The sequence below is a fragment of the Ruditapes philippinarum genome, unplaced genomic scaffold, assembly GCF_026571515.1.
Source record: "Ruditapes philippinarum isolate M1 unplaced genomic scaffold, ASM2657151v2 ctg4498_1_1_1_1, whole genome shotgun sequence".
NCBI classification, from domain to species: domain Eukaryota; kingdom Metazoa; phylum Mollusca; class Bivalvia; order Venerida; family Veneridae; genus Ruditapes; species Ruditapes philippinarum.
The window spans coordinates 139,581-283,759 of NW_026867028.1; the positions used below are offsets into that span (position 1 = coordinate 139,581).

The 144,179-nt window shown below is 33.6% G+C and overlaps 4 protein-coding genes, 1 long non-coding RNA gene and 1 pseudogene across 6 annotated transcripts; 2 read left to right on the forward strand and 4 right to left on the reverse strand.

The window, feature by feature from the left end:
* Window positions 1–19,904: 19,904 nt before the first annotated feature.
* On the reverse strand, window positions 19,905–67,105 carry LOC132734545 (uncharacterized). Its single transcript, XR_009626337.1, has 8 exons — window positions 67,047–67,105; window positions 60,767–60,802; window positions 60,356–60,400; window positions 41,158–41,202; window positions 39,866–39,910; window positions 31,726–31,749; window positions 20,306–20,320; window positions 19,905–19,961 (listed from the first exon to the last, which is right to left on the reverse strand). It is a non-coding gene; the product is annotated as an uncharacterized LOC132734545 (long non-coding RNA).
* A 2,493-nt stretch (window positions 67,106–69,598) lies between these two features.
* LOC132734552 (uncharacterized) lies at window positions 69,599–71,611 on the forward strand (annotated as a pseudogene).
* Window positions 71,612–81,181: 9,570 nt separating this feature from the next.
* On the forward strand, window positions 81,182–101,911 carry LOC132734548 (tenascin-X-like). Its single transcript, XM_060721306.1, has 12 exons — window positions 81,182–81,316; window positions 86,226–86,429; window positions 86,815–86,895; window positions 88,128–88,199; window positions 89,144–89,383; window positions 91,301–91,432; window positions 94,315–94,449; window positions 99,195–99,335; window positions 99,763–99,894; window positions 100,290–100,415; window positions 100,809–100,937; window positions 101,401–101,911. Exons 1-12 carry the CDS (start codon window positions 81,256–81,258, stop codon window positions 101,490–101,492), a joined length of 1,545 nt encoding a protein of 514 aa, XP_060577289.1. The 5' UTR covers window positions 81,182–81,255; the 3' UTR covers window positions 101,493–101,911.
* Window positions 101,912–104,177: 2,266 nt separating this feature from the next.
* Window positions 104,178–107,971, reverse strand: LOC132734550 (NPC intracellular cholesterol transporter 2-like). The gene is made up of 4 exons (XM_060721309.1): window positions 107,820–107,971; window positions 107,420–107,524; window positions 106,320–106,489; window positions 104,178–104,291 (listed from the first exon to the last, which is right to left on the reverse strand). Exons 1-4 carry the CDS (start codon window positions 107,899–107,901, stop codon window positions 104,202–104,204), a joined length of 447 nt encoding a protein of 148 aa, XP_060577292.1. The 5' UTR covers window positions 107,902–107,971; the 3' UTR covers window positions 104,178–104,201.
* A 12,990-nt stretch (window positions 107,972–120,961) lies between these two features.
* On the reverse strand, window positions 120,962–127,926 carry LOC132734547 (NPC intracellular cholesterol transporter 2-like). The gene is made up of 4 exons (XM_060721305.1): window positions 127,785–127,926; window positions 126,905–127,009; window positions 124,108–124,277; window positions 120,962–121,073 (listed from the first exon to the last, which is right to left on the reverse strand). Exons 1-4 carry the CDS (start codon window positions 127,864–127,866, stop codon window positions 120,984–120,986), a joined length of 447 nt encoding a protein of 148 aa, XP_060577288.1. The 5' UTR covers window positions 127,867–127,926; the 3' UTR covers window positions 120,962–120,983.
* Window positions 127,927–130,310: 2,384 nt separating this feature from the next.
* LOC132734544 (calmodulin) lies at window positions 130,311–139,496 on the reverse strand. 2 transcript variants are annotated; one of them, XM_060721303.1, is made up of 5 exons: window positions 139,368–139,496; window positions 135,083–135,113; window positions 134,226–134,369; window positions 133,409–133,651; window positions 130,311–130,582 (listed from the first exon to the last, which is right to left on the reverse strand). In XM_060721303.1, exons 1-5 carry the CDS (start codon window positions 139,368–139,370, stop codon window positions 130,554–130,556), a joined length of 450 nt encoding a protein of 149 aa, XP_060577286.1. In that variant the 5' UTR covers window positions 139,371–139,496; the 3' UTR covers window positions 130,311–130,553. The 2 variants fall into 2 exon arrangements, with proteins under 2 accessions (XP_060577286.1, XP_060577285.1); XM_060721302.1 differs by lacking the exon at window positions 130,311–130,582 and adding an exon at window positions 130,739–130,787.
* Window positions 139,497–144,179: the final 4,683 nt, after the last annotated feature.

The window sequence follows — 144,179 nt, forward strand, 5'->3', positions numbered from 1 at the left end:
TTTCGGAACGCCGATAGTTCTACACAGATGCGCGTTCATGCTTATCGTTAGCAAATTAATAACAATATAAATACAAACTATTTTACATGTTTTCAAGAGATGGAATAATGCATGTTTATGAAGACTACGTTTGATAAACACATGTTTCAAGGGATTTAACTGTTGAAAACCGTCATCAAAGCATTATTAATGATGCTTTCAACTTATTCCCTTATGAAGTGCCCAAACATTTATAAAAGGACTGAAATTGAAATGTAATATTCTACGGTATCAAGTTTTTAAACAATTAGTCAAGAAATAAGTTCAGTTGTTTTATATCTCTCTTGGAGAAGACATCTTTCGCATTAGTAAAAATGAACAATGGCGAGAGCTTCTAGATGGAAGTAACTAATTATATCTTAGATTCGAGAAAAACTTGTAAAAACTTCTTTTACAGCAATTATGCCAATAACTAAAAGCTACAATCTGTGTGTTTTGTCAATAAAAGAGAAACATATAAAACAGTAAAGGAAAATGCCACTTTTGTACAAATGTTAATACATTGCAATTAACATATTGTCTACAAAGCACACATAAGCTTAATTATACGACTCCCTAGTGTATGTGTATTGACGCAGATTATTAACATAAACAATGAAATATTAATGATATATAAAGAGACACAGTCTCGAGCAATGTTATACTTAAAAGGAAAAGGCAAAGCGAGTATTCCATTCCTTATCAATTCAGACAGACTCAGGTAGGGAATGATATAGACACATTACTTCGTCCTCAATTTGCTTGTTGATGTTGAAGAACTGTTTTTAGTATGAATACATAAATTTTAAGAAATAACATATTAAACGATTTTTACGCAAATTATTCTCATAAATAATAGAAAGTTTGAATCCCTAGAATAAGCCCAAACGGAAAAATTGAAAATGTTGCAGGCTTGTTTCTATTGAGTCTCTATTTGCAAGCTACTGTCCACGGCCCCAGCACCAGCTTAAGCAGAATCTAATACTTAAGCATTGTCATGTTGCATTTAGAAACATCCGAAAGTGTATTCATACTACGGTAATCATGGAATCTTTAATGTGAACGTACATTCCATTTCATGAGAAGCAGTGTATGGTCCTCAAGTAAAATAATGTGTGTGTTTGTGTGTCTCAAACGAGGGAAGAATGGGCGGAACCGCCCAAATATAAAATATGTAATTTCAAAAAGGGAATCTAAGGTTACGAAGCCAACATAATATGGACATTTGTCAAAAGACAAATATAAAATGGAGGGTTATTATACAGAATTTAAATGGAAATACTGGAACCACCCGACTAAAATATTAATGGAAGGAAATAAAATCCCACAAACGCAACATGTCGTGTTCAGCGATCTTCAAGAATCGAAATTTTAACCCTTTCCCCCATGAGCATATAGTGAAAAATGGCCATTTTCACTGCAAAGCTTCAAATTGCTATGAAATTATGAAAAATGCTTCAATACTAATCAAACTTTGCACAAATGTTGACTGGACCATTGCCTTTGTAACAACATGCTCAGTCTTAAATTTCCTGTTACCATGGCAACGAGGGGACATCTCAAAATTGCCAAAGATCACTATTTTGCCTCGATTTTTTCCATCAAAATTTATTTCAAAGTGCTGCAACTTCTCAATGGATTGAGATAGAGTCAAAGGCTTTTCAGCGTTGGTTACACTTTACCTTATGATCGACCTGGGGTCGTTTTAAGCCTGTCACAAGTTCAAAAATTTCTTGGACTCCGCCCCCTTCAAACCCAAACAGAAGGGGGCACATCCCCCTTCTGGCAACCCCCTGATGTATCTTTTGGATGGGGGGGCGGCGCCTAAAAAGTGCTCACTTTTTTTAGCAACATTTCTCAAACAAAAACATGTGTTTGGGCTCAAATAGGAGATTTTTTCACTATTTCAGGCCTAAAAAGGGGGGGGGGGGTCGAAAGCGCGTTGTTACGCGTATATATGAGGTAAAGGGTTAAGGCGTAAATATTTTATCGACAAACAATCTTATCCTTCTTCAGATACTTTGTATCAAGCACACTTTGAATTTGTTTTATTTTCTCTAATTCTTGTATATTTTGATGTGTTTTAAAGTAATGTCTTATCAGAAAAGTAGGATATACTTTTTATAAATTTTCATTATGTTACACAAATTACTGATCTAAATGCTTGATTGTATATGTAATGAATAACAGATTTTAAAGTTAAACATGCAATGTTTCAAGGAATCGTTTTAAAATCTTTTTTGTTACATTTCATTAATAAATCTAACGTCTTTCCGGTAATAATGAGAAGTGTATGATTGAATAAGCCTGTAGAAATGTGCAAAAACGCGATCTTTCATTTGACAGTGTGGCATAACATTTTGCAGAATACTGGTAATTCTATAATTGAGGCTCTTTATTCAAAGGTCAAGTCTTGCTCATTCTATACACGTGAATTGATTATCTCTCTATATATTGACAACAAATTCAGATTTGTTAACGTTACATTACAGCAAACGTAGTGTAGGCGGTTAGCACTATGGACATGTTTATGTTAAGTATTATTCAAAATAATATATAGTTTCCTTAGCATAAATTTTTTTTTTCAAGAAAGAGATAAGTTTAGAATAAATGTATCATGCGCTTTCTTGAAACATAATTATATATTTGAAAATTGGTCAAATGTCCACTTTATTCATATCATCAAATAGCGACAGGTGATAATCTTTTAAACATCTATCGATTGTATGGTCGCGTATGTAAAATTTCAAAAATATAAAGACAATAATGTGCCATATGAAACATACTCATGATCAGAATTGATCAAATCGGGTCTTCGAGTATCACTTGTTTATTTTATTAAAAATTGTTTACCTAATTATTTATTAACGAAAGTATATTTAGAAAATTTAATATTATCTCTGCGCTCAGTTATCAAAATTAACATGATTTAATTCAGAGTAAATTGATTTATCACAATAATAAATGATACAATGTGGCACAATTGCATAAAAAGCAAATGCAATGATCCATAATAACAGCAAATCAGATAAGATATAAATCACCAAATCGTTAATAAATCTCATTTAACTTATAAATAATTAACCCAGACAATTCAAAAGACATGTTTGAATAGATAAAAACATTAAGATTTTATTGGCATTAATAGAAGACGTCTCCTAGCGATACATCAAAAGTTCTTCCTGGAAGCAAGACATTGATAATATGGCAAAACGTTCTATCTATTTATCCAAATGTATTATAACGTCAACAAAGTGGTAACGTAGCATGAGCACAAACATTGCTTACAACAAGTGATAAGATGAAATTATGTTGATTATGATATTATGGTCACTTTTTGAAGATTATTCCGGTTTTTTTCCCGAAAAAAGTGTGAATGTTGACATGGTGCTGTATATGTATTTGACATGGTTTATTTCTGAATGATTTTTTTTTGTATGTTACTCCACTGTCTTTATGTGACATGCTCGGGTTCCAACCGGTGTTATAGCTATTGTCAGCCAAGCAATCAAATAATCTGTTGACAAATTATCATCATCAATAACGTGATTGATATTGCGTAAGAAAAACTTTTACGAAATTATATATGGATTTCGTGAACTATAATACCTACTCATTGTTGGTTTTCCAACAGTTAGATCTACAAATAGAAACTTAATAATTTTCTTAATCAAGAAATTTCGCCGTTGACTAGTTGTTTAAAAAAGGACACGAGATGGTGACCTATAACTGGTACCATTAGATCTAAATGTGAGCTGACTTTAATCAGATTGATAAATATTCAGACTGAACTCTCTCATTTGAATTGCATAGCAAAATGGTTACAAACTAGACAACATATCCATTGATATAATGATCAGTGTGATTCTCTTCATCATGTTCATACAACATTGTATGCAGGGCTGAGATACTTTGAATGCTTAACGTTCTAGAAAATGTTTAGAAAATACGGCACATGAGAGTATATCAGAATTCCTGCAAACTGCATATTTAACATATTCAATACATACATGTATTTCAATATCGATCACAAGTAAACTAATTTTTACTTATGTTTTTTCTTTTGCTTTTTCATCCTCGTCATTTAGCAAATCAATCGTCACAAAATAATATATTTATTGTAGCCGAGCAGAAGTATCATTTAAGAGATATTCCTTTTCACACTTGTTTCAATGTATATCAGATAAAGAAAACTGTCGCTTCAGTCAATAAATAATGGTATAAGACATTGTAGATCTACATCTTGATCAACTGCAGGCCTTTGATGTTTTAGTTATGTATCAAAACTAAAATAATAGTTTTAATCTAATTACTTTTGTTATTTCACTTTTTCATATCATAGAATTTTTGCAACAGCATCGTTAAATCCCATTTTCTATTTATCATAGACATTGTTATTACTAACATATTCTAGAGTAAATCAGCTAACAAAGAACAATTGTAGTCATGCCTGAACAATAATATAAGTAATTTACCGCCACATTTTATTTGATTCTATTCCAAATATTGTTAATAGACAATTAGACTGTAAAATGTTATATAGCAGGTGTTTCTATACTCATTTCTTTTTATATATAATTGTATTATTGTATTTTTGTTTAGAAAAATCGTCGTACTATATCTTTGCTATAAACTACTGATTTTTATTATTTGATGTTGTTTCTTCTGTTTCAGTAGAAGTTGTTTCATTTGTTTTAGCTCTTTTGCGATGAATAAATTGAACGTATCTCAAAACTCACGAGTCTAACAGAATAGTTACATGCTAGTTATCGTAGTACTAGAAGGACTTCAACACATGATTCGTTAGTTAAATAATATAGATATCTATACAACCAGACCACTTCTCTTTGCTTGTTTATGAGGTAGGTGCAAAACATTACCTACATTGCATACTCCGTAAAGATGCAAGCTCATTCACCAATGTCTTACACATATGGGCGTGTCACTGCTTGTAAGTATAAAACTGTGTATACTAAACATAAGTTTTTTCAATGTTTATGATAAGAAAACGTTCAATCATTATTGTTATTTGTATATTAATACACTGTTATGCGTGAACAAATGTACTATGTGTGGATAAATACACTGTAATGTGTGGACAAATATATTGTAATGTGTGGACAAATACAATATAATGTGTGAAAATACACTGTTATATGTGGATAAATATACTGTTATGTGTGGACGAATATTCTGTATCGGTGGACAAATAAAATATAATATGTGAAAAAATACACTGTTGTGTGTGGACAAATGCACTGTAATGTATGGGCTAATATCCTGAAATGTGTAGTCAAATAGAATATTATCTGTGAAACAATACACGTTTATGTTTGGCAAAATACACTATATTGTGTGGACAAATACACTTTTAAGTGTAGACAAATATACTGGCTTTGTTACATGTAACAAATTTGATTATTTCTTAACACATTCCGCCAATAGCATCACAGTGCTACATTTCTGTAACACCTGCCAGAAAGACAAACTTTTAGTGAGATTAACATCATCTTAATTTAAATTCAAATGGAACTTACATCTGGCTGCTTCAATTTATTTCTCCTTTTATTACGTTGCCTGAAATTTTTAACTCATTTGTAAGCAAAGTGTTGGTGATAGTGTACGGAACAAATATCATAGCCTTGTTTGATGCATAATGTCTCAAATCAAATGATAACATCAATGAATTTAATGTAAAAGACCGTTTCAAAATTAACCATACTATGTTGACTAGGAATTGCAAATTCTGCATTTATTCTATAACATTTGTAATTGTCATTCAGACGTTTCACATATTGTAGGACCTTACAATTGATACAATAGAGCCATTGGAATGCTTATACCAGTAAATTGTTTATTAAGAGGTTAATACACGGCAGGAGAGGGCCGGAAGGTGATAATCGGCCCGCAAAATGAATAATGGACCCGAGGGCTTTAGCCCGAGGGCCATTATTCATTCAGGGCCGGTTATCACCTTCCGGCCCTACTCTGACGTGTATTAATGTCTTTAATACACTTGGGAGATCTAATAGTAGTATTTTTTTTAAAAAAAACAACAACAATGTTCTTTCGTTGAAATTCTTGTCTACTCTTCTGTACATACTGTAGATGTTTACTGTCTGTGTGTTCAAAGCAGTAGAATCTAGAAGTAAGTTTTATTTTCATTTTTTTCGGAATGAATTTGTCGTATTATTTCTTCAAATTTCAATAGTAACAAAATGTGTTTGTACTAAATACGCTTAAGCTCTCATAATGAAAATAAATAAATTCGTGCTGACAACCTACTTTCACTTTTACAGTTAACTGTTTGATGACGTAAAATATGACGTCATTGTTTCAGTTTGTGCACTTGCACATGTTCTGCGGGCTGATAACTAGTTCTCGGCCCCGGGCCGCAAATTCATAATAGGTCACGTGACACTCATAATCAGTTGAACTCATAGGCAATTTTGTTACTATATATAGTAACAAGTGTATTAAATAATGTTATAATTTTAGTGAATATTCTATTAACCATATTTGGTATGTCTCCTAAAATTAGTGGCACGGCAGGAAAGGAAACTCTGGAAAACTGAAGTCAACGAGTATTGTCAGATAAGTCCGTAGTCATTTATAGCTTTATGTAGCGCCGAGCCTTCTGTATTAAGCGATAGGTATGCTATATTTATTTATTAACTTGATTAGTCATATTTTACAACATTATAACGTTAATACAATTTTTACGTACCACATTGTACCCTGGCCTGCTGATATATCTTTCGTTGTCATCTACAAATTAAACCATATTATTCCTTCTGAAATATTCTCAAACATCGGACATAACAAATGCGGTACTGATATAAAATAGTGAACTTTTCTCTATCCATGAAGGATTTCAATTGCCGATTAGTTCTCAGCTCAAGCATACAGTGCATTAAAACAGGTGTAATTAATATATTTAGGTAAAAATATCTGTGGTGTTTGCAATTGTCTGTCTTGAAGCTTCTTTGTTGAAGATGAACGCTTCTTTGATTGGAATAATTGTGTTGTCAAAGATAACCTGCTTTGAATTTTTATAACATATTGTCTGAGAAGTTGTTTATTCAGAACGTTATAAGGGCATATGTATCTTATTTTTTATTTACCAATGGAAGACAATACATTGCTTGACAACTACAAAAATAGACTGCAACTGGAACTGATAAATTAAAATTATCCTGTAAAATAAACAACTCACGAAACTTTATTATCATACTGGGAAATGTGGATAAATAAAATGAAATAGGGCTTTCAATAACAAAACACTGTACTAAATTTGTGCAGATAATCGATTTCCTTAAGTATATTTTATTCCATTGTACTGTTTTCTTCAAAAGTTATGAAATGGTTTAACTGGTAATGGCTTTTAAATTTAATAAAACGAAACCAATCATAATAATAACTTCTAAAAATAAAACGGAAATCACTTTTATTAGTTTGACTGCATTTAAAAAAAAAATAAAACATTGTAAATTGTGTTTCTGGTAAACTGCTTGTTATTTCATCACAAAGATGGTACTACATGCAAAAAGTCGTCCAAATATGGGCTATTTTGTTCGTTTAAAGATGATTGGGAAATTTAAGAAAAAGGAATTACGGGTTTTAATAATATTCCTATTTCGTACGATAACAAGCAATTGATATTGTTTTTGTTATTGTAGATACATTCAGACATTGAATTATGGCTTTTTACGTTGGGACCGAATGCAGTTTATGAATATGTTACGATACAAATATTTCCTTAACATTTTGTGAATTAATCTGTGTACTTTAATCGGAATTAGGCCATAGTAGAATAATAAAATAAAGAAAAAAAATCAATTGTAACGAAATAATCGTAACAATGTAATGAAAATTATGTTTTGTGTATTGAAATTTCGGTAAGAAATTTGGATTTTTTTGTGCTCATTTTCAATTCGCTATTTATTGATCAATACAAATAGGCAAATGTCATCTGCACAAATTAGTAAATGGGCAGTAGTTATACTACACTTGGTACTATAAATATAATGTATAATGGCGCAAATTTTGCTGAAAAGAAAGAGGTTTTGGTAAAGATACATTAAGAATGCCATATTTTACTCGAATATTTGGCATCAAATAGTAATTCCATAATTCTTGATTAACCTACATCACGAGTCTCATTATAACTGTAGACTATAGTCATGAAAATATTCCTCTATAGAAATTTACCCGTCTTTTTGTAGTTAATACTTGCAATTTTGTCTCCAAATTGTCGGTTTTGATCGATATGTCAGAATTGTTCACTGCTTTAATTTACATAAAATTGACTCTTAAAATGGATCCTTTTAACAAATGGGAACTTATTTGATCTCCTGCTGAAATATCTGACAGCATAATTTATCTCCTGACAGAGTTCTTAAGAAGGATAGTAATATATTGTCATTTTAGCCGTAGGAGACACTTTCAATTTAAATATAGTTGCAAAAGATGACGTGCCATTGGACTTTTTGGTACCTGTTTAAAATTGTCCTTTACATTTCATTTCAGTGTTATAATTTTTATGGTCCATTCATGGGTCGAATACTTTTACCATCGAATATTTTATCTGTTTAAGCCGAAACTAGATTCGCTTTAACAAGCATTTGATCACGCAGAGCAAATAAATCGTTATAACATTATTATATATGTTGTCACGTTTGTATTGTTTTGCCATCTCTAGTCTAGTTAGCAATTCAAATGAGAGTTCAGTTTCAATATTTTTATACGGTCTGGTCCTCTAACGAAAAGAATTATTTTGTAACACGAAAACAAACTAGCACCATGAATAGCTGGGATATTGATATGCCTTTGTACTCGTAATCTTGATGGCGTGGAGAAAACTGGACAATGAAATAACAAAAATATATATGCATAACAGAACATGCCATTTATAACTAGAATATTTCTTATTAACAAACATTGCTTGACGAAAATATTATGAAAATAGATTATTTTAACATGTTATATTAAGCACATTTTGAAGGTAAATATCCTATACAAGGACATAAAGATCTATTTAGTGGTGTTGATTGGCAAATTGTCAAAAAATGAGGTAATACAACGCAAATCAGTTGGTTTATTCGTCGTTAGAACGTACATCCGAGATATCTAGACATAATATCCAATTTTATCTTAAATAATTCCGATCTAATGAATATTATTTTTAGAATCTAAAGACATATATTAGCATGATTCCAATACAGCTATGGTTGTTATTTCTTTTGTGCTGCATTGCATTTGTTCTACTAACTTAAAGGAAAGAATCGATTTTTTCGAGGCAGTGAAAATAAAAGTAAATTGTGGTCTCAATTTGGTTTTGTCTGTACATATAAGATTAAAACACAATTAGCCATGTCTCACAACGCCTAGCATCAGTTGGAGCGGTTTTCAATTTTCAACACAATGTTTTGCTAAACACCCAAGTAATGAACAAAACATTTCTATAGCACCATTATTATTTGTCTGAACTTATTTGTATAAAGCTTTATGTACTTTACGTACCACTTGGGTTACGTTGTAATACATATGTGATAAATAAATGGACTACCAACTGTTTTGCTTTCCTGGCGCTACTTGTTGCGGTAACGTAGTTAGTGCGACTACTGCTTTGATAATATATTGCTGGTTACATTTTATAGTAAGCATGTCTAATAAAATGTTATTATTATTCATTGCAACAAGTTAAATGCAATTTTCTTCCATGTACTTTGGTTACAAATTTATCATTATAGAAATCGTTGGCTTCTGTTTTAGCTTTTTGTTTTATTAACTGGTTCAAAAGAACAACATGCACTGGATCAATTGCGTACATTAAATTGTTGGTTGCACCAGTGTTGTATTTGCAAATTTACCCTAATGAAATTGTGAAGTAGATGCTAAAAACCATATATAAGTTCTTTTATATTTACATGCCATGACTTTTGGTGTAATGTAAGAATCCTAACGTTAACAAAGCAGAATATTTTGTCTATATTTTGAGATAATCAAATTCTTGTGTCTAGAATAAGAAAGAGTTTTTATAAGAAGAGTGTTAAATGTCAGATTATCGGAATTCTGCAAAATAATGCCACGATGACAAATGAACGCACACTTTTTTCATATTTTAGACGACAAAGAATTTATACCTTTTCATGTAGCAGCAAATTCAAGACAATTTTAATTTCTTTGTATTATTCGGTTATTTGTGTTTTGAACATTTCTGTTAAGCAATGTTTATAATTATCACGACTTTTCTCCGTCAGCATTATATTGCTAGAAACATAACTGACACGTGTTTGTTTCAAAATCTAGGACAATACATAGATAAAAGTCATATAATGAAGCTTTATAAAGCGAGTGATAAAATCAAATTAAAAATTTAGGCGTGTCCATAGCTAAGTTGTAAAAGCCGCCGACTTCAACTCACTTGGTCATTGCCTCTCTGACATCAATACAATATCACCCCTGGGGCCATTTTTCACATTCCGGTCCTACTCTGCCATGTATAAACCTCTTATTATTAAGGTTTTCATGACGATTCCATTTAAAGTCCTGCTGTTAAATCTTATGAAACATGTAACAGTTGAAATGCATGCATGTAGGAAACACTGCCATATTATCAGGTTAGAGTTGTGTCAGTTTGTTTAAGATATACATACACCTGTAATACCGCACAAGTAGGAGCACACCTGCAAGTGTGTTGTCGTAAGTATGAATTGTTTTCGGGTTTTTAATCACAGACGGGTTTTCCTAAAATAACACTCTTTTAATTTCTAAATAATTATAGTCTTGAAAAATTTATGTGGAAATAATATTTTTCTTTACATCTTTTTATCGGCAATAACATATTAGAAACACTTTTAAGATGTAAAACTGCTGATAATAAAAAATTCTATCCAAGACAAACAAATAATGTTTGTTGTTTGGCTTTATATTTGATACCGTTTCAAAGCACGTGAAACGGTTATGCGGAACGGTATAATGTCTACGGTCCAGACAAAAAGTCTGCATATTTAATGTTGAATATGTCCTCGTTATTGCAACAGCATACTTATAACATTTTACTGTTTTAATTGTAAACTGTTTGCAACTAAATGCTACAGGCGTCTCTAAAAACCACTTCTGTACATTGAGCTGAGCGACGTTCGATTACTGGTTTAACAAATAGTGACGGTGGACAGCATTAACAGATATACCCGATGACAGGAGTGAAACAGTTTAAAACGTTAACCGGTCAACAGTTCATTTCATCACTGCGCATGTACAGGATTTCAGCGTTGAAAATAAGGTATAAGTATTTACAGAAGGCACCCTGAGGCATTAGGTAATGCTATAAACTCATGCACATAGCGAGTGTCTAAAAATACATTTTATTCCGACATTATGTTATATTTTATAAACATTCCTTCCTGCATTAGTGTTTATAATTTTGAATAATTATTTGCTGACATGTGTTTCATTATGTTCAGCTCATAAATTAATTTGAATTGTACTCTAAATATTTGAATTATGACAGTTATTATTTTAAATGCGTACTAGAATTTTATTATTCGGTTGTTTAATTAAAGAACCGCTTACACTGTCATCGGTCTGCAAGTGATGCGCGCAATTCTTACCTGAAATGGTTTAGGTGCGCAAAAACAACACCGGAGGGAAATATTGTTTGCAATGAAAGTTTTTAATGATCAGTATTTGGTATTGAACAACAAGTACTTCTCGGAATCGGAATAAAAGTTTACAATCAAACTTTTGTTTATATAAAATATAATTTCTATTTGATAGAATATTGTCAAGTTATCATGCCGATATGACTTTCTATTTCTCTGTGAAATCATAATAGGTGTAGACGTTTTGTTTTGTTAAATAACGTGTATATTAATTTAAAGAAAGTGTTAATCAGATAAATTTAAAGCCATAGAATTCGTCTTTAATTGATAATTTAATTGAGACAAACTTATTAATCATGACATCAAAATGCTGATTATATAAAGACCATAACGTGATTACATTTTCTGTAGCAATGTTGTTTTTTCAAATACGGGTTTAACTTAATATATTCGTGGCTTGTAAAATACGGAGCTCATACGTCCGTAATTCAATTTTTCCTTACATTTTGATCTTAATTATTATGTTGGAACAATGTTATGACGATTGGTTCCTACAACATGATAAGTGCACAGAATATTACCCTTTACCAAATTATCGTAAAATGCACTTTAAGCTTAATTAGTCATACATATTATATTTATTATAATTCAAATGATTGATGTACACAGTTTTGAGCAGATAAATGTTTTTTTTTTATTTCATAATGGGAACATTAAACATGACATGAATATATAATTATGTTATTTGACAATGTACTGGTCAAATGTCGGATATGATAAAATAGTTTCTATTTATTACTCATTATAACTCGTTACAACTCATTTTGTTGACATTTTAAGTGCGTACTTGCCATGTGTATATACTGATTTTAAAAATCCAGTTAGGAGTTCGAAATAGAGAAGAGAGAGCATTATACACTTATGTTGAATTAAAATGTGAAAATTTAGTTCTGCGTTTTTCCTTCCCATACAATATCACAAAGTGTTGAATATAAAAACAATATTGTGACTTTTATATCATTTTTGATGATCTGAAATAGAGTGTTGAACCTTTTTACATTCTCGTGTTCCTCAAACACGGAAGTAATGCTTAATACCATATGAGAGTATTATAATGTTCATAAAAGAGAATAATATACCCCTTGTAATATACGTGCTAAAGGAGCACATTGGAAAATGTCAGGAATATATTGCTGTAGACATTCTAAAAAAAAAACAACAAAAATCAGGTATATTTTAGACGGTATTTTATTTCAGCCGGGAAAAGGAAATGAACTTTAGATGAGCTTCCTTGTTGGTAGGATTATAATTTCTAAGATAGAGATTGAAAATAATTTTCATGTCTGCTCCGGTGAAATTCGAAGAAGACAAATGCTTCCCTCAAACTATTCAAAAATATAGTTTTGGCAAAGGAAATAATTTTGATCATAAAGAAAGCTTTAACTCCTATCAAATGCTGAAGTTAAACGATCGATGATGTTATATTTATCTGAAGTTGGAAATAAGAGCCTACACAAAAAGAAAATGTTATTGTTCAAATTATGCCCAGCAAATCTGCTTTTGGTACACAATAAGAACAATGTTTTAGGTAACAGTGTTTCATGATAATCATCTGACCATCTTATTATATAGATTTTTTTTGTAATACTCATAAGATATGCTGCTAAAGATTTATAAATGACAATTGCAAAATCATTTATTTGTGTCATATATAAGACAATCCCCATAATCGGCGAAATTACCTGAGGGTCAGCCTGGCATGTAATATGAAACATTTCAAATAAACTTACAAATAAAGTACATTATATTGTAAGGATACAACGTGTAGAAATGATTATATATGGAATATTTTACCTGTTTTATTAACATTCAATGATGATTCGCTGAATGATTTTTTCTCTGGCACAGGATTATTTGTTTTATAAAAGATGCAATTTTGAAATTTTGAATTCAAGTTATGTTGCACGAGACAAAATATAGATGTATTTTCATATTCACATTTCCGCCGATATTCATTTCAGGGTACGTGCAAAAAGCCTTTTGTGAATTTTGAAATGCTATTTCAGAGAAGTGCATACCTTTGAAATGAAGAAATGCAAAATTAAAAACAATGTCTTTTGAATTCATCGTTATTGTAATAGCTTTCAATGTAAGGAGTAACTGAAATATGGAGCATAACGTTAATTCTACGTCTTTTTACGAGTTGGTCTTACTCGAATGTGAAAGTCCTACGTGTATCTTTGTGTTTTTGGTGTGTTTTTCGTTGACGCACTTAAAGTGTAACGATAACATAATTATGCTATGTTTGTAGAATGCAAATGTCTTCACGTCAAAATACATGCATGACCGTATAATACCATTTTTACGGAGTCGCAAAAGCGGCACGAGTGTGTGATGAATAATACAATATACAGAATGGTCACAGATTTAATAAATTTGAAAAACTAATGTCTACAACAACCATGAAATGTTGAGTTAGTTGTCAAATGTTTTGTATTTTTCATTTAAAGAAAAAATGAACAACAATTAGTATTTTCAATCTATTTAAGTTTTGAAACTTTGCTTTATCTGTAAAACATTTTAACTTTATTAAGGTCTTTTTTTTAATGTTTAATGCTCTTCCATTACATGATTGTTAACTGTATTGGCTATACATGTGTAAAGTCATTCTATGCCAAATAAAGAATATGCTATGTGATGTAAATATTTATTTTTGTACTTTTCAAATGTTTGTCATAATAAACAATGATTGTATCTGTCAGTTGACTAAATTGGTTTTTGTTCAGTCTAATTCCATATTAGATAACCATAATGAGAATTATATAGTCAAATCTGGTTGCATACGGCTTGATGTTGTGGTTGTGTTCCAATTTAAATGTCAATAAAATCTGTGATATCTGTATTTATTTTTTTTTGTTTTGTTTCTTTGTTGTTTTTGTTGTTGTTGTTTTTGTTGTTGTTGTTTTGTTATGTTACACAACGTTGTGGAGACTATATACGCGTCTATGCTTATTGCGGCATCTAGTGTTTCCTTTGTGCAATGTTATAACTCAACTTCTGCTTTGTTCAAAAAAATATCCACATTACTAAAGATAAGTATAACATATATTGTATCTGTACTGCTTACAAAATTATACAAGACAAAATACATCCTTCTATATAGTACTATTTATCCATGAATTTTTTTTTTAAATTAGGCAGGTGAAGAAATGTGACATGTAAGAACCGGTGCTGTTTATAGGAAATTATTAGTATATTATAATTGTTGTATTTCTTTATTTCCCCACAAAATAAACTCTCAAATAACTGCCATCCAAAGTTATTTGAAACAAATAAAAATACAAAAATTTGAAACTTATATTAGAAAGGGATACAAAAAAAATAACAGGTGTGTATGATACTAAATGTTCTGTTAGTGTTTTAACAAAGATAATTTTGGTTGGGCATTTATGACAGTCTCATGATTTGCTTTCATGTTTACGTCATATATTTTTACGAGGTCTTAAAATTAAGCCGTTACACAAAGTAGCAGTGGAAATTATGTTTCTGTCAGTAAAGAAATAACCGTTACCTAGTGAGCGTGTATAAATATTGCAAGATATTTTTCACTCAAGAATAATTTGTTATTGTATGATATCTGTTACAACAGTAGACAAGATAAGACGGTGATTCCAAATATCGAAGTTTTTTTTAAAAGAGTGTTCAATGTTTTGCAAACGTTGAAAATTCGCCTTGGTTTATTCTGATAATCTTATCGTTTTATCACGTGTCAGTAATAACTGCTGTCTGAGAAGTTATTTTTCAGAACGTTATTAGAGCGGATGTATAGAATCTTTTCATTTCCCCGTGAATAACATCACAAAAAATTAGACTGTAACTGGCAATGATAAAAATCTTAATTACCCTCCAACTTGATCACATATCTTTGTATCTTGCCATTATGTCCCTTACGAGTTAAATGTCAGTGTTTTCTTGATAAACATTTGGCAAATGTGATAGTGCTATTGTTTTAAAGTTTCTGAAATCTAGTACAAATACAATTAGAATAAACTAAGCGAAACATTATTATATAAATCAAATAACTGATCACCTGGACATTAAAGGTATGGAGATTTAAGGAGTATATTACATACATTTGGCAATCATTCTGGAGATATCTTATTCAGCTTCATTAACTATGCAGACTGTTGTAATTAGATATTATAGTTTGCTCTTAGAAAGTATTTAAAGCGCTAAAATGTCTATGGAGCGCAAAATTGTATAATACTGAAATTTAAATTTTGATCTCCTATTCGCAATGTACTTATTAATATTCTTGTCTAAGGTAGAAAATAAATATAGTTTCTGTTAAATCAGTAAGTGTGAAATAGTTGTACTTAATAAAATTACATCTGAATGTAACACTACAAGTATACAAGGCCCATAGTTGTTTTACAAACTTCATGTTCAAATACCAGTGAACGCTGTGAAGCTTAATATATCTCAAGTTTCAACACGCAACACATGTATCACTTTTAGTCCTTGAACTCGCTTCCATTTAGTTATTACATTTTTATGTCTTCAACTTAATTGCAATTTCCTATGAAGCATGGCAAACACAAATGCACTCTTAACAGATTTTAGGAACATCGCTGCTGTAGAGATAAAACATTATTTGTTTATACCATAGGAGCATTTTATAATTTATTATATATTTATAAATGAAATATTGACGACGTATGATGCATATTTTCACTTTCCGTATTTTCACTGTAAAAAATCACTGCAGTGAAACATATTTTCCGTATTTTCACTAGTGTCTTGCTGGACCACTTTCTTCTTACTTCAGTCAATACACAAAATAAAAGAAGTCTTACGAAGTTTGAGGCCAAAAAAGAGAAAACGTATATAATAAACAGAAAATTCAAGTTCTTTTTAGGTACAGAGGATTAATTTTCATCTTGCGATATGAAAATTATGTCATACCACTTGATATAAATAAATCCTATATCTATATAAAAAAATGAATATCCTCTTTTTATATATCATATTGTAACATTACACCGTATAAAATACATATGCACCTAATATTGTGATTTATTATAACTTTGTGATCGTTCAATTGTCAGCATTATATATAAACCATTATTTCCGTGATGATTGCTTATGAAAATTTCTGTTTTCACAGCGCAACAGCCTGTGGTCTGTTAATAATAAATTTGTCTTCAAAATAAATTCGTGTTAATATAGAGTGTCCTGCTTGAGTTCATAACTATTGAAAAATGCAAATATTTCTAATGTCATTTATGCTTATACCAATGTTTGATCAAGGCAATTTTTATTTTGTTTTCTATCTTTATAATATTTCTAAATTGGAACAAAAAGCACAACATATGTTCATGAGCATGCAAGTAATACTTCGTAACGTTACAATTACGAATGAGCAATTTAGAAGTAATGGTGAATACATTGGACATCCTCGTAAATAGATATATTTCTACATTGCAATAAAATCCCAACACGTGTTCATAGATCAAAACTTGCAAAAATATATTTATATAATTTAATCTGATAATCGTTACAGTAATAATTTTAGAATGGTATTAAAGTCAAGGATGCGTCAATATTTCCGCTTCTGTTATGGTGTACGGTTCCGCAGGACTGATCTACCATCAAGCCAGACACTTAGAAACAATATAAAGTATATAAAACAACAGTAAAAGATGACTGTTTTATGTTGCCTTGATGAATCTGATTATGTTGTCTAATCTTTTCTTTCTTCCTTCTTTTCTGACTTTCTTTCTGTCTTTCTACCCTGGAACCACAGATTGATTCATGTTATTGCTTTTAAAGTGTATAATAAGACAGGATAGAACCTGCGATATGGGTGTTATACATGATCAAAGGGAAGCCATTCAAATTATATGTACTTTCATGATAATCTCAGTAATTAAGCTTGCGTATCAACTTTTATTTTCGCAATTACATCACAAGACTGTTACAATTTAAATTTAGGAATTTACTTGCTACCACTTCTATGAAAATAAGATTTTTTAAACACAGTAATGCATTCGACCTTCCTAGTCATATATCAAGTCACTACATTAGCAAATCATATTTAAAATCGCCTAGTTGTTCCATTTACGTCAAATGCCTATAAATATAAATTTCAGTGCAAATTGTATGTTTCATATATAAATTTGAGTGCACATTTTATGTCTCTCGTAAATAAAGAACCGATAGCGACTGAAGCTTTTTTTTATTTACGAAAAATACTACGCTCTAACCATTTATTGCGTTTATTTTCCGTGTTAATGCATGTGTTTGTATTAGGTAATTAAACGTGGCGGATGCGTTTTGCTGAAGTCCTGCAAACAAATAGAATTTTCGCATTATTTATCATTAAAAAATGGAAACAAGTTATTGGAGCTTTACATGCAATGCTTCCCCTGTTCCAAAAAGGCATGCAATGAACAGGTTTGAACCCCTTTCTGACACCTGGACCTATATAAATCGATGTAAGAGAGCGCGTCACTCAACGGGTGGGGAAAGGTAGGACAGGTCGTGTACCCCACCACCTCCACCAGCCTCTTAGATAACCAGCGATCTTGGCTTAAATGAAGTTAAAAAGCTTCCAACAGACGACATATTGAACTATATATTAGAAGGGATGTCTAATTTTGGACTTTCAAAATAAAAAAATGATAATATTGAATCACGTTTATATGTTCAAAGCGCCACGTTAGATGTTACACAACAACGAAATCATTTACTAGAATATGAAAGTATAGACAAGAGGTCCGTAGTAGAGAAAACAATATCATTATATCTGGTATTCCCGAACCAAATAGTGAGGACCCGGTGAAATTAGTGAAAAACTTTATTGATGCCAATTTGAAACTTGACATATCTAATTTTTCTCTCGTGAGTGCATTTAGACTTGGCCGCACGTTCACACCACGGGCTTCAGTGGCACCAGTGGCACGTTAGCTCACGCTTATTGGTTTCAAGGTTATCTTACTTGGTCAATGTTACTCGCTTCTCGTGCGTTAGACACACGCTTGTTATGCGTAAGACACACGGTAATCACCTGCCAGATGTGTCAACCTCATTCCAGAACGCTCAAAATCTGCGCGATAAAACGTTCAGAGAGCGTTGACCAAAACGTCATGGTGTGGCGGCCCCAAGGAATAATGACAAATAGCTAAATATATTTGTGCTTTTAAAGTAAATTCCGAAAATCACGTATTCTATAATCACCACAAGATAGAAATATATATCCATCACAATGTTATACATAAATATGGATGCATGGTTATAACTGACCCAAGTTAAATCATTATTTTCAATACAAATTTGTGGAATTTCTGCCTTTATTTTCAAATGACCGACAGGCGACAAAGTTATTAAAAAGAAAATATGGGTCCACGCTTATACATAAAGTGACATTATACCCCTGCAACGGTATACACTAAGTACACAAGTGAAAGTGAAAATAAGTATATCCTTTTAATTTTACAATTCAATATAAATGACTCACTTGGCCCAAAGAAATTTCTGTAAATATCCGTCGGAATTTACTTGCAATGATTTTTATCATTAGGCATGGGGCAGCCTGTCTATAGGTTTAGTGGATTTATATTTTATCCATACTATTTTACAATACCAACTGTTGGTAAATCGCCATTTTAAGAATATTTTTCTTAATTCATTTCAATTTGATAACGTTAACATTAACATAAGGTTACATTCAAAGAATGATTTATGGTGCCATTAAATGACATCCTGATGTTAATCTTTGTTGATTATGCCATCTTAATCTAATTTTTGTTTGTAAGAAACTACAGTTCATTCAACGCAGAAGCAACCGTGAAAATATTAAGGGTTGTTCACATGATTTTGCACGATCGCCAATTCAATCCCCATTAGAGGAAAATAAAGCAGAGTTGGAAGGCGGTCGAAATTGCATGATGATCTACATCTTGGCTAAATCGCCTTGAAATACCCTTACACTAGTTACCATACAATATTAGGAATTAATGCATACAGTTTATGTCTGTTTTGATTGGCGTCCGCGCCGAAGCGCGGCGCCTCTTATGGAATGAAATCAGATTTTGTGAAAGGGCAACAGCAACTTCTCGAGCCTTTTCGTCGGTCATAATATGGATTATTAATTAAAAATGAAATGTCGCGATATATACAATGAATAGCGAACTGGAAAATTTCGCAATGCAAACATTTTCAAATGAAATAACCTTTTCCATAAATCGCCCTCTTCTGGGTATTTTTATTTATCATTATCATTTTAATCAAAGATGTTCTAGACGCAAGTATAACTCAACTTACCGGAAGTCCAGCCTAAAAAAGAAAATAGACAGCCATTTTTTTAAAAAAATAAATCTACTAAAATTTAAATTTTAGTTTATGTTTTGAATTTGATCTATGTTTGATAGTCTTTTAAACTAGAACAAAATACAGTAATAAGCTATGTTGTTGTTGTTTATTGTGGTATTTGAAAGAAATTTTGCACTATTTCATACTTAAAATATTTTTTTGTTGCAATCATTTCTATTCACAAAAACTCATATCTGAGAGTAAGTTGTACATATAAGTTGTAAAAATATACTTTAATCTTTGTTTTCTTAATTATTATTTAAATAAAAGATGTCTTTTTGAAATATAAAAGTAAAACCCAAACTTACGAAAGCTCCTGCACCCTGAAATAAAAAAAAAATAGAAAGCTTGTTTATATATATATATCAACTAAAATTAAGATTACCTCTATACGTTTGAAATTTGATATGTTTGATCGTCTCTTAAAACTAGAAAAACTTTTTAAAAAAACTTGCACCATGTGTGTGCATTGTTTTAAGCTAGGAATGTGAAATGGCTAATATTTCATTCATTACCTATTCTGTTATCGCATGTGATACAAACTTTTAATTTTGTCTCAAATGGGTGGTAGGTATCCAAAATAAAATCTTGGCTATCTAACTGAATGATTAATGACCGAATACTACGACTTAAAGATTATGTTTGAATAGACTGGTTAAATGAAAACAATATCTTTATATGAAAGAAGTTCTAAGCACAATGAACAAACGTTTTTATAAATCATTAAGTTAAAAACCTCATGTATGTTAACAGTGATCATATTCTTTTGTATGTTTATTTTGTTCGTGTTACTTAATTACATTTTTTAAATTTATTAATGTGACAAAAATATTCTGTTTTGTTTTATTTTGCTTCTCTGTTTTCACCTTCTAGTAAGGGTAGCGTAGTAATTTTCAATAAAATTTTGCAGAATGTCTGTCTTTATTTTCAAATGACCGGCAATACGACAAAGTTATTTAGAAGAAACTATGTTCCATATACATAAAGTGACATTATGTCCCACCATCGGTGTGCTGAAAGTCAAAACTACAATTCATTTAGCCATAATTCCTTTTAATTTTATAATTTACCATAAATAAGTCACTTAATTGGTAAAAGATATTTATGTAAATATCCGTCGGAATTAACCTGCAAGGTTTTCTATCGAAAACGTGGGACAGTGTTTCTATATATTAAGCAGTTTTATGTTTTATCCATACCATTTTCCAATACCAACTGTTGGTAAATCGCCATTTCAAGAATATTTTTCAAATTCATTAGAACCATTAACAAAGGTCACATTTAAAGAATGATTTATGGTGCCATGTACATGACACATGTTTCTTGAGTCTAAAACATATGAACAAATGGCGGTTTGTTTATTTTGTATCCGATTTAATCATCTAATACGGAGTAATGAAATGGGCATAGATTTCCTTGTCAATTTGATGTTCTATTTATTTATTTAGTTTTATGTAACCGGGAATAAATGATTGAAGACTTGCTTCTATTTCATCATTTTATTGTCGGACATACAAAAACGAGCATACAAACAAAATACAAAGGAATTACAAATAATTGATTAACAAAATAATAAAATTATACATTTCATCCGATTCATCAATGGAAAAGAATAAATATGACATTAGAAATATAAAAATTCTTACTAGGATCAGCATACAAGAACTGTCCATAAATGATGTTCAAGTTTACTAATAAGTAACTACTACTATCAACAACTTACAGTGACCTCTTATACGAAACAGACTATACAAAACATTACCACAGTTAGGCAAACAAACGACGACACAACAGTTAGGCGAATACCAACCAAATACAACATAACACGGAGGATACAATATACCAGTGATAAACAGAAAACGATACACAGGTTACACATTCCCTCCCTTTAAGAAAATGGCTCCTGACATTTCCATAACTCAATTATATTTTAGTTTCAAATAAAAACATCAGGACATAATTATCTTCAATAAATCATATGTGTATAATAATACACAACAATTATGTCTATTTCTTGTCTTTATGAAATGACAAATATAAATCATTGATATCTTTATAATGAATTTTCAATTGTAATGTGAAATTAATAAATTAATTTCTTTAATTGAAATAAGTTCATATATATGATTCAGCTCTATATTCAAATAAATCTATTTACAAATATTTACAATAGATAGGCAAAGTTAAAGTTGCATCACAGTACACTTGTACTAGTATGCAATAATAAATCTGTCATCCTCAAGATCAACTTCTCCACATAGAAACAACAACTTGTTCACATAAGTCAGATGTGGAGACAATTTTTTTTAAACTATATGAACACATGAAAACATATATGATTTGTTCAGACATAGTTCCTAGTTATTTCTAAAGTAGAAACATGGATTAATCAGGTTTACTGACCTTAATTTCTGTGAAGAAATTAATTAAGTAAATTCAAAGTTTTACATTATATAATAATATATGATAATCATACAAATACTTCCAAATCTTGGCTAGGATTTGTTACAATAAGGGTAACCCATTCACCGTATCTCTGCGGTGGGACTCTGCGCCTTACAGGACGAGGACTTGGAGGTTCAGGGTCAGGTACTGGGGTGGAGCCAACTTTCTGATCACTTACCAAATTAGTCTCAGTCTCCGATTGTGGTGATAAACCATAAATTCTTGAAAAATGGTCAGATAGAGTAATGGTCTCTGCAGAGGGGTCACTCTGAAATGATTCCAGAGCCTTTGAAGGTACTGGGGTCACAGACACAGTATGTTTAGACCTACTGGACTGTTCTTTAGGACGTTTCTGGGGTCTTATTGGTGGAGGTAGGTATAATGTTTCGGTATTATCAGAATCGGAATCAGTGGAATCATCGATTTCAGTGGACAGAGTATCGGCTATCGACCTGAACTTATTAGGAATTCTCTTGCGAGAGCTGCTTTCTGGTCTAGGTTTGATACTCTCCTGTTCCACAAGTTGAGTGAAAGGATAGGGAAGTAACATATTCCGATGTAGAGTCTTAATTGGGCCCTTCTTGTTTTCTTGCTGAACTCTATACACGGGAATATCAGGATTGGGTATAGAAAGGACTATATAAATTTCCTCAGCCCAACGATCTGACAACTTGTTAGTCCCTTCCCGTTTCACTCCAACTGTCCGAATCAGTACCTTATCTCCAACATCAAGTCGAGTATGCCTCACTTTCTGATCATATATGGTCTTGTTTTTGGCAGCCATCCTACCAGCTTCTTTTGCAGCCCTGCTGTATGCTATCTGCAATCTCCGATGGAGTTTTGATGCATAAGAGGACTGATCCCTGTGTGCTCTTCTGAAGGATCTGTGCCTAGATAAGCATCTACAGGAAGCCGTGGGTGCCAACCAAACATCAGAAAGTGAGGGGCATATCCGGTTGCATCATTTTTGGTGACATTGTATGCCTGAACCAATGGACCTATGTATGCCTTCCAGTCATACTTCTGGTGGTTTTCAAGGGTTCCAAGAATTTTCAGGAGTGTTTGGTTCCAACGTTCAGCACATCCATTTCCCATGGCGTGATATGGAGTAGTTCTGAACTTCTTAATGCCAGCAATCTTGCATAACTCCTGAATGGTGCGACTTAAAAAGTTGCGACCTTGGTCACTATGCAATTGCTCTGGGAACCCGTAGTATCGAAAATACATTTGTACCCTTCATATAGTGCCTTTGCTGTGGTTGCTGCAGTCTAGTTCCTGCATGGAATAGCCTGTGCACTATTACAAGGATATTTTCAATACCACCTTTACTGGGCTCAAGCTTTAAGAAGTCGATGTAAACCAATTCCATTGGTCTGGTAGTATGGATAGGTTTCAGTTCGGCAAAAGGCTTGTTACATGGAGTCTTACGCTTGATACAGCGGTCGCATCTCTCAACCCAACTGAAAATGTCCTTTTCCATACCAGGCCAGTAAAACCTTTGTCTACCAAGCCACAAAGTCTTCTCTTTGCCCTGATGCCCGGCATCATTATGAATACCTTTCATAGCAATGTTCCTATGTGATTCAGGAATGACAAGCTGTTTGACTTGTTGACCATCCAATGTAGCGGTTCTGTACAGAATATTATTTTGTATGAAAAGCCGATTTGCTTCTCTAATGTACTTTTGTACAACAGGTTCCTTAATACTGGTATCTTTCCCCCTGGGCAGGGAACCGCTACGTAGGAAGTTCATTACAAGACTTCAAGTACTATCATTGGACTGCGCATTAAACCAATCGATGTTTGCAATTGAATCAGCTACATCAGCCTCTTTCAGTGGCCATCTGAAGGGCTGCTGCACCTGAAGTACAGTTGATGATAGGAGCAGAAATAATAACAGCTTGGTAAATAGCCTTAAGCTCATCCTGAAAAATATTTCGTCTGGATAGGCCATCAGCATCCATGTAATGCTTACCACTACGATATTCCATAGTAAAGTTGTAGTTGGCTAAATCTGCAAGCCATCTATGTTGTGTGGCATCTAGCTTAGCTGTGGTAGTCACATAGGTTAAAGTATTGTTGTCAGTTTTGACGACAAATTCATTTCCATATAAATAATCATGGAATTTATCTGTAATGCTCCATTTAAGGGCTAGAAATTCTAGTTTATGGGCGGGGTAGTTACGCTCACTTGGTCTGAGGCTACGACTTGCGTATGCAATTACGCGTTGCTTACCATCTTGTTTCTGTAAAGGGACCGAACCAAGACCATGGGTACTTGCATCCGTGTGCATGATAAAAGGCAAGGAGTAATCAGCATAACCTAATATTGGTGGAGAAACTAACTTTTCCTTAATTAACTCAAAGGCCTTTTGTTGTGCTCCACCCCAGACCCACTTAACTGGTGTTTTAGCCTTTTTCTTAGACCACTTTGATCGTTTGTTGTCACCATGACCTTGTAAAAGTTCGTTCAAGGCCGGTTGTACTATTTGGGCATAGTTTGGGACATATTTACGATAGTACCCTGTAAATCCAAGGAATTGTCTAAGAGTTTTTATATTTATAGGGACAGGCTAATCTTGTAGAGCTGAAAGCTTATTTGGGTGTGTGGCAATACCATTGGCAGAAACAACATGCCCTAAATATGTAACTGAAGACTTAAAAAATTCACACTTGGAAGGCTTGACACGCAAATTATGATCACTGAGTTGTTGAAAGACAGACTCTAATCTGGAAATATGTTCCTCATAAGTGGAAGAAAATATTAAAATGTCATCTAAATAAATTTCTTTGAGATGCATATCACCCATACATTTTTCCATGCAACGCTGAAAGGTAGCGGGGGCATTTGTTAAACCAAATCCCATTTTATTCCACTCATAGAAACCTAAGTTTCCTACAGAGAAAGCAGTTTTAGGCTTATCACACTCTGCTAAACCAATTTGCCAGTATGCAGAATGAAGACCTATTTTAGAAAAATACTTTGAACCAGATAAGACATCAATTAGTGTCGTCAAAGCGTGGTAAACATGTATGCATCTTTGCGTGTTCTGTTGTTTAACTTACGCCAATCAACACAAAATCTAAGGGCACCTGTAGGTTTTCTCACAAGAAACAACATTTGAGGAAAAAGGCGAATTAGATTCCCTTATAATATTGGCATCTAACATTTCTCTGATGTGCTGCCTAACCTCCTCATATAAAGCTGGAGGTATTCTGCGATACGGTTCTTTGAAAGGAGTTTCATCCTCCAATTCTATATGATGTGCAATCAAATCAGTGGTTTGATGATAGTTCGTAAAGCCCTTTGGGACTGAATTGTCTTAATGTTCGTCTTCTGCCTTGCTTCGTCGGGCCCTTGTAGGTGATTTTCTTGTTGCTCTGTCTTCCTTTAGGACATCGAGTACTTTTGTTATGGTCATTGGGTTTACTTTTATATGTTTCTACATGATCATTTTAGTGTTTTACTTATTTAACCTTTTGTAACCATGACAACTGTTAGAATTTCACTTGGCGGGGATTCATTTTATTTACACTGTCTCGTTTATAGGAACATGGTGGGGCTAAGAGCGAGGTTTGGTGCACCATTAACCGGTTTAAACTCCCCAGCAGTCATTATTATGCTGCTGACCGTTCCAAGGCGGCGCCCCACTGTGTTCCTCAGATGTATGTCTATGTTGTTTCATACTGTTTTGGTGACACTTTTGCTTGTGTCCCTTGTTGTTTTCTCGTCTACGGTAAGTATCTTCCCCATTGCCTCTAGTTTTTGTATTTTCTGATCGTAAGATCAGTAAATACATAGCTAACATCCACGGTCTAACACAAAATTTCCTTACAGTCCTAACAACGCAAAGTAGTTCTCACTCAATACTGCTTAAAAACCAGCAATTTAAAAGAAAGAATAATTTTTAATGTAGGCATTTAACAAATTACAGTGCATTAAAAGTTTAGAGTAGTCAATTTTATATAACTTATACAGGAAAGTAAATACAGATAGTCAGTATGATTTAGATTGCAAAGATCAGAAAATACCATAGAGCTGCAGCCCTTTGATTATTTCTTTGATTACCCCCCCCCCCCCCTTCCCCCGGTCTCCTGTCCCATTCCCCTTTGTGGGCCTGTTATTATTTTCTTTGAATTCCTAATCAGTTACAAATTATTTATCATTTAATGATTAACCTGTCCGTGCTCCGTCTTTGCCCTGTCATGTTTTTGTTTGGGGTCCGCCTGGGCTCCTTGCCACTGGTTCTTGTTGCTGGGTCATATGGGGGTTGCGTTCATTGAACGCCGCCTTTCCTTGTTGATCTTGTTTATCATATTTTTGGGATTTCTTTAGTAGATGTACAAAAAATGCCCTTCCATTTACCAAGAACCTGATAAAATCTTAAAGTTTGTTCTGGTGTTAGATTGGAAGAATCAACTGAAATGTCCTTGATTGGAGGTTCTGAAGGAACATCAGGAGAAATATAAGAAGAAATATCATCTATCACTTAAGCTTCTGTAATAAGTACAGATTTCTGACTTGGGTTTGATAGTCAATATTTTAGCAGTCATGTTACAAACCTTGACTGATATTTTTGCAGAAACAGCATTATGTGTTTTTGATCATTGATGCCAACACTATAAAGTGTTGAGAATTGCGTACCGCTCAAGCCGGTGCTAGGGGGCGTGTGGGATGTTGCACTTATACATTATCCCTCATGTACGGACTCAATCAAACCGAGTCTGCAATTCTTATGTTATTTTATTGTGATTGATGCTTCCGAGGGATCACTTTGTTTCCAGAATTTTGTACTTCACAACAGCAGATGTCAAGTGCCGTCTGGCAGCCGTAAAAGGTTGCCCCGTACTTCACTTCAGTGTTGTTATATTTTCTGGTCCTTCGGGATCATTGATGCCAACACTATAAAGTGTTGAGAATTGAGTACCGCTCAAGCCGGTGCTAAGGGGCGTGAGGGATGTTGCACTTATACATTATCCCTCATTTACAGACTCAATCAAACCGAGTCTGCAATTCTTATGTTATTTTGTTGTGATTGATGCTTCCGAGGGATCACTTTGTTTCCAGAATTTTGTACTTCACAACAGCAGGTGTCAAGTGCCGTGTGACAGCCGTAAAAAGTTGCCCCGTACTTCACTTCAGTGTTGTTATATTTTCTGGTCCTTCGGGATCATTTGTGCCAACACTATAAAGTGTTGAGAATTGAGTTTGATTGAGTCTGTACATGAGTGCAACATCCCTCACGCCCCCTAGCACCGGCTTGAGCGGTACTCAATTCTCAACACTTAATAGTGCTGGCATCAATGATCCCGAAGGTCCAGAAAATATAACAACACTGAAGTTAATAGAAGTCTCTTTTTCTACTTTCCTTATCTCTCGAACTAACACAGTGTAGTCATCAAGAGAGTCATATTTATGCCTAGTCTGAAATTTTAGCATATCAGAATATAAACCTGTCCAAAATTTATGACGCAAAATGTCATTCCTTGCTAAGCCTGGGAGTTGACCTTTGTCAATAATAGACTGTAAAAGGGTTCCTTACCTACATGCATATGTAGTTACCGACTCATTGGGATTTTGTCTACTATTAAAATATTGAGTCAACAAATCTTCCTTAGTTGAAGCCTCTGAAAACATAACATCAAGTTTCCCTAATATCACAAGCACAACAATAATGTCGTGCTGAACGATCTTCAAGGATCGAAAATATAACATCATTGATTAAATGTACGGGGAGACTTTTTACAGCCGCCACACGGCACAAATAACACGGATGTGATCATAAAATAGATAAATAACTTTACTGTTAAATGATATGTGTAAGTCTATCAAATGATAAAAAAATCGCAAAAATTTAATATAGAAAACAAGAAAACAAACAAACAAAAATATTTGTAGGAAATATCAAAAATTTACATGTACTGTACTGAAACGAATAATGCCTAACTGAAGATAGCCTAACTTTGACGTAAATAAACTGTACAGTACACAAGTAATAATACGGTTTCAAAATTTAACTACCGAAGTGACCAAAATAATTATATAGAAAGAGTACTTACATTACATCCTTAATCCAATAAAATATATACACTCTTCACTATAAAACACATGTATACATGTACAAATATACAAAATAAAGTTCACACACACACTAAAGTTCCTGCACGTGCATAGTTGAATATGTAGTCCTCCGCGATGAAAATAGTTCCACGGCGATCCTTTCTTGATTACATAGGGCTAGAAAACGTAAGTTTTCTACAGTTTATACAATTTTGGCCTTTATAAAATGGAATGTGATCATTATAATGGGTAAAGAGCTCTTTAAAAGGGGACAGGGGGAATATACCATTATGATGCGTAGAGTTGTACCGGTACGTGCCAACGTCACAACATCCGTCTCTCTCCAACTTGAAAAGCTGTTAAGTTTTCTCGGCTGGGGCGTACCTGGAGCGGTTGTGAAAGACTGTCCATCGACCCTAGCTCGTATTTATTTCATCGTCGGGGAGTCATTTGTAACCGGGGATAAATGATTGAAGACTTGCTTCTATTTCATCATTTTATTGTCGGACATACAAAAACGAGCCTACAAACAAAGTACAAAGGAATTACAAATAATTGATTTACAAAATAATAAAATTACACATTTCATTCAATTCATCAATGGAAAAGAATAAATATGACATTAGAAATATATAAATTCTTACCAGGATCAGCATACAAGAACTGTCCATAAATGATGTTCAAGTTTACTAATAAGTAACTACTACTATCAACAACTATACTGTAAAGTAAGTTATCAGTTACTCATATAATGTGGCACTGGCTTAGGGAAATATTTTACTTAAGCAAGAAAATATTTCGCGGGGATTTTAGGGTCATGCACGTGAAATATTAGTGAACACATTCATACAACCTTACAACTTACAGTGACCTCTTATACGAAACAGACTATACAAAACATTACCACAGTTAGGCAAACAAACGACGACACAACAGTTAGGCGAATACCAACCAAATACAACATAACACGGAGGATACAATATACCAGTGATAAACAGAAAACGATACACAGGTTACATTTATATTTTATTTATATCACCCTGCATGGGGCACATAACTCTCGATAACTCCAGCATGAGTGTAAGGGAGATAACATGATGTGTATTCTTATATAAATAACATGGCTGTCGGGGTTATAGAAGATATTGTTGTCAACCCGAGAACAGGTATATTACCCCGAGGCGTTATCTATCGTCAACATTGTTTATTTTGATGTACTGTTGACGTTTTTTGATTGACATAATCATATCGACATTAGCATTTTGAAGACTTAGATTAGGACAGCTGTATAGTAATAATTATATATGAAATAATATCGGTCGGTGCGAATTTATATATGTCTGCAGTTCAGGTTTAACTGTAAAAGAGTTGCGTATCCAATAAAAATTCGGTGTTAAATAACCAATAAACACCGAACAGACCGATATTATTTCGATTCTCACAAGACAAGACAAAACAAAGGAGATCGCTAATGCTATGTGAAAAAGAGATTATTTTCGCTGCCGATTTTCGTTATAGACTGTTCTGTTTCACAACTAACTCACCGTGTTTATCCAGTAACGCTGGACTGTGAAAATAACGCACGATTCGTGCAATAAGTAAGGCAGAATTGTGCAATAAATGGCGGATGTCTGACAGGATTTCCAACGCGGTAAGTAAACTGGCCAATATGTTTTTTTATTTAACCGAACTGTAAAAAGAAAAGCCGCATACGGCTGCGAAGACATTATTCCTTATCCCTCATCAAGATTATTTCAACGAAATTGCTAACTTTTCAAGATCATTCGTAAAAATGATTGCTTTACCACCGTTTTGAGTGAGATTTTGGCTTTTTGTCGACTCTTATAAGTACAACAATGCATATTTTACATTATAATTTCGATTTTCTGTAGGCAAGTGCCATTTACTAAACTTCTGTTGACACAAAAAATTGAAAATAAGATGATAAATGTGATTCAAGCCGTTTAAGGTAACGCCGATGTCTTATCACAGGTAAAAAAAATATAATCATATATCAATTGATCTATAAACATCTGATAGATAAACCTGGTCCAGAAATACACTGATATGTTCCTTTGATTTTTTTAAACGTATTGATCTTCTGTGACGCTAGAGATGACTCGTTTTGTATTAAATTATTGAAATATATGATAAACAAAATCATCAAGGAAAGGCCCCCACCCGACCCAGTAACAAGAGCCAGTGGCAAGGAGCCCAGGAGGATCCCAAGTAACGTTTAATTAGATACAGACCTCAGATACTGTATTATAATGTCCACTGTACTACATTTTATTGTATGTATTTATATAAGAATTATCATCATTTACTTTTTCCCATAATGTCAACTAAACTATAACGGGTCAGATAATGTCAATTTCTAAACATGTATATTCATATAATGAAATAGAATTAGCTTTGAATTATATCAATATTAAGTCATCCTTTCTTTTTCTGAAAATGATTGTGCTTGACATTTGTCACTTAAAAGTTTCATTACATAGTTTAAATTTGTGTTTTGGACTGAAGGTCTAATTACCTTTAAAAATTATCTAGCTTAACAGTATAAGCTTCATAACAGCCGATTATCCATTTGCATAACAATGACTCAAACTGCGTACTACGTACTTGACCCTATTATGTTTCTTACAAACACGTGAATATGTGAATTGTGACTGCGTAAAAGCTCAAAATTCAAAGACCCGAATAATCATTACCTGAAGTTCTTTAATCTGAAATGCTTATGAGGCTGTGTTGTTTATATATTAGGTAGAGAGACAGTTTATACACATCTTAACAAAGAATCTGGCAAAAGTTAACAATTGTTATACATGTAAGATCATTTCTTTTACATAATTCCTTATGCCAATTTTGTATATCATAAAGTTTGGAGAATATTTTAAATATACAATACTGATGATAACTTGTATCATATCAATTCTATCAGGCTAATGATTGTTTAAAAAGCAATACAGCTTCGACTATCTTTTATATTGTAAACGTTTGCAAACACTTTATATGAGAAATATGAATAGTCATTTCAAAATGCGGTTTATTCTTTTTTGGACAATCTATCGCAAACATGATAAAATCTTAAATTATTTAAATCATAAGACAACATAAAATAAAAGGTCATAAATGTCATCAGGCGATTAATTTACATATGTCATATTTTCTCTTATGATTTTTAGTCAATGATGTCCTATTGAGAGTTAAGTAACTTACCACCGGACCTCCAAGTATACTGCTCTGAAATGAAAACAAAATTAGAATCATATATATATTATTACTTAACAAACCCAGATTCATATAACTATAGCATAGGATTTTCAAATCTGTACAATGATTTTATCGGAACGTTACAGACAAAAATGTAAACATCTTTTTGAAACTATAAATATATTGTAGAAGGAAACTGACAGAATAAGCATATATTGTTTAAAGAATTATTATTTTACGATAGAGGTTTATAGCGAATTAGAAAACAATCATATCATAGTACATGCTTCTATTTATTAGGCTATTTAAACACTTTTTAAAAACGTTTTAATGTATTTTTATATGTAATATGTAACCATTCTTTGACTATTGTATTATTTGCCTTTGTTCAACATTTTTGTCGCAATAGAAAACACTACTAGAACTATATATTGATACCGAAACTTTTATTTTACTTTAAAATGTATTTGTTATATGTAAAATGTAACCATTCTTTGACTATTCTATTATTTGCCTTCCTTCAACATGTTTTGTCTCAAGGGAAAACACCATTCAAGATCAATGAAAGCCAACTATATATTGATACAGAACGCTTAAAACGATATCAAGTATGCTTAGGCATAAAAAAACTTGTTTTCGTTTTAAATTATGTCTTGGATTCCCTGCCTTTTTGTAATCATGTCTCCCAAAAATTTTGGGAGACATATTGTTTTTGCCTTCGCCGTCTGTCCGTCCGTCCGTAAACATTGAGCTTGTCTAGCTTTCACAGGGATTTCAACCAAACTTTACAGGAGTGATCAGTTGTGCACTAGGCCAACAGAGCTAAAAATAAAAAAAATCGTATCCGGCCTTCACAGGTCGAACTAATGGTGGGATGTCACCAAAACTTTGCAGGAGTGATCAGTGCCATCTCAGTTGTACATATCGCCAGCACGTTCCATTTTACTGCACGAAATGACCGCTAGAGCTATAAATAGAAAAGTATTGCCCGGCATTCAAACTATTGGTGGGATTTCAACCAAACTTAATAGGTGTGATCAGTACCATCCTTAGTTGCGCACATCGCCGGCAAGTTCTGCTTCCCTGCACAAAATGACCGCCAAAACTAGAAATAGAAAACTCTTGTCCGCCCTTCACAGGCCAAACTACTGGTGGATTTTCAACCAAACTTTAGAAGAGTGATCAGTACCATCCCTAGTTGTACACATCGCCAGCATGTTTTATTTCGCTGCACAAAATAGCCGCCAGAGCTAAAAATAGAAAAATATTTTCCGGCTTTCTCATCTCAAACTAATGGTGGGATTTCAACAGAACTTCACAGGAATGATCAGTACCATTCCTAGTTGTGCATATCGCCAGCACGTTTGACCTCGCTGCACAAAATGGCCGCCAGAGCCGTGAATAGAAAAATCGCTTTCGGCTTTCACAAATAGAACTGCTAGTTGGATTTATTGAAACTTCAAATGAGTGAACAGTACCATCCCTAGTTGTGCATATCCCCGACATGTTCCACTTCGCTTCACTTAATGACCCAAGAGCTATAAATAGAAAAACCTTGTCCAGCTTACACAAGTCAATTGCAAGCTGCTGGTGGCATTTCAATGAAAACTGCACATGAGTGTTCAACACAATCCCTAGTTGTGCATATCACGGCATGTTCCCCTTTGCTGAACATAATGGCTGCCTTAGCTATAAAAAGAAAAAGTCCTGCCCGACTTGACAAAATGGCTGTCAGAGCTTAAAATAGAAAAATCTTGTCCGGCTTTCACAGATATGATTGTTAGACGGAATAATTTAATGATGATCGGCTTTAATATGTTACTTTAAATCGTTAATCGTTATTAGTAGTTTTTATAACGTATAGTAGTATCGAAGAGCAATAATTGGTTTTAACTATAAGTGTTGGCATTTCAAATTGTCATCTTCACTTACAAACTTAAAAATCGTTTGCTATCTTGACATATAATTGACAAGTAGTTGCGAGATATATATTTGAAATTACGTTTGTTGAAATCAAATGGGTCCGTTTTGTCACGAGTTCTGAATCTGACGCAATAAATACATAATTAAAGCTAGGAGCATTGTAAATAATAACTCTATGATGTGTATAATAACATGTTTGCATTTCAAGGTCATTCAAATTTTTATGCATACACTTTTGTTATACACTCATCTTTGTTCCGTTATTCACGTGAACGAAAATTGTCAGACATTGCTTCATGATTTATAGTCATAACAATTTAAACTTCATACTTCCAAGGCCACATTCCATACTTCAAACTTCACAAATCATATGTAATACGTTCAAATTCATACTACAAGCTTACTTTTTCACACTTCATATTTCAGACTTCCAACGTCACACCGGAACTCAACATTTCACACTTTAGAATCAAACTTTATGCTTCTTACTTCCTACTTGAAACTTCAAATAAAATAATTACATTTTTAAATTAAAACTGGAGTTGATTTCTATATTCAAACTTACACTTGAAACTTTCTAATTCAGTTTCAAACTTAATTTTCAAGATTTTAAACTTCAGATCTTAAACCGCAAACTTAGTTCACCTTTTAAATCTATAGCTCTATTTACAAAAATGAAATTCGCCGTGTCAGAATCTAGATCAACTCATATCAAATAGAGAAAAAAAGAATCCCTAAAGAAAGCCCAAAACGACATAATTGAAAATGTTGCAGGCTCGGTTTGATTGGACGGTACTGTAGAGTGCAAACAACCGTCCATGACCCCTAGCACCGGCTTAAGCAGAATATGAAATGGTAAAACAGATGTGTTCATACGGCGGTTATCATGGAACCTTCAATGTGACACTTGCGTGCCATTTCATGAAAGCGGCTTATGGTCCGACTGTAATAGAAAGCATGTGCCCTAAACGAGAAAACAATGTGCGGAACTAAATAAAATGGAATTTTGAAATGGGGTCAGAGGTTATGAAGCCTGCATATCACAGATAAGACGTCAAAAGACAAAGTTAAAAAGCAGACAACATATCCTAAGGGTGAGTCAACATTATTCAAGAAGGAATATTGGAACCACCCAACTAGAAAATGCCGCAAAGTTGAAAAAAAACTAAAAATTACCACAATAATTTCAACAATAATGTCGTGCTGAACGATCTTTAATAATCGGAAATATAACATCTTTGAAGTTCAATTTTACTTTTGAAACGCTGCAAATAGTTAAAAATGTTATAGTTTCAGCTTTCAATACAAGAGGGTCATGACGGCACTGATATCGCTAACTTGGTTATAAAGGATATTAATGACAAGCCTCATTAAATATTGCTAACTATGAACTAAAAGTTGATATAAGGACTCAGTCTTAAACTGATATCTAAAATTTATATCTATCAGTATTCATTACTGGAATTGTTTAAGAGAAGATATGTCTAAGTGTTTACTATGTATACAGTTCAATGATCCCGCCACTCTACCGGTGTGGGGCCAATTTAGACCAAAGATCTATAATTTGAACACACGTGGTAAAAGTCCTTTTACGTTTTGACAAGATAGATATAATGAAAATCTATGACCCTCGAGAGGGAAACCCAAGGAATATTATCAAACTTAACAGAGGTTCACTTTACATTGTTTCATACCAAATGTCATTCGTAAGTGTTAGTCTTTTTATTATATACATATATAAGTCCATGACACCCCTGGGTTCACCGTCAAATTAGATCCCAATTAAGACATTCACGTCAATTTGAGTTGTCTTGGTAGATGTCCTCTAAATGTTTCATGTACAATATTTAAGCTTTAACATACATTGTATATTGATTTGGAGAATAGGATTTGTTTCAGCTTTTAATAAGATATAGGCCTTACATACGCGTAGTCAATCGCCAAATTCGAAGTAGACGTTAACAAATATTCACGGTCGTTTCATAATTGTTTTTTTTTCCTTCAATTTGTTAAGGTTTATAAGAATATGTAAATCAATGATATTTTTGAAATCATTAACCGAAAACACAATTTTGTATTTTAGCAACAATGACCATGACCACAGTAAGCTCAAATCATTTTAAAGTCCTGATATAACCTTGCTAGACACCAAATTCCCAAGAATTTTCTCATCTTATTCCAAACTATTGTTGTTGACTGGATCCAAATTTTCTATATTCAAGTACAACGATCTTGACCCGACATGACCGAAAATGAATCCAAATGTGACCTTGACGCAAGGGTGAAAGAAAGGAATCCCAAGAGTGGTATTTACAAAGTCTTGCTATACACCAATATTTATTGAAATATCTCATCCCAAACTCTACTGACTGGAAACCTATTTCCTATATTTAGTAACAGTGACCTTGACCTTATTCCTTAGTGACCCATAAGCAATTTCAAACGAGGTCTTCTCATAAGTGTGTACTATATACCATGCGCCAGGTTGAATCTTTGACTATGGAGAGATGTAAGGCTGAATGGATCTGTTCGATTAATTGTACATGTACATAGAACCGGCAGGTAGGGGTCTAAATAAACTGAGAACTTATAGAACTTTTAAGCAGGAACATTTTTCAGAAGAGTACTGTAAAATGATCTTGTTCTCTAGGCATAGGTCAGCGTTTTATAAATTTAGGTGTGAGGAGCCCCTATTCGTATCGAAACGGGTATGAGATTAGATGAACGCCACTGTCCTTTTTGTAATGTACTTGAGAATGAAATGACTGCCCAGTATACGATGATTTTAGATCAGAATTACTCTCTAAGGCTGTGTTGAACGAACCTTCCTCAAAGATAACAAACTTGTATTTTTGTTCTCTAGTCAACCATTAGTCAGAAAATGTGCCAAAAGGTTTTAATATTCTTCAACGTCGTCAATCTTACTTATGTATATAATATTTTGATATAGTACATGCTACTATACTCTTTATTTTTAATAAGAGATGCTTATTTATGGGAAATCAGTGTTTGTTTTTTGTTTGTTTTTTCTTAAATTGTCCTTTATTTGTATAGTAATGTTTTGTTTTCTTTTTCTATGTTTTCTATGATGTTTGTTTTTACTTATTCTAATTTTTTTTTATTTGAAAGTCAATTTACTAAAAAACGGCAGTTTTTTAATCATATAAATAGATACATGTATATTTCTTTTCATTGATTTATAGTATCTGTACTGTGTAGTTAGTTATTATTTATAATTGGATATAATTTTATAATAAGTATGATATTTTATGGTGTTATTATGTTTTACTAGTGTCTTGTAATTCAATGATTGAATGGTTATGAATATTTTGTGTTTTATGTCTGCTTATGAATTTTACTTGTTGTACATGAATGAGACCTAAATAAATAAATAAATAATAAGGCCTTATACATAAATGAAAGTCCATGACACCCCTGGGTTCACCGCCAATTTAGATCCCAATTAAGACATTTACGTCAATTTGAGTTGTCCTGGTAGATGTCCTCTAAATGTTTCATGTACAATATTTAAGCTTTAACATACATTGTATATTGATTTGGAGAATAGGATTTGTTTCAGCTTTTAATAAGATATAGGCCTTACATACGCGTAGTCAATCGCCAAATTCAAAGTGTTTATGAGAATAAGTAAATCAATGATATTTTTGAAAATAAACCCTCTGTATTTCCAAAACTTTATGACACTCTTATAAGTTAACGATGGAAAAGTAAGTTTAATTTTTTCTAGCTTCTACAATTTTCCTTTTGTATTTTCAACATGAATTTTAAACAAAACAAGAAGGTCATGCTGGCCCTTAGTCGCTCACCTGAGAAGAGGGTTAAAATTGACAAAATTGAAATTTTGTATAAAAAAATTATTTTAAGCTGTAACGGTGATTTTTGTCAGCAGAACGTAACCATTTGTGTAAATTTTAAAGACGGCCACCAATCAACCATTTATGTATAGTTTCATCAAAATCGACCCGATAGTTAAGGAGTAGATGTTGTTTAAAAAAAATCTATTTCGAGCCCTGGCAGTCATTTTGTCCAGCAGACCGGAACAACTGGAGCAAATATTTAAGAAAACTATCCAATGATCATTCCCTGAATCATTAACCGAAAACACAATTTTATATTTTAGCACCACAGTAAGCTCAAATCATTTTAAAGTCCTGATATAACCTTGCTAGACACCAAGTTCCCAAGAATTATCTCATCTCATTCCAAACTATTGTTGTTGACTGGATCCAAATATTCTATATTCAAGTACAACGATCTTGACCTGACACGACCGAAAATGAATCCAATTGTGACCTTGACGCAAGGGTGACCGAAAGGAATCCCAAGAGTGGTATTTACAAAATCTTGCTATACACCAATATTTATTGGAATATCTCATTCCAAACTCTACTGACTGGAAACCTAATTCCTACATTTAGTAACAGTGACCTTGACCTTATTCCTAAGTGACCCATAAGCAATTTCAAACGAGGTCTTCTCATAAGTGTACTATATACCATGCGCCAGGTTGAATCTTTGACTATGGAGAGATGTAAGGCTGAATGGATCTGTCCGATTAATTGTACATAGGGTTCGGCAGGTAGGGGTCTAAATAAACTGAGAACTTATAGAACTTTTAAGCAAGAACATTTTTCAGAGGAGTACTGTAAGAAGATCTTGTTCTCTAGGCATAGGTCAGCGTTTTGTAAATTTAGGTGTGAGGAGCCCCTATTCGTATCGAAACGGGTATGAGATTAGATGAACGCCACTGTCCTTTTTTTAATGTACTTGAGAATGAAAAGCATGTTATTCTAGACTGCCCAGTATACGATGATTTTAGATCAGAATTACTCTCTAAGGCTGTTTTGAACGAACCTTCCTCAAAGATAACAAACTTGTATTTGTGTTCCTAGTCAACCATTAGTCAGAAAATGTGCCAAAAGGTTTTAATATTCTTCAACGTCGTCAATCTTACTTATGTATATAATAATTTGATATAGTACATGCTACTATACTTTTTATTTTTAATATGATATGCTTATTTATGGGAAATCAGTGTTTGTTTTTTGTTTGTTTTTTTCTTAAATTGTCCTTTATTTGTATAGTAATGTTTTGTTTTCTTTTTCTATGTTTTCTATGATGTTTGTTTTTACTTATTCTAATTTTTTTTTATTTGAAACTCAATTTACTAAAAAAACCGGCAGTTTTTAATCATATAAATAGATACATGTATATTTCTTTTCATTGATTTATAGTATCTGTACTGTGTAGTTAGTTATTATTTATAATTGGATATAATTTTATAATAAGTATGATATTTTATGGTGTTATTATGTTTTACTAGTGTCTTGTAATTCAATGATTGAATGGTCATGAATATTTTGTGTTTTATGTCTGCTTATGAATTTTACTTGTTGTACATGAATGAGACTTAAATAAATAATACTAGGTTTTATTGCACTTTCTCTTACAGGCCTAAATGCATTCCCAAATGAGATCTTCACATAAGCTTCAAATATACTAATTTTAATTGAACTTTTAAATTTCAAAAGCTAGTTTGAAACCGATTTTCTGATTATAATAACAGTTTGAGCCAATTGGCAAAAACAATCTAAAGCGAGGTCTTCACATGAGCTGACTGTACACAAAAATTCTTTTAATAACTCCATCCACTTTTTGACCGGAAACTGATTTTCTATTTAATAACATTGATATACTGTTGATTGTTTCTCTCTTTCTCAACTTTCTATCTTGTTTTTGTTATGATGATCATCGTTTTGTATGAAATATAGTTTTAACAAAAAGATTAATGTTTATTTTAATGAAAATTTTATTTCAAATTAATTAAGTCATCTGTCAAAACAAAAATATTTCATCATCAGTAGTCGGGGTTGTATTTGATATTTGTTAACTACAAAGTAACAGAGAAAATGAGATTATAGATTTTTTATTGAAATGTTAGTATGTTAGCAATGAAAACAAAATCTTAAAGGAAATAACGCTTGAATGTTACATAGCCATAAACAGTGCACAAACTTTTTATTTACATAAATAAGATGTAAAAGTATAAACAAAGAGATATTAGGTAAAAAACAAAATCCTGTGTCATTCTCTTCTTGTTTAAATGTATACGATAATTATTCTAACAACAATTTTTGAAGGTATTAGAGTTGTTTTTTGTTTTGTTTTGTTTTTTAAAAAAAGTGTAAAAAAATATCCTTACCGCCTGCGAGTTGCCTGAATCCCCGTCATCATTTCTATCTTGATCCTGAAAGATGAAGTCCGTATTAAATTACTTAGTTTTCAAAATTAATTTTCAAGATTTGAAACTTCAGATTTTAAACCGTAAATTTAGTTCACCTTTTAAAACTATAGCTCTTTTTACAAAAATGAAATTCGCCGTGTCAGAATCTAGATCAACTCATATCAAATAGAGAAAAAATAATCCCTAAAGAAAGCCCAAAACGACATAATTGAAAATGTTGCAGGCTCGGTTTGATTGGACGGTACTGTAGAGTGCAAACAACCGTCCATGACCCCTAGCACCGGCTTAAGCAGATTATGAAATGGTAAAATTTTGAATTTAGAAACATCCGCAGATATGTTCATACGGCGGTTATCATGGAACCTTCAATGTGACACTTGCGTGCCATTTCATGAAAGCGGTGTATGGTCCGACTGTAATAGAAAGCATGTGCCCTAAACGAGAAAACAATGTGCGGAAATAAATAAAATGGAATTTTGAAATGGGATCAGAGGTTATGAAGCCTGCATATCACAGATAAGACGTCAAAAGACAAAGTTAAAAAAGCAGACAACATATCCTAAGGGTGAGTCAACATTATTCAAGAAGGAATATTGGAGCCACACAACTAGAAAATGCCGCAAAGTTAAAAAAAAAACTAAAAGGTAAAACTAAAAATTACCACAATAATTTCAACAATAATGTCGTGCTGAACGATCTTTAATAATCGGAAATATAACATCTTTGAAGTTCAATTTTACTTTTGAAACGCTACAAATAGTTAAAAATGTTATAGTTTCAGCTTTCAATACAAGAGGGTCATGACGGCACTGATATCGCTTACTTGGTAATAAAGGCTATTAATGACAAGCCTCATTAAATATTGCTATGAACTAAAAGTTGATATAAGGACTCAGTCTTAAACTGATATCTAAAATTTATATCTATCAGTATTCATTACTGGAATTGTTTCAGAGATGATATGTCTAAGTGTTTACTATGTATACAGTTCAATGATCCCGCCACTCTACCGGTGTGGGGCCAATTTAGACCAAAGATCTATAATTTGAACACACGTGGTAGATATAATGAAAATCAATGACCCTCGAGAGGGAATATGATCAAACTTAACAGAGGTTCACTTTACATTGTTTCATACCAAATGTCATTCCTAAGTGGTAGTCTTTTTATTATATACTTATAAATAATATAAATATATATAAAATAATATATATGATATAATATATAAATATAAATAAAAATATCCTTACCGTCCGCGAGTTGCCTGAATCCCCGTCATAATTTCTATCTTGATCCTGAAAGATGAAGTCCGTATTAAATTACTTAGTTGCAGTACATAGAAACTGTAGCTCTTTACTTACTGATTTCAGTAAGTTCCCTTTGCCATGTTTTCATATTATTTTTATAAATCTTTCAGTATTTTTATTGCAAAATGTTTGATGTCATTCAATCCCATGTCACTCTAAGCCGTTTGTAAGGGGCTGTATAAAATTCAAAAAGCGCTGTCCAAACGCATGGAAAATCTGATAACGTTTTCGCGGAGTCGTGAATAATAGGTATATGTCCATTGGCAGAGAAACTATAAGGAGAGATATGTAGACCTAGGACTACTGCTATCAACATGATTATCAGATAGCGACAATATTATGCGGCAAAAGTGTGAAATAAAATTAAAACAACAGTTAATGATAAATAATAATAAAAAAAAAAATTTAAAAAAGAAACAAAAATCCGGTCGCATTTATTTATATGAAGTAAAGAAATATCGCATGAAGCAAGTATTCTTATCATGTTTCAAATAATCCATCAATAAGTATTATGTTGAAAATAAATGTGACTATGAACGTTACAAAGATAATTTAACGTTGTTGTTTTTGTTGTTGATAAGGGTCGTGACATGACATACTGTCATGGTACAAAATATTTGCCGCCTCTAACAATTTAAAGCCACGTACTTACAGTGCATAATCAAATAGAGAATAAACGACGAAAAATAATGATACGTCACAAAACAACAAGCGAGGTTTTACGCACGCGTAACATGGCTGCGAAGGAATGGTCAGCGGTGCACTGCATACTTTTAGAATAACCAAAAACTACTGCGTATACATATAGACGAATGTCTGTTTAGATCTACGAAGTTGTTGATATTAAAGGGGAAGCATAACGACACGAAAATTTCATTACAACGTACCAGTAGTACGTTTTGTGCTGAAACATGACGTGTTCTCATTAGTCAATGTCGTATTGTGCCAGGAATCCGACACCATGTATCTTATTTATATATAGACAGAGCTGACACGCTCGTAATGGTTTATCCTAATGCCTTGGACATTATCAATTTTATCCCAATTAAACGATATCTCAACTTTTAATAAGCAAATGACCAACAATAAAAATTCAAATTTGAGCATTTTAAACATATAGTATACATGTACATGTATATACGTCATTAAAGGCATCAGACCCGTTACCAAATCTACGCATGATTTTATTTTAGCCTGGTTCCACAATATTAAATCTCGGTAAACAACAGACAGTTGCACAGTCCATTATTTGTATACGGAGATAAGAGAACATTGTCTTTCCATTTGAGGTAAATGTAAATAAAAAATGTTTTGCAACAAAGCAAGAAATCTTACATTGGTCCTGAAGTGTAAATCTGATGAATGTAAATGTTTTAATTTACTTTTGTCGTATCATTCATTTACCAGTCTTGCAGTATCTTTTCTGTAAGGCCGATATGTTTATGTTATTACCATTACAAAGGAATTAGATATGCATCAATTATATTCTATGTTTCTTGTCTTAAAATGTGGCAAGACTCGTGAATATATCCAGTACATGTATATATTTAACCTATTATTTGATAAAAATAATTATACAATTTCACATAGGTTTAAAACTTTAAACATTCATCAAATATATGTTTTGGATTACATCTATATCAACTGATACTATACATAAACACAATATTAATGTATTTATACTTGAAGAGTTTGTCGTTATGACCTTCAGCAGAAATAAAAACCGCAGAATATTTCTCCATGTTATGTGTTTGAACCTGTTCCGGTATGTGTCCTACATTATCGTTGCACCGGTTAGATGGCGGTTGGTTGAAAAACGTGGTTAGGAAAAATGACTATTGTAGTGTTTTCTAGTCATTACAAAGAACATTTAGATGTTTGACTTGACGAATAATCGTTACGTATGTCGGAAAGCAATAAGAAAAAGCGTCGAAGGTGTCGTAATAAGGGATCAACGGGTAGCGAAACAGAAGATACGTCGGTAAAAATTGCCACCGGTGTTGAGGTAAAAAATGCCAGCACAATTATATCTCCATTGCTTACGAAGAAAAGTCAACAAACTAGTCATAATGAAACTTGTGTACCAGCAAGCTTGTCTGGGACTGTAACTTCAACAAAAATTACAACTGAAAGTATGCTGTCTGACAAGTATGATGTCTGATAAATATGACTCGATAATTTGTTCCTCAAAAGATAACAATGAGGCAATAGAGGCTATACAGGGTGAGCTAAAAAAAAGTAAATGACATAAATAAAATATCGAAGAAGAAAATCAGATCTACAAAATTACATTAGAGATCTGCGTTGTAGTTCCATGAGGAACAATATTGTGATTCTAGGTATATCGGAGCACCCAAAATACATACATGATAGTCCTGATTCAGTCTATTCTATGACAACAATTTCTGACAGTAACAACATGCAATTGGATGCATCCCCCAATGACGATGACCATACATATATAACTGAGGGACATAGTGCACACGCAGCTGACAGTGGCCATTTATTAGGTTCTACAAATCAACAGAGAAGGGTTCATACGCGAGTGCTGCAGCACCTGAAAACTGTATTGCTAAAGTTTACCAATTTTGTGAACAAATTCTCAACATTAAGAATGCAAATAGAGTGAAATAAGAATCCCTAAAGAAAGCCCAACGCGACAAAATTGAAAATGTTGCAGGCTCGGTTTGATTGAGCCTGTTCATGGACGGTACTGTCAAGTGCAAACTACCGTCCACGCGCCCAAGCACCGGCTTAAGCAGCATGAACTGGTAAATTTTGAATTTTGAAACATCCGCAGATGTGTTCATATGGTGGTTATCATGGAACCTTCAATGTGACACGTTAGTGCCATTCCATTAAAAGCGGCATATGGTCCCCAAGTAAAAACAATGCGTGTGCCCTAAACGAGAAAACAATGGGCGGAACTAAACATATCCTAAGGGTGAATATACAGTATTCAAGTAGGAATAATGGAACCACCCAAGTTGAAAAAGGCCAAATAGAAGAAACTAAAAGTACCACATAACATGTATACACATCAATTATGTCGTGCAGAACGATCTTCAAGGATCGAAAATATAACATCATTGATTAAATGTACGGGGAGACTTTTTAAATTTTTGAAATTAATTTTGAATGTTAAGTACCAAACAACGAATGCAGCTGTCTATGGTGAGCTTGGTAAAGCGCCTCTTGATATCTTAAGAAATGAAAGAATTCTTAAGTATTGGTGTAAGATTGTTTGGTCTCCGGATACATTAATTCATAAATGTTTTATGTATGATAAGCTTAATCTGGTGAAAGATTAATAGGCCCTAAGGGTTAAATCACTGTTAGATGATTTGGGTTTCAGTTATTTATGGAATAATGTGTCTGTAACTGACCTTCAATTAAGTAAAGTAATAGAATGCCTTTACAGTCAATTTTTGTAAGATTTTTTTTTGGCACTTAAGACACTATGCCTAGACTTCTTCCATATAAAGTTAGAAAAAGAAGTTTTGATATTGAAAAAACATTTGTTATGTGTTAAGGTGAATATGCATAGAATAGCATTAACTAGACTGCGGTGCTCTATTCAAAAACTTGCAATCGGAGAGGGTCTTTATCGAAACATTGATAGGGCGGATAGGAAATGTATCTTTTGTAACATAAATTTCATAGAAGACGAGTATTATTTTGTACTTGTTTGTCCGTTGCATCGTACTATAAGAGATCAATGTGACCCAAAATATCATTGCCATTGGCCAACTACTCAGAAATTTCAAACACTGTTAACTTGCAGTCAATCTGGTTTGTTATGTAAGCTTGCTAAATATGTCGTCTTCTTGGCTGATAATAAACGTACTAGTCTTATTGCTCAGTAGTAATGGCATAGATGTAAGAAACATTGTTGATGCAGTCAGAAAGTAATGCTGCAGTATTTTTTGTTGCATACATACAATTGTTACTACAATTCTTTTTAAGATAAGCACATACGTATAAGGTAGGTCACTCCAACAATATGATGCATAAATGTAATAAAGAAACCAGAATGTCACCCTTCGTTTTAGACTTTGTTCTATATGTACATGTAATTGTGATCAATAAGTAAATCGTTCTTATTTTTTCTGATACCATACAGTAACTTTGCTGAAGAAGCATAGCTTTAACTTATTATATAAACCAGTATTTGAATACAACGGCTTATGTAGGTGGCTGAAATGATAATTTTAAAGTAACCAAGTTAAATTAATATCCAAATGTGCATACATAATTTACAGGTTTAATATCCTTTACTGACCTATCTGGAGCCGGTGTGTACAGATATTAGTAGACATACTTAATTGTTCATAGTGTCATGTGAATTGATTATGTATGTTTATATATAACCATGCTCTTCTCAAATATTGTAACCGCCGTCATCATGTTAAAGGCGACGAACATGTAATGTTCAATGCTGAATAAAGAATTGAAATGTGTTCAATGCTGAATAAAGAATTGAAATGAATTGATTATTATCTGTTTCGTCTAAATTAATAACGACCAGCGGATTATAACGGTTGGCGGGTCATCGAGTTTGATAAAAAATGATGTCGACTAAACCATTTAACCCTTACACTGCTAAATAATCGTCGTATACTTTAATTGTTGTCTGATTGATGTTTAATTTGTATCAATTATCTTAAATTGATGATACTACGGGGTATATTTTTCACACGTCATTTCACCGTTGATCAATATATGCATACTTTTCTATTGTTGCGCAATATATTTGTTTGCAGAAAACAATAAATTTGTTTGTAATTACTGTACAGTTTGTAGGTGATGACGATAAACAAATGCGAATGTGTACATGCAAATTATTTGTAGAGTAATGTGACTAAGACTGTGATAAGATGAGCCTTAGAATTTAAAACACGTTTTGTCCAAAGAATGTGCCGCGGAAATAAAGTCCGCAGAAAATAAAAACATGCCAAAATTTGGAAAAACCGCAGAATTTGGAGCCCGCAGAAAATAAAAACACTTATACGGTATTATATACCTCTTAATTAGGTTCGAAATTTTAAATACCATTTTCAAAAACTATACTGGCTGTAAACTTATCTTTATGTCAAAAGCTTATCTGGATATCGTGTCAAAGCGAAAAAGTACAAAGTAACTGCAGTTTCGTGACTAAATTTGTTCAATAAAGTTATAATAAAATGTAAATTAGTTATGTCTTGTATCACTTGCTGAGGCAGTATCAAGTTTTTGAAAGTACATGAATATTAAATGTTTACAATTTTCGCCAGATGGACTTGGAAGTTATGTTATAGTTTTTTCCCTAATATAAAAATTTATGGTATCAATAAGTCTACAACAGAATATTATATAAGCATACGTATTCATTCTATTGATAAAAATATTTTTCCAAACACTATTAAATATTAATAGTTTTGATGATCGTACGTTTTATTTAATGAAACTTTAACCTCAAATTAATTCAATCATCCTTCAAAACAAAATATTTAATCATCAGGAGACGGGATTGTATTTGATATTTGTTTACTACAAAGTAACAATGAAGTTGAGATTATAGATTCATATTTAAGTTATCGTGTGTTAGAAGTGAAAGGGATGTATTAAAAGAAATAGTGCTTGAAATTCACATAGGCAGGAAAAGAGCACATAGTTTTAATTTGCATTAATAAGATATAAAAGTATAAGCAAAATGACGATTTATTGAGCTGCGGTCTCACTTACTTTCCGGATCATCCCGTGCGTTACCGGCAGAATACGGATGTACTCCGATTGTTCCCGGTCGTACCCAGGATCACCCCGGACGTCTCCCGGGGCTCTGCCGGGATGTAAGACTGCAGCTTTAGATTAAAAATAAACACCTTTGTCTTTTTTCTTTGTTTAAATGTATACATTTGTGAACTATGTAGTCACGTGATGAATATGACGGACGTGTTTTTTCAACTCCGGATTTGATCTCTCGAATTTTCGAAAAAAAAACACTCGTTATATCATAATATTTAATAACAAGATTATTGAATTATGTGTGCTTTGTGATGAGAAACTAAAACCAAACTAATATCATTCTGAATATCCACCGGATGGGATCTTTTTTTAGAAATCAATATTTTTCTTTCGATGTTTTTTTGAATTCCTTTGTTTGAATGGGCACCAAAAAAGGTACGAAAAAGAGAATCAAGTCTGAATCTTCGCCAAAATACGATATCGACCAGCCAGGTAAACGTTCTACAATGACTGATCAAACATCATCGGCAGTGCCATCCCCAGGTATGTCTGGAAGGCTTCTATCGCAGATTCCACCCTACGCTGGAAATTATTTTCCCACACCTCCCCCTCAATATAATAATCAACAATCTCAGTCTTTACAACAGTTATCGCCATGTCAACCTAACTACAATGTATAGCCAAATGATATGGGAAAAGTTAGAAGCTATGGACCAGAGGTTAAAAAAGCTTGACTATTGAAACACAAATATCTGCACTGTCACATAAACTGAACTTAATGGACACGCGTGTCTCATCTCTTGAGCAGAAGTCGCTTGATCTAAATATACAGGTCCAAAGCATTGAAACTAGCAGATAGATAGATAAATACTTTATTTCCTCTAATGTACATGAAGAGCTGAACATATATATACAAACATATAAGTACAAAAATTAACAAAACAGTTTAACAGCTAGACACAATAATAACATGTAATCAAATATATAACTGTAAACATAAAGCAATATCAATTTACAGAAAACAGCAATTCAGAAATCAAAATTTTTACCATATTTCTAGAAGCATACTCATATTTAAGGTAAATAGATAAGTACGTAAGCTAACAGACAGATACATAATTATTGATTGATTGAATAAACCATAGAAATGTATCTTAATGTCAGCTCTGTATTACAGCTTAAAAGAATTTGTCAGAATGCTTGTAATTATTCTGAGGAGTACAGATAATTATAATTATCAGTCTTGCTCTTGATATTATTGGTAAGTAATTTCATCCAAAAATATATGATATATATTAAAAAAGCATTTAAATTTCGTTCTATATGTGAGACAATCTTGTTCGAAACGAAAGTTAACAAGAGACCTCAACTAGAAATACATTTTCTATTGTACTTTTTTAACAGTCTATTAAACCTGATTCAATTTGATTACTGATTCTAATGTTGTACAATACTTATCGGATAGTTTAATGTTTAATTGTATAGATATCAAAAACTCATCTTGCCGAAAACATATAGACTCGAAATACAAGATCAGAAATATCTTTGTTCATTGTAGTGATATGAAGTATAATTTATTTATATAAAGATTTGGCTTACAACATTATGATTAACTTAAGTGTGTATACATACATATTACTATGAGTTAGTTTACAATATAGAACAATCTTATGCAACAGGAATGGGGAAAAACAACAAGCAAACAAACATTTAAATAATAACAACGACTCATACGTGTGTGCCATACATAGATTGAAGGTAAAACACCGTAACTATAAGATTGTTTCATTTCTTACGTCACTGAATAATCAAAGTATACATTGTACTCATACAATAGACATTTGTATCATTAATTCTACACAATTGTGTCATTCCCGCGTGTTACCTATTCTTTCAATCAATATTTATAATGCATTATTTTAAACAAATAAAACTATTGATTATATTTAAAGACATCTTTAAACAGTAAATACATAACTCTAAGTGGGGTAAACTGCCCATCTCTCGCATTTTCTAATGTTATAGTGAGGATTTCGTCAAGTTGGCACTCGCGTGTCAACATTATCCACCTAATATAGAAGTAAATTCCGCGAGAATTTATAACATAGTTCCATATGTATGTACGCGGTCTAAGTAATTTCAGGCAAAAGTTCATAATATGATCAAGTAAATTTTCACATAATATTGAGCACAATGGGCAAAGTTCAGTATATCTCCTGGAGACTGTTTTCCCTATAACTGACGCTACTATATAACACATGGGACGTAACTCTGATGTACTTATGGTAATTGACCATATTTCAGATGTATTACAAGGTGTTGGTAAGTAATTCACTGCGCCCGGTCTTTGGTGCAATAAAGCCTCTGTCCTACCTTGTTTCGATGCTATAAGTACTTGTTTATGTAACATGTTTTTCCAAACATTCTTTGACGGAAATTCATCAGTTCTTACGAAGTTGTTTAACACAGTCAGGAGGTTATATTTTTGTAACAATTTGTAGGAATCCGGTATAAAGCCAACGTACTGCCTGTCATTGTTTAGAAAACTAAATAACCGATTGAGGAATACTTTTTTGCCAAGTATCTACATGGAAGGCGGCATAACTGCCCTAGAAACGTCAGTTTTCTAAATTCGACATTGATTTCTATTGAATTCATGTCCAATGCAGCTAAGGTGTATTGCATGCATGTACTCATTGCAAATGACTGGATAGTTTTTAGACAGAATCGATGCGATTTATTTAGATTTTCAATATCACTGTCTGTATAGTTATTCCATAACTCACAGCCATAGAGAGCTCTAGGCAATATTATTGAAGAGTAAATTATTTTAAAAGTAATCGGAGATAAACCGTTAGGATGAAGACCACTGTTTGTAATACTAAAATAGGTACCACGCAATTTTACACTTGCGTCTTCTATTGATTTTTTTAGTTGCAAAAATCTATTACAGTCAATTCCAAGATGAGTATAGTTGTCTACCTCATGGATCGTTTGTGTACCAAGTGTCCATATTCTTTGGAGATTTTCCGAGTTTTCTTCATTGAATACAATTATGCCGCATTTATTGACATTTACTCGAAACGCCACTTTAAGGAATATCTGTTACAAATTGATAACATCATGTCCAGTCCATGCTTTAAAAATGATACTAGTACCATATCGTCTGCTACTGTTGATGAAGATACATGTATATTCGAGTTGTAAATGTAGAAACCAAGTCCACTTGATTCAAGTTTATTAATAAGTCCATTTACAAAATAAATGTATATAAAGAAGATAAAGCATTGGTGAGCTTTTACTTCCTTGTCTGGTTCCCTGCAAAATTGGGAAAATGTCTGATATATATCCCTGATTCCGGACATAACTAAAAATATTCCGGTAAATTTCTTTAAATGCTAATAATGATGTGTCATCGACACAAGCCTCTATCAGCTTATACAATATTCCATCATGCCAGACTCGGTCAAAAGCCTGACGTCCGTCTAAAAAACACACGTATAGTTTGCTGTTGTATTCTCGAGAATAATGCACACATTCGCGTAAAACAAATGACGTCATTAGGCAACCTAACTGCTCCTGAAACCCTCCTTGTTGGACATTCAATTTTGACGTGAGGTGTTCTTTACATCGACTCATAACAACCATTTCAAACATTTTCAGGATTGTTGATGTTAATGATATTGCCCTATAATTGTTGGGATCGTCTTTTCGTTTCTTTCCTCCTTTATGCAATGTTATTATGATTCCCTTTTTCATTTCATCTGGTATGTATGATAATCTCAGCATATATGAAAAAATGTTGGCAAGTATAGGAGAGAGAATATCACGTGCTAAGATGAGATGTTCATAATACACATTATCGTGACCACAGGCTTTCCCTTTCGGGCATGATAGAAGCACACTGTTTGCGTGAGAACAGTAGTAGATACATCCGGGGAAATAGTTTCAATTGTTGATTGTAAGGTACTGTTTACATGTTGGTACCAATCCGCGTCAAAGTCTCAGACTGCATTTACAGACGGCGAATACAGGTCTTTAAAGTAGAGTCCCCATTGTTCTGTTAAGTCTTGTTTATCCCTGAAAATAGTGTAATTAAATTTTATTCCAGCTCCTGATGAGCATTTTGATGAATTTTTACGAGAATTAAGAATTTTCAAGAATTTCTCGGAATCTGCCTCGGCTGTTTTGTCAATTTCATGATCTAATTGTCTAAGATACTGATTCACATGGTAAATATGCAAGCGTTTAAAGTCACGTTTGGCATTTTTATACTCAATATAAAAGAGGTTTGTTATATCTCGGGGCCGACCTTCCCGACATCACAATCTACTTTTTTCTTTCATATGAGTGTGCGCGTTCTCAAGTTTAATACTCCAGTAGGGTTTAAGGTATTGTTTATACTTTGATACCGGGAGACATGCGGATGACTCTGTTATTACCTTAATAACGGTCGTATATGCATTATCGACATCTGACCGATTTCACTCACAATGTTTCAGTCGAAGCAATTCACTGTTGGCTTTAATAGCAGATACATAATCATCTTTGTCACTCTCTTTGACTCCTTTCCAGTTTATTTTGGATACAGTTTCTACAACTTTCAGCCTTGTGTCACTTAAATTGCTGTTCGTAGTAAATTCTAGTGATGTAACGATAGGCCTATGGCGGGAAACGTTGAGGGCATCATCATCAAGAATTTCACAGCATTTTACATAATCTATAGTTTCAACTGGCATACATATATGATCAATGAGTGAAAAGTAACGATCATCATAAGAAACATATGAGTACTTAGCTCCTTTACAACTGTCTAGTTTGTTTAAAGAAAGATAATTAGTATTATACAAAAAATTACAAAATAGCTGTTCTCTGGTGCTACTGCTATCAGTTTTAACATCAGTATTAACATCACCTATAAAATTGGTATACCACTTTCTCTATACATAAACCATAAGTTATATAGTTTGTCAATGTAGCGTCTAAATGACTCAATAGAGTGGTTAGAGCATGGTAGATATAACTGAAATACGAACATATATAAATCAGGTTGTATTTGTACCTGTATACCAATAATACAATCATCGTCTAAAGGTAATGGTGTTACACGCATATCAAGTCTTTTATGCCAAAGAATAGCTACACCACCATTACCTATTTTGCGATTACTAAGTTATGCTAAACTATAGTCTGAAACTGCATGACATCTATATTCACCAGTCAAAGAATTTAGAAAGAATAAATTATGTTCATAAAGCCAATGTTCTGACAGTCCACATATATCTATATTATAGTTTAACAATGTATCACAGAGATAAGATGCAGACGACAATACGCCAGTAGCGTTCCAAGTCATTACTTTAAGATCAATATTAGAGCTCATCATAAGTCTACGTCGGGTGTTAATATGCTATACTTATTAAAGTCACTAAATGGGGGCCAATCAATCGTTACCGGTTTTGTACAAATCACCATATCCTGATGTCGTCTGCTTCGGTTCGTTAAAGCCTCGTTCCCATATAGATTCTTCTGTTGGATTTCTGCACGTGACATCCAAGTTTCACAAGTTATACCTTTTGGCCAAAATCCTGGATCTAAGACTAAGTCCGCGTTTTCATTTGCTTCCACATTTAAACGGACAATAACTTTCTCGATTGCCTCATCAGGAATTTACGAATCATTGTCACCGTTGCGCCCCTGCTTGTCACAAAATTAGTCAGGTATTTAATTGACACCGATTTATTGAATCCACCAACAAAAAACTTTTTCGTCGGACTTGTTTGGTGCCAGTCAAAAGTATCATATTGTCGCAAGTCTCGCTCTTTGCGAGATGTAACACGAACAGGTATTGCGGTCATTTTAAGAAACGTTGACGCACGATTTGTACACAGTTGACTTTTGCTCTGCACGTGCTTCTCTATATCCGCCGTGATCGTACTACCATTTTTTATGATTGATGGTCTTAATGAAGGCACATTTTGGTTTGTAGATTTATTATTAGTATTTTTCTCTGCATTATAATCACTTTGTCGGGAGGGTATACTATACGAGCGGGTTGTGGGCTGTTTCTGCTGTGGGTAATTAGAAATAGATTGTTTCTTTTTTTTATTTAGATATACTTTAAGTTGAGAGACACAGACTTCAGGCGCGGTTACATTGTCACCAACATTTGTGGTTTTCGCGGACGATTCGCTTGAGATCTCAGTGCTGTCGTTTGAATTGATATAAACAGATGCCTTATTATAATTTTCAAGAGCGCAATTTAGACTATGGTAATCATGCACACTACATTTGGCAATCTTGACTACACCGGGACTATCAACAAAATCTTTAAGTGCGCTTATTCTCTCAATAACACTGTCAAGACTACTGTTGAGAGAAGCGTTAAACGACACGTGGTCAAAATTTGACAGACTAGTGGCTATACACTCAGCAATAGACTTTTGGCAATTTGTTATATCCTGTCGTATGCCTTGAACTGTGTCAAAAATACAAGTTACTTGCTCTTTTTTGAAGCTTTTCATTAGCATGATTTGTTTGTTTTATGATCAGTAGGTCTGCTTTTAGGTTAGATACTGTATTTTTCAGCAATTCCAGCTCTATGTTACACTAACAGCTATTGGAAGGTTTTGATTGTTGAATCGGATAAGACTGGGAGCATCCGCGCTTTTTAGCCTCACTCAACATTTCTTTAATTAGTCCAAAATCTTCCCCATCCATGACTGATAGCAACGTGTGAATGTCATTGGCAAGTTTTACTGAGATCGGATCTCCTTTCCCTCTATAGACCCGCCTTTTCAGTTCAGAATTTAAGTCAAATGGAAAATCTTCATTTGATTTAAGAGCTTCGAATAATCGCAGCCTTGTGTTTTCTAAATCTGTCTCACTAGAGGCGTAATCTTTGAGAATAGTAGACACAAAAGTTATTGATGGCATTCCACGAAACATATCTACAAGCCTGTTATATTCATGAAGAAATGCATCACTGTTATTGCCTGCGTCAATATAGAAGCTGTTCATTAAAGAGGGTGCTTCACGTATACTGTCATCTGTTGTTGTGACGTCACTCGAGATTACCGGTAATTTAACCTCGGTATTATCATTTACTGTCAGTGGTTCGGATTCCGCATTAGGATTAATCTCCATCATACTGATTTTACTGATCAGTGGTCACCAATAGCCGTTATGCCCTCAGGCAATATGGAAAATTGTCCAGCTTGACCCCTCTCTATATAACTATTTAGGCAATATGTACTATTAATTCATTGAAATGTCGGAACTTTTGTGAAATCAAGAATAGTACCTCTTAAATATATCCAAAGTCCTATGTCGTTTCTCCAGTCTAATTATGATATAATTATGATACAATTCTACACTCATAGAAGTTAAATGTGCTTGAAATTTTAAATAAATATTTTAAATCCATGAGAGCAATATAAAAACACGTCCGACATTACCGGAAGCGGAAACTATCTCATAACGTGCGATGAAATTAAATCTAAACAGACTGCAATAGATAAAAAAAATAAACTCTAATTCCCAAAAGCTACAAAATGTCACCACGGATTATTAGCGTATTTCGGAGGAGCTGTTAGATTTACAGACGAAATCCATCAGGGATAACCTACTCTTTTATAACTTTAAAGAATGCGATACATTTGAGGAGAGAAAAGGTGAGAATTGTTCAAAAAAGTGCTCGAATTTTGTGAGAATGACCTAAATATTGAAGGGGCTGCGTCATCAATTAAGATCAACAAAGCGCATCGTATCGGAAAATATGAGAGCAACAAAACCCGCCCGATAGTGGTAAACTTCAGTCACACAGTCATCTGATTAGTATCCTAAAGAAATCCAAGAACGTAGAAAGAAACTTATTCCAGAGCTTATAAAAGCAAAAACGCAAAGTTAACCTGCGGTTCTAGTATATGACAAGCTCTATATTGATGGAAGACGTTTTATTCGCTACAACCGACTAGGAAAAAGCTAGATGACCCAGAGTTTTTGAACTTTGTAAACTCTTATGACAAAAACATGGAACTCAAAAATTGCTGATATTAATTAAGAAGGTTATGAATCTTTTGTATGTCCTCGTCCAAAAACTAACAAAAGAGCAAAACGCTTTAGTGGTGGCATCATTGTATATTAAAAACACGAATACGTGAACAAATTAGAATTTGTTTATTTAAATCATAAAGGTATACTTTGGTTTAAATTAAATGCAGAATGTTTCGGCTCTTTAAATGATTTATATTTTTGTACTTGTTACATTCCTCCTGAAGAGTCGAAAGTTTACAAAAATGATTCTTCGTTGGATTGAATCAACATTATTATAAGTTAAATAATCTCATAACCATATAGTTATTACAAATGTTTTCCTAACATAAGGGGGAGACTATCAGAAAAATGCTAGACTGTTCGACAGGGTGCAAAATTTAGAAATTTCAGGTTCTAAATTAAGAAACAGTGTTAACTACGTTTGTAGTAAATTTACGGTATGACAGTTTTATGAATGGGATAAATCCCTAGGGAAGCATGATTATTAGCGGGAACATATTTACTACTAAATTTTCATTGGCTACAAGTCCTGTCGTGTGAACAAGGGCAGTGTTACAAAGCTACATGTATTTATATTTATTTAATCGGAATATCTTTCACTGGTGAGTTTTTGTTTTATTTTATTTTTCTATCAATTTTAAACTACTGAGTATTTGTTACTTTTAATATGTATGATATTAACCTACAAAGACCTTTTAGTGCAACTTCATTATTTGAGTTCAGTAATTGACTATATTTGATGATATTTGGTCTGGAATAGAAAAATGAATCTATATTATTTTCCCTCGATTGTTTAAAACGTTTGCATACGAGGAGAGTATGGAATTCGTCACCTAAATCAGAAAAACAATTTAGACATTGCCTATCATTTTAATTGACATAGCTATTCCTCCAACGGCCAGTTTTGATGGGAAGTTTATGATTTGCTGTTCTAAATTTCAATAGTTTCAGACCTTGGTTCATTGGTAAAATATTTAGATATTTTTCAAATGTTAGTTACAATACTATTAGAAATCAAAATGCTGCAAGTCGTCACCTTAGTGCAATAACGTAATAAGTTCTTCTATATTTAATTGCAGTTATTGAGTTATTGCACTAAGGTGACGAAGTGTTGTTGATTATATTATAACAAATATTAGTAATTTTACACTTTTTACTCAGATGGAAATCAATAGTCTTGCTGAATTCTCAGATCATTGTCCTATTACGTTTTCACTAAATGTTGAAAGTGATTTTTCTATAAAAACGATAACTTATCATATGATAAAATTATATGGGATAATACAGACAAAGAAGAGTTAGCAATGTTGTTGGATATCCATAAATATGTATTTGATGATTTAATAAGTAAATTGAGCTCTGATGCTATTGATATTGAAACCTGTGTTAATCATTTTTCAAAAACTGTGTATGACATTTCATATAAGATACATGGTAGAACTATTACAGCTAACAAACCTTAACGAATAATAAAAAAGCGCCCTGGTTTAATGAAGATTGCAGTTGGGCAAAATCAACTTTTCTTGACAAGAAAAGAGCATTTGGTATAAATAATGATGATAACAATAAAACTAACTTTCTTAACAGTAGGAAAGAATATTCAAAAGTGAAAAGGAATGCTTAGCGATCTTTCAATCTAAAAGATAGGTCTTAACCAGTAATATGAGTAAAAGCAGTCCACGTAAGTTTTTGAAACATATAAAAAAAGTTCAATAAATATAATAAAGTAAATTCTAATGATGTGAGTCCTATGGACTTTTTAAAACATTTCAAAAATATTTCAAATACAGTTCATTGTGAGTTTATGCCTGAAAATATAAATTCTGATCAAAGTAACGACATAAATATTAAATTGTTAGACAGCCCATTTACAGCTGAAGAAAACTATTTCTTCACTGAATAGGTATAAAAGTTGTGATATAAATAATAATGTTGCGGATTTTTCATTGACTCTAACAACTTTATTGTGCCATATCTTGTTATTATATTTAATAAAATAATTGACTCCGGCTTATACCGGAGTCGTGGTGTAAGGGTATTATAATACCAATACATATAAAGGAAGATACTAGTAAGCCGTCAAATTATAGGGGAATAACACTTGTAAACGTAATTGGTAAAATCGTTTCATTGCTGTTAAGAAATAGGTTGAATAAATGGTATAAACAATGTGATGTTTTTAATGGGTCACAGTTTGGTTTTAGAGATTAACATTCGAAAACTGTTGTATATTCATTTTACATTCGATTATTCAAAAGGTTTTATTTAATAAGTCTAAATTATATTGTGCTTTTATCGATTATGAAAAAGCTTTTGATTCTGTGATTCGGGATGCATTCTGGGTTAAACTTTTAAAAACGGGTATAAGTTGTAAAATGATTAATATTATTAAGCAAATATATACGAATGTTAAATCATGTGTTAGATTGTCCCGAAACATGAAACTATCAGAATTTTTGATGTCACTGTGGGCTTAAAGCAAGGGAAACCACTCTCCCCATTACTTTTTATTTTGTTCATAAATGATATAAATGAAAGTCTTGATTTTAACCTGTTAACTGAAAAAGATTAATAGTTGAGTATGTATATGTTATTTTTGCTGATGATATAGCTCTTTTTACCACTAGTCCTGATAATCTTCAAACGGAGAAGAATTCTATAAGACCTAGTCTTTCGTTCTAATCCTCTTCTTTGAATATTGTCAAATTTTGTATGTGTATATATTTCAAATGTTATTATGTACATATTCTGAGAATAAATATGTTTAAACTAATCTTCAAGCACAATTAAACATGGTTCAAAATTATTCTACAAAATGGGGTCTTAAAATTAATGTTAAAAAGACAAAAATTTGTATTTTTGAGAAAAGAAAACAACCGTGTAATTATGTTTGGACAATAAATGATGAAATTGTAGAAGTTGTTGATAATTTTACTTATCTTGGTGTAAATTTTACTTATACAAATAATTTGAAAAATTCTGTTAAAAATTTATCAGATCAAGCTCTCAAGGCTTATAATTCACTTTTACAATTGTTTTATAGAGTGAACTTAGATATTAAAACTAAACTAGCTCTTTTTGATTCTATGGTTGTACCAATAATTTTGTATTGCTCTGATGTATGGGGAATTTATGATTTTAAGGAGGTTAATAAACTTCATATCAAATTTTGTAAAATTGTTTTAGGTGTTAAACAACAAACTCCAAATGCTGCAGTTTTTGGCGAGCTAGGAAGGTACCCACTCTCTATTATTAGTAAAGAGAGATCATTACAATATTGGCTAAGAATAATGAATAATCAAAATTCACCAATGTATAAATTATATATTGAACAATGTAACATAAATAACAATAATTCATGGGCATGTAAGATTAAAACATTAGCAGATGACTTAGGATGTAGTTATATTTATTTAACTTCCTGGGTCAATAACAACTTTGCACCTATTTTAAAGCAGAGGTTACGAGATCAATATGTACAAAAGTGGCATGAATGTATAGAAGACATGTCCAAATTGGAATATTATAGACTATATAAACAATGTTTTGGTTTTGAAAAATATTTGGAATGTATTGATAAAGATAAATTTAGAAAATGCATGACAGGCTTTAGATTAAGTTCTCTTAGTTTATGACAGGCTCTCATAGTTTAGAAATTGAGGTCGGTAGATATCAAGGTATGCATAGAAATGAACGAATCTGTAAAGCTTGTAATATTATTTTTTTGAATCAGAATATCACTTTTTGTTAACGTGCCCTATATATTCTGAAATAAGAACACACTATTTAGGTAATTGTTCATGGCCTTGTAGGCAAAATTTTTCAAACATTATGTCCTGTAAGAGTAAGAATAAGTTATATAAAACTGTCAAATATTTGTATGAAGCATTTCAAATAAAGAAAAGATTTATCGATGTAGAAGCTGCTTCTTAACTTGCAATATATAAATACACTTCACTATACTGAAAATTTGTGACAATTTCTGTAGGTTATATGTTTATTTATTATGTACAAGCAAAAGTATTATGTACTGTTTATATGTTAATGTTGTCTTGGCCATATTCGTCACTTTGCAAATGTTAAATTGGCCAAAGGCATGTTATTATGCCGATTTGCTGAATAAACTGAACTGAACTGTGAACTCGGAAATTATGCTAACACCAACTTTTAATGGTATATAAATTATAAAGGTATTATGAAAGTGTGAATAAGCATGAGCTTGTACAATTACAATTGCGAAATTGAGCTTACGTTTATGTGGCAATTCGAAAGAATATATTCAGAGGAAAATCGTTCGTCCTCCATCTCTGGTTCATACATACTAATAGAGAAAAGGTCAGTCATGATATGGAAATTTGGGAAAACTCTGTTATATTAAAATATAGCCTGTGCTAAGCTTCCATTTGATTTGCTGTAGAGTAATATTATGTTGCAATGAAACAGAATAATTTATTTAAAAAAATGAAGTATTAGTCTACTCTCAATGTAAATGTTTTTCATGCATATAATAAACTGAAAATCAAATTTATCACCAGCCTGTACAGTTGTAAAAACCTTGGAAAATTGAGTTCAAGAATTATAAGCAGGGCTTAAATAGAAAAGATGATATTTAGTTTTAACTAAATTATCTAAGTATAAGATGATCTTATGACAAAATAGATTAATGTCAATATTTTAGGAATTGCTTGTCTTAAGCTTGAGTTCCAGAATTATAAGCAGGGCTTAAATAGAAAAGATGATATTTATTTTTAACTAAATTATCTACGTATAAGATGATTTTATGACAAAATAGATTAATGTGAATATTTTAGGATTGCTGGTCTTAAGCTTGTGCTTAACATAAGAGTGTCTACCGTAAAGTAATTGCTTACTTAAGTCTGGTAAATACCAACCTCGCTAAGTATTAGATGTATCAAATATGCTAGAACAGATATATTTTACAAGCACACTTATGTATATATTAATCAAACATTTATCATTAATATACCATTAATCATCACTCTACGCAATATTTTAACGACAATGAAAATATAATTATACCAATAGAAACATCTATCAGAATTTTTAAAATAAATTTTCAGCTTTCGTAATGTTTTTTATATTAATTGATTTCAATTTAACAAGAAAATTTGAAAAAAATATTGAAATGTTCGTCTGTTAGCATTGATACGGTTATTGTAAATACAATTTTGTTTGAAGGATACATAAGCACTAAAAAAGCACATAGTTTTAATTAACATAATAAAATAACCAAGTGGACCATTATTCTAATAAACAGTTCTATATATGCAAACGTTTAATGGATAAAGGTTGTGCTTTTTTAATTAAAGAGTAACATAATATATAAAATAAATATCCTTACCGTCTTTGAAATGCCTGAATCCCTGTCATGTTTACTATCTTGACCCTAAAAGACGAATTCAGCATTAAATTACTTAGTCTTTGTGAAAGATAGTAATACACAAATATGTCCAGTTAAGCATAAAGTTTCATGCGTATTATATGAAATGATTGTCAAAAGTTTAAACTAAAATGAAATAAACTAAATCTCTACTATAGAATTTAATAGCATCCCCAACATTAGAAACATAAGTTCGTATTTAAATTTGTAAAGGTATCAGGACAGTGTAAAATAGATAAATACAGAATCCCTAAAGAAAGCCCAACACGACAAAATTGAAAATTTTGCATTATATAAATTCACTTCACTGTAAGCATTATCGTGTACAAATACAATAGTTAAATTTAGATTCAAGAAATAAGATTATCTTACCGACATTGTGTTTCAAGATATACAGAGATTTCCAACCTGAAAGAAGAAATACCTGTTTCTAAAATCTTATAAATAAAACATAATTAATCATAAATTTTTATGTTAAAGTTTTTTTTATAGATATCCGCATGAGACCGATGATGTCATAATTATATTTAAAAACATGCAACCCCTTTTGTGAATGAAAATGGTTTCAGATCAAACTAGTAGCTAATTAAAAGTATTGGTTTAAGTAGTACCAAACAGTTGGTAAAGATTTAACGTAACATTTTTCTTTCTAAATCCCAGAATTGTACTATGTTTTTCTTCTTATAACGGTAAGTTAAGAATCTTGGCATGTGCTCAATAGTAAAGCCCGCTTATAACGATATTAAGGGACTTCCAAATTTATACAGTTATACCCGGAAATCGTAAAATCCCAAAGGGTCGGAACCGTGACAAGAGCATCGTTATAAGCAGTATATCGTTGTTAGCGATATCAGTATAAGAGAAGTTCACTGTATTATACAATTATGATTTTTTATGAAGATGCGAGGTTACATAAAAAAGGAAAACATTTACTTGATGCCAATTTTGATATAAACTACAAGTAGGAATGTGTCCACTTTTAAACATATGTGTCCTAGTATGAATTATAGCTTGTGTCTTATGACATCGAAAAAGTCAACGCTGACATGTTATTTATTTCCAATATTTCATAATCAAAGGGTCTGCTCCCTTGAAGAATTGTTCATCATCTTCAATTGATAAACAGAGGATAGCAAAGAACATCAATATTGTATACAAATTATCATTAAGCTGGAACACTGTTTAGATGCTGTTTTATTTTTTGCAGCAGTTAATTAAATTAGTTTGATGTCAGTTGTTTTAAATCTTTTTCCATTATTAATTTAGCGTATGCGTTTCATGTTTTAAATATTCTATGATATAGAACAGGATCTGTTTTTAAGGTTTCTTTTGAGAAATAATGTTTTGATTTGCCAATGGTAAGGAGACAAACAATGATTATACGTCTTAATAATAGGAGTATAAAGAACGTCGAAGATTTGCTTATAGCTGTAATTGCCACCTTTTAGGACTCAATAGATATTTATTCGGTCTTTAGGCTCTTTTTAGTTCTTATAAATGCGAACGGTGTCGCTGAAAATCTTCATAGCGTAACAAAACATTTTTTTCCTGACGACAGCTCTTTATCTGCCGACCGTGAAACTATGAATAAATAGTTTAAACAATGGATGACTTATATTAACCTAAAACTTTTAACATTATGTGCCAATTCATTTTTGATCCCCTTTGAAACCATATAGCTATATTCTTGGCGACATGACTACCTCCTTCACGACAAAGCTGTCTCGCAGAATAAATATCCTATATTTTCTTTAATTAATAACTTTTGTTCTGATTTAAATTTTATTTTGCCACTAGACCTTATATCTACTTGATACATATTCGTTTTTAATCTGAATCGCTGTTTAGATGAAAATAGGAGGAAAAATAATATGTTTCAGGATGAAACTGTCCATTGCAACGCTATATTCACCAACTGGGAAACGCCGATACAACTTCATTTCAAAATACAATTTTATCAACTTTACGCTTGTTGGAAACTTTAATCAAATCTATATGTATAGAATTCTTCGAATTTCGAATTTTGGTGTATAGTTTTCAAAAAATAATGTTGAGTGCATTCACGGATTTATATAATTACAGCTCTAACCTGGGACATAAGATAAGTTATCTTATCTCCCAGCTCTAACATAAACCCGTTTAAAATACATAGCTACCATTTAATCAAATCGCTAAACGATCTAGCTAAAGTTGTTAAAAAGTAAAAAGGTCATAGAGCTTACCTTGTGCGTGATAAATTATATATTGATCAATAACGTACTAAATTCACCATACTCGGATTAGGACAAAAGAGAAGAGTGTGAACTTTCAGTAATCTCATGGAATGTTGAAGGACTTAAAAGAATTTAAAAATATCACTGATATAACTGCTGAGGATTTTTATGATCATTTTAAAGGTTTATTTTCTGGTACTGATGTATATTGTGATCAGGCTATTGAAGAAGTTCTAAATCAAAATGTAAATTGTTATGTTGATTTTCTAGATTGTGATTTTACAATTGACGAGGTTATTAAAGCTATTGATAAATTAACAAAGGCAGAAAAGTGCTGGTGAATACTTATTCATACCAGAAATTTTCATTGACTCAGAACATATCTTATCCTTTATTTTGTGTAAATTATTTAACTATATATACAATAAGGGAGATTACCCTGAATCTTGGACAAAAGGTATATTGTTAAGTTATGATTTATCATCTAAGTTTATAAACATGTTAAAAAGTATGTACAATAATGTTAATATATGTGTCCGTTCCAATGGTAAATTGACTGAATATAATGATAGTTACAACGGTGTTAAGCAGGATGAGACGTAATCTCCCCTATTGTTCATACTGTTTATAAATGATATGGAAAAGAGTGATAGAAATGCTGATTTAATATCCTTAAACGATTTGCAAGTTTTCATGTTACTTTTTGCTGATCATACAGTTTTATTTTCCTATTCTGTAGATGGTTTGCAAACTTTAATGAACAAACTACATGCTTATTGTTTGAAATGGAATATATCTGTAAACAGACGTAAATCATATATTATGATCTGTAAATTAGGTAATAGGCAAGAACATGTTGATGTATATTACGATAACACACGTTTAGATGTTCTAAGTAAATTTTGTTATATAGGTGTAACATTGTCTGCAAATGGTAATTTTTTGACGCTCAAAAAGCTTTGTCAGAACAGGTTTTAAAAGTTTTTTTTTACATTAAATTCTTTATTTGAAGCTGTACCTCTTGGTATAAGTGAAAAACTCAAGTTTTTTTACTCAATGACACTGCCAATATTAAATTATGGTTGTGAGATCTGGGGATTTCACAAAGCCCCAGATATGGAAAAGGTTTATATTAAGTTTTTAAAACCATTTTGAATGTTAAGTACCAAACAACGAATGCAACTGTCTATGGTGAGCTTGGTAAAGCGCCTCTTGATATCTTAAGAAAAGAAAGAATTCTTAAGTATTGGTGTAAGATTGTTAGGTCTCCGGATACATTAATTCATAAATGTTTTATGTATGATAAGCTTAACCTGGTGAAAGATTAATAGGCCCTAAGTATTAAATCACTGTTAGATGATTTGGGTTTCAGTTATTTATGAAATAATGTGTCTGTTACTGACCTTCAATTAAATAAAGTAATAGAATGCCTATATAGTCAATTTTGTCAGAATTCTTTTGGCACTTAAGACACAATGCCTAAACTTACTACATTTATAAAGTTATAAAAAGAAGTTTTGATATTAAAAAATATTTGTTATGTGTTAAGGTGAATAAGCATAGAATAGCATTAACTAGACTGCGGTGCTCTGCTCAAAAACTTGCAATCGAGTATTATTTTGTACTTGTCTGTCCGTTGCATCGTACTATAAGAGATCAATGTGACCCAAATTATCATTGTCAATCTGGTTTGTTATGTAAACTTGCTAAATATGTCTTCTTGGCTGATAATAAACGTACTAGTCTTATTGCTCAGTAGTAATGGAATAGATGTTGGTGCAGTCATAAAGTGATGCTACAGTATTTTTTGTTGCATACATACAATTGTTACTACAATTCTTTTTAAGATAAGCACATACGTATAAGGTAGGTCACTCCAACAATATGATGCATAAATGTAATAAAGAAACCAGAATGTCACCCTTCGTTTTAGACTTTGTTCTATATGTACATGTAATTGTGATCAATAAGTAAATCGTTCTTATTTTTTCTGATACCATACAGTAACTTTGCTGAAGAAGCATAGCTTTAACTGATTATATAAACCAGTATTTGAATACACATCTTATGTAGGTGGCTGAAATGATTTAATATATTGAAATTGATTATGTATGTTTATATATTATCGTGCTCTTCTCAAATATTGTAACCGCCGTCATCATGTTAAAGGCGACGAACATGTAATGTTCAATGCTGAATAAAGAATTGAATTGAATTGATTATCATCTGTTTCGTCTAAAGTAATAACGACTAGCGGATTATAACGGTTGGCGGGTCATCGAGTTTAATAAAAAAAAATGATGTCGACTAAACCATTTAACCCTTATACTGCTAAATAATCGTCGTATACTTTAATTGTTGTCTGATTGATGTTTAATTTGTATCAATTATCTTAAATTGATGATACTACGGGGTATATTTTTCACACGTCATTTCACGTTGATCAATATATGCATACTTTTCTATTGTTGCGCAATATATTTGTTTGCAGAAACAATAAATTTGTTTGTAATTACTGTACAGTTTTGTGGTGATGACGATAAACAAATGCGAATGTGTACATGCAAATTATATTTGTAGAGTAATGTGACTTAGACTGTGATAAGATGAGCCGTAGAATTTAAAACACGTTTTGTCCAAAGAATGTGCCGCGGAAATAAAGTCCGCAGAAATAAAAACATGCCAAAATTTGGAAAAACCGCAGAATTTGGAGCCCGCAGAAAATAAAAACACTTATACGGTATTATATACCTCTTAATTAGGTTCGAAATTTTAAATACCATTTTCAAAAACTATACTGGCTGTAAACTTATCTTTATGTCAAAAGCTTATCTGGATATCGTGTCAAAGCGAAAGAAGTACAAAGTAACTGCAGTTTCGGTTGACTAAATTTGTTCAATAAAGTTATAAGAAAATGTAAATAGTTTATGTCTTGTATCACTTGCCGAGGCAGTATCACGTTTTTGAAAATACATGTATATTAAAAGTTTACAATTTTTGCCAGATGGACTTTGAAGTTATGTTATAGATTTTTCCCTAATATGAAAATTTATGGTATCAATAAGTCTACAACAGAATATTATATAAGCATACGTATTCATTCTATTGATAAAAATATTTTTCCAAACACTATTAAATATTAATAGTTTTGATGATCGTACGTTTTATTTAATGAAACTATAACCTCAAATTAATTCAATCATCTTTCAAAACAAAATATTCAATAATCAGTAGACGGGATTGTATTTGATATTTGTTAACTACAAAGTAACAATGAAGTTGAGATTATAGATTCATAGTGTTAGAAGTGAAAGGGATTTATTAAAGGAAATAGTGCTTGAAATTCACATAGGCAGGAAAAGAGCACATAGTTTTAATTTGCATTAATAAAATATAAAAGTATAAGCAAAATGACCATTTATTAAGCTGCGGTCTCACTTACTCCCGGCAGAGCCCAGTACCACCACAGTAAGTTACTGGGATGATCCGGGGAGAAAATTATTGTTGTGGTCACACTACGCCGGCAGCATTACGGTAATTCCCAATTAACCACCCAGGATGCGCTCTGGACCACCCAGGCAGAGCCCAGGAGAAGCTACGGATCATTCCCGTGCTTCCCCGGTCGTTCCCGGATGACGCCGGCAGAGCCCAAGTTGACCCAGAAAGAGCCCTGGTCGATCCAGGCAGAGCCCAGGACGATCCCGGCAGAGCCCCGGTAGAACCCCGGTGGATTGAAAATGCGCAAAATGATTACGTTGATACATAATTTTCATTTAATATAATATCTACTGTTTCAAAACAGTAATTCATGATGATTTTCTGAATAATCCTTATGCAAGACTGGACAGAAGGGAAATGGGGAAGGGTTTTAATACAAACAAGTGCAATCATCGCAAATTGTCGAGATTCTTTTGAAATGAACCGAGTATTGCCGGGGCTCTACCTTGATCAACCGTAGTTTATCGTCATCCTCCGGGGCTCTGTCGGCATCCTCCGTGCTCTTCCGTCATTCGCCGAGGCACTGCCGGCATTCACCGGGGCTCTACCGTAGCTCTACCGGCTATATCATACCCCGGATCATCCTCGGTTTGTGCCGGCAGAGCAATGGTGCTTCCCCGGTGTAACCCCTGCCGTTCCCGGCAGAGCTAAGGATGAAGCCGGCAAAGTTATACTTCCCGGATCATCCCGCGCCACCCCGGTGATATTAAATATTTTATTCCATTCGGGGTCGAATGCCGGATGTTTCCGGATCATCCCGTACGTTACCGTTACCGGCAGAGTAACCGGCAGAGTTACGTTACCGGCAGAGTTACGGATGTACTACGGTTAATCCCAGGATCACCCCGGACGTCTTCCGGGGTTCTACCGGGCTATGCCGGGATGTGAGACTGCAGCTTTAGATAAAAAAACACCTTTGTCTTTTTTCTTTGTTTACTTACCAAAGTGATTTTTATGATACGAGTTTGACCGTGTAATTCGCCTGACTCACTCTTCTGAAATGCAGAAACAGAACAAAAATAATATCACCACATAAGAGTGTCCACCGTAAAGTACTTGCTTAATTAAGTCTGGAATTAAGTCTGAATTCGCTAACTGGGAAACGCCACCAAACTACATTTCAAACACAATTATAACAACTTTACGTTTTCTGGAAACTTTAATCAAATCTACATGGCATAGCATTCTCCGAATTTTTATATTTGGTGTAGAGTTTACAAAATATATAAAAAATGAAAACACTTGCCACTTGATTTTAGCGACATGCACTAGCTCGGAAGTAGTGATAGAGCGATTTACCTGTTACCTCCGAAAGAGGTAGCTCTATCATTTTCCAGGCGTGTTAGCAATCCGTTTCCTTGACGACTGCCACAAAATTCTTTCTCACGTCACTTGATCCCGCAGTATCATTATTTAAAACATTTGGGAGACACCAGCCATCATAAATAATACTGCCTTGATTTAATATCTTAACGTATTATATATAAATGAGAGTTTAGTAATTTTTTACACATTTCATTACATATGAACAAGACGATTTAATATCATATTTACAAGACTATAACCTACGCATATTTTCATCCGTCTATTAAGGCAGCACACCACACTAAATGAAGCCACAGCTTCGAATGGCCAGGGAGGATTTCATTGATATAGTGACTATTGTGGATTTAAATGACTGGTTGTCTTTAAAATGCATTTCAGCATGAAATTTGTTTTTGTGACATGTAATATGATCATTGGCAAATTCGAAAACATGGTTAGAAATCACATGCTGATATTTATTGATGTCAAGGCCGCCATTGTTTGTAAACATTGCTTTTAAACAGCATGCTTGATGAAAACAAGTAATTTTACAAGGGGGTACAAACTTTCAGCAATAGCAAAAAATAAACAAGGCCAAGCACCTATTTCTTTGTGATATTTTGCATGTATAGGGAGTTGCTAAAGCAGTGACAGAGTTTCTGTAGACCATATATTTGCAGGTATTTTTTGCCGGAGGGACGAAAAATGTTGTTTTGGGTCTCGGACCACTATAGAGTTTTGGCTTTTACGGAATGAATTGGAATTTTTTAACTGCCTGACTGTTGCACATGGGATGATTTCATTACAGATTTGCAATGTTATGACATATATGTTCTTAACAAAATGTGTTTTCTTTTTCCAGGTTGTGTAGTTGTTCTTAACAAAATGTGTTTTCTTTTTCCAGGTTGTGTAGTTTGGGATCAGATTTATCAGACATATTGCTTGTAGGACATTGACGGCAGAAACTTGAAATTTAGTGTGGAGTGCTACCTTACGCATGTCAGAATAATCATACAGTTTCACTTTAGATATTTTTTTTTGCAAACCTACAGAGATACACTGAATGTACACTATAGGTATCAAATTTCAATGTAAACCTTTTGCTGTGTCTATATACATGTTTAAATGTCAAAAACATTAAATCGGTACAACAGAAAATATTTGAGTTTAGAGAGATATTTTATATCAGTTTAAGAGAGACACGCTGATAGTGTGTAGCGTGTATTTTTTGTTGAGAAGAGAATTTGTTGTTTTGAATGGAGTTTTTTTGTTGGTTTGTTGAAGTTGGTTGAGTATAATTGTGGTGATCTTAATTGATCAGGGTTTATTGGTTGAAATTAGTTGTTTTGGTTGTTGAGTTATATCTATTTGTGAAGATATAATTGGTTGATATTGGTTGAATGTTTGTTTGGTCAAGATTATATTAGTTGATGCTTTGTTTTGAGGATATATGTATTGGGTGCTTTAGTTTAAGTTGTTTCCTGATGCTGATTAGATTGTGTGAAGTTAATATTGTTGGATGAATGTTTGTGGTTTATACTGTATCTTAGAGTTGTAAAAATATTCATTTTTGTGTTCTTCATTTGTGGTGATTTTATTGTTTTGTTTGGTCATAAGTTGTTTAGAGCTTGGGCTCGCCAGGTGTCTAGTTTTGTTTCGTATAAAAGACGTATACGTGAAAAAAAATTTCGTATAAGTGGTTGATAAATGACGTGTGTTTGTTTTGGGTGTAAATAATGATCAGAGTATTTTGTTTTGGGTGTAAATAATAATTTGAGTTTGTTGTTTAAATGTATATATGGATTTGAGATAGAAAAAGATAAAATACCTAAACAAATTGTGTTAACTAAACAATTACATGCTAGTTTTTCCAACTGAGAAAATTTCAATTTTATGTCAGGCGTTGCTGCCCAGCCCCCATATCTTGGAAATTGGTTCTAGTATTTATTACTAAATCTTTCCTTAGATTAAAGAACATCAAGGCAGTTAATTCTCCTGACAATTTGGGGGCTCGTCCGGGATATTCTCTTTAAGTTGGAATCTTTCCTGGCAAAAAATTGTTTGTTAAACTTTGATAAAATTTTGGTTAAACCTTAAATCATTTTCGATCTGTTGGTAAAATAGAGCAGTGTAAAGCTAGGCGAAATTTACGAAAGACCGGTGGTGACTTCTGACTTCAGAGTTCGGATTTCAGACTTCAGAGTTCAGAGTTCAGACTTCGGATTTCAGACTTCGGATTTCAGACTTCAGATTTCAGAGTTCAGATTTCAGACTTCAGAGTTCAGACTTCGGAGTTCGGATTTCAGACTTCAGAGTTCAGAGTTCAGACTTCGGAGTTCGGATTTCAGACTTCAGACTTCAGATTTCAGAGTTCAGACTTTAGACATAATAAAAAGCCACGTCATTACACGTCATTTCCGCACTTTCAGTTCAGTGATTAGTACGCCATGGGAAAGGGCATGTATTCTTGGAGGTTATTGGTAAGTTATATATTAGTACATTGTCTTTGTATTTGGCAAATTATATTTGTATGGTTGAGTTTATTTTAATACATGTTATTCTAGAATGTAATAAAATTTCTCAAAATTAGAATACTGTTTTGTTTGATGATAAAGTTGGTAAAATGTTATCAAACTTAGCCTCGAGGCACCAGTAATCAGACGATTAATACACTTACTTCCCTGCAAAGAGAAAACAATGGGATATATTGTGTATTTCTTTTGTTTTTCTTTTTGTAAATTTTTACTATGGACGACAACAACCATGTTCTCAAGTCATATTTATTATCTCTTTCGGCATCGATTTTAAGGTCAAAATAAAAACTTCAAAGCAATTGTCCCTTCTCAAAATGATGACCTAATGATAATTGGTTCCTGTCGATAATTGGTCCCTTTAGGCTAAATGATAAATCGTATGTTTTACAAAGTTTTTTTATTTTGATCATTTTCAGATCTTTATACTATGGTCTTGTTCTATTGTCGATCCAGTACTTGCTGTGTTGCCAGTTGACAAGCAAAGAACTCAGGTGTTTCAAGTAAAGTTGGATCTAATGCAGCATTACTTCTGTCGTGGATACAAGTACAAGGAAATTTTAGCTACACTTTTGGTCATTCATGGAATAAGAATAAGTTATAAACAATTAAAACGACTGTTAAAGCGAATGGGCTTATTTAGAAGAGGTCCAGAGTCTCAAATTGAAACGATTATAAGTGCCATTTTAAAAGAAATATCTGGAAGTGGTCGATGTTTGGGTTATTAGACTATGTGGAGGCGGCTAAAAGATTTCTATGGATTACATGTACGTAGAAAAACTGTTCTTCGTTTGATGTGGATAGCGGACCCAGAAGGTATGCAGAGACGGAAGGCCAAGCGTCTACTTCGTCGCCAATACTCATGTCCTGGTCCTGACTTTATCTGGCACATCGACGGATATGATAAAATTAAACCCTTCGGATTTGCAATTCACGGGGCAGTAGACGGATTTAGTAGAAAGATTATATGGCTTAGGTTGGGTCCAAGCAATAATGATCCAAAAATAATAGCTCGTTATTTTCTAAACAGTGTAAAGGAAAGTGGTGCTTGCAAAGTTCCAGCAGTGATACGCAGTGATCTGGGTACAGAAAATACAATAATTCGACAGTTGCAAATATATTTCCGTTTGCACCACCATGATGATCATTCAGCTGGAAAAGGCTTCATTCAAGGTAAAAGTACCTCAAATCAAAGAATATAATCCATGTGGAGCATGCTTAGACGTCAGTGCATGGACTTTTGGATAAGTTTTTTCAAAGACTTGCGAGACATAGGTATCTATTTCGATGGTGATATGTTCCAAAGACAATGTTTAATGTATTGTTTCACACCTGTTATACGAAGTGAATTAATTAAATTTACGAATGAGTGGAATTCACATGATATTTCTAAGGGGAAAACAGATTGACCACGAGGTAAACCTGATATCATGTATACATTACCTGAACTATATAACACTAAGAATTATAGCCACAACGTTAACAAAGAAGAAGTTGATGTATGTACGGAAATATATTCGAAACCACCTAACCTTGAAGGCTGTTTTCCTGAATTCTGCCGATTGTTCAAACTTGTTAACCCGACAACGCCGACCACAGCAGAGGAAGCATTTGATCTATATTTAGAAATAATTTCGCAGATTCGAAATTATCTATAAAACGAAATAAAATTTGACTTGACTAAATTGCCTCAGATCATTAAGATCATTTAGATACAGTATAAATATAGAGGATATCACATGAGTGTCTTTTCATATTGAATTTATTAAATGAGTTTGATAAAATGATGGATTACGGGGCTCGGTCGAGCATGTTATCGTCAATGAGTTTAATAAGTTCAATGTTAAAAGACACGAATGTAATATTCTTTAATATCACATGTTAATTTAAAGGGGATGTCTTCCAGAATATGAGTATTTTTCTTTTCTTCGGGAAATTTATTTCTGGACACACTGAGATCGTAAGAACAAACTATTGAATAAACTGAATTTAATAAATAAAAGAGTGTCACCAGCATGGCTCGAACTCACGCATATAGTTCCAAACTCTTGACGCCTCGACAGACTGCGTCACAAACACTGTTGATTAAGACGGAACTAAATTCAATTTTATACAAATCAACTTATACCGTAGCGCTACGCTATAGATTTAAAGGTGTTAAAAAATACAATTTGTAATGTGTTTATTTAGTTCATTCCTTGACAACTAACTTAGTTACATATCCCTCTTCATAAATAGTACAAGAAATTTCATATACAGATTTTTTTTCGAAATTCATTTTTTCAGCCATCCGGTAGACAACACCTTTAAGTTTGATATTGAACTACTGAGCATTTGTCATTTCTGGTCCTAAATTTAATGCTGTGAATTCAGCGAACGTCCGCACACATAAGATGAAGTCGACGCCAAAACGATATTACTCAAGTGTAAAATAGAAAAACATGGTTACTTCACTCCCGCGACATCAAACGTGATAGACAAGGTTTATTAACATTGTTGCAATAATTAAATTCTTGGAGTGATTTAAACGTCAAAATGATAATGTTTGCCAACTGTTTGATTCACCTTAGTTACATCAAATGAAACATTTTGGTAAGCAAAAATTGTCACTTTTTGGAAAAAAAATTTAATTACGTTTATCTATTTTTTACAGCGGGAAAAATGAACTTTTGGCTACTAAAACAAAATTTTTCAAAATATTTTTTTTTTCAAAAATGAAATAAGATCAAAATGATGTATAACTAAATATGAAACAGTAGTTTTCAATGTCTCTTTGACCTAGTTCTAGTTTTTATACCGCCTCCGTGGTCAAGTGGTTAAGGTTGACTTGTATTTACTGATATCCCCTGATTTAGGTGTCACGGGTTCGAGCCTTGCTACAGTCTTCTTTGAGCGTGAGGTTGATGCCTAGTGCTTTTTTCCACCAAGGAACGATGGAAAGGTAAACTTAACCCCTTTATATCACTAGAAAATTGTTGAAACGGGCGTTAAACAAATATCAAATCAAATCAATTTGGCCTAGTTCTTCGAACTTAACACGACTCATTTTCGATCTTGGCTTTATCTAGTTACATTTTCTGACTAGCGTTGATAAAAAAATTAATGCATTTATGAAGTTGCTTGAGTGACAATAAGCTGAAAATGGTCATTTTTGCAATTTGCACGGTTATGTTGACCCAGGTTTAGACCATAGATGATCCATTTTTAAACTCTTCCTGAAGTTCGTCTATAGTGTCCAAAAAATTCGTGTCCCTAACCTATAGGCTGTTTCTGTACTTTAAGTTTGAAGAAAAACAGCTGTCTATCTTTTATTGGAAAACCAACTTATAATGTGTCTTCTGAAACTGTGTTCTTTTCTAGCAATTGCATTTTCCAGTATATAGAGTAGTTGCTAAGCAACGGACTTAAGTCCCTTCTCGAACAAGACACACGGATAAAGGTGTGGCGCTCCGTTCAGACACAATGAATACGTAAATCCCCACTATTCTTCAACTGAGACATCATCACAGTTACGTGTTGGTGCATTGGTAAGTGTTTAGTGTTCCGGACTACAAATCCAGAGGTCCCAGAGTCGAATCCTGGTCAGGGTATTGGAAATTAAGAGAAGCTTTTCAGTGTTTTCCACTAATATCTAGATATAGAAAGTACGAAACCCAGCTGTAGTGTAGCACGTTAAAGAAGCAATGGGTCTATTTGTAACGACGAAGAACTACTACTACGAGTACTACTACTACTACTACTACTACTACTACTACTACTACTACTACTACTACTACTACTACGAGTACTAGTACTACTACTACTACTACTACTACTACTACTACTACTACTACTACTACTATACTACTACTACTACTACTACTACTTTTGCTACTGCTACTGCTACTACTAATGCTACTGCTGCTACTGCTACCACTAATGCTACTGCTGCTACTGCTACTGCTGCTGCTACTACTCCTACTGCTACTTCTACTACTGCTACTACTAGTACTGCTACTACTTCTACTACTATTGCTACTCCTGCTGCTCCTGCTACTATTATTGCTACTACTACTGCCATTCCTACTACTAATCCTACTACTGCTACTACTACTACTACTGCTACTACTACTTCTTCTACTGCTACTACTACTACTACTTCTACTACTACTACTACTGCTACTACTACTGCTACTACTGCTCCTGCTACTACTACTCCTATTACTACTACTACTCCTACTACTACTACTACTTCTACTGCTGCTGCTACTACTGCTACTGCTACTACTACTGCTACTGCTGCTGCTGCTACTGCTACTGCTGCTACTACTGCTACTACTACTACTACTACTACCACTACTACTACTTCCACCACCACCACCACCACCTCCGCCGCCGCCGCCACCGCAAACACTACTGCTACTACTATTACTACTATTACTAGTACTACTACTACTACTAGAATAGAGTACTCTTACTAGTACTACTTCTACTACTACTTTACTAGTACTACTACTACTATTGGTACTAGTACTACTACTACTACTACTACTACTACTACTACAACTACCACTAGTACTAGTACTAGTACTTCTACTACCACCACTACTACTACTACTTGGCAGGTGAGCTAGAAAACAGACAAAAGGACAATGTTAATTGCATCAATTAAAACTTGTTTATTAAAATTTCTGGCTTTAACAATTAACTGCAATAAAAATCTGAATTCAGAAAATACATGTATTCAAATATTTTTCACAACTTTAATTACATATGGCATATTGCCTGCTCTCAAGTTAAACAAAAGGCCCATAAAAGCCCGAGAGGGCACTAGAACCTTACCCTGGCAGCCCTGATTTCCTAAGAGCTATAAAGACCTGTGCAATGGTGGAGCAGGTCACCTTGTGTGTTATTGTGCAAGTAAAACGGCCAAGTTCTGCTTTAATTAGGGTGCATCCTGCAAATGTACTTTCTTAGAAATACTCAAATAAAAGAGATAAAAAAACTTTTAAAACAGGTAAAACTAAATGAAAAGTTTACTCATAATAAGTAGATGTGCTAATAATAATTAACATTTCAATTAAAACAAAAGCAGATCATCTTGTGTGTAATTGTGCAGGTAAAAAGGCTGTTTACTCGTCAAAAAAGCGCGCGACAATAGTATGACGTCAGATCACGTGATTCATGTAATCCCTTCAGAGTTCAGACTTCAGAGTTCAGACTTCAGAGTTCAGACTTCAGAGTTCAGACTTCAGAGTTCATTCTTCAGAGTTCATACTTCAGAGTTCAGACTTCATACTTCAGAGTTCAGACTTCAGAGTTCAGACTTCAGAGTTCATACTTCAGAGTTCATACTTCAGAGTTCATACTTCAGAGTTCAGATTTCAGACTTCAGATTTCAGACTTCGGAGTTCAGAGTTCAGAATTCGGAGTTCAGATTTCGGACTTCAGACTTCGGAGTTCAGAGTTCAGACTTCGGAGTTCAGATTTCAGAGTTCAGACTTCGGAGTTCAGAACAACGTTAATGCTATATGTAAAAAGCATTATGTATGAAGTCTGATGTCTGAAGTCCGAACTCTGAACTCTGAAGTCAGAAGTCACCACCGGTCTTTCGTAGAACTGAATTGAAAATCGATTTTCTGTGCTATTCTTAGCCGGATTTGAGTAAACGCTTTTCAATTCTTGTCATTTTGCGCAATAAAAATTATTATTCTTGAAAAACGAAATGAGGGAATAAACTGAAAATTTGCACACAAATTATTAGCCCAGATATTCATCAAATTGTACACGAATCTAGGGAAAATATCCCCTGCCCCGACACGTCAAAAAACCTGTGGAGTTCCTTTAATCTGAAAAAGTTGCGCACACTTTTTTATCAAATGCTCATTATTATGTGATGATCTTTTACTTAAAATATATAATTTGGAAGCCTGTATCATTTACACAGTCACACTTGGCGAAGTGGCTCCTAAATATTGTGTACATCTTGTGTACATCTAGTGTATTGACTCATAGGGTAAACTCAACGTCTCCGATGTGAATCATTATTCAACTTAAAATTCACACGTGCATTAATTAATAATAAGAAAAACTCCCATCGGGCTATGGTTGTTAGAATTACAAATATGGTAAGGGGTAATAAAAAATATTCGAGATGAAAATTTGAGTTTAACGTCTTTAAATATAAGGTAATTGAATTTTATCATTTTAAACATTCTGAATTAGTAAACAGCCAATCATTGGAAACGATGAATTAGTATATGAAAACTTCGAGAGACTGATGGCGGACATTTTTAACCTCATACATTTCCGATTTCATCTTCGTGAATTCACGATTTCAACATTAAGGAATTCTTAAATTCACGATTTCAACTTCAAGAATTCACGATTTCATCTTCACGACGAATTCATCTCGCGAATTAAAGTTTGAACTTCACGATTTCAACATACGGAAATCACGAATTCACTAGATCTCGTATATTTCAGTTGAAATTCATAAAGTTGAAAAAAGTGAATTCGTGAAGATGAACCCGAGAGTACAGAAAGTTGAAATGTCACCATCTGTCTTCCATAGAAAACAGTGAAGTCTAAATGATTATGACTTTTGTTGACCTGGGAAATTCTTGTATCACATGAGGTTTGCAACCTTTTAAGGAAAAGTATCGTTTAAACCGACGGTAAACACGCAATATGAGCCGCGTCATGACAAAACCAACATAATGGGTTTGCGACCAGCATGGATCCAGACCAGCCTGCGCATCCGCGCAGTCTGATCAGGATCCATGCTGTTAGCTTACAAAGTCTATAACAAGTAGAGAAACTGATAGCGAACAGCATGGATCCTGATCAGACTGCGCGGATGCGCAGGCTGGTCTGGATCCATACTGGTCGCAAACGCATTATGTTGGTTTTGTCGTGACGCGGCTCATATTATAAAGTGAGCAATAAGCGTACCTAAATAGAAATACTGATAAGACCATTTGTACTTTCGTGTCAACGATCCATTCTAATAAAAACTTTTGTAATACAATATTGACCTCTGGCTACGATTGCGTGATATTTACGGGGATATGAATTCTGCGTAAAATTATAAATAGAAATTCAATACAAGACATGTTCATGTAAACAATAAAATTGACTATATCAGAAATAAGAGCCGAATGGCTTGATTAATTCCTGTTAACACAGTTCCTTATGAAATGGGATATTTTCAACTTCATGAATTCCCGATTTCATCTTCATGAATGCCCGACTTCAACTTCACGAATTTACAATTTCAGCTCCACGAATTCACGATTTTAATTTCATGAATTCACGATTTCAACTTCATGAATTCGTGATTTCAACTTCACGAATTCAACTTGATGAATTCACGATTTCAACTTCATGAAATTGAAATCGTGAATTCGTGGAGTTGAAATCGTGAATTCATTAAGTTGAATTCATGACGCTAAAATCGTGAATTCATGAAATTGAAATCGTGAATTCGTGAAGTTGAAATCTTGAATTCACGAAGTTGAATTCGTGAAGTTGAAATCGTGAATTTTGTGTAGTTGAATCCGATAATTCATGAAGCTAAAACCGTGAGTTCGTGAATTCTGTATGTTGAAAATGGGAATTCAGAAATTTAAATTGTGAATTCATGAAGATGAAATCGAAATTCATGACATGAAGTTGAAATGGCCCTACCGGTCTTTCGTAGTTCCATGTTCTTATGTTTACTGCATTTGTGGCGTAGTCGCTATTATTGTTGGTCGCAATACATAACAAACTTTTGATCGCATGACAAAGGTTTTAGTCACTCTTGCAAATTTATTTTTTTTAAAGTCAGGACCTGGTTTGACAACAGATATCGCACAACACACTACACAGATACAGTCAGCAAATATTAAAAAAAAACAATTGTTCTTTTTACATAGTAATGCTATGATAATAAAGAACTGCTACACACTAAAGAAATGCAAAATGACTAATAAAAAGTACAAAAAACGTTATGTAGATACAACGGATTTGCTAAGAATAAAATATGTACAAATACAATTATTGTATTTTCAGTGTGTTAGGCTGATACATTGTATGATTCTCAGATTGGCATCCTATAAGATACTGTACCATCAAGCATATTCAGATCGTTTTTATTCGGGAAAAAATCCACATTCTTCGTCTCAATGCCGCGCAATGTTATAAGTTTGATAAGTTTGATAAGTTTATTTCAATATTCCATTGGACCAAATAGTCCATGAGGATAACAGATACATGATACATGACAGTGTAAAGCATATACATACAATAACATGTGTAAATGGAGAAGGTATACACAAAATTGTATATCATCAATCAAAATGAACATCAGAACAAAAGGACATTCAAATTAACCTAATGTTAAATAAATTACCACTGTCTAGCAAAATAATTATAGAATTTGCGGAATCAGGACTTATACGACACTTTTTTGTAGTAAAAGAAAAACAAGGTTAGTAATTTTCCAAGAATCTTTGACTGAATTTATACAAACATTGTGTCCTCTGTAACGTTTTTACATTTGCTTGCATTGTTTGACATGAACATTTCTAAATGTTGGTGATAAGGTTATTTTTACTTTTCTTTTGTTTAAATTTGCAAGGATTAATTGTTTGTTTAGTATAAGTTAACCATCAATATAATGATTTGATGAATGTGCACAAGTTACTATTAAAAGGTTTTATTAAAGCGGTTTGTCTAGGGATTTTTGATAAAATTTACTGTTATTGGTAATTAATGTGAATAACACGAACCATGGATATGGTTAAAACACTTTACTCAGTTCTAACACTTTTCAACAATTTTACTCATTCAAAATTAAAATAAAACATGAATCTATTAGCGCTATGTAATAGAAAGAGCTACGGCACCTCGTATCTATCAGATAGCCTTGTGTCTCGTTGTTCTTCCTCTTTTGTATCATAGACAAAAATATAGAAAAAATCTACCCTTGAAAAAATGTAACAAATGCACGGGCATACGGATATGGCTTTTTTATCATCATCCCATTCCCTTTCACCCCAGAAAAATGTAGCCAATTGGCAAGCATGCCGACAGACGACAGACAGTGCGGCAAAATCAACTAATAGCTGCACTAACGTTAACGCTCTGTGCATTTCTGGATAAACAATTTAACTGGAACACATTTTCATTGCAGAAGTCAAACTATGACACGAATTCCTTAAATGCACCAGACATATTGACAAAGGCTTGTACGTATTTCTTGTTTGATTTACAAGATGCTGAAGAAGTCTATTTTCAAACTTGTGAACTGAGTTTTGTTATAAAATCACCTATATTAGATTATTGCGATACAAGTATTCTTATTAGCTTTGTTAACAAGACTGCAATTGATACGAAACTTCAGAAACTTTCATAAATCCTTGAAGTCAAACATGAATTGATTTCTTTCCTCAAATACAATCACTTGAAAAAGAGAAAATGTGACTTGTTCTCTAGAAAGGGACTTATCTTCAAATTTTCATGACCTTTTTATTACGGAGTTAAGTCCACGTAACTTGCAAAGCGAGTGCATGAATAACAAAAGAATGAAATAAAAGCAATAGAGTAAAAGGATTCTGGATTTAAGTATAGTTTGAGAAATAGATGTGTCTGATAAAACCATATTCCGGCTAAGTCATTTAAATCATTTGCAAGTAAAACGTTATGGTCGGTTTTTATATACCTCGTGCATGCTAGGTTACTGATGGTCGGTCGTAAACGAAATACTAAGGGGCCCGTCTTATCAACTGACGTTCGCCTGTTCTAATCGTATGATTGTCGTACGTCAATCGTACGATTTCGGCGGTGTATTTTCCAATGTCGCATATCTACTTAATCGAAAGACAGTAACTGAGACTTTTTGGAGGAGAGTGCGTGCTAGTGTGCAAGCGTAAGAATCGTACGTCTATGAAAAACCTACGATTTTAGGTTGAACGTACGATCGCATTAATAAGACGGTTTTATGACCGAACGTACGACAATTAGCCTATATCAAAATCGTAGATTTCCAAAATCGTAAGATCGTTAATAAGACGCGAGGGACCCTGATGCCTCTTGTGCCTGAAATAATGTACGTACCTTCATCAGAGATCTTCCATTACCAATGATGTAATGTCTCAAGTGATATTAGATTTCAAACGAACAAAATTGTAAGAAAACTCAACATCAATAATAATGATAATAAAAAATATTGGTTTCCTCCTATTTTCAATAAACATTTAATAAGTGTATTACTATACTATAATTTTTATTTACTATTAGTTTCTATTTTACTACATTGTATTTTTATTGCATATATTTAAAAAAATTGTATTGTTGTTGTCTAATATGGTTTTATTAGACAGCTGATTAATATTTTTTAATCTATAAACAAACATGTCGACAGAAAAAGATTTTTTCAATTATAAACAAATTTACAGCATTTAGTATATATCTAAATTAAGCCTACGTATCAAAGAAATGTTGCGGTTACTTAATAATGTATACCCCTAAAGGCATTTCCTTTACCGGAAAATTGTTGAAAATATGAGGTACATTTTATATTTCGTTTCCCATTTACGATAGGTATCACTAAATAAAACTTTGCTAATTTTGTTTCATAATTATTTACAGAAGATGCCAAAACATGTTTTACACTGTCGTGATAATTAGAAAATGTCCTGAATGGTTATGAATGGTATGACAGTGATAATGACAATCTTAACAACTCGGCAATCTCCGTCAAGTTCGGGAATTAATCTGATTCACAACGGAGTTCCTTCCCCTTACACAGGTTCCATAATAAATGTAGGCAAGTAAAGACAGTGCCAAAACTTAAAGCAAGGGAATTCCATGTAAAATATTCTGCAATTATAGATTAACGAATGGAGCTAAATAAAAAATGTATACGTTCAAGTTTTTTTTATTTTATTTTGGTTTATATTAAACAGAATAACTCTTTTTCATGTTTGCATTTTTTCCACGTAACATAGGCTATACATATGTCGGCTCCCTCATTTTTATATCAAATCAAACTGCATGCATTGTAAACTTTTAATAAATATAAACAGAAACGTATAATTCTGGAGTTTATAAAACGACTTCTTAAAACCTAGCCAAATCAAGTTTAAACATTTCTTATATGAATTGGTTGCGGTTAATAAATAAATTTGACTTGAACAAATTATTTTTTCTATGTGTTACATGTACTTCCTCAGGGGAAAAATAATTTCACATCAACAACATTTCAATCTTTTTATATAATCCCAGTAAAGTGATAACATAGGAAGTACACGCATGATTTAAAACGGCGTTAAACAACAAGTTTAACAAAATGTTTCACAAAATAAAAATAATAACAATGCTATTATTATGTGCAGAATCAATGGCAAAAGGTATGTGTGCATGTATACCATTTCATTTAACAAAAACTTTATGATAGGCAGATTTATTTATTTAGTTGGATTTTAACTTTTATATCAAATCGATATAGTAAATGTTACTGGATAAAAGTACTGTGTTGGAGAAATACCCCTACGCTTGCACAAAAAGTAAAAATCAAAGGGCTGCAAGCTCTGTGGTATTTTCTGATCTAAATCGTATTGTTTATCTGTATGTATTTTCTTGTATAAGTTTATTTTTATATACTATAATTCATTTTGCAGGACACCGAGATGCCGCGACTGCGTTTAGATTTTTTACTATAAAAGTTTGAGTTTGATACATACAGTATTTGCATGACTAGAGTTGCATTAAAAATCATTTATGTTCATTTTATTTTGACAGCCACACTTTATCCTTGCATATCGTGGCTACTTCCATAAAAAGGTCCCTAAAAAAGTAAAAAAAAAAAAAATAGTAGCCTCAACTGGGATTTGAACCTCCGACCTCTCACAACCTAAATGTGCGCGTTACCCCTGCACCACGGGGACGTTATACGAAATGCCTGAATAAAATCAAATAATTTTAAATTTTAAATTTCGACTGAGGGTTTGTAATCCTTATTTCTTTCGAGGTATTTTTTTTCACGATAAACCTGTTTTTTAACAAGTCCATGAAGTTGGCACAGAGATCGACATTAAACATTCAGCTCGACATTCGATTTATCACTGTTGAGCTGGTATGGGAAGCTGGCAAGACATTGAGCATAACATTCAGCTCGAAATTCGTTTCTTATATTCTTTTTTAATGTCGAGCTGAGATGTGAAGCTGGCTAGACATTCAGCACAATTTTTAGCTCGACATTCGTTTGTTTTCTATCTATTTTTGAATGCCGAACTGGGATGTGAAGCTGGCTAGACATTCAGCACAACATTCAGCTCGACATTCGTTTTTTATCTATTTTTGAATGTCGAGCTGGGATGTGAAACTGGCTAGACATTCACCTCAACATTCAGCTCGACATTCGTTTTTTTCTATATTTTTGAATGTCGAGCTGGGATGTGAAACTGGCTAGACATTCAGCTCAACATTCAGCTCGACATTCGTTTTTTATCTATTTTTGAATGTCTAGCTGGGATGTGAAACTGGCTAGACGTTCAGCACAACATTCAGCTCGACATTCGTTTTTGTCTATTTTTTACTGTTGAGCTGGGATGTGAAGCTGGCTAGTCATTCAGCACAATATTCAGACCGACATTCGTTTCTTATCTTTTTTTGAATGTTGAGCTGGGATGTGAAGCTGGCTAGACATTCAGCACGACATTCAGCTCGACATTCGTTTTCTTGTCTATTTTTGAATGTCGAGCTGAGATGTGAACCTGCCTAGACATTCAACATAACATTCAGCTCGACATTCTTTGTTTGTCTATTTTTGAATGCCGAGCTGGGATATAAAGCTGGCTTAGACATTCAGCAGAACATTCAGCTCAACATTTGTTTTTTTGTCTATTTCTGAATGTTGAGCTGGGTTGTGAAGCTGGCTAGACATTCAGCACAACATTCAACTCGAGATTCGTTTTTATTTGTATTTTTGCATGTCGAGCTGGGATGTGACGCTGGCTAGACATTCAGCACAACATTCAGCTCGACATTCGTTTTTGTCTATTTTTTGTGCCAGAGATTGTATGTCAGCTTTGCATTTCCTGATCTTCGATCAGAAAATAGATTCGGCGACTCTTTTGTGATATTTGCACATTCCAGCGTTACTTGATATACATGTACACGGTGAAACTTCAAACATGAACGGACGTATTAATGCTGATCTGATTCACCTGGCGTTCCATCAGCAAGAACAAATGTTAGTTGAAATTGAAACTGCACAGATCGTTAACAGGCATAGGTGCAGAAGAAGGTCAAACATATACTGGGTACGGCCATGGCTATCTGCAGATAGGAGGCTCCAGTTTGGACCGTCACACTGATGCGAGAACGCCGAATGGAAGACACAAATTCCTAGGTGTGTTCCTTCTATAGTGCCGCCTTTATATGTAGTTGACAGATGATGATTGGTCAAATATCAGCGCTTTAAAAACAAACTGCTGCCTGATAGGTCGTGGTATGATCGGCGTAGTGTCATAATAGATCTTTGTAGGATCGTAAGGAGAGATCGAAGTGGGAGCGTTGTAAGAGCGTTCTCGATATGTTCCCAACTGTCTAAGCTTTGCTGCGCTTTTACTAAGATCATAAAAGATCTCTCCATGATGCTTTCGCGCTGCTTGTACGATATCGGCTCTTCTACTACGCTCTTTTTACGACTTTGCCCCGATTCTTGTTGGCCAGGATACCGCTACGCTTGTTTTGAGCATTTTCAAAATAAGTGTGGCGAGGGCGTAGAGCTTTCCGATCATGAAGACCTTACCGCGATCATAATGCGCTAAAGAAGACTCAACTACGTTTTTCCTGCGATTTGTCACGACCGGCCATTTTCATCGTAAAAGGAGGGGGACCCAAAATAGAGAAATAAAATACGTTGAGGCTGAAAATAAGTTTGCATATCATGCTCTGGATAGTTAAAATGATATTTCTGTGACATTGGCGAGTGATGTTTTTTTCTAGTATATGAGGCATTTATTTAATTTTACCCATGAAATATGGTGCTATATCAGTCAAATATATTTAAAAATAAATATGAGATAAAAAATATGAAAGTGGGCGGAGTCAAAACTCATATTTATTTTAAGGGACTTCTTTCGCCGTTTTGTTGAAAAATCTGATAAATACAAAACAACTTTTTCTTGAATATTGTTTTGAAAACTATCTAGCATGATAGAAAATGGCCTAACTAAGAAAATTAATCCGAACACCAATATCTTTAATTCAGTAATTAACGCTGTACAGACGTTTAAAGCGTTGTTTACATGACGTCACATGTAGCGCCAAACAGCGCGTGCTTACGCATAAATTACTGCGCGCTGTACAATTGCAGTTGGTAGCAAGCAAGGGGATTCGTTACCATTTTCTTTGATAATGAAATTAAATAAAAAGGTTATTTTTTCGTTTTTTGTAAAATATGGTATATATTTTCACTCAACATGATAAAATGCCACATATTGCTCGTGAAAATATGTAGCATTTTATCATGTTTCGTGAAAATATATTCCATATTTTACGCAAACGAAAAAATATCCTCTTAATATTTTGCTGATGCTTTATAAAGAAAGAAGCAATTATTGTGCAAAAAAAAAAAAACACAAAAGAACGGTACGTGGTACTCTGGTACATCGTGGTATTTAGGATGTTTAAGGCCAGGCGCATACTTAAACTAGAAATGTGTCCATAGGACACGGATGCCCCCACACGCCACTGTTCTGTCAATCTTATGACTCTAGGTCAAATATTTTTTGGACTTCATGTGCCACAAGTTGAAAACTAAAAATCAACAAAGGGCCATAATTCTGTAAAATTTGGTCGCAGCAAAAATTCCTTCCTTTACTACCATCTTCACCTTAAGGTTATTCATCCCTGTAAGTTTAAGCAAAATCTGCCATGCGGTTTAAGAGGAGTTGCGTTCACAAAATTTCTACATAGTATCTACTGAAAAAATCAACAAAGGGCCATAATTCTGTAAAATTTGGTCGCAGCAAAAATTCCTTCCTTTACTACCATCTACACATTAAGGTTGTTCATCCCTGTAAGTTTAAGCAAAATCTGCCATGCGGTTTAATAGGAGTTGCGTTCACAAAATTTCTACATAGTATATAGTGAAAAAATCAACAAAGGGCCATAATTCTGTTAAATTTGGTCGCAGCAAAAATTCCTTCCTTTACTACCATCTACACATTAAGGTTGTTCATCCCTGTAAGTTTAAGCAAAATCTGCCATGCGGTTTAAGAGGAGTTGCGTTCACAAAATTTCTACATAGTATCTAGTGAAAAAAACAACAAAGGGCCATAATTCTGTTAAATTTGGTTGCAGCAAAAATTCCTTCCTTTACTACCATCTACACATTAAGGTTGTTCATCCCTGTAAGTTTAAGCAAAATCTGCCATCCGGTTTAAGAGGAGTTGCGTTCACAAGATTTCGGGACGTACGGACGGACTGACGGACGGACTGACGGACTGACAGACGGACGGACGGACAAGTGCAACGCTATATGCTCCCACATTGTGGGGGCATAAAAAACAGTATTGTGTTCGTTCAGGTGGTATGTTGAATGACTTTAAACGACAAACTATTTTACTGGTATTTTGACAGGTTATTTGCCCACTATAGTTATTATATAAATAGTTGTTTGTATATGTAACGAAAGCCCTTAGGTGAGGGTTATATTGCAAATAACCTTTATATTAGGCCAAATAACCTGCATCTGGGGTTTTACACTAGCCCTTATGGTCTCGATTATTTTCTGTAGGGAAAGACCCTCGATGTCGCCCCAGACCAGGTCATGATATTTCCACATAACAGTCTCGTCGCTATATTATAAATATTTCATATCAGCAAGTCCAGTCCTAGATCTGTCAACCGTAAAATCATAGAGTTTCAATTATGGTCTGCACTAGAACCATTTTATATCATCATACTCTTTTTTTCATCGTCTGCTTATCTCAAACAATATTCCTATTTTATTTTATACATTCAGATCTTTATTCACAAGGGCAAAAAGTACATAATGACTGGAATTTATTTTTTGTCCCAGATAAGGATGACACTGAAAAACGTTATATTATGAATTTTGCAATCAATTCAAATTTTGATGTTAAGTTCAAGATTAAAATCTGGTCTCACCTTGAAATGACTCGACAGCGGTTTCATTAAAATCTAAATGCATATTATTAAGTTTTATATTAAAATATAATAAGTTGGTGCAAACGACGATAAGAACTGGAATAAAAGCGTCATCACGTAAAAATTACTTTTTTTCAGATCAGAAAGAACATGCTGGTGTTGAGAAATTGCTTAGCCGAGTTCGTCGGCAGACTGCAATAGATCTTGGCGGGGAATGTGATAACACAGTCATGTGCCAGATGGGTAACGGAGGACAAAATTCACAATGTGCAGTTCCACCAATGGATGAAGGTACAAGATGTTTGTGTTTACCAGGATTTGAGTCGAACCCAATATGTTTACGTAAGTGATATACACAAATAATTATTTTTATCAATATTTTTATATGTTTCAATAACAGTACAAATCATTACACATTATTAGTACACAATAAAAATGATTGATTATCTTTATCAATAATTTTATACGTTTTAATAACAGTACATGTAAATTAAAATGTCTTTTACCACGCATCGCAAAAAAGCATAAGTGAATAAATAAATAGATAGATAAATAAATGAATAATTAAATAAAGTTTATCTGCATATTTAAATCCAAAATAAGATGTACATTTATAATATAGATTTTGCAGATATTTTTAAAATTTATCTGACATAATTTTGCGACGTATATTTATATGTGTGTGTACCGGAAAATATACTTTAAATTTGCACAATTATGTTTACAGCGTCTTGTACATCGAATTCTGATTGCCCATTAACTAATATGTGTGTAAATGGCGAGTGTTCTCCTCCGTGTCCTCCAACACGTAAGTGTGAACTTATTAATTCATTCATTCATCCATCCATCCGTCCGTCCGTTCGTTCGTTTGTTTGTCCGTCCATCTATACATCCATCTATCCATCAATTCATTCATTCATTCATTCATTCATTCATTCATTCATTCATTCATTCATTCAATCAATCATTCATTCATTCATTCGAGCAAGCCAGTGAATGAGGGAGAGAGGGAGGGAGGGAGACAGGTTAGAGAGAAATTGAGTGTCGAAGGGAGACAAATTAGCGAGTGTTAGAGTGTAATTTTCAGCATTGATGACCTTTTTTGTACATCAAAAGGTTATTTGCATTTAACTTTTTAAACATATACGCACTGCATTTACCCGGGGAATTCTGAAAGTAAATATACTCTCTCATTTTTCGCTTTCCTCAACATCATTAACATCATAAGCAATAACAATAAATTATCATCTAAACCATCATTATCACCATCATAATCTTAATCATTCATCAGAACAGCATCATCGCTGTCATCATCATCATTATCAGTAAATCGTCATCATTATTTTCATCAGTAAACATTATCATTATCAGCAGTACATAATAATAATAATTATCATCATCATCACCATCACCATCATCAGTTCATCATCATATTCATCATTATATCATTATCAAAATCATATTTATCAATTCTTCATCATTGTCATTAACACAATAGTCACCATAAGAACATAATCATCATCAAGATTATCATCATCATTACCAAGAACATTGCATCATCTTTATTATCATTCTCACCAGTGAATCATTAACATTATTATCATTATCAGTACATCATCATCAACATCATCCTGAGTTTCACTTTTATCATCATCATCATCATCATCATCATCATCATCATAAGTTTATTATCATCATAATTATCGCCATGAACATCCTCACTACATCATCATCAGTATATCCTCATCAAATCGAAATATCGATAAAGATTTATTCATAATGTGAAACTGTAAAATATATAAAGTGAAATATAAATAATATCAAACAAAAATTTCAGTCCGCGTATCGAACTTGTCTTCGACTGCTCAGCATATTCTGTCAACTTTTTTTAAAAGGTGGACCACAAATTCATCATAATGTGCGATTTCTTTTTAACATGTTTTCTATTAAAAACATTCTAACTTGCATAATTTAAACATTTTAGAGTAAGTTGGTTTTCGGTTTTAATTACACCTACTTATCTTTTTTTCAAAATTTCAGCGTGTAATCTGGGAACGTGTCCACCCCCACTTCTTTGTAATGGCAACAACGTATGCGTGCCCGATTGTCGAGGTATGTAGCTCACAATGACTCACTTTCTTAGTCGACTGACTTCGGATACCTGCTTTTTTCAACGTACAGGGCTCGAACCAAATGATTTCTAGAAAGCTACTCTACTATCTTAAAGGAACTCCACTGAGGTCAAAACCTCTATCATAAATTTCAAATTTCTTACATAGTCCAGCCGAGGCACTTGATAAATGAAAAAAATCTGAGAAATTAATTGAAAATCGTTTTTTTTTTGTGACAATTTAATCCAGATTTGAGTGAAAAACGTTGCAACGCTTTTTCATTTTGAGTCATTTTTAACAATTGGAATATTTTTTTCTAAAATTTAAAATATATAAAACTTCATAATACTGCACGTTTGAAACGCCGCTTTTCATTGGATAATCGTGACGTTTATAAAGTTTTATATACACAGCTGCTGTTTAAAGGAAGTTTGCAGTATACAAATATTCCTGACAGATGGCTTTATTTATAAACAACCGTTTATATAAGGCCATATAACCTGAATAAAGCTATTGTCCGTGCAAAATTATTAAGCTGAAGACCCTTTTCAATTAGTAACGGGGTAAATATGTAATGCTAATATGTAGTAAAGAAATTTTGTTCATTTTTATTTGCCGAATCTGGAGGCGTTAGGCTTTAAAACACATTTAATATGAATATGATAAAACTGTAAAGATGAGAGAAACTTCCAAAAAAAATATTGTTTGATATATACATGAAATATATGGATAAATGTTTAGGAACGGAAATAATTATGAAAATATTTTGTCTTAATTATGCCTGTAAGGCTTAGGTAGTTACTTCAATGTATTTTCGTCTCATTAAAATTCATACTCATCAGGGTCAGAATTATTTTGTTACATTAGTCATTGATTTATTATCGTACTTGTTTATGTTTGAACATGGCGTAACCTGTTTTGCCCTTTTTCGCTCAATTAAAAAAGCTATACTGCCTCTGGTTCCAACAACCCCCGCCCCAACTACCACAACACCAGCTCCACCCACTACCACGCCTTCGGGAGGAGGGACCACTTCTGGACCACCGATAGTTGATACGCCCCCGATTTTAGGATGTAATCAACCTAATGGTGAAAGATGTCAATCTGATATGAACGCTGTATGTACGAACAACGTCTGCGTGTGTATTCCTGGAACAATACTTTTCAACGGAAATTGCGTACCTGGTAATATGATAATTGATTATATATTTACATCTATTTTTCCAAAATTATATGAAAAAAATATATCACTGGTTTGGGAAATACTAGTATTGGAGAATAATAACGTGAGATATACGTAATCTATGATGACCCGTGATACTATCACGTTCTTCTTTTTTGTAACATCCCGATTGAAAACACCAGATATATGAAATAAATTATTATGCAACAAAAATGAAATATTATAACAAAATGTTAGAAAACAATTTTCGAATCCAAATATCTGCTTTTGTATCCACACTTAACTTTCAAACCTGCCAAATTTAATAGCAAATATGGTACTAGATATTTTCAAAGTCTAATAAAATAAAAACTACACGGTAAAAGTATTTTATATTTTGCATGATCAAGCCATATACTTTCAAGAAAATTTAGACAAACTTTGAAAACAGCCTCTCATTGTGGTAAAGTTTACGCTTTTTAATCTGGCTTTTTTAAATAGGGAAATGGTCAAATAAGTGTTTAAAGTGGGTGGGGTACTGTAACAATTTTATAAATATTAAACGCATTTTGTGTAGAAACAATCAGTTTGTTCCTGTGATTTGTTACCTGAATGCTATTTTTTGTTTCTTAACATTGGTCAATGGGAAAACATTTTTCATAATAATGATATTATAGATTATTTAGAATTTCATCATTTCTGAAAAAGAAAACAACCCTCTTATAGCAAAGTTTTAGGTCAAAATAATATCTATAACTCATAAACCATCCGGTAAAGTTTGTTTAAATTCTGCATACAGCTGCCAATTAAGGCATATTACTGTCCTATGCTGTTAATTTTACAGGTCCTCTTAATGCCCATTGGGGGTGTACTACCTTAAATAGACTTGTGCAACTTCCATTATTTGGAATTGTCCATAATCAATTATGGGGATATCTAGAGTTAGTCACCTACATTAGATTACACGGAGGTGCATGCTGACCTAGATCTATACTGATGGCAAAGACTAATCTGCAATTTCCCAAACAAGAACGCATCTACTGTTGTATATCAGATTATGTTGTATATCAAAAATATCCTGTATGTAATATTGGAGGTTGTATAAATACTTAAGTGAATTTTTATATATGTATATGATTATTGTTATAAAACAATTTTCAAACTTCGAAGATTATGTTAAATATGTACTGTTAGTTTTTTTCGGAACGAAGTAAAATATTATTATTATCAATAGGCCGCTATTCCATTTATACGTGATCAGTGGTCCGCGTCCGTCATCCGCATCCGTTACCGATTCGCTAATCAAAGAATACGTTGAATCTATTCCTTTTGTCCGTTTACCATCCGCTTCCGCGACGGCATCCGCGACGTTTCGCAGGATGAGCGATTTTTTACGGACGCGGACAGTCACTGACATGTCTCATCCCTACAAAATGCCTCGAACGAAATTAAATACTTTATTGATTTCGAAAGAAAATACTAAAGAAGTCACCAAAATATTGTAGGAGAACATATAAAATATGATAAACAAGATCAACAAGGAAAGGTGGCGTTCAATGAACGCAACCCCATATAAGTTTATGATGCAGCAATGACAGATTAAAAAAAACAACATCTGGTCATCGGTTGCTAAAGAGATGTTATCTGAAAACCTAACTGATATTCAATGTTTGTTACCTAATTCTTTGATGTTACAACTGTTTTTGGTATTAGAATGAAATTATATCATATTCTACAAATAATTATCCTCTGTTCGCTATACTTCAATTAAAAGTATATAGGAAATAACGTACCTATGGAATAATACCCACGGACATGCCCGGACACGGATCACTGACGCGGACCACTGATCACGTATAAATGGAATAACGGCCTTATTATTATTATTGTAAGGCACTAATGAATAGTTACGGTTTTATTTTTGTATATCTTTTTTCCAGGTGGAGGTCCTCATCAGCCTTGTGATTCAAATAATCAGTGTCCACTTGACAGGAACGCTATCTGTAATACAAATACAGGATTGTGTGAATGTAGACCTGGTACAACGTTATTTGACGGATCATGCGTCATAAGTACATATTTTATGCTTATTGCACAATCATGAAATTCATTTCTGAGATATATTTTATATCAAGAGTCAGGATATATAAATTAATGAGCCGTGTCACGACAAAACCAACATATTAATGGGTTTGCAACCAGCATGGATCCAGACCAGCCTGCGCATCCGCGCAGTCTGATCAGGATCCATGCTGTTCGCTATCAGTTTCTATACTTGTAATAGAGTCGGTAATCGAACAGCATGAATCCTGATCAGACTGCGCGGATGCGAACAGACTAAATCAAACCAAGCCTGCAACATTTTTAATTTTGCCCTTTTGGGGCGTTCTTCATGGATTCCGTTTTATTCTATTTCGGTGTAACCTCAATGGATAGACCAACTATCATTGCAACTTATTTCATACTTTAAATGTTTTAACGTCTATCTATAATTACTTTAATGAACGATTTGACTAGATTCATGGAAGGCAATAATTTATTTGTTTTTAGTGAAATTACATCTTACTTCTTACTTTACACATAACATAACAGAGCTTGTAAAAAAAACTTACATCATATAGTCTTGTCCTGTTTTATAATGACATTCCTTCCATTTTGTACCTTGTCCTGTTTGGTGTTCTGTTTGACTCATTACCGGCGGTCCTGGTTTTGGGGATGCTTTCATTGAATGCCTCCCTTCCTTCTTGAATTTTTTTTTATATTTTGTACTTAGAGACGTACAAGGCATTAATGAATTCATTACCATGAACCTAATTTTCAACATGATATTGTAAAACATTTGTTGCCAATCATTTACATACTAAGATTTATCCAGTATTTTCGCCACAAATTATTGTTATAAATAAATCACAATTCTTAATATCAAGGACAACTCCTGTATAATGAACTCCTTAATTGTTCACCACGACCATTTTGCAAACGTTCGACAAGTTCACCTGTAAAGTTTTCAGAGACCAGTGAGGCCACAGATCTGCAACAGTAATATCCAAGGAAAGTAACAATAAGGTCGTAAATCAACGAGTGTGCATACATTCTGTATACGTCTGCAATTTTCATATAATTTTGCTGTTTTAATGCTTCCGAGGATCACTTTTTGCCAAATATTTACCCTTCAATTGAAATAGAACGAATTGCTTTTGCTTACTGGGATCATTGATGGAATTATTGATTCCAACACTTTTAAATGTTGAAAACTGAGAACCGCTCAAGCCTGTGCTAGGGGTGTGAGCGATTTTGAACTTTTACATTATCCCTTTTGTGCAGATTCAATCAAACAGACTGCAATTTCAAGTAATTTTGTTGTGGTTAATGCTTTCGATGAATTTCTTCCTAATTTTTATACTGTTGATCCTTGCCTACGAAGGATCTCCACTTTCTAGATTTCTAAAAAAATGTGTTCATTCTTTTATCTTAACAGAAATTTCTGCCATATCTTCTGCCTCGTGCCATTCTGGGAATACTTTACTGAATCTAGCTATACAAATTCCTACTGTTCTTTAGTTTGCATAGGAAATTAACTTTTCTGTTTATACTTTTAAGTGTATTTATCTTTCTTGGACGTTTTTTTTAATATTTTGTTTTCAAAGTTGAATAGCTACAAATTTTGAAGTTGGTTGAACGTGCTCTGCCTTGTGCCCTGTCCATGCCTTTGTAATAAGCATAGGAAACAAAAGTACAGTGGTGTTAGACAGGATGTTATTCCTATGCGAGTTCATTTGCACCTGTTTTAAAATTTAGATTTCTATAGGAGCTATCTGGAAAACTTGTATGACTATCTGAGAAGGTGAAAATGTTATGTTGACGTCATTTTCTATTGTTAAGGAAAATGTTAGGACCTTGGGCAGGTAAATTCTCTTTTACAGAGACGATTTCAGACTGATGTGTTTGTCTTGTCAATTGTTACGTACAATTTTGGTGGAACGTTTTGGTCACTTTTTATTTTGCGTAAGTATCCCCCCTTTCCCTTAGATTTTTTTTAAGTTTTATTTTTTGATCCCCTTCACCCTTATCCTTTTGACGGTCTTTTATTTCATTTTCATTTATTAATTTTCATCTTCAATTATTTTGTAGGTTTTAATGATTTCTGTCTTTTAATGACAAAACGTGCTCTGTTTGGTGTCGTGCTAGCCTCCTTGCCGGTGGTTATGAGTAAAGGGATGCTTTCTTTAAATGCCACCCTTCCTTGTTGATTATGTTTTTCATATTTTGAATGGTGATGGTCATGCGCTTAATTTTCTTTTCCTTTGACAGTATTTGTTTCAGCGTTGCAAACACTGAACCGAAAAGTTTAGGGCAAAGACAGCAACAAAATATATGATAAAAAAGGAAATAATTTATGAAATACAGGTGCTTGAGGTAAACACCTTGTGTTGAAAGCGACATTTGCAAATCCGTCTCAGATACCTAAATACATTGTATTCGAATGTTTCTATTGAAAAGATGCATGGCCAAACCTTGTTTAAAATAGAGAAAAACAAATAAAACTATATAGAAAAGTCAACAGTGCAAAATTAAAAATGTTCCTGGCCCTGTTTAATTGAGCCTGTATAAAGTAGAAAAAAATCCCCAAAGGATGCCCAAAACGGCAAAATTGAATATGTTGCAGGCTCGATTTGTTTTGAACCTGTTCATGGACTGTAATGGTAATAACTTCTATATCAACGGCTTATGAGTCGCTATAGTAACTTGGAAATAATGGTTCGTTTGTTCAAAATGGATTAAAAAGTGTGTAGATAAGATTAAAGATTATAGGACATAAAATGAATAATGTAAATTTCACAATTTTGATATGGAATTATTAAATTTCATAACAAGTGGATCAGATGGGATTACAGGAGATGAACTGAGTACAAAACCTGTGAAAAACGAATTTATCATTATTCTTTTTTTTCAGCGGGCCTTCCTGGCGGCATGTGCGAATTTGGAGAATGTCCCGGGGATTTGAACGCCGTTTGTGTTACTGAGCATGGGATTGAGCTCTGTGTATGTAAACCTGGTACAACAAAGATAGAAAGCTCGTGCTTACAAGGTATGGACAATTTTATTACTATACCTAAAGAGAGTGATAACACAAGCTTTTGCAGATAGCTTATTACCAAATTAGGCACTGAGTACTTCAACTTTCTGTCCAGCAAAATATGGCATTTATTATAGCATTCGTACTTTACAATAAAGTTGCTTATATAAAGAGATGGAGTCAGAGAGGTAAATGCCTCGTTTCGATAACTCAGTGTATTGAAGGGGTTTTGAAATAACTGTGAATTGTTGATTTTACAATAATTGAAATTAAAATTAACCATTTGCTTGCATTACTGGCAGCATTAAATTTACGTGCGTGTCCAAGATCAGCCGTCAGATCATGGTATGTACATCTTTATTTTTGTTGTTGCAAATTTCCCTAAAAATATTGAATGTGTCCAGATAAAAAAAGATGGACGAATCAGTTTAGATAAGGGTTAAGATGACAGTTGAGTGTAGCGTGGCGTTAAGCTAGATTTGCAATGTCTTGACTTCCCGTATACGCTGTATGAAATAACATCTCAATTAAGATTCTATGTAATAGTAAGAGCAGAAAGAAACACGAGGCTATCTGATTTGTACGGGGGATCAGATTGCCGAGTGTTTTGATGTTCTTTCAAATTATAGGCCAATTTCCATACTTCCCTTGATATCACTTATTCTTGAACGTCATGTCAGTTCACATTTAAAGCAATACCTTGAGAAAAATCAACTTCTATACCAACGTCAGTCTGGATTCAGGTCAAATCATTCATGTCAAACAGCATTGATTAGAATTATTGATGATTGGATTACAGCTATTGACAAAAATGAAATAGTTGGTTCAATTTTCCTTGATCTCTCTAAAGCTTTTGACTTTGTGGATCACTCTATTATTATTGAAAAGCTTAGAATGTATAACCTAGACCCTTCATCAGTTGCTTGGTTTTTCTCCTATTTAGATTGCAGAACCCAACAAACTTACATATCCGGTTTATATTCAGAGTCAAGTTCAGTAACTACTGGAGTTCCTCAGGGCTCAGTGCTAGGTCCTATACTGTTTTTAATATATATCAATGACCTGCCTTTGTCTATGGAAAAAATAGAAACTGATATTTTTGCTGATGACACCACCCTTTCAACCTCTGATGTATCCCTAAACAGAGTAGTTGAATCTCTTACTCATGATCTTTTAAATGCCAACAAATGGTGTGATTTGAATCGCATGTCTATCAATGTTAACAAAACTAAGGTCATGTATATTTCCTCAAAACACAAGCAAAATTATATTCATGAAAGTAATCCTTGTATTTTATATAAAACAGAGCAAATTTTTTGTAGCTCTGAAGAAAAATTATTGGGTATTACAATTAATAACACCTTGTCTTGGCAAAGCCATATTGATAATGTTCTTAAAAAGTGTAACTCATTGTTACATTTATTATCACGTATAAAATTATTTATATCTATACCTGTACGTAAAATGTTTTACAATGCATATATTTTACCACATCTTGATTATTGTTGCATAATTTATGGTAACTGTACGTCTTTTCTAGAAGATAAACTCATTAAGTTCCAAAAGAGAGCTGCAAGACTAATTCTAGACAAAGATTATGACACTCCATCTGCTGAACTTTTTTCTGAACTCCGCTGGATGACCTTTTCACAGAGGGTTGTTTTTCAAAAAGCTATTATGATGTTTAAAATAATAAATAATCAGGCGCCTTCCTATTTATTGAATAATTTCAAATTTATCGTCAGATGTTCATACTCGCATTTTGCGTTCATCATCTGATTTTCAACTTTATACCCCTAGACCAAATACTGAACAATTTCGTAAGTCTTTTGTTTATTCTGGATCTTGTATTTGGAACGGCCTTCCTGATTATATTAAGTCTGCTACATCTGTTAACCATTTTAAAACCTTATACTTGAGGTTTTATCACGCATTGATGTATACAAATTGATAATCTCCTGTATGTTTTTACATTTATGTATTTTAATAGTTTGAAAATGTTAAATTTATATTGTTCCTTGTTGAGGGCCTCATGGAAGATTGATATGTTTGTTCAAATGAGTTCTCTCGTTAAATAAAGTCTTTATTATTATTATTATTATTATTATTATTATTATTATTATTATTTCTCTTTTGTATCATAGTCAAACATAAAAACACGTTCCCTGTTGTCACAATATGAAACCCCAGAAAAAAGTAACCAATGAACGAGCATCTGAATATGAAATTTCTGTCGTTTTCGCTTTCTCTGTCTTCACAATAAGTAAACCCCAGCAAAGTGAGCCAATCAATGGGCATGCTCTGGAGTGCGGGTAACTAATACCTGTACTCCAGTTAACGCACTGTGCCTGTATATGTATACGATTTAACTCAAAATTTCAACAGAAAGGTCCCCAAACTATGATACAAACATGTTATACTTGCACAATATAATGTCGAATAAAATACTTGACATGTGATTTTATATATTTGAAACTAAAACGTAATGTTATTTTAATATTACTTGATAGTCATTCTTTTTGTAATAGTTATAGTATATGAAACGAGTTAAGTACGAGGATATAACACTGGCTGGGGTGACATCAAGGGATGTTTTTCAGAAACATCCCGAAATAACTCGTAACTAACGAGTTTCATATAGTATAACTGTTTTATCGCAATTGCATAATGATAGAAATAAATAAATCGTAAGCTACTTTACAGTTATTTATGATAAGGCAGTTTTTTCAAGTTGTTTTCGCTGCCGCAAAAAAAAAAATATACGAAAGACATCCAATGTTAGAGGCGGATTGTTAACTGTTACCAATATTGATTCAAGGGCTTTTTTCAGTGGAAATAATTCATTCATCGGATGTACCTTTTGATTAAATGAGAGTAAATTTCATTTCATTAATTATCTTAGTTTATTTTTCATTGTATTTATTTTATTTTATTGATTCCATTTTTTTTCTACTGGGAATGTTCGTTACCACTGCCTCTTTGAAAAGAACTAAATTTGATATATACAAGGTGCGAAAAAAGACTCAACCGCTATATAGCAGTCGAGGTTTTTTTTCCTATATGAATCAATGAAAAAACTGTACTGCTATATATCAATACAGTTTTCAAAAAATTTACAAGTTTACAAAATTAATACTGCTTAAAAATAAAACTTTTTATTATACTATATCTAGACACTTAAATTAACTCAACTTGTGGTTAATTTACCGAAATAGTAGTAATAGATGATTATTTCATTCTATTTCCTTGTATATCTTCCGTTAGCTGTGGTCATGTTTATATATACATGTATATGAAGGCTCAATATATGTAATTTCATTATTCATTGTTACGCTTGAATACTTATAAATATCTATATAAATATACATAAATCATTGTGTGATATTATGTTATTTTATTTAAGATCATTAAACAAGATAATAGATCTAGATATTATCTGTGAAAAAAAATAGTCCTCTCATAAAAATTATTAATCTTGTTAAATTTATAAAGTATCTTAAGTGAAAGCGATAATAAGAATACAATTTGTCGAATAAATCAACGTGGCTCATACAGCGTCTGGCGAAATGATAATAATAATGATACTAAAGACTATACTACTACTGCTGCTGCTGCTGCTGATGATGATGATGATGATGATGCTGATATTAATGATGATGTTGATGATGATAATAATAATATTTCTCCACATAAACACATGCACATGATTTTAGTTTAAAACAAGAAACACTGTAAGTTGTGAAAATAAGTAGTAAACCCTTATATACTCGATTTACTTTAAAACAAGGTAGAATGTGTATTTCTGCACAGGAACTTGAAATGCATCAAATAACCAATATAAACGATAATATCCAAAAATGCCCCAAAGTGTTATACTATATGGAGGGTATTTTTGGACATTATCGTTAATAATGGTTATTTGATAGAATTTCAGGTTCCTGTGGTTTCATCAACATACTGTAAAATAGTATTTACTTTTGCATGTTCGCTTACTTTTATTTCTCATTGACACAGCATAGTCCTGAGACCTAAGGTGTCCTTCAATAGGCAAAAAAAGAAAAAGAAAAAGAAACGTGAATATTTTAGACCATAGAGACCACCGATTCTTTATATAATCAATAACCATAAACTTACACGAGGACTTTCCAACTAGACCATTTGAGCCGTGTCACGACAAAACCAACATAATGGGTTTGCGACCAGCATGGATCCAGACCAGCCTGCGCATCCGCGCAGTCTGATCAGGGTCCATGCTGTTCGCTTACCAAGTCTATTACAAGTAGAGAAACTGATAGCGAACAGCATGGAACCTGATCAGACTGCGCGGATACGCAGGCTGGTCTGGATCCATGCTGGTCGCAAACCCATTATGTTGGTTTTGTCGTGACGCGGCTCATTTGTATACATGTGCCTGTCTAGGACGTGAATACTATGGAGGGCGTTCGTTACCAAAATAGCATTCCTTTTGAAAACAACTTTTGAAAATGCGAGCATGTATACCACGCCTTTTTGGACTGCAAATTATATGCCTCTTAATCCAATATTTTGATTGAAGGCTCCCGCTCTCCGTACAAAATAGCGTTTATAGTGAGCTAAGCAAGTGCTTGTACTGAAAGATATGCAATTTGTCATTTCATGCATTCATTACATTTATTCATTGCATTCTAACTATGCATGGGTTTAGCATTTGTGCTTATTTGATTCATCCAATTTGTAAAGAAACAAAGGTGATTAATGGTTTTACCTTCTCATTTTAGACGGTGCCGTCGGGGGCAGGTGCGATGGTGACGGCTTCATGTGTACACGGGACCAGTATGCTGAATGTAAGCAAGGTGAACTTTTTGGTATATGTCAATGTATAGAGGGAGCTAGGCCAATTGAAGCGATGTGTGTATTAGGTAAGCATGGCATTCTATTTTTATTCAACAATTCCAAACAGGTGTGGCTATAAGTTGTTTTTTTTTAATTAAGCTAATACAAAGGGAAGACTATTTATAGTGGATTGGTCTACAATGGGTACATTTTCCATAAATGATTTATAAATAAACAATTTTGTAATGTTAAGAAGGAAGCATTTGTTTATTATCAAATATGGCAATAGTTATCTCTCTTGACAATTTTATACAAATACGTGTTTTATCGTTGGTTATAAAATATTTTTTGCTAGATATATTGTCTTATATGAACAGTTTAGAGATTATACGTAATTGTCCAATGAAAAAAGACGTTACAACCGTACAGTGGTTTGAAAAAAAGGGATGAATTACGTTGGTTTATCAGTTGCATGACGTTGAGGTTATACTTAAATATTTCTCTACAATATAGATGGCGTTGTTGGCGGTAAATGTAATGGACAGTACAAGGACTTATGCACTAGAGATACAAACGCCGAATGTATGGATGGATACTGCGTTTGTAAACCCGGCACTAAAAAGGTGGAAGGCTCGTGCGTTGAAAGTAAGTTTGTTGGCTAAATGAATTACATGTAATTAATAATCATAATCAGGTGCTTGAATTGAATTCGTAATTTATAAAAACATATTTGAAACATACACATGAACGAAATTATTATTTACTCGTATATGTTATTGCTACTGCTTAAGATTATCATGTCCCTGAATCTATTTGTTTTGAGATGTTGCATCATTTCAAGAAATGCCTCCTTGTGTTAATCAATTATTTCCTCAGAGTTTGAGGGTTGGAAGCTTAATGTTTGCTCACGGATGCTGGATTTGAAAGCAAATCGTATGGGAGCCGTTTAATATTTTGTTTGTATTTTATTTTGTAGGTGTAATAATGAGGTTTGCCTGTATATGAATATAATTCAATCAAGCTTATATCTTTATTTGCAGCTGGAAAGGCCGGGACAGAGTGTACAGATATTGGTTATTGTCCTTATGATATACTAGCATCATGCTCGTCCAATAAATGCACGTGTAATATTGGGTCCGTGAAAATGGGAGACAACTGTGTGGCAGGTGATACATATTTTTTTTCTGTTATTTTGTGTTTGGATTTAAGTCAAACATACCCTTTTTGAATACTTTCCATCTTTACAGGTTTAAAAAGCTTCAGGTACGTCTCTGTGCATTATTTCGTGCACAAACGGTCTTTAAAATAACTGGCCTTCCATAAGGGGTCAGACTCTTGTATTGGTTTTTCCATATACTAACATTTTGAGATTGGCCCACAATCCTATCTTCTAATTGAGTTTTCGTGCTAAAGAGTTAATTTAAGACCATGTGTCAGACCTAGAATATTTGATCATGTATCAAACCGAGAATATACGATCATGTGTTAGACATATAATATACGATCATGTGTAAGGATCATAAGTCAAACTTGTACGATTCTGTGTTGACCCATTTCAGATGGCTATGACGGTGGGTACTGCTCGCATGGTAAATGTTTTAACAAGTACTCGATATGTGACTGGGCTACGAATAGATGTGTATGTCGGCATGACAGTACGGCTGTGGCTGGGAAGTGTGTTAGTTTTGGTAAGATATTTTTCACACACTCTTTTTATTCTCAACTACATGTACAGTCATTTAATTCCTATACTGAAAAGACAGTCAATCGTATTTGGAAGTTACATAAAATAAGAAATAAATTCAATGCATATGTAACACAAGTTTCCTAGATGATTATTGGTATATCAACATGACAGTAAAGTTATTATTGAGGTCCGTTTTTAATGTATTTGGAAAAGATAATAATGTTAAGTAACAAAATATGACAGCATATAAATGTTGTTTTTTTCAATATATATTTTGACAAGGCGTGAATATGTAATATATAATCTTATTCAAGCAAATTTAAATAGTTATTTTTGTAAACGTTAAATGCTACAGATCTGTATCATCATTCTAGTGAATTCACAATGTTGTATTTTATGTTTTATATTACAGTTTTTCCATGTAAAAGTATGATAATCTCATTTTGATTTTTATATTCTTGCAGACTTTTTATACTGGATTCATGTCAACGTAAATGTGTATGATCCATATCAGAAAGGCACCGGATCTCCAGAGCTTATACACATACATGTGTAATTTTTGTTACGAGAGTCAACATATTGGAGAAAACTTTTTGGCAAACTTCGCATCTTTCCGACAAACTTCGCAACTTTCCGGCAAACTTCGCAACTTTCCGGCAAACATCGCAACTTTCCGGCAAACATCGAAACCTTCCGGTATAGCAAACATCGCATGTAGCAAACATCGCATCTTTCTCCTAGCAACTTTTGAAACTTTTTAAAAACAGAAAAAGCGTAAATACAAGGAGCAAAAACTGTTTGTCAACTCGTTATTTACGCAAAAGATATATGTTATTGAGAGTTACGCAGTTTGTCGAGTCTGCGCAGTTTGAATGGACTATCTAATGTATAAGAACTACCATATGCTGGACCTTTATTAACGTATTTAACATTTAAGAATTTCAGTGTCATTTGAATAAAAGATTCAAATCTGTATTTGAGCTGTTCTATTTTTCATTTTTTATCCATAGTGTGTTTTATATTCAAAGAATGTTTTTTATAAGTTTATGAACTAAACTTAATAAATGAAGTAAATTCAAAACAAAAATTTAAAAACATAACCTTTCAGATGACTTGTAAAGGGAGAGGACTAACTATAAAATATGAACATAATATAATAACAGGGTTGTCTCCCTTCTAATCAACTACATATTGAGATTTCGTATAATTCTTATTATATTCAAGGAATGTTTTTGTTAAAAAATCAAATGTAAAAATATTTCGGAGCATGATCAATTACTTTAAACGAAATTAACATTGGTTAAATCATCTTCAATATTACGTTGAAATAAATTAAATTGTGTCAAAGGCGCGCATGGTTTCACGAAAAAGAGCCTTTTTGTTTAATTCATTTATGGATCTGTAAAATTTTATATTTCAATCATTGATTTTTTCTGTTATCCCAATCAAACTCAGTACTTAAGGACTAAGGAAAGTGTTAAACCGAATCTGGATCTGCGAGCTTAAGTCTCGTGGCTAAAAAACGAGTCTTCTTCCATGACGATCTGCATAACCTTTGACTTGCTGGAACTAAAAGCGATTAGCTTTGCGACAAAAGTATAGAGTCAGGACCGCCTGCAGTTTTACCAGGCTCTAAACTGTTGGCAGCTCAATTTTTATGCTCCCCGAAAAAAATCGGGTGAGGATATAGTCGCCGGGTTGTCCGTCCGTCAGTCAGTCCGTTCGTACGTACGTACGTCCTTAATTCGTGTCCGGCCAATAACTTTGTTATTTGAAGTCGGATTGATTTTACAACTATTTCATAGTAATGATCAACAATTGGGTCGCTACATTGAAGGTCAATGTCTCAGCATGAACTTGTAGCAAAATCGTGTCCGGCCCATAACTTGGTTATTTAACGTCGGATTATACAACTACATGTATTTCACAAAATGATCACCATATTGAGACGACGTGTCGCACGCAACATTTGGGTCGCTACCTTTAAGGTGAAGGTCACAGCATGACATTGTAGCAAAATCGTGTCCGGCCCATAACTTTGTTATTTGATGCCGGATTTTACAACTATTTCACAGAAATGATTACCATATTGCGACGACGTGTCGACGTGTCACTACCTTGAAGGCCCATAACTTCGTTATTTAAAGTCCGATTTTACAACTATTTCACAGTAAAGATCACCATATTGAGACGACGTGTCGCAAACAATATTTGGGTCGTTACCTTGAAGGTCACAGCATGACCTTGCAGCAAAATCTTGTCCGGCCCATAACTTCCTTATTTGTAGTCGGATTTTACAACGATGTCATATGAATAATAACCATATTGAGACGACGTATCGCGCGCAACATTTGGGTCACTACCTTGAAGGTCAAGGTCACAGCATGACCAGCAAAATCGTGTCTGGCCAATTTCTTCGTTATTTGAAGTCAGATTTTACAACTATTTCACAGAAATGACCACCATATTGAGATGACGTATCACAAAGATCATTTGGGTCGCTACCTTGAAGGTCAATGTCACAGCATGACCTTGCAGCAAAATCTTGTCCGGCCCATAACTTCCTTATTTGAAGTCGGATTTTACAACTTTTTCACATAAATAGTCACCATAATGAGACGACGTGTCGCGCACAGCATTTGGGTCACTAACTTGAATGTCAAGGTTGCAGCAAAATCGTGTGCGGCCCATAACTTCTGAAGTCGGATTGTACAACTTTTTCACAGAAATGATCACCATATGGGGACAACGTGTCGAAAACAACATTTGGGTCGCTACCTTGAAGGTTAAGGTCACAGCATGACCTTGAAGTAAATCTTGTCCGGCCAATAACTCGTTATTTGAAGTCGGATTTTACAATATTGAAACAACAGCATTTGGGTCGCTACCTTGAAGGTCAAGGTCACAGCAAAATCGTGTCCGGTAAAAAAATGCGCATGCGGGAAATGCTACTTCTGTTTCTATGGAAATATCGTCTATATATAATTTTTGAAACGAAATACTATGAATCAATTAACAATGTATGTCCTGTACTTCAGTGGCTTGTTTTACACATAGTCTTAGAAAAGTTGAAGCATTTGTTTCTCATACTTGAGGAATGGCCAATTAGAGCGAAAAGCTTGGTAACTGCAACACATCTGCAAATCTCAAGTAAAATAAACAAAATGGAAAAATGTACATACTTGTGCAATGTCGTGTGAACAGTTGGTACGGCGTGGGTGTTAGAAATTACAAAATGACCTAGGTATTATACACAATTTATTGATCAGTGTTTTACAATTGTAGTCGGAAATACAAAACAAATGATGTCCTCGTTATTCTCGTCTTTGACCTCCCACTTGGCAGCAATTCGTAGCTACAATAAATAGTAAAAATCAAGCTCATTAATGCAATTGAACCCTTTTCCTTCTGAATTCAAATTATGCTCTGCAGGCCCCTGCCGACCATGTTATCAAATAACAAAGAAATAAGCTACAAACAGCATACAGTCTGATCGACCATACTGCACATTTGAGCAGACCTGGCTCTCAACTGGATCCATAGGCTTGACTCTCCAAGTTTCGGCATAATAGAGGTGAAACTAGTATGTCTTTCACACTATCTAAAGTAGAATGAAATTCAAAAAATTACTGTGATGCATAATAAACTTTGGCGTTGACAGTGGAGCGCTCATGGTTAACTGAAGTGATTCTTGTTATCGAACTATTTTATGAGTAGTCAATTGTAGTACTTATAGAGCCTGGTCAGACTGTCTTAATGTTAAGCTGAAGACAGGTAAAGCTCTAGGCATGTCATCAATAACTTCTGTGTTAAGTACAATCGTAATAAATACCCAATGTGTGGAAATTAAAACTCCCGCCTACAGATACGTGTTATAACAAGGGAGACAATAACATATGAATGAGTTATCTATGTCTTGAACATAGTCACTGTTAACATTCAATGTATTTTGTGGCCATGTGCATTTTTGCGCACGTCTTAAACGTATTTATCTACCTGTCATTAGATTTAAATGTTATACGACTATAGTGTATAATTTTCTGGTGTATAAAATTAATATGAGCATGCAAAATGTTTTAATGGTTATTTTATCAGTAACGAAAAGAAAAGATCTAAGTGTTGCCTTCAGATATTTAAATACAAATATATTCAATTCATGTGAATAACCAATTATATAAACATTTTCTTTCTTTGTATGGTAAATATTATCATTAAAAGCAAATGTACTTTAAGAATTGTACATTTGACTTCAAGTGGAAAATATTCTGTCTCCTGTTCACTTATATAATCACGAAAAGTGTATTAATATTGATTTATCAGAGTGAGGGAATTTCATTCAGTTTTATTTAAAAATCGTACAATTGGTCTATAGAGTTTTGATATCGAGTTCGGTTACTGTTAGCAGCATGGCTGATATATTACACTGTTAAGCTGACGACAACACGACAAAATGCCAATCGGCGCCTTACCGCTTTGTAATCTTGTCGTCCTGTCGCAAGCAAAACACGCCAAACAGAAGAATTAGCTTATTGGCGTCTGATGCTTGCGACAACGCGCCCTGCGACAGGGCGACATGGAGAAATGGTTTCGCAGCGACAAGACGAAAAGGCGATATCGATTTTTGTTGTGTTGTTGCTAGCGAAATCGCAACGCGCAAAAGTGTAACAAATCAGCCACCATAGTACTTTGAATTCTTAATAAAATGTCTGGGTATTAGGATGATTTCATAATAGCCAGCCTGCGCTGTACCTTTAATCATACAACAGCTGGGCATCGGGGCCTTCCTCTACTGTCAAAGCTTCACTTTTCGACTTTTTGTGCGATCGTGTCTTATTGACTGTCTATAACAAGAACATTATCCGAAGAAGAAAGCCGTTTCTCAAATATTGTATTTCAATCTTTGTTAACGTTCTAATTTTTTTTTTCCTTTAATTGATATTCCATTTGTTTAATTTTTTTCTATAATTTATTTAAATTTTGGCTTTAAACAACTTCACACTGCAATGATAAATTGGTCATCGCAATGGTTTATAACATACCGGCGTATAATATACCGGTGTTCTAAATATATATAAAATTTTCAGCATTTATAAACGATTCAGTGCATTCTTTATTTATCTTTATTCATATTTTTCACAGACTAACTATTTATAAAGAGACTATTGGTGCAAGTATTGTTCAATCATTTGATAAACTTCTTCGTACGAAAGCGATTCCTATAGAAAACGCGAATTGCGACCTTGGAATATATGCAAATTATAATGCATTGCATTGCCCATATCATTATTTTCCTTATTGACATTTGCATCTACTTATTGTTACCTATCTTTTGTGATAAACATTTATTAATTTATATGTACGGAATATATAGTTATATACTTACCGGTGTGGTAATAGGGCACTGAACGGTGGCTGTGTATGTTTGTTGTAGGCCAGCCTGTATAGGACATGTCAAGCCATTACCACAGGCATTTTTCGGTGACACTGCGAATGGTGTTGGCACTCCAGCTATTATACCCGTTGCAAAGTTATTAGCATTCTGATGGGTAACCTCTGGTAAAAAATAACGGTATTTGTAAAAAGCAAATAGAATAAAAGTAATTTTAGTTACTCCTGGTCGAGCGCAGGAAATCCGTATAGATTCAATTGACGGTAGCACTGTTACGCCGCATATATCTGTTGATGAATATAACGCTCTGGTGATCTTTATTCGCTGTACTGTAACGCATGCTGCTCTCGTGAAGTACAAACGTATAAAATTCCCGGACCAACACACATCGACTTAAAAAGTGATGCCGCCTCGCTTCGACGAATTTCGTTAAGTACAAACGAATAAAATTCACGGATCAACACGCATCGACTTAAAAAGTGAAAAAAAAGTAAAAACAACGTCGTCACTTAGAAAATATTAACTTGCATCATCATCAACGTCATAATAATCCTCACCTTCATCAATATCATCAGCATTAAACTCATCATCACGTCCATCATCCTCAAAATCATCATCATCATCATCATCATCAAAAATCATATTATTATCATCGGACGGTATCAATGTCAATAAATATAAAACTGCATAGTTTCCTACTCGCAATTATAATTTTTGTAAATAAAGAAAGTTATTTGATAGAAAATGGACAGCTACTTACAGAATATTAAATAAAGGCAATTATATTTTTTTTTTAGTAAAGCAGAATCACATCAAAGGATTCCTGTTTTATACTTGCGCTTAATTTAGCCAAGAAATTAAATTACTTCACGTCACGCCACGCCACACCACGTTTCAACACATCATCATTGTGGTTCATGCGCTCGTGGGTTCGAGTCCTACTCAGGGACACGACCATGGTATATCTTTTGACACTACTTGCTGGTTTGTTTTTCCGGACAGCGCATTCAGTCAATTGAAAATGATTTAAACTTTTATAATTGAACATGAATAAATTTGTTCAAACAATCGCATCGTCGTAAACGGGTACTTACTGGGTGTAAACCTGATATGCGTTGTATAATTCTGTAACTGGTGTATTATACAGGGCTCGCTGTTGCATGGTTCCAACACTATGGAATGGATATCTGCCTTTGACCCTGATTATGGACATACGGATCGGAAATGAAGAAAATGTCAAAATAAACGCTTCCCCGCAAAAATATATTGTTTGCCTTTTTAAGTAAAAAGATTTGATATTATATAAATGAGAACCTATTTATCCTCTTATTCGTCGTATTTTCTATTATTTCTCTCTCTTTTGTTTCATCAACGTTGTCTCAGCAAACAAAAAATAGGAAAACCGAATCGTAGTGGTGAAATTATCAATTAAATATGTTTGTATTTTTGATAATTCATTGACAGTTTGATATTTTTACCAAAATTCGTACATACCGCAGTCAGTGTAGCGAGTCAAAGTCACCGCAAAACTTGTTGCAACACAATAAATTGCAAATACTACCACAAGTTTCAACATCTTGAGAAATTTTGCCTTATTTTCAGACCTCTTAATCTTATCTTTAATCAAAGGTCACGATTTTTAGTTAGACTGAGCAACACGTTAACATATCTAGATATCATAAATTCTGACCTTTTGACCTTTGGCGGTTCACAGAACAAAGAGATATGTACATGTAGTTGATAAGACTAGTCGAAATGAAGATATGTTAAAAAAAATAATTACGATTGTTCTAAGATTCTAAAATGTTTCAAATTGAGTATAAGAAACTGGAATATTAAAAACGGTCTGCATGTGAAGTAGTAAAATCTGAAGGGGGAGCGGTGACCTAGTAAGTGGTTAAGGTACACGTTTGCCTCTCAACCCAGGAATAGTGTTTTATAATGGGGTCACGACCATGTTTCCCTACTGGTTGGCCCCAGGAAGTGGAGTCGCAGGTCTTTAATATAAGTTGCAAGTACTTGTTTCGCAATCGAGCTTAAAACCAGCAAAGTGTAAAAACGTCGTTGAACACCAAAAAAATTGAAACCCATATAGGTTCGATTTTATTAACTCTGTATATGGGCGGCAGTGATAAAATTGATGCAAATAAGCTTCCACGTCCCTAAGCATTTGCTTCATACACAGGTGATAAAATTTAGATTTTTGTTATATCCTCATATTTAATCATACCATTCCATTGGTATCCAATAAAAATAATGTGTTTACCTCAAACGAATCACTCGAATTGTACAAACAAGGGCTAAAAGTTAGCGTTTCGAACTAAGTATCTCTAACCGATCTTGATTTTGACAGAATGATTTCTAATATGAAACCTCAACGTACATACATATTGAATTAAACATTGTTACTTCATAGTTTCAGTCCGAAATACATGTATATATTTTTGAAAAGTCATGACATTGCCATTCTTAGCTAAAATACGAGGGTTGTCCCAATATTCTGTGACAAGACTGATTAAAAGCTAAATAAAACAGGTACGAATTTGATATTTTAATATGTTATAAACCCATATAATTTAAACATTTTCACAAATTTTCATAGATAAATATCAACAAACAACAAAAATTTCCATAAACACCATGGCAACTAACTGAATCGCGGCGCACGTCCAACGTCAAAGACGGCGTTAAATCTATATAAGGCGCCTTTCTCAAATACTCTCAATGGCTTTCAACGCAATAATGGTACCCATAAATCGTCAATTTCTGACTTAAATCATGTGGTTGTTAATGTCTGTTGAATGTTTGGATGGCATACATTAATTTTTGCTATACGCAAACTTCCGGTCTCGTTACTCCTGTTTTTATCTGTAGGATATAGGCGACGAAGATCGGTCTGCCTATCTGTGTTTTCCTTATTTTCGCTTTTTGTAGCGCAAAACTCTGGTTCCGTTCATGCCTTTTGTACACAAATGCTCAGAATATGTTGCTAAACTGTTATATTTGGTATATTTGTTGAAAATCGTTACATGTGTCATCTCGAAATAGTCATGAAACCTGAGTGACATGTTCACTGCGCCGTAAATTCTTCGAACGTCGCCATTTTAACTTTCCTATTTTATATGAGATATTTTCATTTATTCGCATCTTTTTCGTTTTTTAAGTTATTTAACTAAAATTTTCAGAGATGATTTAAACATAGCAGCAGAGGAAGTCAACGTGACATTGTGCAGACACATCATCAGGTATTTGAAATATACGTAATTAATTTCAGCCTATTCATAACAAAATGTAAATTATTTGACGTGCGCCGGCAACTCAAACCAATGTCGTTAATACTAAAAATTTCAAAGTAACTAGGGTAAATTTTTTGTAAATGATTTGTTGTAATGTTAAATAATAAACTTAACGGTTATATGTGTAAATTATTTTCTATTGGCGTTAAAAATGAACCGGCTATAAAATTTGTCACGGACTTTTGGGACAACCCTCGTAGTGTCATCTAATATCTAAAACATATTTATTTGCTGTCTCTCAGCAGTCTTCACAAAGTACTGATTATCTCGTTTCGTGATGGTTTTGATCAAGACATGTCTGCCATAACATGGTATACAAAGATATGCAGGCTTCGTCCTTCCAGCTTCAACTGACGTTATGACTTCATGAGTGGAATCTCTGATGACAATTTTGATCCTTATCGTTTGACTTTCAACCGTTCTTACTATACAATTCATTCGTGTCTCAAACCATGGGAAAAGGGAGATCCCCCAATAGCAATGAGTGAAAAATATAGACTCGATTTGATTGCATCTATTAATGAAAGATAATGGAAAGTGCAACATTTGTAACGACCCTAGGAGTGACTTTAAGGGTATAAAGCTTAGTCTAATAAAAATATGTTATGAATTTTTTAACCATAATTTTTGTTTCCATAATCGTATGGTCGATAAGACCTGTCACAGAGAATGTTCCACGGAAAATGTAACATGTTCAGGAACAACATACCATGCTGTTATTTTAAGAACTGTTTAACCAATGACTATGCGTCATTCACTCCTAAGGTAATATACAAAAAACATTTCTTTTTAAACTAGAACTGCCACTTTGTCAGAATCAACAGTGACCATTGAGAGCTCAAAGTTAACCTCCCTGCAAAATCTGAGGTTACTGAGCCAGTGCATTGCTAAGTTATGTATTCTATATGCTTCAAATGTGAAAATGTCAAAATCAATACACTGCGGACAGGCATTACAAGAATTTGAGCAGACAAGCTTATTATTGTTAAATCCCTGTGACGACCTTGACCTTTGACAAAGTCACCTAAAAATCAATAGGGGTCATCTTCTAGTCATAAACAACCTCAATACCAAATATGAAGAATGTTGACCAAAGCCTTCTTAAGTAATTGAGCGGTTAAGCTTTTTAGTGAAGGACTCTGTGACCTTGACCTTTGACCCAGTGACTTCAAAATCAATAGGGGTCACCTAATGGTCATGATAAACCTCCATGCCAAATATGAAGACTGTGGGTCAAAGGATTCTTAAGTTATTGGGCGGACAAAAGTTTTGAAGTCAAGGCCCCTGTGACCTTGACCTTTGACCCGGTGACCTCAAAATCAAAAGGATTCATCTACTAATCGTCACTAATCTCCATGCCAAATATGAAGACTGTGGGTCAAAGGATTCTTAAGTTATTGGGCGGACATGCTTTTTGAAGTCAGGCCCCTGTGATCTTTGACCTGGTGACCTCAAAATCAATAGGGGTCATCTACAAATCATGACTAACCTCCATGCCAAATATGAAGACTGTGGGTCATAGGATTCTTAAGTTATTGGGTGGACAAACTTTTTGAAGTCAAAGCCCCTGTGACCTTGACCTTTGACCTGGTGACCTCAAAATCAATAGATGTCATTTACTTATCGTGACTAACCTCCATGCCAAATATGAAGACTGTGGGTCAAAAGTTTTTTAAGTTATTGGGCGGACATGCTTTTTGAAGTCAGGCCCCTGTGACCTTTGACCTGGTGACCTCAAAATCAATAGGGGTCATCTACAAATCATGACTAACCTCCATGCCAAATATGAAGACTGTGGGTCATAGGATTCTTAAGTTATTGGGCGGACAAACTTTTTGAAGTCAAAGCCCCTGTGACCTTGACCTTTGACCTGGTGACCTCAAAATCAATAGATGTCATTTACTTATCGTGACTAACCTCCATGACAAATATGAAGACTGTGGGTCAAAGGTTTTTTAAGTTATTGGGCGGACAAGCTTTTTAAAGTCAAGGCCCCTGTGACCTTGACCTTTGACCTGGTGACCTCAAAATCAATAAGGGTCATCTACTTATCATGACTAAAGTCCTTGCCAAATATTAAGACTGTCGGTCAAAGGGTTCTTAAGTTATTGGGCGGTCAAGCTTTTTGAAATCAAGGCCCCATTGACCTTGACCTTTGACCCGGTGACCTCAAAATCAATAGGGGTTATCTACTAATCATGACTAACCTCAATGCTAAATATGAAGACCACCGAATCCAATCGTTCACTATGTTTCCCAGGCGGAGAACGCATGAAGAGATCAATTTTACAGGTGGAAAACCGATACTGTGGTAAGAAAATTGTCTTCAATTTCTTTGAAAATGCATATTTCACAAAACTTTATAGCCTATTCTGATCTCGTATGATTACTTTATCCGACAGGCATCTCAAACTCGCCAAATCTTTGTTAACTTATTAGATCATTATCGACAACTGCACAAGAAAAGTCACAAAATTGGTAAAATCGCTCTTTGATAGCCAATACTTTGACATCCAAGCAAACTTCTAAACATTTGTATCGCTCTAAAGGTTCTTTATTAACATATCCTCATCCACCAAAAGCCTGTTCTATTTCTATTCCGTATTTTTGGAGTATAATATCGTTTAAGCGAATTTTCAAAATGAACGCATGAGCCGAACTTTTCATGTGGTTTCATAAGTTTGCAAAGTGAACGCATGAGCAGGTGGTATTTTTAAAACTTCAGTTTTTACTAATTATCTAACAAATTTAACATATTCAAACCTCAAAAATTTCAAATTTTATTCCAAATAAGTGAGAGGCACATCTTTTATAAATTAAAATATACTTTGTACGCTGTATAAATATACAAATGTTTAGAAGTTTGCTTGGATGTCAAGTTATTGGCTATCAAAGAGCGATTTTACCAATTTTGTGACTTTTCTTGTGCAGTTGTCGATAATGACCTAATAAGTTAACAAAGATTTGGCGAGTTTGAGATGCCTGTCGGATAAAGTAATCATACGAGATCAGAATAGGCTATAAAGTTTTGTGAAATATGCATTTTCAAAGAAATTGAAGACAATTTTCTTACTACAGTATCGGTTTTCCACCTGTAAAATTGATCTCTTCATGCGTGCTCCGCCTGGGAAATATAGTGAACGATTGGACTCGGTGAAGACTGTGGGTCAAAGGATTCTTAAGTTTTTGGGCGGACAAGAAAAAAACCGACGAACGCCCGACGCCCGGACGGACAAGCTGATTCAAGTATAGCCCGCTTAAACTTTGACTTATTCTTAGCTCAAATTCAACAATGCTTTTGTAAACTACAGTCGGCAGATATGTAGCTTTATACATAAAAGCAGTTAAAGCAGCACGCCTCCAGATTCATGTTAATTTTCATGAAAATTTTGGAAATGCATTTTAAAGAGGTGAACCATTATTGCAATCGGCACTAACAATCCACAAAAATTAACAAGAACTGTGGTAGGACAGTAATGCTCGACTGTTCGAAAAAGTTGTCACAATTGTGTTTTATTGAGTATAATTATGCTTGTATCATAGTTTGGGGACCTTTCTGTTGAAAATGTGTCAGGGTTAAATCGTATACATATACATGCACAGTGCACAGTGCGTTAACTGGAGTGCAGGTATTAGTTACCCGCACTCCAGAGCATGCCCATTGATTGGCTCAGTTGTTGGGGTTTACTTATTAAGACGGCAGAAGAGGGAAAGCCAGCTCGTTCATTGGTTACATTTTTTGGAATTTCATATTGTGATAACAGGGAACGTGCATTTTATGTTTGACTATGATACAAAAGAGAAAGAACACCAAAACACTCAGCAATCTGATTAATACTCAATCAGATAGCCTCGCGTTTCGTGGCTTACCTATACGAATACAAAAAATTGTCCGAAAAGGTACAAAGGCTTGTTATTAAGATGTTTTATCAAGTAAATTACTGCTTTGTTATTATGAATGCATAAAATTGTCCAAAAAAGGCACACACCCTTCAGTAGTTATGCAGATAACAGCTTACAAGCAAAAACTTTACCATGAATTTCTAAGTTGAAAAAGGGGAGAAATATCAACCTAAATGCAAAATATAATTATGGATATTGGTCAGTGACCAACAATTATGACCCTAAATGCATATGTGACTTTAGATAAATATCTTTGATAGTTATTGAGATATGTAAAACTTGCGTGTAAACAATAACCAAGAGACTAAGTAGAAACGGGGAGATAAATCAGCCTAAATGCAAGATACAGTTATAGAACTTGGTCAGTGACATACAATTATGACCCTAAATGCATATGTGAAGCTTTAAATAAATATCTTTGATAGTTATTGAGATATGTAAAACTTACATGTAAACATTGACCAAGAGACTAAGTAAAAAGGGGAGATAGATAATCCTAAATACTTGACACAGATATGAGTGCTGTTCAGTGATCATTATATATGACCACAAATATAGATATGAAGTTTCAAAATTGTATCTTTAATTATAGTTTCAGAGATATGCAAAAACTTGCATGTAAAACTTAACCAAGAAAAGGAGATTTTTTTAGTACAAAAGTGAGCATAATTCAGTCAAATAACATGGCAGAGTAATGGATCTTGAGATGTGACCTTCAGTTATGACCCTAAGTACATGTGTAAAGTTTCAAGTAAATATCTTTGATAGTTCTTAAGACCTTTAACCGAAATTTCTAAGTTTTGAAAGGGCAAATAATTCTGCAAATATTGCAGGCAGAGTTATGCAACTTTGCAAACTGATGAACATTGTTACAATAAAAAAGTTTTGTAAATTTCAATTGAATATCTTAAGCAATAATTGAGATATTTGACTGTTACCAACGCAGACGCGGACGCCGACGCGCAGACGCGGACGCCGACGCCGGGGCGACTGCAATAGCTCATTATGTGTTAAACATATAATATAAGATCATGTGTAATACCTAGAATATACGATCATGAGTCAAACCTGTACGGTCATGTGTTTACCCATTTCAGATGGCTATGACGGTGGATACTGCTCGCATGGTAAATGTTTTAACAAGTACTCGATATGTGACTGGGCTACGAATAGATGTGTATGTCGGCATGACAGTACGGCTGTGGCTGGGAAGTGTGTTAGTTTTGGTAAGATATTTATACTCCCGAAACGAGGTTTGGGGGGTATATAGGAGTCACTCGGTGGTCGGTCGGTTGGTCGGTCTGTCGGTCGGTCCAGCCGTCCGTTGCATTTTCCTCGTCCGGAGCATTACTTGAAGACTAATGGTTGGAATTCAATATAACTTCATACAATGATCAAGCACATTGAGAGAAAGTGCAGTGCACAAGAACCATAACTCTATCTTCACCAATAACAGAGTTATTGCCTTTTGTTACTTTGTCTTGTCCGGAGCATAACTTGAAAACTACTGGTTGGATTTCAAAACAACTTCATACAATGGTCAAGTACAATAAGGGAAAGTGCAGTGCATAAGAACCATAACTAAATCTAAAGTAATTACAGAGTTATTGCCCTTTGTTACTTTTCCATTGCTTTCTCTTGTCCAGAGCATAACTTGAAGACTAATGGTTGGAATTCAATATAACTTCATACAATGGTCAAGCACATTGAGGGAAAATACAGTGCACAATAACCATAACTCAATCTCCACTAATTACACAGTTATTGCCCTTTGTTACTTTTCCTTGTCCGGAGCATAACTTAAAAACTACTGGTTGGATTTCAAAACAACTTCATACAATGGTCAAGCACAATAAGAGAAAGTGCAGTTCATAAGAGTCATAACTCTATCTTAAGTAATTACAGAGTTATTGCCCTTTGTTACTTTTCAATTGTTTTCTTTTGTCCGGAGCATTACTTGAAAACTAATGGTTGAATTCAATATAACTTCATACAATGGTCAAGCACAATAAGCGGAAGTGCAGTGCACAAAAAAATAACTCCATCTTGACTAATTACAAAGTTATTGCCCTTTGTTACTTTTCCTTGTCCGGAGCATAACTTGAAAACTACTGGTTGGAATTCAAAACAACTTCATACAATGGTCAAGCACAATAAGGGAAGCGCAGTGCACAAGAACCATAACTTTATCTAAAGTAATAACATAGTTATTGCCATTTGTTACTTTTCAATTGCTTTCTTTTGTCAGGACCATAACTTGAAGACTTATGGTTGGAATTCAATATAACTTCATATAATGGTCAAGCACATTGAGAGGAAGTGCAGTGCACAATAACTATAACTCCATTTTGACAAATTACAGAGTTATTGCCCTTTGTTACTTTTCCTTGTCCGGAGCATAACTTGAAAACTACTGGTTTGATTTCAAAACAACTTCATACAATGGTCAAGCGTAATAAGAGGAAGTGCAGTGCATAAGAACCATACCTCTATCTAAAGTAATTACAGAGTAATTTGCCCTTTGTTACTTTTCCATTGCTTTTTTGTCCGGAGCAGAACTTGAAAACTACTAGTTGGAATTCAATACAACTTCATACAGTGGTAAAGCACAATAAGTGCACAAAACAATAACACCATTTGACAAATAACAGAGTTATTGTCCTTTGATACCTTTCCTTGCCATGTGCATAACTCAAAAATTAATGTTTAGAATTCAATAAAACTTCATCAATGGTCAACCACATTGAAAGGAAATGCAATATACAAGAACCACAACTATCTCTAATTGCCCACAACCATCAATCTATTTCAGTTCTTTTGCAAGGTATTCTGTTATTAGTAACTTCGTCATTTTCGAAGCAGTCTTGCGGGGGTAATAATCACATTTAGTGATAGTTTTCATTACTCTTTTTTATTCTCAACTACAATCATTAAAGTAGACAGAGAAAATATGAATTCCCAAAGAAAGCCCAAAACGTCAAATAAAACAAAGTTGCAGGCTCGGTTTGATTGAGCCTGTTCATGGACGGTACTGTCAAGTGCCTAACACAGTCTTAAGAAGAATTCAACATTTAAACATGTACATGAAATGGTAAAACTTTGAAACTAGAAATATCCGAAGATGTATTCATACGGCGGTCATCATGGAACATTCAATGTGACACACCCGTGCCATTCCATGAAAAGCGGCGTATGGTCCCCAAGTAATAGAAAGCGTGTGCCCTAATCGAGAAAACAATGGGCGGAACTAAACAAAATTTTCCATACTGAAAAGAAAGAAACAATATTTGGATATAACATGAGTGATAAATTCAATGCATATGGAACACAAGTTTCTAAGATAATTATAAGTATGTCAACATGACAGTACAGCTATAATTGAGGGCTATTCTCAAAATATTTGGAGATGATAATAATGTATAGTAACAGTATTAACTGTAATAATTAACATTATAAAATCTATAACATATATTTAAAAGAATACAATTGCCTTTTGTATTTTAATCCATTCACGGCAAAAATTGTATAATGGACTAGCCTTCCTAAAAAAGTTGGTATTATGCAGATGTTTCAAGCAGTCCGTCCGGTACAGAAGTTATCAGTTCCTTGCGAAAGTAAATGGAACTCGAACTGGTAAACTGCTTGACAGCCTGCCAAGGAACGATGCAGTGGCTTAACTGCGCTCTATAGGAGCACATTTGTCTCGGAGCACATTTGTCTCACGAAGTGTGACCGATGTGTTCGTAAACATTCATATTTGCGACAAATTGGAAATGAGACAGATGTGTTCGACACACAAAAGAAAGGACACTCGAAGCACATTTGTCTCACATTTTTCCATAAAATTCTTAAAAGGTAATAATTATGCCCGTCCGTTTACCGGCAACCAGCCATTGTTCTGTGTTTTCTGTATTTATAAAACCGTTTTTAGGTCACTTCCGGTCAGTCAAAAACTTCCTGCCTCTGCATAGGAGTCATATATTAAATTAAAGAATATCCCTGTTCTGCATGTCACAATGAAAATTTCTACAAGTGCAGCATCCAGAACCTAAACACATATGCAGCAAGTCTATTGTTATCGTTATCAATTGTGATGCGTTTATTTTCAATGCTTAAAGTTTTATAAATGATTTATGGCACTAGAAATATTCTTAGCAAAAACAAGGTAGTATCTACGGTGGCATAAAGGTGGCATACAATTTTCTTATTTATTACGCGCGCACACGATAGCTTTTACGTGGCCACGCGATACTATTACGTGCGCACGCGATAGCTATGACGTGCGCACGCGGATATGTATTCCGCATTTGGACACTGACCGGGATCCTCGCAAAGTTCGATGAATAGTTCGATGCCCCGTGAATATGTCGAACCTACAGCGGTTAGGGACAAGTGTTTTTTTTTTAAAAACAATCGGCCACGGAGGCCCTTAAATGATCTATGGAAGAAAATAAGAAGACCATTACACACGTAATTTGTTTTCATCAGAAATATATGTATGTAAAAATCGTCATTTTCCAAGAATTGCGGCTTTCAGATCCGCTATTGAAAAGCACTTACAACATGTACGAGTTCCTAAAATAATCCGGGTAATGCCATAATTATGGAATATCGGACCACTCAGAATTGTGCGAGACGCGACATTCCGATGAGACACGAAGCGAGGCACGATATTGTAACACGAGATCTCGCAATGTCGAAGTATCCCGTACCACGAATAAAAAATTTCTTCTTTAGATAGAGAAAGTATGAATTAATTGATATTCAAATAATGATTTCTGAGGAAGTTAGATGCTTGTAATCTAAAGAAATTCGCGAAACATGGTGAATAATGCGTCATAAAAATAGCAAAATGTAAACAATGTAGTATTTTGACTTCAATACAAAATTATAAATCACTTCAACTGTACAAACTGCAAAAAAAGCAGCAGATGAAAAATGCTTTAGGTAATTAGTCAATGATTACTTTTTTGGAGCTGTAAAAGTATACCAAAAATACAAAGCTTTTAAGGAATACAAATGAAAGCATTTTTCAGGCATGATGGGCCTTTAAGTGATTTTATGTAGACTATAAAGGTAATACTACTTAGCGGTATATGACCTGGAATCAATTTCTTGTCTCGCGTCGACGAATGAGATGCGAAGCGAGACGCGAGATTTCGGCGAGATGCGAAACGAGTCACGATATTGTATCATTCAATATCAACCGATTACGGTGTTCCGTTTGGACAAAAGTAACACTTTTGACTCCCTGAACAGCTATGCGCAATGGTACAAAGGTGAAATTGAGATGGTACGATGATTAAAACACGATGGTGAAGTCACGATGGTGCGATGACACGATAGAGAAAATAATATCGCGTTTTCATCATCATGCCATCGCAGTTTCATCATATCGTACTATCGTATTTTCGCCATCGTAAACATCGTCTTTCACCATAGTATCATCACGTTTTCATCATCGAACCTTCGTTGTTTCACCATCGTACAATCTTTGTTTCACCATCGTACAGTCGTTGTTTCACGTTCGTACCATTATGTTTTCACCGTCGCACCAATGCGTTTTCATCAACGTAACATCGTGCCACCGCGCTGTCACCATTGTATCATCGTGAACGGGATTTAGTTTGTGTCAGTGTACGCTTTCAGGTTAAGTCAATCAATTACTTAAATTAGAGATATTATGATTAATAGTTGTCTTTAGGTTTTCATAAAGAAAGCATAAGCAAACCTATTGATGATTACACTTGACATGACGTAAAACGGCGAACCTCGATTCTAAAAAAGAATTTCTGCCGTGGGAATAATGTGACAAATTATTCATAAAAAATGACATGAGACAAATGTGCTTTCTTGTCCCTTAAAAACACATGAGACAAATGTGCTTTCTTGTCCCTTAAAAAACTTGATCGGAGCACATTTGTCACACAAATGAGTTTTTTGGGGTAGACATTTGAGGTCCCATTTGTCTCATGTGGGATAAATGCGAACGCATTGGTCTTACGTAAGACAAATGTGCTGCGAGACAAATGTGCTCCTACAGCGCTCTGGTAAATTCAATGTGGCGTACTGCCGTGATCCGAAGTGAACACAACTGTTTCAAGCACAATGAAATTAAGCCATTGATGGTGTACAGTTTGTTTAGTCTTTCTCCCGGCAACTTTTGAAACTTTTTAAAAACAGAAAAGCGTAAATACAAGGAGCAAAAACTATTTTTTTCAACTCGTTATTTACGCAAAAGATGTTATTGATTGTATGTTATTGAGAGTTACGCAGTTAGTCTCGTTTGCGCAGTTTGAATGGACTATCTAAACGTTCTTTTTATTTGTATAAGAACTACTATATGTTGGACATATATTAACACATTTAACATTAAAAATGTCAGTGTCATTTGAATAAAAGATTCAAGTCTGTATTTGAGCTGTTCTATTTTTCATTTTTATCCATAGTGTGTTTTATATCCAAGGAATGCTTTTGTTAAAAAAATGAAATCTATAAACTTTTCGGAGCATGGTCAATACTTTGAACGAAAATAACATTGGTTTAATCATCTTTTATATAACTTGAAATAAATCAAATTGTGGCAAAGGCACACATGGTTACATGAAAAAGAGCATTTCTAGATATTTTAATAATTTATGCATCTGTAAATTTTATATTTCAATCATTGGTTGTTTCTGTTATCCCAATCGAACTCAGTACTAAAGGACTAAGGAAAAGCTTAAGTCTCGTGGCTAAAATACGAGTTTTCTTCCAACCTTTGACCTGCTGGAACTGAAAGCGATAAGCCTTCGCTACAAGTATAGAGTCGGTATGCAGTTTGACCAGAAACTAAACTGTTGGCAGCTCCAATTTTGTTGTATTTTGATATTGAAATCTTTAATACTTTATACTGTTCCAAATTCAAAGCAGGGCTTGACCATGATACCAGTTCAGCATATTAATGGTTAAAGAGATTATGTGTAACAATGATTTACCTAGTTTTCACTTAATTCCAAACTTGTATTGAAATAGTGCTGGTAAATGGCTCGGATGAAAGTGAATTGCCCCTTATGCAACAGTTTGCCACGGAGTTGTTGAAAACTGTCAAAAGGTTTCTTTCGTTATTGCGTTTTTACTCTTCGCAAAATGCGCATGCGGGAAATGCTACTTCCGTTTCTGTGGAAATATCGAATAGTAAAAAGTTCTTAATATATATATAATTGTTGAAACAAAATAATCTAAATCAAAATGACTATCTATGTCCTGTACTTTTGTTGGTGTTTTTTACACTTGTAAGATTAAAGAAGAGTTGAAGCTGAGTTAAATGACCAATTAAAGAGAACAGCTTGATTACTGCAAAACATCTGCAAATCTCAAGTAAAATGAACAAATGAAAATACTTGCGCAATGTCGTGCAAACAATTGTTATCGCGTGGGTGTTTAGAAATTAAGAAATTTGCTAGATATTATATATTGATCAATATTTTACAATCATAGCCGGAAATACAAAACAAATGATGTCCTCGTTATTCTCGTCTTTGAGCTCCGACTTTGCAGCCAATCGTAGCTATAATAGATATTAAAAACAAGTTTATACACTCAGCAAAAATAGAAACCTGACAGTGTATATTTTATTATTATTTTCAGGAAATCGATGACGGAAATGTAAAAACGAATGTTGGGCATGAAAAAGAGATGCATGCACAACATTGATATGCATTTTGTTGTTTATTAATTATGTTTAAGTTTGTTAAATTACGCTAGTTCTAAGGAAAGGGTCAAATTCAATTTATCAATTTTGTGGCTATAACGTTTTGACTACGTGCAGATAGGTTTTAATCATTTCATTAACAGTTTTAAAATGCATGCGATTTTTTCATTTAATTCAATATCGGTTGTGGCCACCTCTGGCTCTAAGTAGTGCGTCAACGCGTCGACGCATAGAATTGACGAAACGTTGAACAAGGTTATTTGGAAGATTGTTCCATTCCGCTATCAATGCATTTGTCAGTTGGAGGATATTCTGCGGGGCGTGATGTCGTCGGACATTTCTGCCAAGCACATCCCAGATATGCTCTATCGGATTCATATCTAGAGACATTGCTGGCCATGGCATGGTTTTGGCTGCAGCTATGCATTTTGAAAATGAGCATGCAAGAAGTTGTGGACGGATATAATAGGTCCGTATAGATCTGTGGCAATTCGTTCTTCTCCGTTTCAATTCGTTCTTCTCCGTATCAGACCGTACTTATTCGTACAAACCCGTGCTTATACCATAGCAGACCGTAGTGTATCCGTAGTGCCTCCGTCCTGATTCGTGTCGCTCCGTATCAAACCGTGTCGGTCCGTAACAATCCGTGTCTCTCCGGGGGCTTTTGGTGGTAAATCCGTCGAACTCTGTACTCATACCGTTGTGTGTCCGTACTGGAACCGTAGCGGTCTACGGAATTTCACATTTCCGTAGTAATCCACAAACGATTTGACCGTAGCTCTTCCGTGGCATTATCCGTGAATATGTGACCGGGGCATTACCTGCTGATTTCGAATTATGCCCTGCAGACCCCTGCTTTTAATTGTTGTTTAATAACAAATTAAAATTGAGCTACACACAGTATAGAGCATGGTCGGTCATACTGTACGTTTGGGCAGACTGACCTAGCTCTAAACTGGTTGCAAAGGCTTGACACTTTCGGTTTCAACAGAATACAGGTTAAACTAGTTGTCGTTCACAAATTGAAAGTAGAATGATTATTCTGAAATATTACTGTGTTGCATAATAAACTTTTTGGTGTTGACAATGTCGCGCTCATGGTTAGCTGAAGGGATTTTTGTTATTGAACTATTTCATTTGAGTAGTCAAAAGAAGTCCGTGCACTTATGGAGCCTGGTCAGTCTTAACTTGAAGTTGGAGGCTGGTCAACTCTAGGCATGTCATCAATAACGTTTGTGTTAAGTACCATCGTTATAAATACCCAATGTGTGGAAATAAAATCCCGCCTATACGTGTTATAACAAGGGAGACAATAACGGTAGAAAATGGTATAACAGTTATGAATGAGTTATCTATGCCTTGAACACAGTCAGTGTTTATCATTCAATGATTTATTTTATTTAAATGTATATATTTGTGCCCATGTCTATTTTGTGCACGTCTCAAACGTATCTATCTACCTTTCATTAAATTTTGAAGGTTATATAGTGTCTATTACTATGGTTTATACACAGGCAAACTGTTTTAACGGTTATTTGTCAGTTAAGAAAAAAGAAAGATCTAAGTGTCGCCTTCAGATATTTAAATACAAATACTCAATTCATGTGAATTAGCCAATTATATAAACTTTTTTTTCTTTGTAATGCAAATATTATCATTATAAGCAAATGTTCTTCAAAATTGTACATTTGACTTCAAGTGGACTTCCTATTTACTTTTATTTTCATTTAAAATTGTATTTATATTGCTCTATCAGTGTAAGCGAATACCAAGTGTGATTTTACAATTCAGTCGGCTTTGAATTTCTTAGAGAACTGTTTTGGTAATATGAGGATATCCCACTAGCAAGACCGCGACGTACCTATAGAAATACAAGAGCTGAACATCGGGGGATTCATCAAGCGATAAAACTACAGTTTTCTCTTTTTCTATGTTACAATGTTTATAGCAAGAACAATTCTCGAAGAAGAAGGATGTTTCTCAAATATTGCATTTCAATCTTTGTTAACGTTTTACCTTTTGCCTTTTAATGTGTATTGAATTTGGTTAACTCAAAATTTGATCTTAAATAAATTCACCCCGTAATGCTTAGTTGATCATCGTCATGGTAAAAACCATACTGGCTTATAATATACCGGTGTTCCAAATATATTTTTTTTCAGCATTTATAAATCGTTCAGTGCGGTTTTTTTTATTTTATATATTTTCATCTGTTTTGTACTAACTACTTATAAAAGAGATTATTGGTCCAGTTGTTGATAACTTCTTCCTTTGAAAATGATTACTATAGAATGGTTACCTTGAATTGTATATGCAAATAATAATATATTGCATTCATATGCCAACTCATTATTAGACGCCGCGTACACGCGGCAGCTAGTAGATATGCATTCGTCTATTCAGAACAGTTCAACTTAAAATCATTCGATTAAAAATCATTTGAACATTATGCAATTCGCTCTTATATTTAAATAGACATATTCTCGGTGCAAGTGAAGTATACCAATCATTTAATGTTTACTTGTTATCCAATTTATTTTGCTTCGACCTTTGTCGCAACAGACAAACATTTCAGAATTTCAGACATTGCATTTGTTTGTGAATTAATGCCTGAGGTTCTACTTTTTCACAAAATATGCAATTTAATTATTTAACAACGAGCACATACAAAGAACATGAAGAACAATTGATCAGTACTTCGGATATTCAATTGTAATAGAGAACAATTGCCAAGGCTGATTTTGTGCATTACATGTGACTGTTTTTCTTATACATTTTGTGATGAATATTTATTAATCTTTATGGCTTAATGGTTAACTTTTGAATATTATATGTATATATGTATCTTATGTTCGGAAAAACACAACAACTGCATGGAATATAAAGTTACCGGTTTGACTATAGGGCACTGAACGGTGGCAGTGTATGTTTGTTGTAGGCCAGCCTGTATAGGGCATGTCAAGCCATTACCACATGCGTTTATCGGTGACGCATTGACTGGTGTTGGTACTCCAGCTATTATACCCGTTGCAAAATTATAAGCACTCTGGTGGGTAATCCCTAGAAAAAAAATTAACGGAATTTATAAGAAGCAATGATGATAAAGGCATTTTAGTTAGTCCTGGTCGGGCGCAGGAAATCCGTATAGATTCAATTGACGCTAGCACTGTAACGCCGCATATAGGCTGTTGATGAATATAGCTCTCCTGAGAGATTTATCCGTTGTGCTGTTTATGCATGCTGCTCTGTAACACCGCAAAACGTCCGTACCGCAAAACGTTCGCGTGTGGACGTTTTGCGCTGCATATCGTACACATGTGGACGTTTTGCGGTGCATATCGTACTTAGTACGTTTTGCGGCGAGAGTGTGTATTTGCGCCGCATATCGTCCACAATTTCTGTAGTAAAATATATTCACGAATACTTCAAGGACATTTATTCATCTTGAATAATAATTTTACTAGATGTTTTGCATTGAAATTGAATAAACGTAGATTACGACTTAATGTAAGACAGTGCTTCTTTGATCGACGTATTATCACCGGGCACAACAGCTTCAACATTTTTGGACAGACACTTGAATGAAGTTATGGGGTTTCCATGACTCGGTTGCTTAATCCTTAGGCCATGCTAAGAAGGCATTGATGGTTTGGCAACAGATTTAACAAGTAAAATATAATAATTATTACTAAACTGTGTCCGCTTTGCAAAAAGGTCATGGTGGCCTTATATCGTCCACCTGCCTATAAAGGCTCTACATGACAAGGGTAGATAACATTGGATATTACAAATAAAAAGCAAGTACATTTCATGTACTTGGTCAGAATCTGGGTAACTGATATCAGTACTCAATTCTACATATGAAATGGTCATCAATATCCAAATATCTGTAAATGACAAAGATATGGTAATTTAAGCAAAATTCAATAGTGACCTTGAGGTCAAGGTCAATATTATAGTTGAACTATTCAAGATGTCCGTCCTGTCATAAATGTATGAATGACATCTGATCATTGATAAGAAAGAAATGGCAGTTTTATCACAATTCAATAATTTGACTTTAAAATATGTCTTTTTTTATTATTCAAAGGCAAATTACTCTTGACATATTCAGTCGTTTTAGCTCATAAATGAACTTGATCGAGACCTTATTGTTATACATATTCTGTATAAAATACTTTAAGAATGGAGAAGAAACGAAAGCACTAACAAGGTGATATATAGTGCGTTTTTTGTTGTTGTTTTTTGTTAGATTTAGCCTATATTCTAACTTTGTTGAGATTTTATGGTCATAGATATTCTGTTGAAAATTGTCAAGATTAAAGAAGAAATGAAAGCGTTGGAGTGGTAACAATGTGAAATATAACAGATATTGTAATTCAAGGACAGATAACTCTTGACATATTGCTTAGGGTATGTGGATGCTAGAGTGGTAACAAGCTAAATTTGGACGGACAGACAGACAGACAGGCGCATACTCAGGTGAGCTGAAATCAACACACAAAAACACCTGATAAATACTGGTCAAAATTAACGAAAATTATATAAGGTTTAAAATATGGACGAAATGCGGCAGGACCATGCCTTTTTGCCGCAAAATATACGTCAGAAAAATGTGGACGATATGCGCCGCAAAACGTCCATATACGTACATTTTGCGGTACGGACGTTTTGCGGTGTTACACTGCTCTCCCACAGCCATATTCGTTAAGTACAAACGAATTAAATTTACGAAGAAGAAGAAGAAGAAAAGTTTATTTCCAACTTGTACAAATAGAGTACCTCGTTGTTTCAAGTACATATAAAATATCATGAAATTAACAATTTCACAATGATAAGGAGCATATGTCAGCTAATTCAACATAGAAAATAACAAAGTGTGCAAATGTATAAAATGCATTATGCATACGATGTACAAATAATTTAAACAATCATTATTGTACTTTAACAAATATTTGAATTTATCAACACTCCTAACAAAGATCCAAAGTATATTTGACTTTATTACTTAAATTAACTGAAAATACTAAATAGCTTAATTTATTGTAGTTCTTTATATCACTATTGATTAACCTGTACTATTTAAGACACATGATTAAATTTACGGACTTTAAAAGTGATGCCTCGCATCGACGAATGCAGTTTTAAACAAACAACGTCGTCATTAGAAAATATAAACTTGTATCATCATTAACGTAATAACAAAACGTCCATCATCCTCATCAAATATTAATATCATCTGACGGTATCAGTGTTAGTAAATGTAGAAAAACTGCATAGTTTCCTACTCGCAGTTATAATTTTTGTAAATAAAGAAAGTTATTTGATAGAAAATGGACAGCTACTTACAGAATAAAACAAGGCAATTATATTTTTTAGTAGAGCAGAATCACACCAAAGAATTCCTGTTCTACACTTGCTCTTAATTGAGCCAACAAATTACATTACTTCACGTCACGCCACGCCTCACCACGTTTCAACACATCATCATCAGGGTTCATGTGTTTGCGCTCGTGGGTTCGAGTCCTACTCAGGGGCATGCCCACGGTATCTCCTTTGACACTATTTGCTGGTAGCGGATTCGGAGTGAAGTTAAAATTAATAAAAATAATTGAAACTTTTATAATCGAACATGAATAAATATGTTCAAACAAAAACGTTTGTCATAAAAGGGCACATGTACTCACTGGGTGTAAAGGTGACATGCGTTGTATAATCCTGTAACGGGTGTATTATACAAGGCTCGCTGTTGCATGGTTCCAACACTATGGAATGGATTTCTGCTTTTGACCCTGATAATGGACATACGGATCGGAAATAAAACAATAATTTTCAAATAAATGTCGAAATAATTGCTTTCCTGAAAAGGAATGTTTCGTCTTTACAAGTAAAAATATGTTAAGAGAATATAGTTATCTTTTTATTTTCGTCGTATTTTCTATTATTTCTCGTTTTAGTTTGTTTCATCAACGTTATACAATCAAACAAAAATAGGTAAGCAGCAAAAAGAAATGTTCGTGAAGTTGGCAGCCTAACAGCCTGAAGTTGGCAGCCTAGCAGTCAGGCAGCCTAGCAGCCTGAAGTTGGCAGTCTAGCAGCCTAAAAAACTAAGGATAGTACAAACATGAAAACTGTCGGATATGAATCGGTAGCACATACTAAGACCATTCCACGTCTTATTTCAATATCGGGATCCTTATTTTTTAAAACATTGAACTCTTTTTTTTTCATCCTGACGCTCCGAAATTTGTGACGTTAGCAGCCTAGCAACCTGGCAGCCTAGCAGCCTAAAGTTAAAAATTATGTTAAGATAAAGTTCAACGTCTTAAAAAATAAAGATCACGATATTGAAAAAAAGCGTGGAATGATCTAAGGAAGTGCTACTGATATATTTTCGACGGTTTTCATGTTTGTACTTTCCTTAGTTTTCTTTAGGCTGCGAGTCTGCCAGGCTGCCAACTTCAGGCTGATAGGCTGCCAGCTTCAGGTTGCTAGGCTGCCAACTTCACGAACATCAAAAAGAATCATTATTTGTTTTATGTATTTATGGTTGAAAATCGTACATACCGCAGTCAATGTAGCGAGTCAAAGTCACCGCAAAACTTGTTGCAACACAATAGATTGCAAATACTACCACAAGTTTTAACATCTTGAGAAATTCTGCCTTATTTTCAGAGCTCTATATCTTATCTTTAATAAAAGGTCACGATTTTACTTATCCTGAGCAAGACTTTCTCATCCTGAATATTATTTCAAGATATCATAAAATTCTGACCTTTTGACCTTAGGCGGATATGTAAGTTGATAAGATTAGAGTCGAAATGAAGATGTGTTCGAAAATTCATTACGTTTGTTCTAAGATTCTAAACTGCTTCAAATTGAATATTAAAAACTGAAATATTAAAAAGGTCTGCATGTGAAATTGTAAAATCTGAAGGGGAGTGGTGACCTAGTGGTTAAGGTGTCTGCTTCTCAACTCAGGGATCATGGGTTCGAGCGCTAATCGGGTCACGACCATGTTTCTTCAGTACTGGTTGATTCCAGGAGGTGACTCGGAAATGATTAATATAAATTGCAAGAACTCGTTCGCAATCAAGCTTAAAACCAGTAACATCTGAAAACGTCGTTCAACGCAGAAAAATTAAAAATCATGCAGGTTCGATTTTATTGATTCTGTATACGGGCGGCAGTGATAGAATTGGTGCAAGTAAGCTTCCACGTCCCAAATCATTTGCTTCATTCAAGATTTAAATATACAGGTGATAAATTTTAGAATTTTATTATATCCTCATATTTGATCATACACTTTGCTATTCCAATGACCTCCAATCAAAAGAGTGTACTTCAAACGAGAAAACAATAATGATCATTCTAGTTGTACAAACTGGGGCTTAAAGTTAACGTTTCAAACAAGGTATCTCTAACCGATTTTGATTTTGACATAGTTATTTCTACTGTGAAACAAACGCACCTCAACGTACATACGTATTGAATTAAACATTGCAGATATCCCAAGGGCAATGAAACAGAGTTTAAAAGTGAAAAAAGACTCGTTTTGATCGACCTCTCACAACCCCTCGGTTTGTGCACGTCGCCGAGTAGGTGCACAGGGCATCGGTAGATTACTTATCAACCTACTCGACAGTGAAAGCTGTTTTTCTTTGCCCCATGCAACGTGTAAGACGACAAGTTCGCATGTTTTCTACAGCTCGGAGTTACGTATAAGAAGGCACGACTTAGTTTGCATGAAGTTAGCTGCCGGTGTCCTGACTAAAGCCGAGGCAGACCCTTTGCTTACACAACAGCCCTTTTCAAAGCTAGCACTTTTTCATATTGTCTCAGGTTACTTTACATTATGATTCTCATTTGCCCCCGTACAGTGACCCTTTTTAGACTCATAATACACCGTGGACATTGCATGGAGGTAAATTATCACCACTTTGTACTTCAAAATTAAATCTTCAAAAAAATTCAAAATTCAAAAATTTAATTCAAAAATTAAACCTGAACTGGTGACATATCCGGGGTCCGTACTCAACAGCGAAAGCTGCTTTTTGTGCCTTAACGGACGAATGGACCCTCATTAAACATAGTCTACCGGTGATGTTTCTTTTCAATTTTCGAAACAACCTGTGATTTTCTGAGCACGATAAATTAGAAAAGGGTGGAAACCTGAAATTAAAGTCCAACAACTGAGAATGGAATTTATCTATACATTTTTATAAATTTTTCAATTTCAATTCAATTTAACATGCATGGTACATAACAGTCGCTACCTATAGCTGTATTTCAGTCAATTACATTTATCAATAATCTGACATAAGTCAGCTGCTGTTAAGTCATGGTTTTGGTGAAGAATGTGCACAGGGCATTTCAGGGGAAAATATAGCATATTTAGGAGTAAATATACATATTTTGGGTATGGGTATACAGCCTTTATTCGGCTGTAAGATAAATGAAAAATCTCACTGAGTTGATAGATGGTTTTAGAGCACGTTTTCAGTGTCGTTATATTTTTCGGTCCTTCGGGATCATTGATGCAAGCACTATTAAGGAATGAGAATTGAGTACCGCTTAAGCCGGTGCTAGGGGGGCGTGAGGAATGTTGCACTTATTCATTATCCCTTGTGTACAGACTCAATCAAACCGAGTCTGCAAGTTACATGTAATTTTGTTGTGATTAATGCTTTCAAGGGATCACATTGTTTCCAGATTTTGATTCTTATCATTTTAAGTAAGAAGCGATAAATGTAAAATAGTTTGTTGTAAAAGTAGTGAAATGTAAACAAAGTAGTACTTTGACTTCAATACAAAATACTAATTCACTGGAACTGTATTAACTGCCAAAACAACAACAGATGAAAAAGATGGTTCAGGTAATTGGCCAATGAGTTACCTTTTAGAAACTATAAAAGGATACGTAAAATAAAAGGTTTTGAAAAAAACAAATAAAGCATTTCTGAGACATAATGGGCCTTTAAAGTGATTCTAACATCCTTTTTGTGGTGTTAATGTGATGGGTACAATGTTATGTATATTGAGCGTAAAAGCAATAGAGCACCCAACTTTATAAATTATATACAAACACTTCCGTAGATTTTAAATAATTTATTGATAATCTGAACAACGTATATACAACAATAAGTCACTGAGGCAATGTGCATACACATTTGATAGATTTATTTTCTTTACTTCTGTTCACTTTCTTTGAATCTTACACATTTTGCGTAGTTGACACACCCGTGTAAGATGTTTCTAAAGAATTGAGCAAAAATTAATTTGAAAGTTTGTGATCCAGTTCTTTTTTTTTCAACATAGTTATCCGAATTAATTTTTTTACTTGCTCGTCATCATTGCTACGAATTCTGTAATTATATATATAATAAAATGAATTTAGGGATATTTCATCTTTTAGAAAGAAAAAAACAATATGATTTTTATAAGATGCTGATTTGAATCTAACTTAACATGATAGAATGAAATCTGTGTAATGGAATTAGTTTTCGGACATTCCTGTCGTGGGTTTAATCTATCTATCTATCTATTTGGATGTCATCATTTTCACGAATTCTGAAAATAGAAAAAAAAACATAATTATTTTTATGCATAACTGATGAACTTTGCAATTAATACGGAACTAAAACATCGTTATGATGCAAACTTTATTACATTGGGTAACTCAGTAGAATAGGGACATAGACCAATTACTCGAAAGTATACTGATGATTCAAACAAGAGCACCGCATGCGGTGTTAACGCTCGTCTGTTAAGGAGGAATGGAATGGGTATCAATGGGTATCAAAACAAATTTGGCAAATAAAAGTCTTCGGAACAGACGAGCCAAAATAGTTTGTAATGGTGTATATCCTCATCTGACGCGCAATGAAATCAATCTTAAATTTAAAACATTACCTTATAGTTATACATTAGAATGATATTATAGGAAGGAAAAATACTTTTTAAAACCTGTCAGACATACTTCTAGATAGATGTTTGAAACCAAGTTAATTTAGATAACAAACTATCATGTATAGAATTTATAAACAAAATGACCTATTTTCTTAAACTAATGAACTTATATTTTTAGTACAAACAACGTGTAATATAGCAAATATAGGAATGTTCTTTTCTACATTATTTATTGTGCAACATTTTCTTTCTATTCTAAAAAAATTCAAAGTTTTATATTCATGTTAAAATGTTCTACAAAATAATTTCATGCGAACATAAACTTTATTTTTGCAAATTCTACATGTTACGCATGTACAGGTAAAAAGCATTTCTGTAACTATAGTTTTTGTCTATAGTTATCCTAGAAGTTAGGTTTTAATACACTTATTGTCAGTTTTCGAGCCTGCTGGTGTTTAATGATATTTTGGGTAATTAATATTATTCGGACTGTTACACGAAAAATTATCTTGATATCACGAAGATAGTTTGTTTTTATTTCCAAACAAATTAATTTGAGTGTAATTTTTGAAGTAAAAATAAATGAAAAGATCACTATGTAACAAAGCATGTAAGTAACAAAAAAGGTTTTTTATCAAATGAGCTTAGCCGTCGTGTATATACAATATCAACTTTTGAAGTGCTTGCATTATAAATGCTATATAATGTGCAAGTATATATAATGCAAAAAAGAAAATAAAACAATATCAAGGAAAAATGGGATTCAAACCTTAATCAAAGCGTATATTGAAACATCGTAAGTTTGAAATCTGAAAATGACATCATAATAAACGGACAGAACGTAGTCGTAACTTTAGACATTACTGTCACGTGATGTTTCACGTGATTATTTCATTAATAGTTTTCCACAGTTGTGACAGAACTCCATACATTCTCATTATCTTTACATTATCTTCTCTTAATGCATACTAAGCACACATTTTCAATAAATTTTATTATGTGACGGTATTTTTTTAAATTTCAATACAAGTAGGAGAAGTTCATAGAAACGGACTATATGCAGCCCTTACATATATCACTAAAATGGAAACGGACAATGAACTAAGTCATAGCTGGGAAGAGTCAATCAAGGATGAAGTGGTAACAATGATCACGTGTTTGCATCATGTAATGGTCGGGCTTCTAGCGTGCCACCACGCTGTTACTCACTATTCAATGCAAAATCAATGCATTGTAAGTATAACAATAAAAAACATTGAAATAAACACCCCTAGGTAAATGTTCGTATTTTAGTGCTAAAGTAAGACCAATAGAATAAAAACATTCCATATCTTGATAAAAGTTTTGACACAGATATATATACCCTTATTAAAAAAGTTTACAAAAGTGCATGCTTTCTTGTAACAAAGTGGCTGACAACACTTAATACAAACTGAGCTGTCTAACATTTTTTTTTCATTTTCATCATCAGTAGGTATTCTATAATATTATAAAAATCATACAATGAAAAAATACGATTATAAACATGAATAACTTGCATAAACAAATAGAAATACGAAAATATATATAGATGCATAGAGGATATTAAAGTTTATTCTATAAATACAGGATTAATTTTCATCGAGTGGTATGAAAATAAATATTTGACGAGTGAAATAGGATAATTTTCAAACCACAAAATTTTCTGTTTATTATAAACATTTTGTTCTTTTTAGACATTATTATTTGAAAGACTTTCCCTTAATTTTTGCCTATAGAAAGAAGTCCGAGAAGACACCAGTGAAAATTCGGAAAATAAATTTTCACTGCCATGAAATATGAATTTTTTACAGTTAAAATACGGAAAATAAAAATACGCATTTTATTTCACCAATATTTCTCAATATTTCATTTATACGAATGTTATTATGATGAACGTTGTAGCAAGCCTGACTACCCTGATTATCAAATAACTGAACTCATATTAGTGTTGGCGATACAATAATATTATATTTCTGCAGTTCTGCTTTGATAATTGTACTTGTTAGAAAACCATAAATAAAACCAAGCCTAAAATCATGATCTGGTAATGTTAATGATAATGTTGATGGAATAAATCATATAAAAACTGACATTCTGAACAGTTATCATAAATGTTAAAGGAATCTCTAGTTTTAGAAAATATTTTGACTGAAGTGATCCAAGAAAAGTTAATGTACAAACACAGAAATTTATCTGAGCGAGTCGGGTTTTATCAAAGTGAAAGTATATATCATCAAGAAGCAAATAAAGCAGTACTGTACCTTCATAATTTACTTGTCCATCACCGTCAATATCTGCTTCCCGGATCATTTCATCTACTTCTTCGTCTGTAAGTTTTTCACCGAGGTTGGTCATTACGTGACGAAGCTCAGCGGCACTAATGAAACCATTACCGTCTTTGTCAAACACTCGGAATGCTTCTTTAATTTCTTCTTCTGAATCAGTGTCTTTCATTTTTCTGGCCATCATTGTTAAAAATTCGGGGAAGTCTATCGTTCCGTTTCCTGTATCAAAAAAGAAACTCGTGTGAAAAATAATGGGTAAGTGACATCAATAAAACATCATCTGAAAGAATTCCTATTCAAAGGATCAAGAAAGTAATAGGTAGTGTACATATGTGACATCACGATTTGTGTAAGTCCGAAAGTTTTGCTTTTCAATAGTAAATTCAGAATTAGTTTTGAAATTGAATTAAAAAAAACTTTATTCTCTGAATATGTAGTTTTGTCGACATAATGCTAAAACAATGTTTTCATTCGTCAAACTTTCCAAACCCTTGCGGTACGGAGTGGGAGGTGGGGCGGAATTTCCACATATGTATACATAAATAAATTTGAAACTACTTTTAAATTGCTTGCTATGTAATATACATGTAATATACATTAACTTATTAATGCAGATTTGTAATTTATATTTGATGAAGTAAAGATCTAGGTTCTGACTCACTAGAATACTTCAAAGTTTACTTGTCGCTAAGAATTGTTATTTTAGACATTTTAGAACGCGCCTTTGAGTAGAACGATCAATAATCTGTAAAAACAGTATCACTGGCATTCAAAAGGACTCTAATATACATACCATCAGCATCAACTTCATTGATCATGTCCTGGAGCTCGGCTTCTGTTGGGTTCTGTCCCAGTGATCTCATAACAGTTCCCAATTCTTTAGTTGTGATGGTTCCATCTCCGTCTTTGTCGAATAGACTGAAAGCCTCTTTGAATTCTGTACAAATATAGTTTAAACCGACCATATACCAGGATTGTTTAAAACATCGTGCATTTTATCTGACACTTCAAATAAAGAGTCAATAAGAGTCTGACCTACATATAGCTCTTATCAATATTAAAAAGCTTTTCATGGAAGATATGATTAATGTAAGGTTGAAGTAAAACAATGGTCAATTTTCCGAAAAAAAATTCAATTATTTTTCTTGTACGAATTATTAAGACTTCTCCTTTAAATTCTGAGTGCATGTTATGCTAACCAAGGTTTTGGGAAAAAGGTAAAGAGTTTTGAAGTTTAATGAAAGACTGTACACACAAGCGGCTTTAAACTTTATTATTCCAAGTATTAAAAGGGTTAAATACAGTGTAAATTCTATACATTTGAATAAAGAGTGTAAATTAAAATTTGTTTACGGATGGGAGATTTAAATGTAATAAACTTTTTGCAATTTAAATATTTTGACAAATAACAATGTGATCAAATAATGTTATTGATATATATATATAATTCATGAGAAATATTTCGCGTTCTGATTAAATGAGATTAAAATACGGGTAGAATAGGAGTGTCAAATAAATAAAAAGTACATACTCCATTGATTGCTTTTCAAAGTGAAATCGCATTTGAATTTGAATTAACTAGTAAAAAGAAGTAACGCGGGTTATTAATTTTAATTGGAAACAAGATAAACATTATTTTCGTTCACATACCAGCAATTTGTTCTTCTGTCAGTTGGTCAGCCTGAAATAAATAGAAGAAAAAAATATAGAAAATATTATAATTTTAAGACTGGTAATTGTTTCGAGCTCAAAACCGTTTGTGCATGATACATTGGTCATTGGCAGCCACGACCCCAGCCCCAGGGCAGGCTAGAAATGAGCAGGGTTTCATTTTTAGTCCATCCCCGCACAGAAAGGTCATTGTGGTGGTTTTGTTCAGGCACTAAATGGCCCGGACCACGACCGAATTGCAGTGCGGAGACTTTTTTTGCGTTGACTTCGATGTCTCCGCAGCTCGGATTCTTTACCAGAGGTTTGAACAAAGGGTCGAACCCCTATGAGTAGCAGAGCCTAAGTACTGACTCCTACGTAAGTGCCAGTCGTTTCAAATATTTTTTGTATATCTTCAGTGTTTTAAAACTCAAAGAGACTAATTAAAATATTATGACTAACTGGCCGAAAAAAATCATCATTTTAAAACTGAAAATCGATCGAAATTTATTTGTGCAAATACTGTACAAAAGTATAACAGAGTTCCAAAGTGAAGTTTAATGTTACTCATAAATATAACTCGATATGTTTTAACCAGTTTGTTCAAACTTATTTACTGAAATATCAGCGGTACATGAATTTTTAACACGGCGTAACTCGAGTCAAGGTTCTGGATGCACGGTTCTTCGGTGATAACATACCCACGGGACACATTTTGTTGTTTACTCAATAATTTTTCAGGCAGTCGGATGGATGAATACGGAATTATCATTATTAGATATGGTTAAAAATTTGTTTGATCAATAAGCGTTCAAATAAATTCGCAGAACAAATGATAGCGGAGAAACGAAACTTGTTGTGCATGATTCATGAATAATTTTAGCTACATGTCCTCGGAGAAACAGTTCAAAGGTAATGTGTGTAATCAATGAATCAAAAACTTAACTTTCCTAATGGTTTTAAATAAACATTAACAATATATTTCCCCTGTTGGAGCATTTCTACAGCGCAGGGTTGCTATCGTTTAAGGAAATTAACAGTCGACTTTCTGGTCCAAAGAGAGATTTATCTCCCAACTAAAAATACAAAACCAACCTTTAACTGATAATCAGGTGAAAATATATGAGCATTGAACCTGTTTGCATAAAATATGAGAAGTATTTAAAATAAAACGTTTGTTTCATTTGTCAATAAAACAGTACAAAAATCAAACGTGTTCGGGAATAAAACTGCATGTATTTGAGAAGTATGACTAATTATAAATAATTATATATAATTTTATATATATTCTTAATGTTAGAAGCTGCATAGGTTTGCCTATGTCACACGCAAAAAGTGTTAACTACCGATGTTAACCTCCCTAAAAATGGATGTAAGAGAGTTATGAAAACTTCGCGAGGTAAATACGAGTTAACAAATCCCAAGCTCTTGACAAACCAAGATCGTTGTCGTCTGACACTGTTACATGTGTCTATATATAGTAACTGATAAACCTTGTGGGAGGGGCAGATAGGTCAAGATTTAGGTCGCATAATCATTAAACAAATATATGAAAATCCAGACTAACACGTTTATTTAGTTTCTTTGTCAGAGTTTATATTTGGCGGGACATTGCTAAATTTTACTTGTCAATGACCAATGCAAATATCGATCCGCAAAGATACTAGTTAAAAACAAATAGACGTAACTATGAACCGTGAGGTATGATCAAATATTTAAACAGTAAAATAGAAATAATGTTTAAGAGTTGAACTTGAAACTGACCAGTAAATATTTCTTATTTTGAAAAAGTCCCTTTGAGTAGAATTATTGATATGCTAAAACCTTCTTATGTTATTTATAACATTTTTTAATTAATATGTTTATAACATATAATATTATATTCTCGTTATTACCTAATTAATATCTTTTGAATAGTGACATGTACATAATATGTGATTGCTTGGGATACTTATAATTCATTATTTACGTATTAAATAACTAAGTAAAACAGTTATTTAATACGTTAGTCATTTTTTAAATGCGAACATGTCTGGGCGCATTCTACATTAACATAAATATACCTTTCCCCAATTCAAACATTGTCCACTTGAATAAAGGTAGTTACAGAAAATTTATCGCTTCTTAAGTATACGTATATGAATGCTTGTAAAATGTTCATTACGAGTCGATTCAATGAGCCGCGTCACGACAAAACCAACATAATGGGTTTGCGACCAGCATAGATCCAGACCAGCCTGCGCATCCGCGCAGTCTGATCAGGATCTATGCTGTTCGCTTACAAACTCTATTACAAGAAGAGAAACTGATAGCGAACAGCATGGATCCTGATCAGACTGCGCGGATGCGCAGGCTGGTCTGGATCCATGCTGGTCGCCAACGCATTATCTTGGTTTTGTCGTGACGCGGCTCAAATATCTTTCAATATGGAAACAACCATTCATCTCTTTTAAGTATGTACATGTACAGACTGAACAGCAGACGACGTTAAAACGAGACGACATCTTGGTCTGAAATAGTTGCATGCCGCCAGCAGTCATTTGTTTCAAGGCATTTCATTATTCATCATTAAACTTCCTTTGCCTCGTTTTTGAAATACTATATTTCAGTTTTCGTGATATATCATACGTGACTAATTAACACCCGGATGTGAAACTGCAGACAATTTTGCCGCATATATTATACGTGTACTAGGTTTATTTTCAAATATTGTTTTCGTACATTATCTCCATATTTAAATAACCCTAATTTAAGTGATAAAACGACACGAATGTGACATTAAATGACCATTAAATGACACAAATAGCAGTTTATTTATCATATAAATAATGTTGATGATAATGATGAGTATCTAAAAGAGGTAAACCTAAGAGATGTTTTAAAGTTAATCAATTGGAAGTCTGCATCGACTCATACATCATTGAAAACAAATAATTCCAAAGAAAAGGTGTATATCAGTCTTTTAACACAACTAATTATAAGAAACATTTTTTGTGTGTCTTCAAGCATGTGGAAAGGAATATGATCAAAGAAATGACAGAGGAAATTTTAACTCTGGACTGATTTCCTGAACAGACCAGACCATACGCACAGTGTGGTTGAGAAAAGCTTACATGCCCGTACGTAAGCGGTATACGTAAAGGGACCTACATGAACTGCAGTTTTCATACAGAAAATAATCTGGTACCTCGTGCGATGCTTTCATCTAGGTTGGGGATTAGAATGGCCGGAAATACTCTTAATCGAATTAATGTACGCTTAATTATAGTGATGAAGAAGTTTTAAACTTAAACATTTCCGTGTATCACATCACGTGAATTATCGTGCAGGTTTTTTTTAATCGAGATACTCGGCAAAAACAATATAAGAATACGTGAAATATCTAATTAATGGGAAGTACAAGTTTATCTCACGAATGTCGCCAGCTATTGAATTAATCTTGCAGGCCAGTTATGCCCCAGACATGCTTTAACTATTATTTCTCGAAAGCCTTTAAATCTTGGTGTAATTTTATATTATCCAAAAAGTTACTCATCGGCTAATTGCATGAACCTGGACGTTTTTTTTGCATCTGCTGCTTTTTGGCAATTACATGTAGTACAGTTACAATTAATAACTTTTTGGTATGGAAGTCAAAATATTACTTTGTTTATATTTTGCCTCTTCAATTTTTTTCACAATTATCGCTAATTTCTTCAAGTAACAAACAACTAAAATTCTCTAAAAATATTATCAACTAATTATTTAAACCTTAAAAATCTTTATATTTGCCCTTTCTAAAGACGAAAAATATTGTTTCTGAGGCATAATGTGCCTTTAATTTGAAGAAATATTTGGCGATTAATGACAATATAGGTCTATTATCTTGTTGAATATTTGTTTTACATCCAAAATAATATCAGTTTATTATCATTGATAAATTCATAAATTTACATGTCAATAAATATCTCCATACATACACAATATTTCAAGTGAGAACGTGTCCCGTTATTTTCAAATCGTCTAAGCCACGCATAAAGTAAATAAATTCAAAAACTTGTCAAAAATGAAACCAGCAGTGAAAAAAACTGGAGTTCAAATATAATACTAAATATTCAAATTGCAAATATCTTTCATTTATAATAAAACGTGATAACAAAGTTATAATACAGGTGAATATCCTATCAAATTATTTACGACAAATAATAAAATAATTAAATTAGACGCAACATACTAAGTGTATACCTAAACTTCTTATTTTATAATTAAACATAAAAAAATCTATAAAGAAATTTAGGTCACTTACCATTTTCTTTTTATTGTAAGTTACTTTTGTCTAGATCCCTACAGCACGACGGCACAATGTAATCTGTGGTCGGTTTTTATCGTACAGCTAAATCGTTACCTATCTATCCGGGGTATATCCGATTATACGCCATGGAAAAATGTCGCATTGCGGAACTTTCGCTATTCTTATTTAAATTTCAACTTTCGCCATGTGTATAACGGTTTAACTTAAACTGTCAAAGATAAGGGTATATCAATACACGAAAATAACGTATTACAATGAAAACCCCCGGTATAATCTGAATAGATAGCATTATATGGGTTTATAAAACAAGTATACTCTTACATGTGTACGTAATATTTCGCTGTCTTAATCAACCGTAATCTGCCTTCTAAAGAAAATCTTTTAAGCACGTAAGATTCTTAATAATTATTGTATAATTTGCATTTAATGTATCATAACATATTACATGGTTATTGCACTTAAATTTAACCGTTAAGTCGTTGATTTAAAAATAAAACGCAAGTTGTTTCAACTTGCATTGACAAAGATAAGCATTTTGTGTAAAATAAAGAGAAAGGTAACCCTGTTGATGAATATTTTTTATACAGTTAGTTGTTTTTATGCATCTCTTTTTCTTATTATTTACCTGTTTATTTATCTATTCATTCAATTTAGACATTTAATTTAAAGAAACTCCACTGAGGTCCAAAATCCTAAAAACAAAACAAACAAAATTTCTTACATAGATAAAGTCGGGCACTCAAAACAGAAAGATATGCAAAATATATAGTATATGAAATATACTTAGAATACATTGACACACGAATTTTTGTGCTTTTTAGCAGCGATGCAACGCTTTTCAATTTTGGATCATTTTTTTTACATAGAGGATATTTGTTAAGTTCAGTGTAAGATCGGAATATATTTCACCGAGTGAGCACCAAAAGGTATATTTCACAAGTGGCGCAGCCACGAGTGAAATGTGAACTTTTGGTGTTCACGAGGTGAAATATATTTCGATCTTACACTAAACTAAACAAATTTTCTTTTTTTTACATGCAATCAAACGTTATTAAGGACATTTTTACCTAATAATAAATGAATATTGAAATTAATTATACAACGTGACGTCATTTACGACATCACGTTATTAAGTTGGTTTCCAGTTCTATGTACGCTGGTATTTCACTGAAACAACGTAAGGGGCTTAAATTCAAAACAGTGAAATTATCAAATTGATACTTTCATTGTTTATAACAGTGAAATTATCAGTTTTAATTCATTGATATATTTGTATAAACCATCGGAAAGCATGTAATAAAATTAGAATAATCATTCTGGAAAAACTGAGCGATAGATTGATCTGAAATTTTGTACACATTTTTTTGGTCCAGACCTACATCAAATGGAACATTAATCTTGGAAAATCAATTTCCATGTCTGGTTAAAATCTCAGTGGAGTCCCTTTAATTGCAGTTTTAACAGGTCACAATGACATGTATCTATCAAAAAGAAGATATTTTTCCGTGTCTATTCTTCAAATATTCGTGTTTTGATGGAGGACAAAATATTTAACTATTGTTTGGAAATATTGACCCAAGACATTTGATTATTTTGGTAATTATCGGTTTCCGAAGTAAATCTATACAGACTTAAATGTATGGTACACCGGTATATGTATAACTAAAAGGCCCATATGCACCAGGAATGCTATTATAATTTCTTTTCAAAAGCCTATTATTTTTGTTTCCTGTTATAGTTTCAAAAAATTACTAAGTGGCCAGTTATCTCAACTTCTGTTGTTTGATTTTTTTACAATTAGTACAGTTACAATGATTTAGTATTTTGTATGGAAGTCAAAATACTACTTTATTTTACATTTTGCTAATTTTATGACAAATAATTTCACATTCATCGCTATATTATTCAGGCTATAAGCATCTAACATGCCGATAATCATTATTTGAGCCGCGTCACGACAAAACCAACATAATGGGTGTGCGACCAGCATGGATCCAGACCAGCCTGCGTATCCGCGCAGTCTGATGAGAATCCATGCTGTTCGCTTACCAACTTTATATCAAGTAGAGAAACTGATAGCGAACAGCATGGATCCTGATCAGACTGCGCGGATGCGCAGGCTGGTCTGGATCCATGATGGTCGCGCACTCATTATGTTGGTTTTGTTATGACACGGCTCATTTGAACGTTATAAAACACATTTTTGCCCTTTCTAAGGAAGAAAACTAATATTGGTTTCTGATGGAATATTGTGCCTTCAAAATTACCAGTATTACGCTTGACTTACTAGCCTCATTAACTAGGCTTACGGTATCAAATTGAAGGGTTTAGGTTCGAATTATGATGGGATATATCTTATCATAAGCATACGAATCACTCATTGAACGGCTTAACATATTGAAATTAATGAAGTGAAAATGTATGTATATATCAAAAGTAATGAAATACAAAAAAGGAAAATCAACGATTGAAATCAAACAAATGATATGAATATCAACTTTAGTTGGATATAACTTAAAGGAAGAACAAACGGTTTATGGAAACTAAAAAACAAATGAGCCGCGTCATGACAAAACCAACATAATGGGTTTGCGACCAGCATGGATCCAGACCAGCCTGCGCATCCGCGCAGTCTGATCAGGATCCATGCTGTTCGCTTACAAACTCTATAACAAGTAGAAACCGATAGCGAACAACATGGATCCTGATCAGACTGCGCGGATGCGCAGGCTGGTCTGGATCTATGCTGGTCGCAAACTCATTATGTTGGTTTTGTCATGACGCGGCTCAAATGTCCGCCGACGAGTTGGAACTTGCAACTATGCGATTACAATGTTGTTGACGTAACTTCAGTAGCTATGCCCCGTTATTATGAATTAAAGAATCGAGAACAAATTTAACTTTACTTACCTGAATGCGGTTATCGTAATAAATTACGGAAACTAACAACAAAAAAACAAAACAAAACAAAAACAAAACAAAACAACAACAACAACAACAAAACTACCATTTTGACAGTTTCTGTTTCTGATCACTATTATTGTTAAACAATGATTTACATCATGGAATTCATCTGCATATTCTTTTTAGTTGAACGACAGAGGTAAAATATGAGTCACAAAAGTTACGGTTTCGAAAACACGAAACCTCTAAAGTACAATGACAATGTTGAAAACTAAAAAAGAAGCAAACGCAAAACACAATGATAAAAATGCGATGTAATATCGTAACTCCACTTCTACTAATCTTTTACTTGCGATTTCTGTGATTTTGTCATCGTATTTTCGCGCGATCTCACACTTTCGCTAACAGGCCCAAATTTGGTCTGCACGGTGCCTTGTAACACCGCACTTTGGGGACCAACGTACATTGGGGTCCAACTCCAAAGTGTGTTACGCACTTTGGGGTCCAATGCTGACCCGTATGCCCCGAGATTATAAACGTTTTAAAGGCCAATCACGCTTTTAGGTGTATTTCTCAAAAAGCTTTTAAATTTTGTTGTTCTTCTATAGGATCCTAAACGGTACTCATTGACCAATTACCTGAACCATCTTTTTCATATGTTGCTTTTTGGCAAAAAAGTACAGTTTTAGTGAATTAGTATTTTACATCGAAATCAAATACCTCATTGTTTACATTTTGATACATTAATGACAAATTAGTTCACATTTGTCTCTACTTTTTCAGGTAACAAGCATCTTACATTTATCTGATACCATTATTTAAATATTATAAAATTCATGTTTGCCCTTTTTTTAAGAAGTAACATTTTATATGTTTCTGAGGCATAATGTGCCTTTAAGTGAATAGAAACTGACTCTATATCACCCCTGAAAATTCAAGGCGGACTCCCTCTGTAATAAGATTTCGCTTTTTAAATAGTCTCTAGCGAACGGTTGTAATAGAACTTACAAATAGACGTTGGTTTGTTGATAAGCTTAATAATGTATTCATAAGATCACTATTTATAGTCCGATCGAGAAACGTGATATTACCAGAAAAATTCACTAAGGTATATTAATTAATAGTTCTTGGGAAAAAATATTAAATGCATTTTATAACATCCCGATCATATTTAAAATTGGGATCAATATAGTACCAAAAACTATCTAGTGGATGGCTGATGGGGATCTTTTTCGAAGCATCTTTTATTTTTAAGGAATACATTCACAATTCATGAACCATACTACGTTGTTATATGGACACGTGATAAAATTAATAAAACACTTTTCACTTAAGCATCAGTCATATATTTTTATTACTGCTGCATCAGAATTTTAATGGCACTTTGTAAGATTGATGTATATAAGTATCGCCCATCGTCTTCAACTCCGCCTCAAATATTTCAATGTCGCAGATCGAAAATAAGTCAGTACTCAGTATTTAGGCAGAACTCAGTTGACACCTTCAGAACTCTGGAACCCAAAGTGCGTTGATATGTAACATATTGACGCACTTTTAAGTCAATTTCTCGATTTTGACCCCAAAGTGCGTTGGACCCCAAAGTGCGATGTGTAACGCATTTTGGAGTCATACCCCAAAGTGCGTTTGACCCCCACAGTGCGGTATTACAGTGCCTCGCCGTTTTGTAACTTAAGGACGTTTTCGGGACATATAGGCAAAATTAAAACTGTTCAATAGAATTTCTTTAAACTTGGCATGTTGTAAGAATATGATAACAGAAACATTTTAAGCGAGAAAAAGATTGAGGTCACCATTCTCTTTTTCAGTTATCTGCCCCTGAATCAGATTGTTCTACTTATTTGAGGTTATTTCAAGGGCAGATAACTTATACATACTTAAATG

Bases quoted from the DNA above. Each gene is read 5' to 3' on its own strand.
- LOC132734548 (XM_060721306.1), top strand. From the start codon at position 81,256: ATGTTTCACAAAATAAAAATAATAACAATGCTATTATTATGTGCAGAA. The intron at 99,895-100,289 runs GTAAGTTTGTTG...CTTTATTTGCAG, and splicing joins GGAAGGCTCGTGCGTTGAAA to CTGGAAAGGCCGGGACAGAG. The intron at 100,416-100,808 runs GTGATACATATT...GACCCATTTCAG, and splicing joins GGGAGACAACTGTGTGGCAG to ATGGCTATGACGGTGGGTAC.
- LOC132734550 (XM_060721309.1), bottom strand. From the start codon at position 107,901: ATGTTGAAACTTGTGGTAGTATTTGCAATTTATTGTGTTGCAACAAGT. The intron at 106,490-107,419 runs GTAAGTACCCGT...ATTTTTTACCAG, and splicing joins GCATATCAGGTTTACACCCA to AGGTTACCCATCAGAATGCT. The intron at 104,292-106,319 runs GTAAGTATATAA...TATTTATTGTAG, and splicing joins AGTGCCCTATTACCACACCG to CTACGAATTGCTGCCAAGTG.
- LOC132734544 (XM_060721303.1), bottom strand. The intron at 133,652-134,225 runs GTATGTATATTA...TTTTTGATACAG, and splicing joins CAATGAAGTTGATGCTGATG to GAAACGGAACGATAGACTTC. The intron at 130,583-133,408 runs GTACAGTACTGC...ATATAATTACAG, and splicing joins TGGACAAGTAAATTATGAAG to AATTCGTAGCAATGATGACG.
- LOC132734547 (XM_060721305.1), bottom strand. From the start codon at position 127,866: ATGTTAAAACTTGTGGTAGTATTTGCAATCTATTGTGTTGCAACAAGT. The intron at 124,278-126,904 runs GTGAGTACATGT...TTTTTTTTCTAG, and splicing joins GCATGTCACCTTTACACCCA to GGATTACCCACCAGAGTGCT. The intron at 121,074-124,107 runs GTAACTTTATAT...TATCTATTATAG, and splicing joins AGTGCCCTATAGTCAAACCG to CTACGATTGGCTGCAAAGTC.